Source organism: Cryptomeria japonica, chromosome 10 (genome assembly GCF_030272615.1).
Source record: "Cryptomeria japonica chromosome 10, Sugi_1.0, whole genome shotgun sequence".
NCBI lineage: Eukaryota > Viridiplantae > Streptophyta > Pinopsida > Cupressales > Cupressaceae > Cryptomeria > Cryptomeria japonica.
Window position 1 is genome coordinate 610531726 of NC_081414.1, and position 144179 is coordinate 610675904.

Here is a 144179-nt window from a genome sequence, read left to right on the forward strand (position 1 = left end):
TCTGCACCAAATGCATTAGTAATTTGCACTTTATACTTTGACTTGTGTTTGCCAAAAAGCTATCAACAATGTTAGAGATTCAAGAACTATAAATCACCATCATAATTAATCCACCCACATTGTGATTCTTTGACCTCATAGATTAATCTATGTGAAACTTGTCCAATTTACCACCCTAGATTAATCTAGAGGAATGTTGCACGACTGCAAGATTAATTTACCATCCTAGGTTAGTCTAAATAAAAGTTGCATGAATGCAAGATTAATTCACCATCCTAAATTAATCTATGTGAAAGTTGCATGAATGCAAGATTAACTCACCAACCTAAATTAATCTATGTGAAAGTTGCATGAATGCATGAATAATTCACCATCCTAGATTAATCTATGTGAAAGTTGCACAAATGCATGATTAATTCACCATCCTACATTAATCTATGTGAAAGTTGCATGAATGTTCTTGAAATTTTTGTCTTTTTAGAACAGCAAAATTAAAAACACCATAACTTTCTCAATTCTTATCCAAATTACAAACCGTAATAATTTTCGTGTAGAATTAATTTTGGGGACGACAAAGAGGACGGTTTTAGAAAAAAAATAATTGCAATTTCTCCACAAAAAATCTGCAATTTCACAAAACCTTAAAAAAAAAAAAATTAGATCCAAGCATGTTCACGTTGGGTTCACCAAAAAAATGTAACTAAGAAATCGAAATAAAGCATCAAAAGCAATGACATTAGGCAACCACAAACCTAGTTGCAAATGAAATTAACTCCTATCACATTCAATGAAAGAATTGAAGATAAGATGCAAACCAAACAAAATCTCCTTCAATTGACCTCCATTGTTTCTCTTTTTCCTCCAAATGTGTTGTGGATCTCACTTGCAAATTGCAAGTGTGATAGAAGCAATATGATAGCAAAATCGCCATCATGAGGATACTTGAGACGTGGTTGTTGAAAATGAGTAATGAGAGCTCAATTTATAGAAAAATTGAGGATTAATTGGATGACTAAGATTGAAAAGATTTTTGGTTAAATGGACAAACCTGACTGATAGAAGAAAGCAAATGAAAATATATTATGAAAATATATAATAAAATCTTTAATTATCTTCTCATAAATACCAAATTAGCAAGTTGAAAATATCAGAAAGATTTTAATAATTAAAAATTATTAAATATCTTCATTCGAAAAGATAAATAGAAGAATTGAAAATAAATAAAATATCCTCTCACAAAAAGCAGATTTTTGAAGATGTATACCTCGTTTTTTAATTTAAAATTAAGATTAATGAGAAATTGCCAAAAAGATAACTTTTGAAAATCAAGGAAAGATATTAGTTTCCAAATTCAAAAATTAGGAGGATTTTATGAATATTTTCATATAAGAAGATAAAATAGAAGAATGAAAAATTAAGAAAAGAAGGAAATAAAGATGAATTAATAAATAAAATTTATTAATTATCCTTATTTTGGAGGAAGATAAATATAATAAATTAATAAAAATAATTTATTAATTTATTGCTCATATTTATGAATTAGTTAAATTAAATAAAATGAATTTATTTAATTAATGGACAAAGGGGACAAATAAATAAAATATGAAATTAATTTATTTAAGACTTAGAAGAATTGTTAGTAAAAGAGGGTTTAATTAATTAATTAAACCTAAGAGGCACTATGGGCATGATATGTTAAAAAAATAGGAGAAAAAGATGTTGACCATTTTTTAGTGTCTACAGTCTTAAATATCAGAGTCTAAAAAACTGTGTCTATCATATCTCAAGTGTTCAAAAGTGTTCAAAAGTTTGGTGACCAAATATAAAATCCACTTTTCTAGATCCAAAGTTCTCAGAAACCAGCACCTATATCAAGATTAACTTCGCAGAGAAGGGCCAAGATCAATATTGGAAGAATAAATATCATGACAAAATCGTGTAACTCCAGATTACTGTAAAATAAGCAAAACTTTCTTAAAAACTGGAACAAGTGTAAAATAGAGTTATTTAGTCAATATCGATGGACCATAAATGGTAATAAACCACACTCATTTTGCAGTTCAACGTTTGGTATTTGATAAGTTTCCCTTCTAAGGACCTCCTATGCTAAAAAGAATGAGGTTAGATATTGTTGGCATGTTTTACACCTATTAGACGTTAGATTTTAATTGTATATGTACTTCATTCTTATTAAAGTGCACCGACAGCAAGCACCAAGGATTGTATTCCCATTCAGTTTAGATATTTTTATAAATTATTAGTTTTCTTCTATGTTACCCGGTGTGTCCCCGGTTTTTTCCAGCCGTCCCCATCCAGGGACTTCCCAGAGATGGGACTCCTAGGGGACGTCCCCATAAATTCTGCATATTGACAGTGAGTTTTGACAATGAATTCTATAAGCAATTTGACTTCGACTCTCAATGTAACACAAATTTGGCATAAGAACTTTGCTAGTTCAACATGTGAAGGTTCTATAATGTATATGTGCATACTTTATCCATGTTTTGATATGAATATTTTAAATTTTTCTCTATATATTAATTTTTCCTATTTTTGATATAGCCGTCCCCAAAATTGGAAAAAAAAAATGTCCCAGAAACACGTACCCCTGTCCCGGAAACTTGGGGTAACATAGGTTTTCTTGCTAGTTGAATTCAAAAACTTAGTTTTCATCAACTGTAATCAGATACTAGAGAACTGTTCCAACCAGTGATTCTTCAACCTACATGTCTAGAAATACTAAGTTAGTAGATCATAACTTGTAATCTGGGTTATGAAACAAAAACGAAAATAATTAGATAAGCAATACTACAGAAGATCCATAGATGTTGGGTGTGGAAGAAATCAATTGCAGTTCAGATAGTTTATATTCCTAGCAATGCAGGTGCACCCACCCAAGGGACTTAAATTCAATCAATTTCATCCAAGTGCCATATAAGACAATCTAAAAGACAAGAGCGGGCTAGAAATGTCATTTTAATACTTTCTACTCTAACAGATTGACATTGGGTGCTATTGTCTCATGGCCAACTTCAGCTAGTATAAGTATTATATCTGTGAAACTGCATGAATAGCTTCATTCACATTAATATTATGAGCATGTCTCATTTAAATGAGCTTATAGCTAATACAATTGTTAATACGTTGTACTAACCAGCAGAACTTGCTGTCTTTGCTTAGTCAAGATTTCCTTTTCTATACTGTCACTCTGTTCAAATTTCAGCATCTTTTGACACAATTATGTCATAAATTTTGTGCATTAGATTCAACACAAAAAATATTATTATGCATCCAAAAGATCACACAAAAATTAATTTAATCTATTTTCTTACAAGGCCCTCCTCGAAGAGATGAAACATAATTACCACCATACCCTTTTGACTAAATTAAAAGCCATATGATTAAAATTCTAGCAGTATAATGAAGAACTCTAAAGAAAAATAGATCTCTCTTTAGAAAGCCACGACGGAAAGAAGTGAGAATCCCTTAACATGATCACGGTGGGCAATGTTGATTGAATATATTACTCTCTAACAAAAGGTAATTTACACACATATTTCAAAATGCGGATAGAAAGCGATTTATAGAAAATATGCCGCTTTACTCCAAAGGTAAATGCTATTATGCTAACAAATTGGCTTTTCTATTTTTTGCTATTTCCAAATTATCTCAATCTTCAAGATGCAAATGGAATCAAAACTGTAGGTTTAATTGAATGATGGTTAAAGTACCTTGTCAACTGCAAATTGTCTGCTTTATACAGATAATGACAGGCAAATTAATACTATATCTCAACCATTCTCTGGTGTACTTTAGCCTTTTCAGCATCAATGATGGAAAGAATAAGATTTACTGTTTTTTCAAGCTGCCCTTCTGCATTCACTACTACATAATCAAATTCTGTCATACGGTTAACCTCCTCTCTGGAAGTAGAAATGCGTACTATAAGTTTTTCCATTGTTTCTGTCTTCCTGTCAATAAGTCTCTTGACAAGAGATACCTCACTTTCTGCAACAAGAAATATGTACACAGCACCATTACCAAGAATTGATCTCAATGTAGCTGCTCCTTGTACATCCACTCTTAGAACAATATCATTTCCCATGGACATGAAATCTCGTATCTGCAACAAAAAAGTTGCAAGGACACAGTACCTCAGGATACACACAAATGGCCTTAATCAAAAGTTGTATTATATGCAAGGTACCAATGATGCAATCTGCAAAATTACAGTAAACTTGTATCTTAAGTCCAGAACAAGTATGCAAATGTAAAACAGATTTTCTGGCTTAAACTCTGTAATTTTTTCATCAACGTTTCGGATCATACTATATGATCCATCATCAGGATGAAACATAGAGAGCACAGATATCATCTACACTGTTCTCCATACATCATCTCTGCTCTCTATGTTTCATCCTGATGATGGATCATGTAGTATGATCCGAAACATTGATGATAAAGAAATTGCACAGAGTTTAAGCCAGAAAATCTGTTATACATCTCCATGGACTGTGGAAACTACATGACTATGTATGCAAGATGCTATTTATTTGCAATCATTTGTACACAGATATCAGCTAACAATTTCCATGGCAATAACAATTGGACTTGCATTCAGGCTCTGCATTTCTAAACTTCAGGGCCCTTTAAGGGCTCTTTTTCCTTTCATTGAAGAGCTGAAGGGAAAATAACTTTCATAAGAAATTCAAGACACTTTTTCAACTCTTCAACCCTGAAGAAAGAAAGGGGTCACCAAACATCTAAAACAAAGACAAGCTGAAAATATTCCCTTCAGACCCAAAAATCAAAATCACATATGGTGGAAAGTTAGCCTACATGGTATGCTATAAAAAGTTGCCTCGAGTTTTCTAACTCACACAGAGGCGTAAAGACTCTAAAAAGTCCCTTGTCCAAATGCTAGATCCCATAGCCATTGTAGTTGAAAATAGGTAAGTGGAATAGAAGAGATAAATGGAGCATGAGACTAAGGAGAAAACAAGGTTGAGAGCAAGCTTATAAGCATCAATGCATTCCGACAGCAACCGGGGGTAGAAAACTTCATCAATAGGATCTACAAGCCTACTAAAGCAAATAAAATTATGGTATCATTTATTTGATTAAAAAAGCATCGTCTCAGAATTGCTTTGAAAACCATAAAAATGCATCATGCTGATAATTCAATTAAATATTTAAAGCTTAATTGTGTTAAATGCTTTCACAATTTTAATATCATTCCTTGCTAAAGTTGAAATAACCTAGGAAAGGCTAATCTTAATTTTATTTTATTTCTTCCTGGAAGCCAATGGTATGCTTCATTTCCTACAATATTTTCTTACCCATTATGTTAACAGTTACAAATTACGATACTTCAAAGATTGAATCTACATAAAATTAAAAATACCATAGATAATGAGAGCACTAAGGTGATTGAGTAGCTTAGCTAAAGGAAACCTTTAGATGGAAAGATTCAAGTAATCAAATCCAAAACGCTCTCTCTATACATAATAAATTATTTATTAAGTCCAAAAAGAATAACGATATAACAAAACAAAAAACTAGCATGAAGCTTGGGGCCTGTCAATTATAATATACATGCAAGTGTTTATAATGAGGCAAGGGCTGTGTGGCATGTAGCCTTCACCTACTTTGTCCTCCCACAAGCATGATTTTGGGCATTTATCTCCAGATGTCTCTGCATAGGCAATATAATTATGGAGGCACCTTAAACTTAGGCTTTTAATCTTTTGTGCACCTTATGTGCGATGTGGTTTGATTGCAGAACATGTCAGGAAATAGAAGTGGTATGTGGGTTCTAATGAAAAGTGGCCTCCAGTAAGGATATTACTGCTTTCATCCAATATTTATCTCCTTCCTCTTAACGTTGCTTCTCTACCACCATTTGATGTGACAGTGTGGTATTATGAAGTAGAGAATATGTAGGCTTTACACATAAATGATAACCAGATCCAAATTTGGGATTTCATAGATGGAGGCACAGATGCAAGAGGAGTTTTAACTTTTAATTATTTGAAGGCTCTGATTGTAGTTCCATCCCATTGTCTTCACCATGGAATTTGTTGCAAGAAAGAATTGTTGGTTTTATCATAAAAAAGAGCATTTTTGCAGTTCAAAGGTCACCACGTGGAAACTTTACTAAAAGAAGCTGATTCCTTTGTGGGTAAGTTTTAAGTAATCATGCTCAATGGGATTGTAGTGCTTGTGCTCAGATCCAAAAGGTATTCTTAGATGGTGCTGTGCTGGGAGACCTCAGGAAGATGTATGAACAGCCAGCTGCTCTCACATGAATGTAGCTTTCAACCTGTGGTCCTTAATGAGGAGAAACCAATAGGGGGTTTTACTCTTGCTTCCTGCACACCCTCAACAGCCTCGTATGCCACTGCTGGGAGCACACATGGCTGCAGCCAGTGGGTAATGGTAAAGAGGACAGCGGGAGGGGATGGATGTATATTCCAAACCTGTTACCAAATCAGAATTAAATCGGGTATAGGTATATGGGTACTGTATGCTGATACGGCAACAATATTGAAGGTTGGGAACAATCTAAGTACATTCATACAAAAAATATATTAAAAGCATAAATATATATTGTTTTATTTAATTTGTACTGTTTATTAATTTCATATTTATCATAAAATTTATACTAATTTATATTAAAATACAGTTATAAATTTAATAGTATGATAAAAATATGTTATGATATTGATCAATATTAAATTTACATCATGATAAAAATAATATACATCCTAACAGTATATTTTTTTTTGATCGGTAAATTGCTATTTTATTTATTATTAAAAAAGTAGGCTATTACAGCAGCATCATTACACCCATCGCTCTGTGGAGAGAAACCAGATTCCAAAAAAACCAGACATTGCACCACACCCCCATGACCGTCAAAAACGCCGTACTACCATTCTCAGCGGCAGACCAAAAATCTAAATGTAACCCCCTTTCAAAAAATAACCTTACTATCCACTGCCCGCAGTAATTACAGAGACCAGACTAAACGTCCATACATCCCAGTGAAACGATTTCCACTCAAAAATGGAGAAATCCACAGCCATTTGCAAAAATCCAGACCCTAGCTGTATATCAATCTAAACTTTATACACATTAACAAGGAAATCCCCTATTCACAGAGAAAAACAAAAAACTACCATATCGAAGACGTATCCTTGTACCCAAAAAAGAGGAAAATTTGCCTTCTTGACTGTAGGGAGCCGAAGCAGGAGCACACCACCACCTCCCGCAACCACAAGCCGCTAATGCCTACGTGCTCGTCCACGTCAGCGCCTAGCTCGGCCATGACCAGCATTTGCATCCCTACCACCAGCATTTGCCATTGGAACCAAAACACCACCACCCGCGGCCAGCCTCTGTCGCAATAGATTCTTCAAGGAATCCCACGCAAGCACCGCCTCCGCCCTTTGTTCAACTTGATTGAAACCCATTGGCCACCGCATAAAGGGAACCAACTCATGAAGGTTTGCCATCCTTTGATCAGCAAAGCACTCACTAAAATCAAACCTAGCCCCTAGAATGGCCCATTCAAGAATTGAATTGAGACCCACCAACCACTCATCATCCAAGATAGCCCGCACAACCCATTCCACATTTTCCGGGGAGTCACCCAATTCTAATCCCCGTGCCACCATCATAGTTACCACATCCATGTTCGAGCGAAACCTATGTTTCGTCTCCAAAAACACCTCCCCGAACAGCGATTCCATGATTTGGATGAATTCGTCATCCTTCACCTTGAACAATCGTTTCATGCGAAGTGAAGAAACCAGGCCGAAAAAAGCAGCATGCAGCTTGTCAATGTAAAGAGGGAAGTTAGCCTCCATTCTCGCCAACCACCTCAAATTGATGTCAAAGGATGAAAGGGAATGAATGCCATCACACATCCCACATGCCGTCTCATCACACACAAACACATTCCCTGCCAAATCATAAACGCTTCATAATGAAACAGAGTGCCAATTCAGAACTCCTCGATAAAAACGGTACAAAAATCCTCCACACGAGCTTCTCCAATTTCGTTGAAGCCAACCGCCCATTTTGATAGTGTCAGCCACGTCATTTGCTGACCTACGAACATGACCCACTTTGAAACCTTGGAAATCAGCCAACTCATCCCTAATAACATGTATTAATTTACTCAAGTGCCATGCCTGACAATCACCTGCAATAATAGCATTTACAATTATAAACAAATCCCCTTCAATATGAATTTTGGAAAAGCCCAAGGATTTAGCGAAGCGAATTGCCATTAAAGTTGTCATTCCTTCCGCAATATTATTAGACCCATTATCAATTCTCCGAGCTCCAAAAGCTAGAATATTACCCTTCCAATTCCGAGCCACAAATCCAATCCCTGATGGCCCCGGATTGCCTTTGGAGGCATCGTCGAAATTTATTTTAACCCATCCTTCTTCCAGTTTACACCATTCAACTTTTGCCCTACAATCAAGACTCGGATCCACCCGACTAAGCCCATTCACAGGCCTCAATTTGATACCTGGCCAAGCCCTTAGAATTTTCACATCAAAATTTGACATAATCACATTAGGAAGTAGCTTCTGAGAGACTACCACACTTGAAACCTCCTCAATAAGGTGATTGATCCAAAAAACACAATCTTTCCACCGGCTCTTGTTTGTCCTGAAAAATTCGCCTATTACGTTCCTTCCAAATCTCCCACATCATCGAAGAAGGGCATATATCCCAGATACAGGACAAAAGTGATGAATTATTCATCTTGGGCCACCCCAAGAGAAGCTGCCTTATGTTGTCAGGAAGAGGACCATGCCACCCCAGCTTAGTTTGGATCATTGACCAACACTCTTGATCAACATCACAACTTGGTAATAAGTGGTCCACAATCTCCTCATTCTTATTGCACAACACACATTTTGTAGGCCCTACAAAACCCAACCTTTTCCTCCGTTCTCCTGTCAAAATCCTTCCCCTAAAAGCAAGCCAGGCAAAGGCGCTCGCTTTGGGAAGGCAAGCATTACCCCAGCACAACCTCAACGGCCAGTCTTCATTAACTCCACTGTCAGCCAAAATCTGATATCCTGGCTTGACAGAATAAACACCACTCTTTGAACTGCACCATACCACCTTATCCGTTTTTGAAGATATCATGATTCTCCTACTATTGAATATTGTCAATATTCTTTCTCTTTGATCTAGTATAAGATTTATCCCATCCAAGGAATTCCACCTCCATTCCTGACCTAAAAGTCCCTGCCCCATTTCCACATAGTCTTGCACTCTACACCCCCATCTCTGATTGAAGATTAATTTCAAGTCAATCAAGTCCTCCCGATTTCCTAACGTCTCCAGACCATCCCATGAATCATCCTAGAACTTGGCCTTTGCTCCATCTCCTATTTTCCACGAGGTATGGTTCGTAATGACACTTCGACAGGAAAGAATAAAATTCCAAATTGCAAACCCCTTCATTGGATTTCTGATCGTAAAGATCCTCTAATTATCATTTGAATCAAGATATTTGGCCTTCAATATCTTCACCAATAACTGATCCGGATTTGAATAGATGCTCCAAACCAACTTAGCCCCCATGGCTTCATTCATTGGCTGTCAGTCCCAAAGTCCTGCACCACCTTCTCCTTTAGCTCTACAAATGCAATCCCAAGCTAAAAGAGGAATCTTATCCTACTCTCTAGCCCCGTTCCAGAAGAATTCCTCATCTTCTGACTGTTAACCTTAACTACCTTGGAGGGAATCTTCAAACACATCATAGAAAAAATTGGGATGGCCGATATCACTAATTTAAGCATTAAAATCCGCCTAGCAGAGGATAGCCAACGGCTCTTCCAACCATCCACCCTTTTCAGGCAAACATCTACTAAATCCTTCCAAAGGCTAGATTTACAAGCCCCACCAAATAAGGGGGTCCCCAAGTATTTACTAGGAAGAAGGCCCGACTTCATGTCGAGGATTCTCCCAATTTCCACCTACTTCTAAATCAGGGTGTTAAAGAAAAAAATTTCTGATTTTCTCCAATTAACACATTGCCCCGAAGCCCTTCTATAAAGACCTAAAGTTGCTCTCATGACTCTAGCTTCTCGGAAGGATGATTCCCCCATTAGTAGAGTGTCATCCGCAAATTGAAGATGTGATACTAGATCCAAACCCCTAGCAACCCTTACACCTCTCCAAACACCTTCCCTTTTTCTATCTCTAATCAAACGGCTAAGAACCTCCGCCATAGTAATAAACAGGAAAGGTGATAAGGGGTCACCTTGTCTTAGCCCTTTACCAGACTCAAAAAAACCTTGAGGGCTCCCATTAACCAAAATTGAAAAACCTAGGAGTGTTAATGCAACTTTAAACCCATTTAACCCAGTCATTACAAAAACCAAAAGCTGATAACACCTTCAAAAGAAATATTCTATTTACCTCATCATATGCTTTCTTGATATCGAGTTTAACCATCATACAGTCCGTGCGAGCACACCGAATGGAGTGAATAGCTTCATGAGCAACAATAATTCCTTCCACAATTGATCTCTGAGGAGAAAACCCACTTTGTTCTTTAGAGATGATCAATGGCAAAATCCTTTTGAACCTATTGGCCATAACTTTAGAGATGATCTTATAAATAGTATTACATAGTGAAATCGGTCTAAAGTCATCAAAAGAACAAATTTTCTCTTTTTTGGGAATGAGGGCAATAAAAGTGTTATTAAGGTCCTTCAACATATACTTCCCCATCCTGGATTCCTCCACCACGTCCCGAATGTCCATAACAAAAATGTCCCAATATTTTTGAAAAAATATAGCCAGGAAGCCATCAGGCCCAGGAGCCTCCCCCCCCCCAATTGAAAAGAGAGCTGCTTTGACTTCCTCCAAAGAGACCGCATCCATAAGCATAATGTTTTGACTTGCCGTAATATAATTAGGGATAACCGACAAAACCTCCTCCATATCACCATCTTGAATATCCGTCCCTTTGAGGAAATTAGAAAACTACTCAATAGCTCCCTTGTTGATCTCCTCCGGATCTTCCAAGATCTTGCGACCTTGACCTGTTATAGAATTTTTTTTGTTAAGGAATCACCTCGCTTTAACTGAATTATGAAAAAAAATTGTATTTCGATCCCCCTCTTTCAACCATAGTTCCCTTGACTTTTGTCTCCAATATGTTTCTTAGCTAAAATTTCAGCATACTTTTTCTTAAGCATCTTCTCCTCCTCAAATTCCATTTCAGACATACCATTTCCAATAATTTTGGAATGAAGATTTTCCAAATGCGATTCCACTGTCTCTTTCCAAGAAAATATTCTTGAAAACTTCCCTATTCCATCTCTTCAAATTTTCCTTGATATCGTGTAACCTTTTAAAGAAAATGAAAGCCTAAGAACCAGACCAAGAGTGGGGTTGAGACCACCATTGAGCAATTAGATCCCGCAAACCTTCGTGTTTCATCCACATCTTCTCGAACTTGAATGGACACCTAATCGGGACTTTATCCTCCTGGACAATCATGCTGATAGGATAGTGATCAGAGCCAGTAATGGGGAGAATCTCTGTCTCCGTAACCCAATTTCCTTTCGCCCACTCTCCACAAATGAAGAAGTGATCAAGCTTCTCAGCAATATTCAGAAACCCCGCACGCCTATTGGTCCACGTGAAATCACCTCGCTTGAAAACAATTTCCATTAATCCATTTTCAACCACAAATTCATTAAAGTCCTTTTGAGATTGTCTAGCCCATCCAAGACCCCCTTTCTTATCTGAAGGATGGAGAATAGCATTAAAATCACCCCCAATTATGAATACACTATCCTTATCCTCTGCTAATCTCCCCCCCAATTGCCGCCACAGGAGCCTTTTCCCTTCAGTACTAGAAGGCCCATACGCATTGATAATAAAAAGGGAGCAGTTAAAGATTTTGAGAAAACCCTAGCACAAAGCCAATTAACATCCTGGTGCACCATGTTTATCTCAATAGTGTTCTCATTCCATAGAATCCCTAAACCTCTAGAAGCCCCAATTGCAGCCATTAAATGTCCTTTCCATCTAAAAAACTTTTTGAAAAAAGAGTCAAAATCCTCATCATCCAATTTAGTTTCCTGTAGTAAACAAATATCTGGTCGAGTTTGATCAAGACATCTCTTGATCAAACGAATTTTGTCAGGGGCATTGCAGCCCCCGACATTCCATGAAAGGACCTTCATTGGCCCCGAGAAGAGGCATATCCTCTTCCCGATCTCAGTTTGCTTTGCCCTTTGGCACAACTTGCCATCTCTAGCTTTTCCCTAGCAGATTTTGGGCCCTCTCTTTTTCTTGCTATTCTTTACCTTAGATGAGAGGGTAGAAGTCTGTCCAAGGCATCGCTTCTCCTTAATGCCAATAAGTTCATTTAACCCAAAAGATTCCTCTTCCCCCTTATCAAAATCCAGAGTATCCGACTCCTCTGAATCGTCAGAAGACTCACCATTACCTTGTTCCGCCTCAAAGGAACTCTCCAAGTTCTGAATGGGAGATATTTGGATATCCTTGAAGATAACCTCCTCATTGTCTTTATCTGCCTCAGCTTCTTCTCTTACAGTCTCTGGGGATTGGGACCCGGCTTGAATCTGATCTTGATCAGTGAGTCCCAACTCAAAGCTTGAGTTAAACTTCTCCCCTTCTGCCTTATCTCTCACTGCAACCTTTAGTTCTTCCAGAGTCTCAACACCAGATCTTCAGTTTTCAAATTCATCCGGGTAGTTAAAGGAAATGTGATGAACTCCAACGGTAACATTCGTCCCACCAGTTTCAAAACCATTTGTCGAATTGTAGTTTAGCTGATTAACACCTTGATCTCCTTCATAAGCTATATCAACTGAAGCCATCCTGGTCTCATTTCTCCCTTGTAAGGAATTGCAACCAACCTCCAGTTCCATTATAGCATCAATGGCATCGACCCACTCCCTAGGATCATAGTTTCGCACATTTGATCCATCCCCACATTCCATTTCTTGATTCAATAAAATCTGAAGCTTTTCTTGAACCCTATCTGCTGTAAGCCCTTTCCCTTTTTCAGAAACAATACAATCCTCTGTCAAATGCCGGGAACTTTTACAAAGCTTACAATTCTCAACTACTTCTTCAAGCTCAATCTTTTGTTTCCAGATCCCCTGTTGGGAGATCAGATCAATTTCCTGTGGAATCAAGGTAATGGCCGCCAATACACACAGATTCTGGTGTACATGCTGAAGTCTTTCTTTTCCACCGCATCCTCTGCACTAATAAAGCGTCCAATCTTGTTACCAATAAGTCTTAGGGTTTCTGGGTGCTTATATTCACTTGGCAAATTATACAGCCTAATCCAAACTGGAATCTCCTCCATATTTGCCGTAAGGGGGTTGAAGTTTGGAATCCAATCCTTAATAAAGAAACCCATACCCCCCATTATGTAAGGTCCACCGTTAAGAATCTTTTGCTTCTCCTCCGCCATACTACAGATAATGAGATAAATAGAATCCATTTGGAAGTGTGTTGATAGTGAAATCTTTGCTCCAATGTTCATTACACCACTTCCTTATTCTAATATATGTCGGCCATTCACCAGCCCACTTCATAAAAAAAGCTTTTTCATACATAGAATTTACTGCCTCTTTCCATTCATCATTTTCTATATGAACTGATATAGAGCAGGTCGGGGTCAATTCACTCACCTGTTTGGAAGTATCATTTTCTTTTGCCCGCCAAAATTTCTTCTCAATCTACTTAAAGGGTTTTGGATTTTGTACCTCCTTGTGCCATCTTCTGATGAAATCTTTCTGGGGTTCTCTTAGAAACTCTAAGAGAAGAATCCTCCCAAACCCTAGCCGGAGAGTGCCAAGCTCTTTGCTGAAAACTGCTCCCATATCTTTGGGGTCTCTGCATCCCCCTACCCTCCGGAAATCTTCGAAACCCTAGCCATCCATTGCCTATTCGCAGAGCCATCTGACCGTTTGACGTTTAGAATTATATCCTAACAGTATATTAAATTCATTATGATTAGTAATTAAATATTAATTATTCTTTCATTACCTCTTTCAAATCCATACTGAAGAAAATATAAGTAATGTACGATACGTATTAAGACTTTAAATTATATATAGTCAGGTTCTGTTATATCTGCATCTTGTATCTGTTGTTGCTTTTCACACGAAATTCAGAATGTCTGTTTGCTGATCCTGCAATACCTTATCACACACGAAATCCCTGTTTGCTGTTGCTACAAGCAGTTAAACACTCAAAACCTATTATATGACTGTCATTTAAACTTTAGGGTTTTAGGACTATCATGTAGAGTTTTGGGATTGCCATTTAAGGTTTTGGATGATTTGTCCACCACTGAATCGATCATTAAATGCTGCGCAAACCCTAGAATCGCCTGAGTACACCCTTGAATGATTCCATGCAATTCTGACCACTGAAAATCAAACCCTACTCATTTCCACAATTGAATCGCAACCAAATCATATTCTGGGACGTATCATACCCAGAAATGCAGGTTTTTCCTGCCGATTCAGTAACGTAGTTCCAAACCAGTCATCTATCATATTATGACCCTACTATTAACTATCTTGGAATTTATGATTTATTGTTAGGATGGGGTGTTAATGTTTTTAAAAGTTGGAATCATCAGAAAATTCAATGAAAATCCTTGCAAGCTCTCTCTCTCCTTTTAAAATAAGACAAACATTTATAATAATGAAAAACAAAAATGTTAGAAAACCTTCCACTAATGTTCCCCCACATGGAGAGAACAGAAGCAATCCTTGACCTTGGAAACAAGAAATCAAAACACAGAAAAATTCTGTGGAGACAGCAAGCAGAAGAGAAGACATCTAAAAAGAAAACAGCATATAGGTAAGAGACATAATATTTTCAGAGTCCATATTAGCGATCACGAGTGCTTCTGGATGTTAACTGTGTGAGAGCCTTTTTGCATCAATATAGATAGACGGGAAACAAGGCTACATGATGAAGTATCATAGCAAAACCACAAGCCACAGTAGCATAGAATCGCATCATATCAGCTAACTGAATGAGTATGGTCTTCACAGCCACTCTAGAAGTCAGAAGCATTCTGTTTCCCAGGTCTGTCAATCCACTCAAAAGTGGGGGATTAAGGCTAAGCCACTAAGGGCAAAGAAGACACTGACAGAGACCTTACAATTGTTGCAAGTGAGGGGAGTGGTGTGCTGTCTTTTGTAGGATTGTGGGTTGTATCCCCTCTTATAAAGAGAATTGGCATATCTTTATAAGTTGGATCCCTATAAAGTACATCTTCAATGATATTAATATATTGTTGCTGAAACTGGTTGCAAGCAAAACAAGAGATTGCTACTAGAAGCCATGTGAAGGATAGTCTGTTGATTCGGAGGCGTTAATATGATTTTTCTTCACCCCTTTGTTAGACAATTTGTCATTGATGTCAATATTAAACATGCATATCAGACCGACTCACATTGAATTAAAGACCAAACAAATACTTACAGTTATGTCTGAGAACCAATCTTCTTTCTTCGTTTAACCTGTCTATATTGCATACAGATTTGATCTGCATTTTCTTGGGTTATGCAATCATTATAACGGAACTGTATTACAGCAGTGTTATTATATCGGAAGTTGGCAATGACTGAATCACAAGTTTCACAGGTTTCACATGGTTCATGGATCATTAATCTATATAATAGATATTGGTGTTATGTTTCTGATATTCAGTTAAGTATAGTTATAACTGTGTATAACTGTATGATCGGTTGTACTTGTTTCTTAATAACAAATCCTATTTGTATTTGATCTCAAAATAATGTAAATACATTCTATTTCTGAGATCAAAGCTTGGAGATTAATCATTGTTGTTAAAGGATCGGTTGGAACTGCCAACCAACTACCCTTCAGTTGTAACTGAAGGTAGTTGCAATTGCTTCAAACAGTTTCTAGCTGTCTTACACCTACTTATTTGATGAAAAAGAGACTCTATTTAGAAAAGCATACGAAGGAATAGATGTGGTTAGAAAGACAGAAGAAAGTGTTGTTGCTTACAATACTCAGAGAGTTATGAAGAGAAATCAGTAACCTAATTACAGAGAGTTATAATTCAGAATGCTTAAACTTATGGAGAAGACTCTGTAATCAAATTCTGTGTGGAATGAATATGTACTGCTGTTGAGAATCAGATCAAATGCAAGGTGCTAGAAGTATGCAATTTTCAAAGGAGGATTTAGGTATACAGTATTTATTCAATTTATTTGTTCTCACATATCAAAACAAGTGCTGCAAGTATATGTTATTTAATTGATTCAGATTGTAAACAAGATCAGCAGTGATACATATGCCATACCTTGCTTAATTAAGTTGTGTTAAGTTGGTGTGAACTGTTAAATATGAACCCGAATAAAAGAAATAGAACAAAGAACAGATTCTAAAACAAGAGCACAACAACACAAAACCTTATCCTGGGAAAACCCTCCACTTGAGGGTGAAAAACCCAGCCCGCAAAAATAATTCCTTTATTGAAAAACTTCAGATGATCAATGCAAATATTGAAAGCTTCAATTGACTATCACAAGTCTGAATTGCTTTCTTATAAGATACAACTCCTTGACAAAATAATAACTATTGATATACTCCTCTTCTCAAAACATAATGATTACACATATCAATTGTTCTTCATAAAACAATGAATACTGAAATTCTCAGAATTCGGATATAAAAATAATACTGAAAAGTATCACGATGACAATGAGATGAAGCACACAAACGACTATCCATCAAACTCTGGCAACCTGCCCAATACAAAACAAATATCGCAGTAGTAGAATCTGAGAGTGCATCAATAAGAATAAATATAATTCTGAAGCGAACATCATATCTTTTGGAATCCAAATGTATAGCTGTCGCAGGAGACAAAAGACATCTGCGCCAAAAGAAAATGGTAACACATCCGCCATAACTCATGAAGAAGACAAACGAAGAGACGAATACGAATGGAAGAAGACAGGTCATACACCAACAGCGATCCAGATAGAAAACAATGAACTTCACCGACAACAAGAGGAAGGAAGACGAAAGAACAAGCCACGCTTGCCATGCTGGAATGACAGTTACGAAGGAGCTAGCCACACATAAAATCGGATATGAAATAAATTACCAATGCAAGAGGAAGGCTCTCTCGCAGCCATATAACTTCAACACTCCCTCTTAGCAAGAGAGAGATCTTCAATATGTCATCACATGACAAGTACACATAACTGCAACCCAGAAGATGTCAACAAAAACTCATCACAGATTTTCTCAAATAAAAATGTTATCTCAGCATAACAATATTCACCATAGCTACTTCTAGAGGGTGAATCAGAAAACAGAAAATAAAGTCATAGAGTCACACGCATGACTTCCACCATGGCTACTCCCAGAGGGTGGATCCACCATAGCTACACCTAGAGGGTGGAACAAGGGATTTCACCTCGAACTTCTCTTGCAGAGAAGAACTCATTAACAAGGGATTTCACTTCGAACTTCTCTCGAAAAGAAGAACTCATTAACAAGGGATTTCACCTCGAACTTCTCTCACAGAGAATAACTCATTAACAAGGGATTTCACCTCGAACTTCTCTCGTAGAGAAGAACTCATTAACAAAATCTTCAAGACAATGAGGCTCTGGAAATGTCAAACTCCCTCTGAAGCTAGAATGTCAGACTCCCTCTGAAGCTGGAATGTCAGACTCCCTCTAAAGCTGAAATATCATATTGTCATTTTAAAATAAGAAACCTTCTGAATTTACACTAGACCTTGGCTCCTCTTGAGGTGTCCCTATATTGATTTCTGCAGAAGAAGCTAGATGAGAAGAACTAAATTTGCAATCTCGAGCAATGTGACCATATTTGTCACACCTAACATTGAATGAGGGATAAGTCCTTTTTCGGTTCTAAAACAAGATCTGATTCTCTGTCTCTATCCCTCTTTCTTCTTTTGCCTTTTTCCATACAAGAATGAGTAACAAGGACTTGATTTTCCATATCATGATGATTACGCCCAATACCTCTCGCCTCCAATCTGCATTCCTCTTGAATACAATCAGCTCTCAACCGATCAAACTTGGGTAGATCATTTCTTCCACTAATACCTTGATTGAAAGATTCCCAAGAGTTGGAAAGTCCATTCATGGCTAACATCACCAAGTCTTTATCAGCAAAAGATTCTCCAATTGCACTAAGCTGATCCTTTAACTCTATAAATTTCATGAAGTATAGGTCCTTCAAAGTCTGAAACATTTCTTTGGCTGAACCCAACTTAGAAATAATAGGAACCAGATGATCCTTAACAGAATCAATCAAAATTTTCTTTGCCATGGTCATGTTCTTTCTCCATTGAACTTTCTCGGCATCAACAAAAGGTTCTGCTACATCTGAATTGATATAGTCAAGAAGATCATTCTCTTCAAGAGTAATCAGAATTCTAAATTTCCAGGAAGAGAAATTTGAAGAACCATCTAGTCTGTCTTCTACTTTCACCCCATTCACCATTGTGAAAGGCTTAAACAAACAACTGAAAGAGATAAAAAAAATAAAATTAATACTTCTAGTTCTGGATCGATTCCTTAAACCTGGCTCTAATACCATGTTAAATATGAACCAAAATAAACGAAATAGAACAGAGAACAGATTCTAAAACAAGAGCACAACAACACAAAACCTTATCCTGGGAAAACCCTCCACTTGAGGGTGAAAAACCCAACCCGCAAAAATAATTCCTTTATTGAAAAGCTTCGGATGATCAATACAAATATTGAAAGCTTTAATTGACTATCACAAGTCTAAATCACTTTATTATAAGATACAACTCCTTGACAAAATAATAACTATTGATATACTCCTCTTCTCAAAACATAATGATTACACATATCAATTGTTCTTCATAAAACAATGAATACTGAAATTCTCAGAATTCGGATATAAAAATAATACTGAAAAGTATCACGATGACAATGAGATGAAGCACACAAACGACTATCCATCAAACTCTAGCAACCTGCCCAATACAAAACAAATATCGCAGTAGTAGAATCTGAGAGTGCATCAATAAGAATAAATATAATTCTGAAGCGAACATCATATCTTTTGGAACGTCCAAACGTATAGCTGTCGCGGGAAGACAAAAGACATCTGCGCCAAAAGAAAACGGTAACACATCCGCCATAACTCATGAAGAAGACAAACGAAGAGACAAGTACGAACGGAAGAAGACAGGTCATACACCGACAGCGATCCAAATAGAAAACAATGAACTTCACCGACAACAAGAGGAAGGAAGACAAAAGAACAAGCCACGCTTGCCATGCTGGAAGGACGGTTACGAAGGAGCTAGCCACGCATAAAATCGGATATGAAATAAATTACCAACGCAAGAGGAAGGCTCTCTTGCAGCTATATAACTTCAACATGAACAAGGTTGCTCTACAAGACTGCAGACAGGATACAAAAGTTGATTTGCAGATTGAATATAAAACTGATTCATTTATTTGAAACTTTATGGTGCTTAGTTTGTAACAATTTCAATGTATGTTTCCAATTTTGTATTGTTTTAGATTTTAAGTGAGGAACTCATTTAGTTGTAACATTCTTAAGTTTGGTGCCTTAAGGATGCTGAGTCGGTGCTCAGACTGGAAATTTTATGTTGGTGAGAGTTGGTGATCTTTAAAAAGGAGTTTGGTGAGGATTTGTGCCCTAAAGCTTTGTATACACTATTGCTTTGTGAGGCTGGTTTAGGACAATCGATCCTAGTAGCATTTCTCACCATGGTTTTTCCCATTCTAGATTTTCCACGTATTTCTTGTGTATTGGTCTCTTCTTGTTGCATTCTTTTCAGTTCTAATTTTAAGTTGCTCAGTTTATTCAGAACATCTAATTGTTTAAAGGCTTGAAAGTTTAATTTACTACTGATTCACTCCCCCCTCTCATTAGTAGCATTGCATTCTACAATTGGTATCAAAGCCTAGTACTTGAAGAGGCTTAATCAGCATAGGTAGATCTTGGTTAAAGAATACATGGCTTGTTTAGAAGGATCCTCCTCAAATAAAGCCCCCTTATTTGATGGTACTAAATTACTAATTATGCTTTTTGTAGTATTAGAATAGAGAGTACTTGTCTTCGTTGGGGTTTGATGTATAAATGTCTATTGTTAAAAATTATACGATGCCTACAACTCCTTTAACTGATCCTATTGAAAAGAGAAAGTATGAAAATGATGCTAAGGCTAAAAATGCAATTCTTCGTGATTTGTCTAACACTGAGTTTGTTAAAGTGATACATTGTCAAACAGCTAAAGCCATCTAGGATAAATTGAAGAGTATCTATGGTGATGATAAAGTGAAACAAGCAAAGTTACATACAAAACAAAATTTGAAGAGTTAAAAATGAAAGAAGAAGAGCAGATTGCAGATTATCTCCTTAGAGTCGGATCAAAGCAATGGAAGAGGATTTGAGCCAAATTGAGAAAAATAAAACATGGGAGTTAGTTCCTAGACCTACCAATAAAAATGTAATTGGTGCTAAATGGGTGTTTAGGAACAAACTTAATGAGGATGGAAAAATTGTTAAGAATAAGGCGAGGCTTGTTTGCAAAAGAGGATGGAAAAATTGTTAGGAATAAGGCAAGGCTTGTTTGCAAAGGGCATGCACAAGTTGAGGGCATTAATTTCGAAGAGACATTTGCCCCTGTAGCCTGATTGGAAGCCATTCAAATGTTCCTAGCATTCTCAGTTTACAAGAATTTCAAAGTTTGGCAAATGGACGTAAAGTCAGAATTTCTAAATGGGAATTTGGAAGAGGAAGTGTATATAGAGCAGCCAAAAGGTTTTCAATCTCCAGATAAAAAAGACTATGTTTATAGGTTGAAGAAAGCCTTATATGGTCTAGAACGGGCACCTAGGGCTTCGTATTCCAGACTAGATCAATACTAAAGCAAGGGTTCAACAGAGGTAATAATGGTAGCAATTTAAACTTCAAAACAATAAATGAGCATGTCTTTGTAGTTGGTTATTTATGTTGATAATATTGTTTTTGGTGGAAATGATGACAACATATGCAAAGATTTTGCTACTCAAATGCAAATAGAGTTTGAAATGTCTATGATTGGAGAACTTTTTGTCTTTGTTATATTACAAGTTTCACAGTTAGATACAAGTATATTTTTATCTTAGACTAAGCATGCAAAAGAAACGATCAATAAGTTTCAAATGGAGAGTTGTAAACCTGTGAGTACTCCAATGGTAACTCGTTGAAAATTGAGTAAGAATGACGAGTCACCTAATACAAATCAGACAAAGTATAGGTCTATGATAGGCAGTTTATTGTATCTTACTGCATCAAGACCTGATATAATGCAAGCAGTCTATATGGTTGCAAGATTTCAGTTTACTCCTAAAGATCTCACGTTAATGCTATAACAAGAATCTTTAGGTATCTGGAGGGTACTGTGAATTATACCTTATGGTATCCAAGGACTAATGATTTTACCTTGACAGCCTATACAAATGCAGGTTGGGCAAGATGTATAGATGATCGACTGCAATGTCCCCAAATGGGATCTTACCTAATTTACCCTAGAATTACAATTTGATGAGGACAGTTATGTCTAGGAATGCACAATCGCCAACTTAACCCTTGATGTAGACCCAAAATACTTTGATCAATATATAGACTGCTGTCTTAATTTAATAATGATGAGACTAATTCCTTGCTTTTATTGAATGCTTATTTTTCTCCTTTGATGACCTTATTGCATACCAATTAATATTCAAGTCCACTGTAAATGATCTGATGTGATCTCTACAGATATAAAAATTAGACACTTTCTCATTCCAATTTTCTGATCCCCTTTGCTATTTGACGAGCTTACTTTATGATTAATTGATTCGAACTTATGCACTGGTCTGCTCTTATGAGCATCAATGCTGATTGAATTGGTTTCCTTTTGTTATGCAATGTCTCTTCACTAGGCCTTAGCCGCCGAATGATGTTAGCCAATTTTGGTCCTCCGTAGGCTAAAGTAAATGGTTTTGCAGGGGGAGGGGGGGTGTGTGGGGATTTCGGAATAATTAATTAATTAAATGCAAAAACTCTAAAGTCACATTTAAATGCATTTAATTAATTATTTTGAACTTTTTGGGGCATACAAATTCAAAATAAATGAAATATGTTAATATTTATTAATGTTGCTATTTTGTAAGGGAATTATGTTTTTAAGGAGTCATAAGGAGAGTTCGATATTATTTACCTTCCCCCTTGCAATGTGTGGACCCTATCAAAAATAAAAGAAATAATAATAATTCCTCCTTATGTATGGTGTGGGTATGGGAGACCATATCAATTTTTAATGCGTTTGTTGTGTTTGGTGCAGGCGAGGGCGAGCAGTGGGCAGGGGGAATGAAATGGGAATTTTTTGGCTCTGGAAGGGGTATTTGGAGGTATGCACAGGAAAAGAAAGGAAGGAGCTTAGCAGGTTGGAGGAACCTTTGCAGATTATCGAGGTTGAAGATTTTGAAGGATGCATTGTCTTCGTGGGTGAAAGATCTCACCAGAATAATGGTCAGAATGCTTCATTCAGGAGCAATATTGGGCTTTCATTGAGTGATTCTGAGCTGTTTTGGGGTTTATGATTCAGAAGTTGCCGTCCTGGTCGAGCAGCCATCAAATAAAGAGAAAATAATCAAAAGAATCGATTTAGATTTTCAGGAGCAGAAAAAAATATGGGTATTATTTAAAAAATGTTCCCCTATCTTAGGCGTCTAATCCTGAGCCGTCTAAGAGGAGGTTTTGGAGGAGTTTGGCATCATCATGGGAGCAACTCTGAGGCCCTACAGCGCTGATAATTTTTTGGGCCAGTGAATGATCTTAGGTCACTCCTGAAGCGATAGTCTTCTTTGATTTGAATGCAAGTCTTTTTGCTGCCTTATCCATTCAATATTAATCACTCAGGCTAGGAGTTGACTGCTGTTCAAAGAAATATACAGTTTCTGGGTTTTTTTTGAAGTGTTGATTTATCACGAATCATTTGGGAAAAATCTTGTGACCTGTTTCAACACTTGGGAGCCGATTTCTACATGTTTACTGCTACAGTTGTTCTGCTGCAATGTAATTATAGACCGGTTCATGACTGAAACAACTCACATTTTGCAATTCTGGGTGGATAATGAAGGCTTGGGTAGATTTGGTATGCTGCTGAAAGCTTCAGATTGGTTTATGAAACTGCTGTTAAATTATTCTAAGTGCTGCAACTTATCGCAGACTGATTTATTCTTGTCAGAGCCTCATTACATCATTCTCAGGTTAGATTTTCAGTTATTAAGGCTTGCTTTGTATCATTCTCCCTTACCTGCTGAACAAATATATTATGAGTATTGAACATTTTGTTGCTTGCTATGGTATTTGAGTTATATAGTCCATGAATGTTTCACTCAAAATTTTGAGCAAGAAATACCTTACAAAGTGAAACAAACCATTAGACCAAACAAATCAAATAAAAAAACTCCAAGCTTGCATATTAACTGTTTGCCAACTCACATTGTAGAGAAGATAATCAGGAAGGGTGTCAACTGTTTGATGAAATACCTGAGGTTAGTAAGGTAAAAAAAAAAATAGTGGCCAACTAGGGTAGACTATTGCATATTAACTGTTTGCCAACTCACATGGTAGAAAAGATAATCAGGAAGGGTGTCAACTGTTTGATGAAATACCTGAGGTTAGTAAGGTAAAAAAAAAATAGTGGCCAACTAGGGTGGACTATTACATATTATTTCTGCTTTAGTTGATCTGCCCTCTACTAAATTAATTTTCCTTCCTTCAGTTAATCGCTACATACATAGGTTATTCGTGATCCCATAAAACTGAAGTGCACAAGCGGAATTAAATTAGAACATATAAACAATCTTCCCTAGGGTATCATAACGTCATTACTTAATTACAACATCAATAAGGAAATATACAACCACCATCAATGATCTATGCTTATTTTCCTCTACTTACACTAATGCTCATTTCACCACAGAACATAGAAAAGTAATCATGTAAATTCCATTAAGCACTTATCCATGAAATAATACCATGTCTAACACTTTTACTTTCATCACTACATAAGTTTTCATTACACTACTTATTACATCACATTTGGGTAACCATTACAAATATACATCATCTGCCTCATACATGAAATCGTGCTATACAACTGCTCCAAGAATCCATAGTAAAAGAACTGAAGAGAAGTAGATGTATCCATCACGCTCACAAACATCCAATGAAGAAAATCACAATGGAAGAAGGCATCAAACCACCCAACCATATGGAACCAAATGGAACCACCCCCACTTCTCCGGAGAATGACATAAGGCCCCACACAAAGTATAAACACAAAAAACAATAACAAAAGACTATCAACACAAGACATAAGCTTAACCATAAAACAAAGACTAACCAAAGACTTCCATTAAACACAAGGCTAGGATCTGAGGACACAAGTAGGGGAAAGTGTCATCACATGTCGTCATCAAAGGTTATCCTAGCAGTCTCTTTGGACCACGGCGCCAAAGTGACACCCATGTAGAACCAGCTCAACCTTTTGTGAAGACAAGGAAGTACAATCATGCCAACAAGGCCTTCCCAATCTCATCCTGAGCCTGAACTAGCACTCTAGGCCATGAGTGGGGTACCATAATTATCTTGTTAATGTGAAATCTACCCAACCCCTAAATAAATTCATTAAGCTTATCACTTGCTTAACAAAAGCTCCCAATGAGATCTCCTGACAGTCACTTAGGGGCCTCGGCACTCACTTGGAAGCCACTCCCCCTAACATGTGTTGTTGTGTAGCTAGGTTGAATCCCTTCTAGGGCCGACCTAGTGCACAAAATGCCAAGTGGCCTGTCGGCCTTGGCATTTGGATATCTTAGTTGTATGAGTCTAATTTGGGGCAGGCCCTATTTGGGCGAACCACTTATGTGTAACTTGTGATTAAGTTAAATGTAACTTGCAACTAAGGGAGACTCATATGTAACTTGTAATATATAGGTCTGACCCTATCCTTGGTGCCAAAAGTATATGGCCGACTTGAGGTCTATTAGGAGGTATTGATTCATATATATGCAAGGTCATGATTGCATCAATGATATGAATTCAATAACATGAAGGTCATGTAGTGTGCTCAGGGGTGACAATAAGGGCTTATCGTCTATGGTTGGGAAGGCAACAAATCTGCTTCAGAGGCAGCTTGATATGACATTTCAGCTTCAGAGGGAGTTTGACATTTCAGCTTTAGAGGGAGCCACGTCATCATGAAGATTTGGTTAATGCATTTTTCTCTATGATGGAGAAATTTGAGGTGAAAGCCCTTGTTAATGAGTTCTTCTCTGTGAGGGAGAAGATCAAGGTGCAATCCCTTGTTAATGAGTTCTTCTCTGTGAGGGAGAAGTTTGAGGTGCAATCCCTTGTTGATGCATTCTTCTATGGGAGAAGTCTGAGGTTAAAGCCCTTATTCCACCCTCTGTGAGTAGGCATGGTGGAGATGCATTCTTCTCTAGGAGAAATCTGAGGTTAAAGCCCTCATTCCACCCTCTACAAGAAGGTATGGTGGATCCATCTTTTGCGAGTAGGCATGGTGGAGATGCATTCTTCTCTGGGAGAAGTCTGAGGTTAGAGCACTCGTTCCACCCTCTGCGAGTAGGCATGGTGGTAATGCACCCTTCTCTGGGAGAACGTTGAGATGAAATCCCTCTTCCACCCTCTGCGAGTAGGCATGGCGAGCCCACCCTCTGCGAGTAGGTATGGTGGGTATCATGGAAGAAATTCCATGATGTGCTTGTTCACCTTCTGGGAGTGGCTATGGTGAACGTGTTATTCATGGGAGTAGCCATGGTGGTAGTCACTATGTGACTTCGTTATTCAAAAGGAATCCTCCCTAGCTAAGAGGGAGTGTTGTTGTGTAGCTAGGTTGGATCCCTTCTAGGGCCGACCTAGTGCACAAAATACCAAGTGGCCTGTCGGCCTTGGCATTTGGATATCTTAGTTGTATGAGTCTAATTTGGGGCAGGCCCTATTTGGGCGAACCACTTATGTGTAACTTGTGATTAAGTTAAATGTAACTTGAAACTAAGGGAGACTCATATGTAACTTGTAATATATAGGTCTAACCCTATCCTTGGTGCCAAAAGTATATGGCCGACTTGAGGTCTATTAGGAGGTATTGATTCATATATATCCAAGGTCATGATTGCATCAATGATATGAATTCAATAACATGAAGGTCATGTAGTGTGCTTGGGGGTGACAATAAGAGCTTATCGTCTATGGTTGGGAAGGCAACAGATCTGATGTTTGCTTGTGGTTAACGAGCACTACCATAAAATCAACAACATGTTTATTAGAATCTTGTTGAAAAAATATTAGCTAAGTTCGGATTATGTAAATCATATATGTATGTATTATTTCAATGTAACTATTATTGGGCTAGACCCAAATGTGACATGGGAAAGGCAATTCAATATGTGATAGGGCTGGGCCCAAAATGTAACGTGCTAAGGCATTGGGCTGGACCCAAATGTCCAACGTGGTAAATGTTAATGACAATATAACAATAAATTAATATTGTTGCAAGCAGACCTAAGGAGATCCACCGCCAAAAGAAGGGTATATATATATAACAACTTCAAGATGAAGTTCAATACATTCATTTACATTGCAAATAGCAATCTGCTCTTCCTATCTCTGCTCTTCTATGTTAAGCGATCTATTCTTCTATCCTTAGCGAATCTGCTGGTCTGCACTTTGGCGAACCTCAAGGACTTATTAAGCGAAGTTGTCAAGATTCCGCTTCAGCTTGTTGAAGTCATCTTCTGCTGATCATCTACAGCTGATTAGGGCTGCATCATCTATCATCATGGCAACTTGCTGTTAGGACAGCAATCAGAGATAAGTCTGTTATATTGTAATTGCCTACAATTGATATAATACATCTTATAGTTTAAGGCTGGGTTTTTCACCTCCAAGAGGGAGGTTTTCCTAGGTTATTGGTGTCTTGTGTCTTGTGTTTTACTACTGTTACTGTTTATTCACAGTCTGATTATGGTTAATTAATTTGTTTAACATCTTAGCACTTAAATTTAACATGGTATCAGAGCTTTAGGTTCATTTAAATAATCAGATTATTAGTTGCTCTTCACTTTCAGTTTTATGTTTTAGTTTTGCAAGATGGTTACACCTCTGAAAGTAGAGGATAGACTTGAAGGTGCCCTAAATTTCACATCATGGAAGGTTCATGTCCTCCTTGCTCTTGAAGAACTAGAGCTGTTACAGTTCGTGGAAGATATGGATCTGACTGAACCTTCGGATCCGGAAGAGCTAAAGCAATTCAAGAAGAATGCTCTCAAAGCAAAGAAGTTTCTTATTGATTCCGTGAAGGATCACCTTGTTCCAATCATCTCCAAGTTGAAGACAGTCCGAGAGATGTTCAAACATCTTGAAGGGATACATGAGATCAAAGGGATACATGAGATCAACAATATCAGCCGGACACTCACATTGAGGCAGCAACTTCTTCAAGTCAAAATGTGCAAAGGAGATTCAGTCATGTCCTTCTTCATGAAGATTTCAGAATTGAAGGACCAACTCAATGCCATTGGAAGCGAAGTCGTGGACAAGGATATTGTCATGATTGCATTGAATGGTCTTCTCGACTCTTGGGATCCCTTCATTCAAAGCATAAGTGGAAGAGCTGAATTTCCTTCCTTCAATCACCTCCGATCAGATTGTATTCAAGAGGAGTCTCGCCTTGCTGCCAGAGGAATGCACAAAGGCTCTCATGGAGGAGATCAACATGTGCTTGCATCTCAACATGTTAGAAGAAAGGGAGGTCATTGGAAGAAGAAGAACTTCAAAAGAGATAGAGACTTCACACCTCCAGCTTTCGATTCAAGGAAGAAGCCAAGGGATATTTCATGTGTTCGTTGCTTCAGATGCGATAAGTTTGGACATTATGCCAAAGAATGTCAGAATTCGCCCATGCAAGGAGAGGCCAACTTGAATGAAGTTGCAAACTCAAAGGGCAATGAAGACTACCTCTTCATTTCCGCTTTGTCCAGCAATGTGCCAACTGATAGTAACACCTGGTTAATCGACAGTGGTGCATCTAGGCACATCACGGGATATCGAGAGCATCTCTCAGACTTGATGGAGAAAGAGTCCAACCTTCATGTGGCAATTGATGATGATGCTCAGTATTCGGTAAGAGGCTTTGGTAGCACTTCTTTAAATTTAGAATCTGGTATGTCTTTGCATCTTAGTGATATCTTATTTGTACTTGGAATTAAGAGGAATCTAATTTCTATTTCTGCTCTAGAAGATAAAGGTTACCAAGTAGCATTTTCTGAAGGTAAAGTACTTGCATGGCCTAAGAAATCTAGCATTAAATCTATTCGTGTTATTGGAAATAGATATGACAGTTTGTATAAGCTTTCAGCTAACCCCATTTGAGCATTCATGCATGAAGCTCCTGAATCTAGCGAGCTATGGCATAGAAGGCTCGGTCATCTTCACTATCAGGCACTTCCTTCACTTGAAAAGATGGTTAAAGGTATGCCTAAACTTAATCAATCTCATGATGATGCTTGCAAAGGTTGTGCATTAGGTAAGAACACTAAAAGTCCATTTCATAAAAGTGAAAGTAGAGCTAAAAAAAAATTAGCACTTATTCATTTTGATCTATGTGGACCTATGTCTATTCCTTCACCCAGCGGATTTCTGTACTTTCTAAAAAGACTTGGATTTACTTTCTAAAATCTAAAGAATATGATGAAGTGTTAAGTAGGTTTAGAGAATTTAAAGCTTTAGCTGAAAATATGTCTGGCAAAAGAATTAAAGTGTTAAGATCTGACAATGGAGGTGAATACACCTCAAGTAGCTTCAATGACTTTTGTGTAGAAACAGGAATTAAGAGGGAGTTTTGCGTTCCCTACAATCCTCAACAAAATGGTGTAGCTGAACGAAAGAATAGAACCATTGTTGAAGCTGCTAAAGCTATGATTCACGATCAGGACCTGCAGACTTTCTTATGGGCTGAAGCATCCAAGACTGTTGTGTACATTCAGAATAGATGTCCTCATCGTATCCTGAAGAACATAACTCCTGAGGAAGCCTTCACAAGAGTCAAACCAGATATCAGCCACTTAAGGATCTTTGGGAGTCTTGTCTATGTTCACGTGCCAAAGGAAAAGAGAACTAAATTAGAGCCTTCTGGGAAGAAGGGTATCCTTGTTGGGTATAGTGAATCTTCCAAGGCATTTCGCATCTACATTCCTAGTCAAAGGTACATTGAGGTAAGTAGGGATGTCACCTTTGAAAAAAATATTGCTTGCAAGAAATCTAAAGGTTCTCTTGTTGATAATGCTAAAGAAGTTAATGATAATCAAAATATGGATATTGATACTAACCCTAAGATTCAAAGGGAGCCTATTGAGCCTCCTGAACCTATTGAGCATGATGATCCTCCTGAGCCTCTGGTTTCAACTGATGGACCTAGAGATATTGCAGTGAACAAGAAAAGACCACTTTAGGTTAGAAGCACAATTCAAGATGCAAAAAAGTTTGCAACTCCTAATGGCATTTTCAGAGAAAGTAAGAGACCTCAGAATCTCTCTAACTATGCTACAATGATGTGCAACATCATTGAGTCTGAACCATACAACACAGAAGAAGCTATGAACCAGCAAGCTTGGAAGCTAGCTATGGACGAAGAGTATCAATCCATCATCAAGAATGATATCTGGGATGTTGTGCCTAGACCTAAAGGTATGTCTGTTGTTTCTTCTAAATGGTTGTTTAAAATTAAACGTATTGCTGATGGTAGTATAGAGAAATATAAAGCTAGGTTTGTAGCTCGTGGTTTTTCTCAAAAGGAAGACATAGATTATGAAGAAACATTTGCTCTTGTTGCTAGATATACTTCTATTAGAACTATTATAGCTATTGTTGCAGCCAAAGGTTGGAAATTACGTCAAATGGATGTAAAGACTGCCTTCCTTAATGGTGTTATTGAGGAAGAAGTCTATATTGAACAACCTGAAGGTTATGAGATTCATAATAGAGAAAATCACATATGCAGATTAAAGAAAGCTCTCTACGGCCTCAAGCAAACTCCTAGAGCTTGGTATGAAAGAATTGATAAGTACCTAGTTAGTCTAGGATTTTCTGAGAATAATGTTGATCGTAACATTTACTTTAAAGTATTTAATGGTGAAATGCTAATTCTAGTTTTATATGTTGATGATTTATTTCTAACTGGTGAAGATAGTCTCATCATTAGGTGTAAGAAAGAATTAGCTACTGAATTTGAAATGAAGGATTTACGTCTTATGCATTACTTTCTAGGTTTAGAAGTGTGGCAAAGACCTAATGAAATTATTCTAAGTCAAGGAAAATATATTGTTGATATAATGAAAAGATTTGGTATGATGGATTGTAAACCTATGTCTACTCCTATGGAAACTAACTTGAAGAAGTTGAGTATTTTTGTAGCTAACTCTGATTTTGTAGATCCCTTAGAGTACAGGCAGTTGATTGGATCCTTGATGTATCTAGTCAACACTAGACCAAATATCTGCTATGCAATGAGTGCACTTAGCCAATTCATGAACCAACCAAAGCATGTTCACTTGGTGGCAGCCAAGCACATCCTGAGATATTTGCGAGGAACTATTGGCCTTGGACTGAAGTATTCAATCAACACGGCAATCAACTTGGTAGGCTACTCTGATTCTGATTGGGCCGGAAGTGTTACTGACAGGAAAAGCACTTCAGGAATCTGTTTCAGCTTGGGTTCCGCTATGATCTCTTGGGCCAATAGGAAACAGTCCTCAATTGCACTAAGTACTGCAGAAGTTGAATATATTGCCTCAAGTGTGGCAACTAGAGAAGCAGTTTAACTTCGCAAGCTTCTTGCTAGGTTGTTTGGACAACCATGGAATCCACTGTTATTTATTGTGATAACCAAAATTGTATTAAAATGTCTAACAATCCAATGTTTCATGACAGGTCAAAACATGTGGAAATTCATTATCATTATATTCGTGATATGGCACAAAGAGGTGCTATCCAGCTGAAATATATCAACACCGATTAACAGGTTTCTGATATTCTCACCAAGCCTCTAGCTCGAGTGAAGTTTGAGTACTTCAAAGAGAAGCTTGGAATGGTGGAGAACTCAACATTGGTTGAGAGGGAGTCTCAATCTTAGTGATGCAATTCAGTTTGCATCTTCCACCCTCTGCGGGCAATGCAAGGTGGTACCATCCTCTGCGAGCAATGTAAGATGGTCATCATGAAATGAGTTCACGATATTTATGAGTTTTACTGCAGGTATACTCTGTGAAGCTTGTACATTCACTCTTGCGGGCAATGCAAGATGAAAGTCATGAATGGATCATGACATGTGGCAATTATCCTCCTTAGCTAGAGGGAGTGTTGAAAAAATATTAGCTAAGTTCGGATTATGTAAATCATATATGTATGTATTATTTCAATGTAACTATTATTGGGCTAGACCCAAATGTGACGTGGGAAAGGCAATTCAATATGTGATAGGGCTGGGCCCAAAATGTAACGTGCTAAGGCATTGGGCTGGACCCAAATGTCCAACGTGGTAAATGTTAATGACAATATAACAATAAATTAATATTGTTGCAAGCCGACCTAAGGAGATCCACCGCCAAAAGAAGGGTATATATATATAACAACTTCAAGATGAAGTTCAATACATTCATTTACATTGCAAATAGCGATCTGCTCTTCCTATCTCTACTCTTCTATGTTAAGCGATCTATTCTTCTATCCTTAGCGAATCTGTTGGTCTGCACTTTGGCGAACCTCAAGGACTTATTAAGCGAAGTTGTCAAGATTATGCTTCAGCCTGTTGAAGTCATCTTCTGCTGATCATCTACTGCTGATTAGGGCTGCATCATCTATCATCATGGCAACTTGCTGGTAGGACAGCAATCAGAGATAAGTCTGTTATATTGTAATTGCCTACAATTGATATAATACATCTTATAGTTTAAGGTTGGGTTTTTCACCTCCAAGAGGGAGGTTTTCCCAGGTTATTGGTGTCTTGTGTCTTGTGTTTTACTACTGTTACTGTTTATTCACAGTCTGATTATGGTTAATTAATTTGTTTAACATCTTAGCACTTAAATTTAACAAATCTAAGGATAAAATACAAATCATAAATCATAAAGATATCTCACAAAGTCTTGTAACGCATAATCATTCGATTCTATATAATAATATGAACCGTCACAGTAAAGCTGATTCATAAACATAATTCCAATCGAATACTTCTTATGCAATATCAAGAAACACAACATAATTTCCACAAAAACCAATTAAACAACTCTGTAAAAATCATCACAGGAAATCACAAGTCTGGAAATAAGTCTCTGGCCTGACTCGGACTATCACAAATTCCAAAAACAAATCGAAAAGGCAAAATACCCAGACTAGCACATTCATTAGCTGTTTTGGCACATTTACTCAATCCTTTTGCAAATTTGCACATTCTTACAAGGCATCTGTTACCCAGATTAGCGCCTTTACAACACAGAATAGCACTTCTGTCACATGAAATAGCGCATACAGCACACAGAATAGCGCATTCATTGTGTAGATTGGCGCATTGGCACATACGTAAAATCTCTTAGAGTGTATGTTGCCTGTTTTAGCGCATATGAAAAAGAAGCAAAATATGAAGCTTATGAATAGACTAACAAAATGCAAAACAAGGTCCGACTTTAAATCCACCCGAAAAGGAAGCATTCCTTACTCAAAAGCCAAAATAAATAAACTCAAAGATAGAAAACATATTCACGAAAGAAATTTCCGGCAAGACTCAGAAAGCCAAAACTCTCTCATATACAGTTAGCAAAGTATTGGAAGCAAAATACAGAATTCCTTTCAAAATTATAGAAAACACATACATAGAGACTAAGCTCGGCAAGAACCAGAAAACCCGAAAATTCTCATGCATAGTGAACGAAATATTGATAATAATATTACACAGAATCCTTCCCAATAATACAGAAGACAATTTCAAACACAAAGTAGACAATCTTTCCTTTTCGAAATCAAAAATAATAGATAAAATACAAGAATAAGAAAAATTCCAACTTAGAACAAAAAGAATGGACAAATAGCTGAAAGAGGAGAAGCACACCAACAATCTAGAAATGTCAACCCAAATGAAATCTGCTCAATCCTCTCCAGCTCAAACACAGCAACAATGAAAATTGCAAGATACAATCCACAATCGACCAATCAAGCACAAAAAAATTCTTCGAAACCCGAAAGCAATTCTTCTTTCGAACAACCCAAAATCACCAAATTCCTCCAAAAATTACCACAGCCTTCTCAATTTTCAGCCAATTCAACAATAATGCAGCACTTCTAAAAATCCTCCAAGAAGCCCTAAATAAAACATAAAACACAAATCCTAAAAATAATCTTTCTTCATGCATGGGAACTCAATTAGGAACTCTAATGCAAACATAAAGCTCACTCCTCTTCCACCTTCAAAAACAAAGAAAATAATTAAATATAATAATTACTAAATTCAACTCCAAATAGCCAATAAAATATAGTGAAAATAAATTAACAATTAAATTCCCAATTAAATATAAAAGCTTCAATAATATAATTCCAAAAAATAATCATTAATAATATATATTAAACTCACAATAGATATTATTCACTAAGTACACAAAAGAGCTAAGTAAAATTACTAATTAATTAATCACCACAACTTGATAAAAATCAACCCAACATAATAATTAAATAAAAAAACCACACAACTCCTACAAGGCAACATAACCAAAATACTAGATTGACAAGACATCAACTAGGCTTAGAGTGTGATAAGACCTTATATCATTCTCCGATCAACTTGCCATTGGGATTAGAGACATGCTCAAACCTGTGAAACCAGGCGGAGTCAATGTCTAGTACGTGCATCATGCATAACAACAAACGTCTATGCACAACATACATGCATACATACATACATACAGTCGCGAAGTAAACACATAGGTGAGTGGTATGACATCGTCCCTTCCACATCCAAAGTACAATACATCATAGTAAAGACAAAGCATCATCAGTAACATCGCCATATCTAATATAAACATTAAGTAATATTAGCACCTGGCATATTAACATCATAAGTAAATATAAGCCACAACATGTATATGAAGAATATGCATAGATAACCAAACATAAATTTCAACATCAACATAGTCCTAAGTCATCTCAACATAGTCCTAAGTCATCCACATAAAATATAATGTATCATCTGTCAATACGAAATGTCTATCATCAGAAACATAAACAAAACCATATGCATCTACCAAGATTATCATAAATGAGTTTAGACAAGTCCATAAATATCTATCAATGCATCAAAAGGAAAGTATGTCAAGGAGAGACACTACAGGTGTGAGATTATCGTTGCAGATTGATCAATGCCAAAGGGGTAGATTGTTAGACAATTTTTCATTGATTTCAATATTAAAGTTTTGTATGAGAACCAATCTTCTTTCTTTGTTAAACCTGTATATATTGCGTACAAATTTGATCTGCATTTTGTTGAGTTATGCAATCATAATAATGGAAATGTATTACAGCACTGTTATCATATCAAAAGTTGGCAATAACTGAATCACAAGTTTCGCGGATTCCACAAGGTTCATGGATCATTACTCTATGTAATAGATATTGGTGTTACGTTTCTGAAATTCAGTTTAGTTATAACTGTGTATAGCTGTATGATCGGTTGTACTGGTTTCATAATAACAAAACTTATTTGTGTTTGATCTGAAAACAATGTAAATACATTCTATTTATGAGATCAAATCTGGGATGTTAATCATTGTTGTTAAAGGATCGGTTGGAACTGCCAACCAAGTACCCTTCAGTTGTAACCGAAGGTAGTTGCAACTACTTCAAACAGTTTCTAATTGTCTTACACCTACTTATTCGATGAAAAAGAGACTCTATTTAAAAAAGCATACAAAGGAATCAATGTGGTTAGAAAGACAGAAGAAAGTGTTGTTGCTTACAATACTGAGAGAGTTATGAACAGAAATCAATAACCTACTTACACGGAGTTATAATTCAGAAAGCTTAAACTTATGGACAAGACTCTGTAAACAAATTCTGTGTGGAATGAATATGTACTGCTGTTGAGAATCTGACCAAGTGCAAGTTGCCAGAAGTATGCAATCTTTAAAGCAGGATTGAGGTATACAGTATTTATTCAATTTATTTCTTCTCATAGATCAAAACAAGTGCTGCAAGTATATGTTATTTAATTGATTCAGATTGTAAACAAGATCAGCAGTGAACAAATGCCATACCTTGCTTGATAAAGTTGTGTTATGTTGGTCAGAACAAGGCTTCTCTAAAAGACTGCAGACAGGATACAAAAGTTGATTTGCAGATTGAATATAAAACTGATTCATTTATCTGAAACTTTATGGTGCTTAGTTTGTAACCATATCAATGTATGTTTCCAATATTGTATTGTTTTGGATTTGAAGTTAGGAACTCATTCAGTTGTAACATTATTAAGGTTGGTGCCTTAAGGATGCTGAGTTGGTGCTCAGATTGAGAATTTTATGTTAGTGAGAGTTGGTGCTCTTTAAAAAGGAGTTTGGTGAGGGTTGGTGCCTTAAAACTTTGTATTGCTTTGTGAGGCTGGATTAGGACAGTCGAGCCTAGCAGCATTTCTCACCATGGTTTTTCCCATTCCGGGTTTTCCACGTATTTCTTGTGTATTGGTCTCTTCTTGCTGTTGCATTCTTTTCAGTTCTGATTTTAAGTTGTTCAGTTTATTCAGAATATCTAATTGTTTAAGGATTTGAAAGTTTAATCTACTACTGATTCACCCCCCCTCACAGTAGTAGCATTGTGTTTTACACCCTTATTCAATCCAACAGTGGCTGTTTCCAATATTATGAGTCAATTAATAATGGTAACACTTCTGATTCTAGGATAAAGTTTGTGATGGGTTGGTAGTGGGTCTGTGGGTAGACCCAGACTATTCATGAGGTTCTGAAGCTGTGTAAGAAAGCTAAGCACCCATTGCATCTTAAGTTGGTGATAATGGACCAATTTGAAGACAACGTTGGTGTGAGATTGGAGAAGATGTGGAGTTGGTGAGAAGTTTTTAGTCTAGGAAGGTATGGGAGATTAGCATGCCTTCTAGGCCTATTGCAATGACTGAAAAAACCAGTGGATTTGCTAAAAAATCCTCCAAGGTAAAAACTCTTGTAGGTTAAGACCTAGGGGCAACCAGATGAAGGGAAGGCTTGGCCTGAGAATGAAGTGAAATGGGATGGTGCTACTGTCCTCACATGGCAGATTATTCAAGGGGTTTTTGGGAGGGGGAGTGGGATGGCAGAAAAATCTTCTACATCAATATAAATAAGCCCATGGAAAGAGGGACCACTAGCAAGAGGTTTGCAGAGATAGAATTAGAGTTATTAAAGTTTTAAACTGCTGCATACTTGATAATTTCTTGCAGTAGACTTTGTAAGGAGTTTTCTCCTCATGCAGTGCTGGTTTTGATGTGTTTTCCATTGTCTTTATAGACATGGCTAATAGCCTCATCCCATAAAAGGTAGGTTTCTTGGAATCCCTGACCTGGGCATCTAATTGTCTCAAGCCATGGGAAGATTTGTGCAGCTTTTGCCCATGGGCAGGCTACCATGGATCTCTAACAAGGGTTGTGTGGGTTGATGGCATCTCTAACAAGGGGATATTTACATGGTACAAAAAATTGTTTTTCAACACACGAAGAGTCACAAATAGAGAGCGCAGTATGGCAATCAAAACACTTCAAAACAGGTTTCATAATGGCATTGTACATGAAGAGAAAGCAACTGATGTGGTAAAGGTAGATGGGAGGACTATGAAATTTGTAAGCATTAATCCCTCAAATAAGGTATTGGATGACCAAGGCATGGAGGAGATAATGTTCATGCAAGTTTCTTTCAACACCACAAAACCTTTACATACCATGGGCGGTAAGGAGTTTAGGATAAAATGAATGACCATTGGCCTTTTTATTAAAAAATAATCCCTTAAATGCCTTCATGACCAGCAAAGGTTTTCAAAGTATTGTGAATCTCAACAAGATAAAGAAGGTCCTTCATGCACTTACTAAAGATTCATCTAACTACAAAAAGATTAAAGCTTTTTCTGACCTATATACATCTTCCTAGCTTTAATGTTGGAAAATGGACTGAGGTCATTGCATGAGTCAAAGCGTGAAGTCTGTAATTGGAACATTTAAAACCCAGTGTCATTATGCCAAACATTGTAGTTGTCGGTTTTGTTGATTTTGGGTGGATTATTGTTGGTATAAACTTTAAAGCCTAAAGATCGAAAAAATAATCTGCTGCGATTTGGCTAAGATAGTGTCATTTATAAAGGTGTCCAGCATAAATGTCACCCAGCCTGAAGAGTAACACCCATCACCAAATTGGTCAAGTTTGGTAAGTAGAGAAAACGTGAGCAGGCTATGTGTTAGGGATGACAAAGGGGTAAACATGAGAAAAAGTTGAGGGGAGAGGAATTTGGTAGGGAAGAGGGAAGTGGAAAGGTGGATGTTAGGGATGTTAAAAATTAAACTGTTACTGGGGGGGGAAAAATAAAAGGAAGGGGAACGGAATAAGAAAAAAGAGAGCAAGTAAAATGATATTGTTGGGGGAGTGGTATTGGGAGGTGGGTTGTGTAAGATAGGGAGAGAAACGGAAAAAAACATGAGCTAGGAACCAGGAAAAAGACAAATTATTGTTATTGGGGGAAAAACTAGGAAAATAGATAACATAATGACAGACTTGAAAGGTGATGCTAGGTTTGATATTAGTGATACTATGTAATGTCCCCTACTAGGTTTAGGCCCATTTTAACCATAATTAATTTATTTCAATATACTAAAATTGATTGAGAGACTAATCATGAAGCCAGTCATTGATATTCTTGAATTTATTTGTTATTAACAAGTGCTTATTTATTTTCCTCATTAGATGATTAATTTCATTATTCATAGTTCTTAATATAGATATCAGACCTTGCTACTGCTTCAGATTTAAGAGAGAAGGGTTTATGTATGTTACCAAAGCGCTTAGAGACCAAATACAATAGGTTCTCTCAAAGTTTACAGATCCAAGCCCTTACCTATCTTGGGTATATACCCTCAAGGCTTATGGGTCGCTGATCCCCACCATATCTTGGGACTTAACCTATTGCTTGGATTTAAACTGCCCCTCTTTGGAACATCTCATTCCCATCTTCTTAAATACTGACATTAATAAAATGATTTAGACTATAAGTATACTAACTTCTCATGTATTATGAATATATATGAAATTAAGTATAACTGTCATACATATTGCAGTCATATTAATATTACTATTAAATTCTGCATAAGAACATTATCAGGCTTCATATATTAAGCATACATATTAAGCACATCTCCATGCATACCACCAAGAACAAGAATGTTACTGCCTGCAACTTAATAACAGTTCTGATCCATGGTGATGTCACTAGATGCTTTTGATTCCTTCCCTTTATATCTCTCAATGTGAGGGAGAGGTCACACCTCTTCATCATGTATGTCCTTTGACAAGAGACATAACCTTTTACCATTAGCATCCTTTGAAAGAGTGCAACTCTTCATTCTTTCTGCCCTTTGAAAGCGACACAACCTTCCACAATCGGATCTGCACTTCTTATTTAAACCAGATTTGCACTTCTCATTTTCCAAATTCTCCCCCCCCTCAAATGAGGTTCTCTTCTCCCTTTTATATCTCACGTTTGAGGGAGTCACAACTTATCATTTCATGCCTTTTGACCATTTATTAACTTTAATCAAATTTTAATTATATTCTTTTATAATTTAATTTAATTTTTATATTTTTTCTTTTGTATTTTAATTTTATTATTATTATTATTTATTATTAAATTATATTTCAAAGTAGGGACATTACATACTACTCATGGTTACCTTGGTTGGAGGCATGATTCTCTACCATGGTTCCTATTTCCAAAAAACCCAAATTTAACTTTAGAGGGAAGAAAATCCACATTGAACCAAGTGATGATGTTATTATGGTCCATGGCCAAGTCAAGTAATGTTAACCAAGCTATTTGCCACCCTATTAAACTTGAGGGTATATCTTGAAAGTGCATGGTAGAGAATATATGAGGAAACTATGACTAATGATTGGTTCAAAGTTCTGTGACATTGTTTGGAACAAGGAGTGAGTCTACTTGTGTCAGGAGCTTACGGGCTTGAAGATCTACGCTTAAATGAAGCATTGTCATCAATGTGGTACCTATATGAAGCATTTTCCAAGCCATCTTTTCTGATTTGAACCCAGGAGTATTTAGATTATATTTATATAGCTTTTCAATCCCCTTCAACTTCCACCTTGCATATTTGTCCCTAAATTCCTATAGATATTCTCAATATCCTCCTCAATGCTATTTGGAAGGGAGAGAAGATTTATAATGTAGACTGGGATAGATTGGAAAATAGCATTGACTGGACTCTTCCTGATAAAGTTAAACCACCTATTAGTTCACTTATTAAATTTTCCTCTTATTTTCCTGTATACTCCTTTGCATAGAGCTACATTATTTTTAGATTCTTGGAATGAATAGCGATGCCAATACATGTTATGGATGGCTTTTCCTCCTTGTATCCCAGATTACTCTATCTCTCTTTTCTTCTTCTCAGCTGACTATTGCATAAAATTATGATGGCCTTGGATTCATTTAACTACTCCTGAGGATTACTAGTAGTCTTAAAAATTGCTCACTTGGTGAATTTCATATAACATTAGATTTGAACTCAGGATAGCATCATCTACAATTCGGTGGCCTATATATCTTTGTCGACCTTTAACAGCTGTAGTCTGATGTATATTACTTTTCCTATTTTACTGCTTAAAATTTTAAAATATTTTCAATAAGAGATAAGGAATGAGCTTATCTCCTTGCCTTAGACATTAAAAAGATTTGAACTAGCTAACTTGGTGCCCATGTGTTGAGATTCTGAAGGTGAAAGTTAGCATGCGACTACACATCTAATTAATATCTTTGTTATTGAAACCATATTCTTCTTGCATTTTATATATTCCAGCCCAACTGCAACTGTCAAAAGATTTGGACACTTGGCTGTGTATCAGCTCTTGAACTGTAACCACAAAGCCAATGATTTGTCTTCCTGGGACAAATGATTTGTCATTGATTTTGTAGAGCATGTTACAGAGACCTATTGCATGAAACTGATCTACCCAGTAGCTTTTGTTATTATTTGAAGTGGAACCATTTTTTTCTGGGAGAATTTGATTATTCATGTGTGATTCCTCAGGCACTAACACTTCTTTTCTGATGATGTTTAGGAAGGATTGATAGAATAGTACAGTGAACCCATAAGATCCAAGAGATATTTGTCCTCATTGAAAGAGAATATAATTATCTTCGCTTCCTCTTCTCCCACTTTTTATGATATGATCAGTATCCTTGTCTTATATAACTCTAGGAAAGTATTGCATCAGTTTTATTGAGCTTGATCAGAGCTTTGTGAGAGCTTGTCCTCTTTTAGAAGAGTGCTGACAAATTAAGTTGCATATATAGTGAGCTCCTTTGGCTATATTATTATATGTCCATTGGTATGGTTCAATCAGCATTGTCCATTTGTGTTACCTATTTTTAACAAATTTGTGGAACAAAACAATGCTTGAATCTCCACTCATCCATTTTTCCCTTCCTTTCTGTTTCCAAAATAATTCTTCCCTTTATCAGGCCATTGCAAGTATTTCATATTCCCTTTAGTTCCTCTTTGGTCATCTCTTCTATGAGTCCTTGTTCTCTCATTTTCCATGTAAATGGTATCAGGCTTTGCATTTTTCAGTTCTAACGGTTCTGAAAATAGTGTCAAAAACTCTGAGGTTCCATTTTATAATTTTAATCCTCATTAATTCTAATAATTTAAAAATATATATATAGCATGACCTCTAAGCTGTCTGCTTTCAAATGGGAATGTACTCTCTTTGGTCTTAGGATTGCAAGTTGTGATGTCCCCGATTTAAGGCTGGGTTGGCTAGTCTAATTGTGGGCAGTGTTAACTAACACCCCTTTATCTGCCAGTATTTTAATTAAATAAATAATAAATAAAATTATTAATAAATGTTAAGGAAAAATCCCTCTTTTAAAATGGGAAAAGATATGTGAGCCAAAGAAGGCTGGAGGGGCTGGTCTGCGAAACTGGCAAATCATGAATGAAGCAATGGGAGCAAAGTTGATTTGGAGTATGTAGTCTAACCCCAATCAACTGTGGGTGAAGATTTTAAAAGCAAAGTACCTTGATAACAACACAAATGAAAGGATTTTCACAATTCAGAACCCATCAAAGGGATCGACGATATGGAACTTTATTGTGTCTTGTAGACCGGTGATCATAGATCATTTAACTTGGCAGTTAGGCAATGGTCAATCTGCAAAGTTTTGGGAGGATTCTTGGGACAGTCTCCAAATTTTGGGGGAAAATCGCAGATTGGAGGACTTGAAACAAGTTTTGAAACAAAGATGGAGCACAAGAGTTATTGATTATATGGAGAGGGAGATTATTGAAGAAAGAACGGAATGGAGGTGGAAATCTGTGGAAGGACTGGGATTAAGTGAGGAACAAAAAGTAACAATGGAAGGCATTTTCAAGGAAAGGAAGATATTGTTGACTGGGGAGGAAGATAAAGTTGTTTGGTGTGGAGCAAAGGATGGTAAGTATTCAGTGAAAATAGTATATCAGCTTCTTGACTCTGCAGTTGCAGTGGATGATTGGCCAACAAGTCTATGTTGGGGTGAACACTGCCTCCCATAAGTGGGAACTTTTGCATGGTTGGCCATTAGAGGAAGGATATTAACTGGTGAAAGGGATCAGATTCAATGGCCTCTCTAAATGTGTATGTGTGAACAAGAAGAAGAGAATGTGGACCACATGTTGCTGCACTGTGAGGTAGCAAATAAATGTTGGAGGATGGTGACTTGAAAATTGGGATGACACTCTCCCTTCCTCGAGACTTTGAAGCAGTTATTTCAAGGATGGTATAAAGATGACAAGAAAACGACCTTTTCAAGTGTTTTGCAGGTATGTCCATCAACAGTTATATGGGAGATTTGGAAAAAGAGGAATAGGCAGATTTTCCAAGAGAAAAGTGAACCCATTCATAGGACCTGTGAGAGAGTTGACTTATCTACAGGAGAATTGGTTAGTGTGGTGGCCTCACAATGTGATCAAAGAAAAACACCTTTCACTGAGAATAGTTGGATCCAGCAAGCATGGTCGGGTATCAAATATCGGCTTGTTAATGGGCCTGCTTGGGTTCATTCAGGAATTGGAAAGGAAAAAATGGTGGAGTGGTCTAAACCGCAAGAAGGCTGGTACAAAATAAACTTTGATGTTGCATCAAAGGGCAACCAAGGCCCGTCGGGAGCAAGTTGGGTGGCACGGGATTGGGAGGGTATTATACTGGCTATTGGTGCATCTAAATCACCCGATGAAACGAAAAATGGAATAACAACCCGATCAGGAAGATGAGATGACAAGGCGGCATGATGAATACAATGCCTTGTGTCACCATACGCAGAGACATGACCTTCACAGAATTTTATGAGATGAAAACAAGGAATGGGTGTAGGAGTAGAAGGTATGAAGAGAGGAAAGACATTCAACACCGTTTGGGAAATATCACCACTCCTACTTTTGATGAATCCAATAGCTCCTTAGGAAGGGCTTGGTTGCAAAAATTAGACACATTTTTTCTTGAATCCAATGTTTGAAGAAGAGGCTTTTAAATTTGCCACCTTGCATCTTGAAGGAGTGGCTCACGAATGGTGGTATCATGGCATGGTAACCCAAGGGCATGACTCAATCACCACTTTGGAAGACTTCAGCCAAATATTGGCATAGAGGTTTGATAGAAGGGGTTCAAAAACTCATTTTAGAGAGTTAGCACAGCTGAAGCAAGAGGGTAAGCTGGAACACTATGTAGCAGAATTTCAAAGGCTTGAGGTGATGATTTCTGATGTGACGGAGAGAAAGCTCATAGTCTTCTTTGTGGAAGGCCTAGCCAAACCACTTAAAGGTTTAGTAAAGGCATTTGACCCGAGCTCATTGCAAGAAGCCATCAAAAGAGCTCTAAATTTTGAAGATTCAATGACTGAGGACAGATTTTATTCCAAGCAAGCATCTCATATTCTATCAAAAAAAACCTTTTCGAAAGTGCACACTACCTCCCAAAAAATTACCTCCTAAGCCAAACCAAGTAGGGTGTCTAAGAACAAACGTTCCACATATAGAGATCCATGGCAACCAGGGTAGAGGTGTTTGGGGACAGGACAAATACACTATATAGAGGTAGTCTTTGAAGAGGATACAGATAATGCAACATTGGAAAGTGTGGAAATCGTTGAGCATCCAAATTTGAAGTTGCTTGAGGATAAACAACATCTTGGATGGGAGGACTGTGATGTTCCCGATTTAAGGCTGGGTTGACCAATCTAATTGTGGGCAGTGTTAACTAACAACCCTTTATTTGCCAAGTATTGTAATAATTTAAATAAATAATTGAATAGGGGTTGAGATTCTTCTTCATCGATTCAACAACAAAAAAACCTTAATAAATAAAATTATTAAATAATTTTTGCCTGGGTTGACTTGCTTAGCGTACACTGGGCCTTTTTAATCTTGGGCTGACATAAGGAGATAAATGGTATAAATAAGGCAGGTTCATGTGAAGAAGAATGGGAGTTTTTTGGTTGAACTGCATTTAACAAATGCTTCAATTTCTGAGCAGACACCTCAGAAATCCTTGTTGGGTAGGACAACACCCCTGCCCTTCACTTTTTCTATCTAATTATTGTGCATTCTCCACTCTCTGAATTCAAAAAAAATACAGCAGGATTGGATTGGCAGAGTGACATATAAGGACACAAGAACTAGGCACAACTACGGCAGCTGCAGACAAGAGTGGCGGGCACAGGAGGCCAACCTATCGTTTTAGAGGTTTGTGGGGTTATAAATTCTTCCTTTGCTGTGTGTCTAAACTTAAAGACACCAGCAAAACAAGGACGGTGTCACAGTTGGGCATCTACAGAAATCATTGATCTGGGCGCAGTCATATCTCATACCTGGCTAGCTGTAGATTGACATCAATATTGAAGGCCATCAGGATAGCGCCACAGCTGATCAAGCTAAGCCACTGAGTCGAACTGAGTCTCTGGTATGTATTTGGCTTATTAAAGAACTGTAATCTGTCTCAGATACTAATTAAATCTGTATATCACTTATGTGCGGTATCCATAACTCTGGGTTTATGTGATCCTATTCAATAAACTGAAACCTCTGGTGTGTATTGAGACTCAAATATTACATCGCTTCAGATTATATTCTATTGTCTAAGCTGTGTATTTTTAATGATTATTGGCCTGTGCATGTGAAATCTGGAAAATTTTGTGTGAATAGTTACATCTGTGCATTCCAAATAAGAATCCCTAAGTGAGATATTTCACAAGTTGGAGGCTCTGATTGATTTGCTACTTATCTGTTTTCTGGTCTACTCAAATTTTCCCTCAATCATTGTATTGAGAATGTAACCCATCAATTGGATAACAGGATCCTATCTAGTTTTTCTGTTATGTATTTATTCTCTTTTTTGTGTGTGCCCATGTATAAATGCATTTGGAGCAGTCGACATCAATCATATTCTTCTCTAGTAGATGCTTTTTGTTGGGAATGCCTCATTACCCTTACATTCCAGGAGATTATACACATTATTCGGAGTATTTTGGATCTTATATATCCAGGTGTTCTGTAGCTTTGTTCTTGTTGGCTTAGGAGTCCAAATTTCCTTTTTTTCCATATCAGGTTTTACTTTTTATTCTCCTTATTTTGGAGATTTCTTAAAATTAGATTGAGGGGTGCTACTTTTGCAATTCTCTTTTTGTTCTTTGTTCATTGCCTTTGCTTGTCTTCTTGTGCCTTGAAAAGTATCTCTTTCTGGTGGGTGCCTTACAGGTTTAGCTCATTTTTCTGAACGAGATATATTTCTTGAGCTGCATCATCTCTTGCTTTCCTGTTTCTTTATTATATTCTGACTCTTCATAATGTCCATCACTGCCCAACAAAATGATGTTTGCATCCAGTTAATTTGTTGTTTTGCGGGTTTTGGCAGTGTTACATTCTTCCTATTGTCTCATTGACCTTGACTTGGATTTGCCTTTTTTGGTTATGATGATTCGTGGATCCTGTTGGTGTCTGTTTTATCATCTACCAAACATTAGAATAGGATACCCGAAGGTATTCTATCCTCTCCTGAAAAATCACTACTGATTCCAAGGTCTATATGTGCAAACAAGCGACTTTAGTGGAATAGCTTCTTGGGTAGTGTGTGCTGAAATTTCAAGGGAGACTTACATTTAACAATTATCTTGAACTGCTGGACTTAGATGGATTTAGCAATTTTGGGCTCTTCTTCTTTTTTTTGGGGGAATTTTCTGGGATTTAGACTTTCAAAAGAAAGGGGAAAAGAGATAGGGCTTCGGAAGGCTAATCTAATCCTACGAATTCTGGAGACAGTATTGACTGGGTGCTCTCGAGAAACCAAACCTTGCTTCGCCACACTAGGGACAACTACACAAGGCCGGTGCAATCTTGAATGGGTTGTGCTTATGATCGAGATGTTGGGATGCACAGGGGGTGGGCTCAAACTAACTTTGCACAGTAGAATGGAAATCATCCATTTACCAAAAGTATGAGCGGAGATACACCATCAATTGACACTTATCAAATCCTTCATTCAAATTAACAACAATGAAAGCAAATCTAAATTAATCCTAACTAAGTGTTGAGGCAATTGAAACCATGCAAATCATTCAAATAATAGAGATTACAAAGCAGCGCACATGCAATATATTATCTGGAAATGACCTTAAGCAACAATACATCAAAAACCTCACACTCTCCAAATGAGAGGAGGTAGCCTTATATAGTTTTCAAGAATAAATGAACGGCCGAGATCAAACAGTGATCAAGGGCCCAAATTGAAAACTATAAACCCTAATTAGGGTTTCCCAAAACTAACTACCCTCGACCAATTACATTTGGGACACTTGTCCTTCTTGCTAAATATGAACCATCAATGAAAATAGAAGGTTGTTGCATTGTGAAGTGTGCCCTTCTAGAAGCTTCTGGATAAGTCAGGTTCATCGAACCTGGACATGCTGACTTGGAGCGATCTGATTGGTTGGAAAATGACGAGGCGCCACCTCAACGTGTTGGATGTCTTTCTTGAATTCTCCAATTTGTGTCAAGAAATCGTCTAAGTTTGGAAATTTGATTCCTTCTTGTCGCCATTTGATTCTGCTTGGGAGCTTGTCTTTTTTAATTCCTTTAGGAGATGAAATCCTTCAAGAAGTTGGAAGTTTATCTAACTTTTCCATATTTTCACCAAGTCTGAGAACTTTTATTTCTTGATGCCTTGAGATTCTTTCAAGTGCCTCGAATTTGGAGAAGAAATCCCCTCGTGAAGTTTTTCTCATACTTAGCCAAATTTTGGCCCTCTCTATACTCGGACGAACCTTGCTCGTGGTCCCGTCTTCAATTCTGAATTTGGCTCGAAACTCCATTTGTGTTTTTTGTGATGATCCTGCCTTCAGTTGCCAATTTATGTTGCGTGGGAGGAGGGTAAAAGCTCTAGATAACCCCTTGCAAATATGAAATGATAGGATCAAGTTGTTCAGGCATTCGTTGTGATCATGTCCTTCTTCTCGATACCCTGACATGCCTTCATCATAATTGAGGAAATTGGAATTTTCTTTGTGAGACATTTCCCATACTTAGCCAAATTTTGGCTATCTTCACGCCCGGATGAACCTTGCCTGTGAACTTGTCCTCAATCTTTCGTTTGGCTTGAAACTCCAGCTGCGATCTCTATGATAATCTCGCTTCTATTTCCTCCTGCGACCTGTAAAACCAAAGGAAATCAAGTTAGAAATCTATCATGGATTAAAGAAAATCGAGGTTGTGAACGGCTAAGTGTTTGGAGATTTCATTTCATTTTCATACTTAGCCATAAAAACTGAAATTTCATCCTTAAAACCCTTCAGTCTTCAAGGGTGGTTGTGATCGTAAATCAACACCAAGTGTTATAACTCCGAAAAATTCCTTATACTTAGCCAAAAAAATGATTTTCATTCTCTAGAAATTCGAATAAATTTACTAAAAATCATTTCTTAAACTCTGAAAAATACTCAGAAAATTCATAAATCTACGTCATGAATTCCATTTCACCTTCGAATGGATGGAAGTAAGGCTGGAATTTTCTCAAGAACACTCGGGAAATTCAAGAACGATTCAATAACTCTTCCTTATACTGGTTGTCTTTCTCCAAAAATCTGTGAAACTTTTGTCAAAAAGGTTTATCCAACTTCCAGCAATATCCAAAACTTTCTACAGATGAACTCCAAACTGAAAGTATTTTACTATGCTCTCCTTAATATTTTCGAACTTCTTGGTGCAGAAATGAAGTTTACAACGAAGTATTTGTAAATAAAGTTAAATCCTCAATCAGAAACCCTTAAAATCTTCCAACTCATGTTTCCAATTTTAACTTCATTCTTTAGGAAAGTGTTGTCATGTTTCCAAATTCGAGAAAATATCTTCCAAAAGTTTCCAATTTGGCTATAAGTTCGAAATATTTATTAATCTTCCAATATTCTCCTTTTGAAAACTTTCTAGTTTGAATTTAAGGTTCGAAATCTTGAAGGATTTTCATGACATCACTTGCATTTTTATTGATTTTGCTTGACTTTCATGTTTAGGCGGACTTTTGGAGGCTTACCTTCACATCCATCAAACTTGGGCGGACTTTATTACCTCTTCAAGGCATGGTGGAGTTTAGGAAGGTCTTCATATAGCCGACTTTGATGCTACCTCCACCAAGGCAGACCCTCCCTTTCCCTCTTCAAGGCGGACTTTGGGAGGATGACTACTAGGGCGAAGTTTGAAGCTCTGGTAACTTGCTTGGAGGGCGGAGTTTCTTGAACCTCTCTCACAACCTTTTCAAGGCCTAGGGCGGAGTTTTCATAAGGCTCTTCAACATTATGCTTAGCACCAAGGGCTACTAAGGCATAGGGCGGACTTTCTTGATGTGACCCCAAGTCATAGGGCGGAGTTTGAAGGGTTCCCTTCATGGCCTCCCCAACTTAACCTCTACATGGCGGACTTTTGGGCTCTACCCTAAGGTATGGCGGAGTTTTAAGACTGCTCTTCTACAACCTTTGAAGGCCTAGGACGGAGTTTTATCTTCCTCAACATGGCAGACTTTTGTTGGTCTTCAACCAGCATGGCGGACTTCTAGAAGCTCTCTATCATCTCCTTGGATAGGGCGGACTTTGGTGTTACTTCCACCAAGGCGGACTTTATTACCTCTTCAAGGCATGGCGGAGTTTAGGAAGGTCTCCATATAGCGGACTTTGATGCTACCTCCACCAAGACGGACCTTGGACTTAACCTCTATATGGCGGACTTCTATGACATCTTTTACAACCTTTGAAGGCCTAGGACGGAGTTCTATCTTCCTCAACATGGCAGACTTTTGCTGGTCTTCAACCAGCATGGCGGACTTCTAGAAGCTCTCTAGAGGGTGGACTTTTCATATGGCTCTTCTTCCATGACTTAGCATCTTGGGCGGAGTTTGAAGACTTCTCCAACATGGGCAGACTTTAAGAGGCATGACCACCACTTGACATGCTTGGGCAGAGTTTTGATGTCCTTACCATCTTCACCAACAAGTTTGGGTGGACTTTGGAGAGTCTCCCTTCGGCGGACTTTGGTGACTCTTCATCAAGAGCAGGCTTCTAACTTAACCTCTATGTGGCGGACTTTATGGAGGTCACCATCATTTTGCTAGGATAGGGTGGAGTTTCAGGACCATTCACTCAGCAACACCTTGGGCGGAGTTTTGGAAGGTGTTCTCCTTGGGCGGACTTCTGGGTGACCTCAACCAAGGCGGACTTTTAGGCTTCCACCAAGGAGGGCGGACTTTGGAAGACCTCTTCAAACATGGCGGACTTTGAGCACCTCTCCATCATGGGGCGGAGTTTAGAGCTCTCTCTTCAAGAGGGCGGACTTTTGAAGGCTCTCAAGAGGGCGGACTATATATGAAATATAACATTTAAGTATAACTTATACTTTAAGTTATATTTCATATATATTGTCAGGATGTTTGAGAGTGGTTTCAGGTCTCTAGGACTTATAATGCAAAATCTAGTTTTTGGAGGATTCTCCAATTTTCCAGACTTAGTCAAATTTCAGGATCAGGATGACATTCCAGACTTGGCCAAATTTCAGGACATTTGAGGATCAGGATGATTTTTCGAGCTGATTATCCTTTGAATGTGCCATGACCCCCTAAAATATAGGAACTTAGCTTTTTGGGTCAAAACTTGAAAATTTTCGATCACGATCGAAGTAGGTCAATGGTATCAGTGCAAACCCTAGGTTCCAATCCCGAAAAAGCAAAAAGCCTAAAATCTAGGGATTTAGCTTTTTAGTTCAAAACTTGGAATTTTTGAGTTCCGGTCGAAGCTAGTCAGTGGTGTAAGTGTAAACCCTAGGTTCGCATCCTGAAAAAACAAAAAGCAGGGATCCCTAAAATCTAGGGATTTAGCTTTTTAGGTCAAAACTTGGAATTTTTGAGTCTCGGTCGAAGCTGGTCAGTGGTGTAAGTGTAAACCCTAGGTTCGCATCCCGAAAAAGCAAAAAGCCTAAAATCTAGGGATTTAGCTTTTTTAGGTCAAAACTTGGAATTTTTGAGTTCCGATCGAAGCTGGTCAATGGTGCAAGTGTAAACCCTAGGTTCGCTTCCCGAAAAAAGCAAAAAGCCTAAAATCTAGGGATTTAGCTTTTTTAGGTCAAAACTTGGAATTTTTTAGTTCCGATTGAAGCTAGTCAGTGGTGCAAGTGTAAACCCTAGGTTTGCATCCCAAAAAAGCAAAAAGCAAACATCCCTAAAAAATAGGGAAAACTTTCTAAAAATAGCCATACCGGGGATTGGGCTAAAAATGCCAAAAACGAAACTTCCTAAAAAATAGGAAAAAGCAAAAAAGCAAACTTTCTAAAAATAGAAAGTTGTCCAAATTCGTCCAAATCAATTGCGATCTTCATCCTTTGGCCTTTCTAAGCACTCTGGTGGTGTTCGCATTTCGGAATCACATAACTTGCAAAAACTAACTTTCAATCATTAGGGCTTGAAATGCTCTGAACTGGACAAGGCTTGGTGAAACTGCAGCAAAAGGTCATAGGACACTAACAAAACCCTAGAAAGCAGGAAAAGAGAGGGTCCCCATTTGCAATGGGGCGATGTGTGGAAAAGGTCACAACAGATCCCTTGGTGAGAGTGTACCTTGTTAGGTGACCAAGCTTATGACAATTCTGCTTCTAAAGGGAGTAATTTCCAACTCCAAGAGTTGCTCCCATTCTATTCTTTTAGCATCCAACATGAACCTGTCTGGAAGAGGTTTTCCAGTTCTATATTCATATAGATCCAAGCATAGTTTAGAAATCTTCAGTTCTTTGTTATTTCATATGTGATGATGTACTCTCCTGTTGCTCTTATTTTCTTCAATGTGGTATCATTAGAATCTCAGTTGCTCTTGTTTGCTTCCAACTTTCTTGAATCCAAGCCTGTAATATCCCTTCCATGAATAAACAGGAAAACACCTTAATTTAAATATTATTCTTTGTCATGACCCCACTTTAATGTATCTATTGCACATAGAAAGAAGCAAAACACTAACATATCAATATATAGAAAATGGCCTTACTAGTAAGACTTCGCCATTTTGCATCTTGATCGGTTTTCTACCTCAATCAAATTCTACACATCAGGGTATTTTTCCCAATCAGCGAATTATGAGATGAACAAACTACTTAACAAGATAGATTCCCAAATAAAGTGAAGAGGCACAGGGTTCGTTGGTAAAATGTAGCGATCCAAATCAGAATGAGAGCAAATGGCTTTAAGAAGAATTATGCTTACAATAACAAGTATTATTAATAACCTTTGTTAAGAGGCGATCACAATAACAACCATTAATTACTTAAAGGCAAAAGACATTGCATGAGGAGTCACCACCTTGCAAGGTCAGTGTCCATTGGGAAAGAGACATACCTTTCCAACCGATGGAGGAGATATATTAGTGGCAGCTTCACCATTCAATGAGCAGTGAAAATTTCATTTTTTATATAATTATTCAGATTTAGAGCGCTCAAGAGAGCCATCGACTAGCCAAGTGAAGGGGGTATTTACCCACCCTTTGCAAGGCTTTAGACACATAAGCAAGGATAATTTGAATACAGCATCAAGGGACCGCATGATCATAAGGACGATATTCTGAAAGAGCAATCGGACATTAAGACTCCATATCTACACACTTTGCATGGTTATAAAACATCATCCAGTAACATCAATCAGTTCAATAAAAGATCAGAAATTATATTATTATACCGATTATTAACTAGGTGCAGCATAATACTCATGGCACATCCTGCATATAAAATCATCAGACCTCTTGTGTAGCTTTGAGACATAACCACAGACCCTCTTCTTGACAGGAAGTTGGAATCTATGTCAGAATCCAGAATAGTCTTCTCTTGGAACAATATATTGGAATTTGCATCAGAAATTATTATATAAGGAAGATTATATTACTGTCTATTAGAACACTTCACATTCATAGAAGGATCACAAATTAAGCACTTGCTAATCTAATTAAAGTAATTCTTAGTATAAGTCTTACATATCAATATTTCTATCATATATTTCCTATCACGACCATTAGAACCAGAAGCATAAATGGCTTGATTAATTGCAAATTAGACGAGATCCCACAAGGAACATTACAAAGCCCCTAGAGTTTTAGGTTTTCGGAAGGCTCCCATAAACTTCCAGACTACAGTTCTTTCCCTCAGTAGTAAAGAATTTGCTATATTTCTTCCAAGGTGAACAAGATTTTTGGTTATGATTCAATTCTAAGGCAGCAGTAATTTTCCTTTTTCACTAGAAAATTTGGATACTGATGACTGTAATGATTCTTTTTGCATGGTATTTCATGAACCATGGAGCTCTTCTTTGCTGGTTTTGGCATAAGGGCTTCCTTCAAAGATTAGTGGCTCTGGGATAGCTGGTTGAATGATGTGGCCATGTTCTCCTTGTTTGAGTGAAGACCTTTCAACAAGGAAGAGAGAAATTTTGGTTCAGCAAAATTTGCGGAAGGGTGTAACTGGGAGAGGAAGAGAGGGAGGGAGTGAGGGAGAGAGAGAGATCTGGTTTTTCACAAGAAATGAAGTGCATTCTATCAGTTTTCAGGCCATATTTCATGGTCTATCAAATGTGGTGTCTAACTAAAGTTTTGCTTAAGTTTTCAATGACAAGTCCACAATTGCTAGTTCAGAATCAAAGACACCTTAATCTAAAAGTTCAATCATTAAGTAAAATGAATTTCATAAGTAGTGGAAGTCACATCAAGTACCATCTTCAGAAACAACAAAGCATCAAATGAACAAACTGTGATTAAAACAAGATTTCTGGCAAGATGGAAGATATGAGAACACAAACATATCTCTTCTATCCATCTATGAGGCAATGGTATTCCTGTAATTGCCTAACAGAATGTTTAAAAAAGTTGAAATGTAGAGAAAGTGTACCTGTTGCTTAGGAATGCCTTTATAATCCCCATAAACTAGGGCATACTCTAGCAGTTCATTCTTGTCAATCATTGATTGAAATTCATCTTTACTAACAAAGTAGTAATCCTTCCCATTGATTTCGCCTGGCCGCATTGCACGAGTTGTAGCTGTTACTACAAAGTGAATTCCTGTCCGCACTTGTTGCAGTCTCTGTGAAAGAGAAATGATCAATCAAACCTAGTGGAGCATAAACAGATCCATTTCTACTACAAAAGAGCCATTGTTGAACAAAATTTTCAGCCATCAATAACCATGCGTCTCTACATTTTCTCACAGATCAAGGATTTTGATCACAGAAAAAAATCACAATAAAGCATAAGGATAATTAGGGCAAAACAATATTTGTTTGCATTCCAAAAATATGCTTGCCCAAATAATGGAACAGTTGAGTGATAACATGCTAGATAGATGCTAGGCAGTTGTATGTGACAAGTAGCCTGGCTCATATTCAAACAATAGCTGTCTTATAGTGCAACTCTGGCAACAATTCAGTAAGTCAAAGTGTACAGGAAATAGAAATAAAGAAAAGTTAATATACTTCAAAATAAAATGTCATTCATTTCAAACAGAAAAAAAAAACAGTTTTCATTTTTCAAGAATCACACATCTAAAATGCGTCAACTAAGTGAACAATGGACCAATGCAGTCGACGAGACTGAACTAAAGGTGCATCCTTCAAAATATCTAGACATTCATATAGAAAGATAAAAAGCAGTTTTGAATTTCCAAGAGCCAGACACATCTAAAGAGGGTCATTCTAAATTAACATTGAAGCAATGTAGTCAGGTAAATTTCGACCAAAGAAAGAATCACAAATACCTTAAAAAAATTTTAAAAAAATGTTATCAGAATTTGTATCATAGTATTTACAAGCCCTATGATTTCAAAATTTAGAAAGTAAAATCACAGGTTATTAGCATAAAATTAAAAAGTATAGGATAAATATGTAGAAGGGGCAAATGATCAAATTCCATACCGTAATAACAGCATCCTTTCCTACTCCACTCGGTCCACTGATGACAATAAAAAGCGGTTTGGCAGGTGGAACTTGAGGCTCTGAATCAAGAGGGCGGCCTAGTGATGCCTCTATCTCTCTTAGCATTTTAGCCTGTAAAAACCAATTAAAAAAGATGTTCATTTCAGAGCCCCTCCTTGTGAAAGTACTGTATAAAGTTTAAGCTGCTGAGGATGAAACTTTTAAAAACAAATGTGGCATATTCATTGGAATTAGACCAATTCTATAAAACAGAGAAGAAACCTAAGAAAACAATTTCCTTACCTGTTCAAATCTGTAAAGCATACAGGACAACAGTCGGTATAATTTTATAAGCATTGAAGACCACCATAGTTCTTCTAAATGATTCAATACATATAAGCATGGTAGCCATGCTCATAGATAACCAGAATATGAGACATTGAAAAAATGTGAAAGACATGAAGCAACAAAAACAAAAGGAAAAAAAAAAGGTTAAAAAGATAACAGAATTTTTTTCTTGCAAATGTTGCAAAGCTTCCTTTGAATAGAATTTCAAGCTTAGGATAATTTGAGGTTGGAGGGAGAGTGGTCAACCTTAGTAAAACTATCTCCAAACCCTCTCTCCAAATTCCAATTTTTCTACAGAAGGAAACTTCCAGAGATCACAACAGCCTACACATACTTGGGGGTACAATTTTCTAGTCAACCCTTTACCATGAAGTCTACCTCTCACTTGCTCCTTTGCAAAGGGTATGCTTCCATTTCTATCTTGGAATGTCAGCATTTTCAGGTCCACTTCTAGGACATCGCCTCCAAGCTGTCTTCTTAATACAATCATCAAGCCTATAGTTTCATACAGTTCAAAGATTGGAGATAGCTTGGGGGCCATTGAATGGACCCATGTGTCCAAACTTTCATGCTGCAAAACATGATCTGTGCAAGTGGACAATTACTCAATGCATCGTCCAAGCTGAATTTGCAGCCCAGCTGCTACGCCTTGAGATTATCTTCAAGCTTAGCTTCTACCATAAACAAACTCAGATCCATGGGGCCTCAGCTTCTCGTCATGAAAAATATCCCTTTGCTCTTCTGAGAGAATTGCTTCACTTGTCCCCACCATAGTTTAAAAACTCAGATTCAGCACTTGGCTGACCCAATAAATTTTTAAAACTTGGGACTTGGAAAAAACTTGACAATAACTGAAAAACAAGTCAAAATTAGAGTTCAACACATATCATTGACCAAAAACAAGTCTTTAGACTTGCTAAGTCTCCTACTCAATACCATATTTTTTTCAGAAACCAGAAAATGGAAATAAATCATAGCAAAACACAAATAACAAGAAAAAAAATTAACCATCTATGTATTTCTTCTTATTGTGAGCATTGGTGAAATTAGCTAAGAATGTACATATTTAATATATATTTATTTATTTAATACATCTTTGTTTTGTTTATGTATAATGTATGTATTGTTATTGTAAACATGCATTGATCAATATTAAGGCAAAAATTGGTGAAGCTAACTAAACGAGGGATTACGAGCTATGTTCCACAGGGACTCAAGATTGGGAACATAGGGGGCATGGGGACCAAGGGCTAAGATTTGGGGACAATGGTGGTGCGGTGTTGGGGGTGGTGGCAGGTGGAAGTTTGGGGGTGGAGCCACCAACAGTGTCAAGTGGCAACACCCCACACAGGGGTCTAATGGTAGAGCTCCTAGTGAATTTAAATGTCAATGCCCCTTAAGAGCACAAGGTCAAGGGTCAAAGCCCCCACCAAGTGCCAATTAAGGCCTTCAAAACCACACAAACCTTCATAGTGCATGTAATTTTCATAATTTTATCAATTTGTTTTTTGTAACACCAAGTATTTACTATTTTTAAAACTTGGGAGTGATTTGGAATGAGGCTTACATGCCTATTTCTTATCACTTCACTTTTTGCAACACTAAGTCCTTAATAAATAGAAATCTACACCTTTTCATATTAAAATACCTCTTAGTTTTAATGATCGTTTAACAATAATTGAAGATTTTGAAGCAGCACTCTAAAATTTGAAACATAGCTTGCAAACTCACTAAACAATAGAGGGGACACACCTTAAGATTTAAATGGTGTGTAAGGGAAAAAGTGAGACTAAGTATGGAAACTCTAATCCCACTCTCATACACACTCATGGAATACGAAAGAGCCTAGGGAGGTGTTGACGTGTATTTTGTACACTGCCTAACACAGAATAAAATACCCAAGGGTACCTTATCCTCTCTTGAATAAAGCCTCTGATTGCTGAAGATGTCGCGAAGAAGGATCAATCAGGATGACTCCAAGGTTCTGTAATGTAGGGTCTCTACGTGTGGATAAGCACCAGTGGTCGTTGTGAATGCTGTTTCATCAAGGGGCCTTACGTTTCCGTTCAGGAACAGTTTTTCCCAAAACTAACAAGTTCTCAAAAAAGATCAAAAGGTAAGGTTTGCAAGAGACGAATCCTAATCTAATCCTAAGAATGACTTAATGTAGGCTAGACTTGGCAAGACTCGACCAATTTCAGTATTGCCAAGGAATTACAACTCTACTGAGATTGATGCGATCTTCTAAGGTGACTATTGATTTTTCAATTCATCAAGGATCATAGACATTACCATGAAGGTACATATCAATAATTCAATAATGATTGAAGGTTTAAGCAATCCAAATATTTCCAGTTGACCACACAAGGCGTCCTTACAATCAGTAAGAAGCTAGTGGTTTGGAATGTGAATCTCACCAAAGATCAAGCTCAACACTTAGTCCTTCAAATTGAAACACTACTTCGACTGAGAATGATTCAAGAAAGTAAACAACCATGAAGATAACAACGAGAATTGCAATAAAACACCATAACTTCAATATTTTATTGATCTCAAAGTCAACGTAGACAACAATTGCTTGAAATTCCTTCTTCAATGCTCAATCTTGCTACAAAATAACTTTCTTCTCAAAAGCTCTAATCTTCTAACTGCTATTCTCTATCTCTCTCTTATTTTCTAATGGCAAAATGAAAATGAATGAGGGTATGTATAGCATCCTCAATTACAATGAACAGCCCAGATCAAAAGAAGATCAACGGCTGAGATTTTGACACCTAAACCCTAATTAGGGTTAATTACAAAAAGTTCCCCCTTTTATTGAACATCATTAAATGCATAGCCAAATATTTAATTGGCACAAAAATCTAGGAAACATAGACCAATGATAATTAAGGTGCCACATCATCTATAACAACCTCTCTTCTAGAACCTTGTTCCCTTTCCAATGCTCCTTTTTAGCATATGCAGTGAATCTAGACACAATTTCTTCAATCTCTGCAATAGGAATCTCTGGAAGATTCCTCATTCATTCCTCCAAGTGGATGATCTGATCAAAAGCCTTGAGAAGAGCTACGTCCCATCCAGGCTCGAGTTCTTTGATTTTCTCAATCAGGAGCATAGTGGCGAACATTTGATCTCTTTGCTCATCTGTGATAACATTCTCATCTTTGCAAAAGATGACCTTGACCTTTTCCTCCAACTCTTGAAGATTCACATCTGTCACATCTTCAATCCTCCTGCCAAGAATAGAACACAACACCTCAAACACCTTGTCCTGAATCGGATGAATGACCTCCTCAACTTGATTGCATTTCGCACTAATGTCTTCGAAAAGAACTTCCTTCATCTGAAGTAGAGTTGACCACTGGAGCAAATTATGAGCTCCTCCATCCATTATCTTTTCTTGTGCTAAGATCTTCCTTGGTGTTTGCCTGATTACTTGCAGAACAGGAATGATAACATCTCTAGTGTGAGCAAAGGCGGCTACTGTTATCATTAGGTTATGAATGATCTCAAGGACCTGGATAGCTCGATGGGTAGTCTGCATCATTCTTGTTGCGAACTCAATGGCGACGGTATGAGATTTGTCAATCCAAGAGCTCATAAGCTGGACCAAGCTCTTAACTCTTTCTGCCTCGCCAACTAATTCAAGGGGAAGTGCTTGCACAGGAGATACTGTTGGATCCTGATGTCCCAAAGGCTGATTGAGATGGCTAAAGTAGCCTCTCCAAGCACCGACCTCTCGCTCAAGCTTTCTATTCTTTTCCATTTCTTCTCTAAGCTTGTGTTTAAGTGCCTCGAATGAATCAGTGGCCTCATCCAGTGTCTGCTCAGCTGTGAGTGGACCAAGCTCAAATGTTTCTACATCATACTCCTCTGCCAAGATTTCACCTTCATATTTGTCCACTGCTGGTGTAGCTATCTGCAATTTTCTGGACCCTGTCTCATCTCTGATCATCTTGGACATCTTGGTAGCCTTCCTTCTCTCTGTCACTTCCTGAGAATTTCCAACAAGGCTTTCTAAATCAATTACATTATCTTCATCTTCAATCACAATTACCCTTGTTAGTCTCTCCTTTAGCCAGTCTGGAATGGCGGACTTTGTCTCTCTAACTTGTATTTCTTTAGGCACTGATCCCTCTTCTCGGAGAGGAGATGTCACTTCGTCATCATTCCTGTCTTCATGTAGCTCATTGACTTGGGGAGATTGACTTGATGAACGTTGAGATGCTCGCCTTTCCTCATGTTTATCATTCTGGACCATTGACTCCATAGATTCCTCAACTTCAAGTACCCTCTTCTCTTGTCCTTGACTTGTCCTTTTTTCATGTTGGGAAGATGTGCTGGATGAGTGACCTCGATGGGCCTCTTGCTTCTTCTTGGAAGGTTCCCTTTCCTCAGGCCTTTCTTTCCTCTTCGCGCTTCTAGGATGAGGATTGCCTTCACTTACGCATCTAGGGTGAGGATTGTCTTCACTTGTACTCTTAGGATGAGGATTGCCTTCGCTTGTGCTTGCTCCTCCTTCCCCTGGCCTTTCCTCCAAAGTAAAAGTCATCGATATGTTCTGTTCTCTCAACTTTTGATGTTGTATATCCACCCATCTGCGAGTACAAGACAAAATCGGAGCCATCAAAGTTCTCAAGTCTGTAATTTCAGGCTCGTTCCAATCTATCTTCACTGTCTTGTCCTCTCGGTCATAAGATGATTGGAGATGTCTGCCACTGTCCTGGGCTTGATCGGCCACTCTGTAAATTTTGCATTTCCTGATGAGATCTAAAGGTAATCTGGAATGCATCTTTCTTTTTACTTCTAAATCACTTGAGAGATTCATCAAAAAGTCCTCTATCTGAGATTCGTGCTTGTACTTTCTACCAACTGTTTCTTCTACATATCCATAAGGATCAAAATTCTCTCTCAAGGCAAAGAATGAAAATGAATATAAGGCCAACTCTTTCTCTGCATCATCCAGGGCTAGAGCATTAGGACATACCTAAACTGAATTCCCTAGTATGATAGGCACCGGAATTCCATTTCCATGCCTGTGTCTGAATGCCTTTGCATAAGCTGCCAACTGCCTAGTCACTTCCAGTAACACTATTCTGTCTGTCGGATATCTTGGCAACATATATGGTGGTGAAGGACACCCATGAACTCGAATGTATGTAAACTTCTGGAATTGGATAAACCAAGCACCATACCTCTTTACAAGCTCCTGTACATCTTGAGATATCCAATTGTGAATCCCACCTTGCAATGTCCTAGTGATGTTCATCGTGAAGGTATCATTAACTAACTTGTAGTTACTTCCAGGTGGATGATGCAAATGAACATAAGATTCACAAACTCTGACTTCCCCGGGTCCTCTTCCGATTGCTCCTCTGTGAGGTAGTCCTGCATATTCAAAACTCCTGATCAAGGCATATATGATGTATGAACTCATGTGGAAGGACTTGGTAGCCTTCAGTCTTCTCAACTGCACGTCCAAGCAATGGCTAATAATTCTAGCCCAATGAATTGTTCCTTTTCCTTGAACTATCACTTGGATGAAGTAGAACATCCACTTCTCAAAATAGAAGGCTTGAGGAGCCCCTGTAACTCGATTGAATAAGGTTATCAAATCTCTGTACTCCTCCTGGAAGTCGATCCTATGTGGTGTGTTTGGAACCTTGCTCAGGCGAGGACGACTCTTGAGTAACCAATTCTTATTGATGATGCTTAAGCAAGTGTCTGGATCATCTTCGTACATGGATCTAGCTCCTTCCAAGCTTTTATAAATCATATCTTTATGCTCTGGTAGATGGAGAGCTTCACTGATAGCCTCCTCTGAAAGGTAAGCCAGAGTGTTTCCTTCCTTGGACACGATTGATCTGGATTGTGGGTCGTAATGGCGGGCACACTCGATCATCAGCTCAGGACACTGGACTGTTGGAGGGAAGCCGGCCGCCTTGATAATGCCACTTTCAATTGTTCTCCTTGCGACAGGTGATGGCTTTCCAATATAAGGGACCTCTCGAAACTTCTTCACACTGAAGTTTCCCAAGTTGGTATCTCCAATGTTGCTCCACTTTGACACGATCTTGGTCTCCAATTCTTCATTCTTTTGATCTTCCTTCATGAGAGCTGGACGACTAGTGGATGCTCCTGCCTTCGGGGTCGCCATCTTGATACCTACACAACATTTCATAATAAGCAATATACTTTGCAATGTAGAAATATAGACTGGATTTAAGTTTAAATTTAGGAAACTTCATGATAAATCTTTGAATTATCATTTCCTAAATATGACTATGTAATTTGAAATTTGAAATTTCAAAATTTGAGCAAGGGTGATCTCGCCATACCTCCTTTTGAGAACTAACTCTAAAAAATGATGCAAAATTAAGAAATTCGCTAGGCAATAATGAAGATCGAAGTCCTCTAGCAAATGCGCCTCCTTTAACAAAATGGTCTTCCTCACGTGCCTCAACTCCACCACCTTTGTCTTTAACGCCTTGAGAAAAAATTCGCTCCACCTCTAGCCTCCAACAAAGTTCCCACTCCCTCTTGGACAGATTTCGCACTCCTTCTTGCTTCTCCAAATCGCATTTGAATAAATGATTGAATGATGGATTAAAATGCTTCAAAATACCTCAATTATATAGGCGCTCCTCCTTGCAATTGCCCATAGGCCGACTTGGAAAATAAGCCAAGGAAATAAATACACATTAAATAAACGGAGAGGCCGACTTTGGCAAAAACATTAAAAAAGACACCTTAAGCGCTTTGAATTTTAATAATAATTAATTTAATAATAATTAATTTTAAATGCCTTTGTAATTAAAATTTCGATTTTTTAAAAGGCTTAAATTAATTATTAAATGATATGCGCCCTTATTAAATGTCAATTTAATTTTTTAAAGATTTTGGAGTTTTTAGCGAAATTTGGCATTTAATGTGTCTTAGAGGACATTGGTGCCTAGGCGTGGTAAAATATCGATTTGTAAGAACCTCGCCTTGGTCCCTGGGAGAGGGACAGGAGCGATCTTACTTTTTGTCCTTAGTCCTTGTCTTTCCGATTGCCAATTCATGTTGCAGGGCAATCAATGATCTTCATTCGTCCTTTCAATACATGCTTCACTCGCCCTCTCAAGACAAAATGAGCTCTTCCAAGGATTTTCGCCCTGGTCCCTTGGTGAGGGACACGAGCGATTTTTGCATTATTACACACATTCATGATCATATCGACTTTCAATAATCTTCAAGGCAAAAAACGTCATTGCTTACTTCATCTTGAGTGTTGGAAACGAAAGTGGCCTTCTAAAACTAGGCACACTTGAAGATTTCGCTCTGGTCCCTGGGAGAGGGACAGGAGCGATCTACCATTTATCTTTGGACTTCATTTTCCAAATCGCCAATCCATGATGTGAGGTAGGCGATGATCATCATCTCTCGTTCTATGCATGTTTTGCTTGCTTTCTCAAGGCAAGATTGACCTTCTTAGGATTTTCGCCCTGGTCCTCCAGTGAAGGACAGGAGCGAATTTTGCATTTGTGCTTAAGATAGTTGATTTTTAGGGTTGGTTCCTTGTTCATCGTCCTTCGAAAGACACTTTTGACTTTGCATATCCTTGCCTTGACGTGGTTTTGGAAGAGAATGGTTGATTCTATGAAAATCGCCTTGGTCCTTGAGTGAAGGACAAGAGCGCCTTTTAGTTCTTGGTATAAACCCTTGATCGTGCCATCTTCAAATCATTTTCTAAACGTAGAATATCACTCCGCCTTCCATCTTGAGTCTTTGAAATGAAAGTGGCATTCCAAAATGTTAGGCCATTTAAGCAAATTTGAAGATTTCGCTCTGGTCCCTTGGTGAGGGACAGGAGCACCCTAGTCATTTTTCATCCAGTTTCGTGGTCCTTGCAACTTTGTTCTTCCTTGAAGCACCTTAAACATTATCGCCATCTTGTGCCTTGGCCTGGATTTGGAGGAAAAGACTTGATAGTGTATTTTTCGCCCTGGTCCCTAGGTGAGGGACAGGAGCGCCTTGGCCATTATGGGCTCACTTGTGCTTTGCCAGCATTCAAAATTATCTTCAACGGATCGATTATGCCTTCCTTTACTCTTCTCAAACGAAAAACTTGCCTTTCCTTGGCCAGAAACTTGTCCCTTGAGAAAATCTCTCTGGTCCCTTGGAGAGGGACAGGAGCTTCCTTTGAAAATCGCTCTGGTCCCTTGGAGAGGGACAGGAGCGCCTATTGCAACTTGGGTCGATTTTCTTCATTGTGGCCCATTCAAGTTATATTCAATGAGCAAAACATACTTCCTTTGTCCTCCTCAAATCGCGAAATCACTTAAATCTTGCAAGGATAAGGCAAACTTGGAATTCAAGCTCCGGTCCTTCAGTGAGGGACAGGAGCGCCTTTATCTTTCTAGGCCAAAAGTTCAACCTTTCATTGCTAACGACTAGGTCTGGATACTCCATTATGCTTGCTTCATCTTTTCTTGCGTCCTTGATGCTCCAGTTTGATCAACCAAGACCAAAAATGATCAAAACAAGCCATTTCGCCCTGGTCCTTCAGTGAAGGACAGGAGCGATTTTGTCTTAAACCTTAAAAACTTATCATTTTTGAGTCTTCAAAATCTTCAAAATCTTCATTTCACGTTCGATCATATCCCCTGGCAACCCTGCACAAAACAATTAAAACAAGTCAATAACCAAGATGCACCAAACATCATTTTCGCCTTAGTCCCTGGGAGAGGGACAGGAGCGATTTTACTTCTATAAGCCAAAATATCCAAAATTTAGGTCTTCAGTCACTTCACAAGGCATAATTAGGTCATTTCTAAGGCCAGGAATCAGTTATCAAGCCATCAAAAATTTGGTCAAAAATTACCCAGACAAAAAAAATGCACAATTCCATCCTTAAAATGCTAACACTTAGACAAAATTTGAATGTGCCCTCAAAAACCCTGATTGGACCTATCCTGAGACATACCTGACCTTCCTGACAGGCTCATCATACTGCAAAATTTGCAATCTCCGGGAGGATGCTCAATAACCTTCAAAAACTCGACTTGACTCGGCTTGAAAATATCCAATAGAAACCCCTAAGGCTTAACCCTAGTCCAAACAACTCACTCACTTAATCAAAACCCTAAGAGCAGAGAAAAGAACAAGCGAAACAAAAGCAAAAAAGAGGGGGTCCCCATTCTAATGGGGCGATGTGTGAAATGGTCACAACAGGAGGTAACGCACGTCGGCTACTTCTTATGAGAAAGAGAGAGTCGTGGATTACCTCTTAGGTTTTCTATTCCTTTGTTGTAAATGAGAGAGAGGAATGATGCAAAATGCAATCTAATCTAGAATGCAAGTAAGCAAGCAAACCCTAATCTGAGAATGCAGATCAAAGAACAACTAATACACTGTTGCAAAGTACAGATTAGAAGGCAAAATCAGAGGTGCACCTGTGTTTGAAATCTGAGTAGAAATGTCCAGGACCAGGGTGCCATGCCACTGTCCTGATTCTGCAATTCTGGAGTTGCAACTGACAGGAGGGATTCTGGAGCCTGCAAAGTGTTGTTCTACCAAGTCCTGCTGACAGAGGGCAAGACCATGGTGCCACGCAACTAAACTGGGCAGGACCAGGGTGCCACACCCCTATCCTGGGGATTTTTGCCAAGATCTGCAACCTAGAACTATCCCTGTGTGCTCTTCCAATCACAAAACTTCTAAGGACGCTCGGATCCGAACCTGTACTTGAAGCTGAAAAAGAGGGTTTGGGGTGGATATATAGGGTTTTGCCTTAGTCAAACCCCCGTGTTGGTGATTTCTACCTCCACGAAGAGCTGATAATGTACTAAAAATGTGTGCAAGAACCTTGTGTGTGTGCAAGATCCTAAGAATGAAAGTAAACAACCTAGAGCAACCCTAAAGAGTAAACCCTAATTGCTTATAATTGACAAAGTAAATGCTCTAAATCCACAATGCAAAGTGATCTAAAGCATGAATATGAATCAAAATGAAGCTTATGCAAAGACATGAAAACAACATGAAACCATACCCAACCCCAAGAGAGAGGTACAAGCCAATCGTCAGTCAGTGATCTCCTATTGTTCTTCTACATCTTCAAAAGCCCCCAATTGATAAAATGATGCTTGATGTATTAGAATATTTAATTATATTTTAGTCACATATATTTAGTTCCTTGTTTAATGGTCATTTAGCTTTTTAGTTAATTAGCTTTTAAGCTTTATTTAACATTTAGCTTTTTCTTTTTAGTTAATTAGCTTTTAAGCTTTATTTAGCATTTAGCTTTTTAGTAGTTCACTTTAAACGACTTGTTCTTAATTTAGAACGTTGTCCTTGTAATCTCTTTATATACGCTTGTATATTGTTGAATAGATTATCCGATTATTGAATCATTCATTCAATTTATTTTTCATGGTATCAGAGCGGGTCAATGGGATTCTTTAAAGTTTGGTAAATTTTTTAATAAAAATTCATGGCCTTCTTTCTGGAATATTTTCCAGATTTTTTTTTATTGTTTTTTAATAAAAAAACGAATTTGCTTTTTTGAAGGCTTTTTGAGAGTTTCGAGGGTTTCTGGTTCGTGGACGAATTTATTTGTGCTGGGCAGCAGTTCATTTTTTTTGAGTTCTGGAGATTTTCGGGCCTGCAAACTGGAGTTTTTTTTTTGCAGATTGAAAAATTTCCTAGGGTTTTTGCAATTTTCGACTAGGGTTTTGACCCTTCTGTTCGAGTCGAAATTTTATTCTGGTTGCAGATTCTTAGTGGATTTTTTGAGACCTCAACTGAGTCATCATCAGATTTTTCTGGGTGCATCGTTTTCCCTACCTCAATTTTTGAGTCATCAGATCTGCATTCTGTTTTCAGATTCTTGGTGGGTTTTTCGAGAGCTTTTCTGGGATGATCTCAAATTTTTTTGGTTGCCTCGTTTTTCATGCCTCAAATTTTGTGCCAACAAATTTGCCTTGGAATTTAAAAACAGTCAGCGATTTTTGCTAATTCTGTGGGCACTGTTTATGTTGTACATCCAACCTAGGGTTTCTGCCCTTTTTTTTTTGCTTTTTTTTTTGGAAAAAAAATCGTCAATATTTTTCTTTTTTTTTACAAAAAAAATCATGGATATTTTTTAATTTTCTGCAAACTTTTTTTTTTTATTATTTTCAGGAAAAATTTCAGGTTTTAAGTTTGCAGAAAAATTTTAATTTTTGGGTTCCTTCCAAGCCTCAAAATTCACGCCTTAGAATTCATGCCAGAATTCTCCTCCAGGGTTTCAGATTTTTTGTGCAGCTGCTTCTATTCTGATTTTTAATCAGAATCTTCCGTCTCATTCTTTGTGCCTTCACTAGGTTGACCACGTTCAACCTCAGTTTCTGTGATGGCATCTTTGACCAACATCATGTTGGAACACAGTCAGAAGTTCAGCAGCTACCACAACACCTGGAAACAATGCATGTTCACGATATCTAAATATCGTTGCCTTGATCAGATTGATTTAGGCCAGACCTTGTCTTACAGGTCCCAAGGTTTTTACGATTTTTTCCTGAAAAATTGTCTATCGATTTTTTGATTTTTTCCACAAAAAATCATGGGAGGGTTTTCATGATTTTTTCCTCAAAAATTGTTCGCAAGGTTTATAATTTTCCCTTAAAAATTGTCTCATCTGTAATCCGCGATATTCGCGTAAGATTTTAATTATCTGGGTTTTACCCTTTTTTTCTACAAAAACTATGATTTGTAACCTCAGATTTCTTGGTTTTTTCGATTTTCTCCTCAAAATCGTAAATTCTCTTTTCGAGGGTTCCTGTTTCAAGGTTTGACGGTTTTTTCCTCAAAATCATGCTTTGTTGCAGTTAGTTTGGGTCGCACCTGCCAGGGCGAACATTTGCAACCGTGGTATCTTGCAATCAATTTTGGAGTTGATACTCTTCTGCAAAAGGATTTGGTGATTTTCCTAAAAATCATGGTTTCAGTTTTCAGTTTGGTTACCCAATGTCAAGTTGGATGGATTTTGGTATTCTTGGTCATTAACACTTTTCAGATCCAGGGAGGGTCTCCACCACAGCAGAGTGTTCTTTTCATTTGTGATCAAAAGACCTGCAGTGTCTTCTGTAGGGTAGTTAGTAGATAGAATGACCATTAAGGGAGGGTATTAGAATATTAATTATATTTTAGTCACCTATATTTAGTTCCTTGTTTAATGGTCATTTAGCTTTTTAGTTAATTAGCTTTTAAGCTTTATTTAGCATTTGGCTTTTTCTTTTTAGTTAATTAGCTTTTAAGCTTTATTTAGCATTTAGCTTTTTAGTAGTTCACTTTAAACGACTTGTTCTTAATTTAGAACGTTGTCCTTGTAATCTCTTTATATACGCTTGTATATTGTTGAATAGATTATCGGATTATTGAATCATTCAATCAATTTATTTTTCATGATGAATGTTTGATGGATGAATGTTGAATGTTGTTGAGGACTTCAAAGATCTACTCTTTCACTACAAAGAAGGCTCTAATGCTCCAAAAACCTGCTCTTAGATTCTTAGAAGAAGACCCCTTCAAATGAAGAAATAGAGCTCTTAAGTATGAAACCCTAGATCTTAATTTCATGTTTAGGCCGACCTAGGATTTGAATTTCCCGCTGATATTTTGGGGTTAAGCATTATTATATCATAGGATTGTGCTCCCGAAATCTCGGGGAAAAAGCCGCGGACCATGTGCATTCCCGCCACGGTCTGACCAACTTTTCATCAAATTTTCAAGGCCGTTAGATATGATGATATTAGAGCGCATCCCAAAGTTACAGCTGATTTCGAGATGTTTTGATATGCAAAATCGGGCCTAAACGGTCAAAATAAGACATAATTAGGGTTTATGATTAAATGATTCATTGGAGGAATAAGATGAAAAGGGGCACACTTAGGGTAAAGGGCCCAACTTTATAACATGTAAAGTGATGAAACATGACCTTAGATTTAATTAAATTAATTAATTAAATGCTTAAAGGGGAATTAGAAATGTAAGATGCAAGACACACTAAGGCGGGTGCTAACCTAAGTGTGAAATTGTACCACCCTAGCAAGGGTGTACAATTTACGACACTACAAATGGTATTAGTTGCAGAAGTCAAACACATTTAGAGATAAAACGTTACAACCACTAAATTTATGGATTGGATTTGACCATAATCCATAAATTGGGGATATAACATGTTCACCATTTTGTGAAGCAAAAATAAAACCAAGAGGGAGGGAGAGATAGAGAGCAAGATTTAGAAAAGAAGAGTGATATAGATATAATGATATGGAAAGAAGGAACAGAGATAGAGGTAAAGGGATATATATCTCCCTCTTTATATCCCCCCTCTCTTTATTAATTATCTCTATCACCTCTTTTCTATCTCAATCTTGCCCCCTCTATCTCCTTATCCCTCCCTCTCTGTCACTATCTATATATTATTATCCATATCTCTTTATATCTCCCTATATGTATTTCTCTCCCTCTCCCCCTCTCCTTATATCTCTATCTCTCTAACACTTTATCTTTTCCTCTATACCTGTCTCTACCACTCCTTCTCCCTCTTCCTTTATATATCTATATCTTCCTCTCTCTATCTCTCTCCATCTCCCTCTCTCTAACTCGTACCTCCCTATCTTTCTCTATCTTTATCTCTCCCTCTAACTCTCTCTATCTCTCTATCTATTTCACTCCCTCTTCCTATCTCCCTCTAACTTCATCTCTACCTCTACCTTCTTCTCTCCCTATCTCTAGTTACCTTTCCCTCTCTCTATCTATTCATGTCTCTCCCCCTCTCCATCTTCATAGAGCTCTATATCTGTATCTCTATTTGCCTCTCGATCTCTCCCCCCAATCTCTATCTCTCCACATTTCTACCTCTCCCCTTCTCTCTATATCTCTCTCTCTCTCTCTCTCTCTCTATATATATATATATATCTATCACTCTATCACCCTTTATATCTCACTATATCTCTCTATATGTCTCAGTCTTCCTCTACATCTCTTCCTCTCCATCTCCCTCTCTTTGTAGTCCTATCTCCCTATCTATTTTTATCTCTCCCTCTACCTCTTTCCACCTATTTCTCTCAGTCTTCATCTCTCCCTCCCTCTTCATCCCTACCTTTACTTCCTCTCTCCCTCTCTATCTCTAGATACCTCTCCCTCTCTCCATACATCTCTATATCCTCTTTATCCCACTCTCTCTTCCTAGACCTCTATATCCATATTTCTATTTGCCTCTCTATTTCTCTCCCCTATCTCTATCTCGCCATATTTCTCCTGTCTCCCTATCTTTTTCTCTATCTCTCCATATTTCTCCTCTCTCCCTATCTTTATCTCTATCTCCTTATCTCTCCATCTCTCTCTACCATCATACATCTCTCCCTCTCTCTACCTTTATATATCACTTCCTATCTCTATTTTTATCTTTCTATTGTTCATCCCTCCCTTTCTTCTTATTGGAAAACTCAAAGCCAATATAAACTCAAGTGTGATATAATATGATCACATTATAATGCTAGCACGTAATAACATGATCATGTTTGTTGACAAAAAAAACAACGATAAAAATACATGTGGATCCTATACTTTTGGGCCCACATGCTTTGTTTACCCAACAATCCATGTGTTATTCAACATACAAACACACTTTTCATGGTGTTAAAATTTCAACCATTGTTTGACAACTTTGCCTTTGTCGTTTTGTCAAATATCGAAGAATCAAATTATATATTTTTAGATTGAATCCGATATTACAGACTATTATATTCATGTTTATATGATTTGAAATGATAATTAACATGTTTTGTGTTTGAGTTTGATAATATGCAATCAGCGTTTTCATATTTTGCACTAATTCTATTGGATTGATGTAGACTTGAACATATACCAAGGAAAATGATGAAAAACTCAAAGTTTGGAGTGTGACACCAAAAATTAATGAGGCAATATCATGCAATTAAGATATTCAATCTTGGAATTCAAGTTACATCATCTTTCCCTTTGTACCTTTTGTTCATGTCCCCTCCTCATCTCCCAAAAATGTCATCACAAAAGACTAAGGAAACTACCAATCTTACCAATTGTCATCCCAAACAAGATTATCATGCCATTTTCAACTAAAATTTACCTTCACATGGCCATTACATTACTCATTTATCATTGAAACATTGATTGAGAAACATGAGAAGGTAGTGGAAGTAAATATCAACAAAACATAAGGAGGCCTTATTATGTGCATTGTGAGGCTGAATTGATAGCACCAACACATGTTCAAGTGGGTGGGAGAATGCTAGAGCAGGCCTTGTCTCATTCCCTTGGTCTTTCAAGCCTTCGAAGCTACATTCTTATTGGGTAGTCTTTTAAGAGCCACAAGAGCAAAAGTCTATAAAACTATGACAAAGTAGTTCTTGGAGCTCATGGCAGCTATGAATGTTTTTTTGCTACACGTAAATTGTGTTCTCATTGTGTTTCTTATTATTAGATCTTGCATATGTGCTAGTATTGATTAAGTTTTGAAGTAATTAAATAAGTTTTATAAAAAAACAAATCGTTGTTATATTGATTCAGCCCCTGCCCCTCTGTATAACCGTGTGCTCATCGTAATCAACTCTAGCAACCTATTCATGCAATGACATACTACCTCAACCCTAGATTTCTCTTCACAAATGACCTCAAGAATATCAATGGGATGATTATGAATGGCCTTTCAACATGCATTGAGAGGCCTTAGCTTAAGATTAAGGACCTAATTATTAAAGATTTGCAAAGATAAAAGCACGAGGGGAGGATCTTCTCTTTGCCACTAGCCATCCACATCATACTGAAGTTTTCCTCACACATATACCCAAAGGATTCACATTCTTCACACAGAGATGCCACATCCCTTGAAGGCACCTATTTTTAACTTGTGTATAGATACACAGTTACACTAATTGATTCGCAAATGGAAAGATGCAAGGTTATGTAATCAATTGCATGATAGTATTCAATAAAAGAATACCTAACAAATCATTACCACAAAGTTATTTGAGTTTTTCTCCCAATTTTTTCCAATAAATCATCCCGATTTTTTCAAAAAACTCACCCAAGATTTTTTTGCAAATTAAATCGTGGCCAGAAATGACTCGCGATAAATCAAGAGTTAAATGATTTTTTGCAGATTTTTTCCATCTATGATTGTAACTTCATTGACTTGTGATTTTCATGAAAAATTTTAATCATCATAAAATTCATTTCATATTATTGGTTGTTGTATTTGCATGTTGATGCAATATCGTACTCTTCTTTATTCAAATCAAATAGAAAACACTTTCTTCATGTTCTACAAGCATATATGTTTTGTAATTGTATTTTGCATGAAATTTATGTTTTTAATGAGGAGTTTAAGTAATTGTTTTTTCATTTGCAAAGTCTTGTCATATTTTTTCTAAGTGTTTGCCTAGCCATTGAGTCTAGGTCAAAATTGGGTTTGTTGATTTTATTGAGTTGAGAGTTTTCAAATGTTGGTTTGGACATTAACTATAGAAAATCTTTTATTAGTGATTCGTAAGGTTTATACAAGGTTTTGGGAATGGGGGATGTCTTGGGGACATGGTATTGTGCCCTCCTTGTCCCTTTTTTTGCCGAATTTTGTGGATGCCACCAAGACATTTCCCCAATGTGAGGGGAGGGGGCAACTTGTCATCCCCAACATACCATAACATCCCAATGGCCTCAGGATGTCCTCCAACATTTTGCTTTTCTATCAATATTTTTTCTAATCTTAAAATAAGCTCATATTCATGAAAGTATCAATGAAGAAAAGAGAATTTATTTATGACCATGGGATGGAAATGTGAATACTTACGACCATTAACAAAGATGGTACATATGCTTCTTCTTTCATATTCATTATTTACTTGTTTTAATGGTGTCGAGGATCCGTGCCTCTAGGAATCTCCATATTTTGCATTGAAAATTTTGAATTCAGCTCCTTTTTGAACATAACAATAACTAGGACTCATGCAAGCCTTTGACAAAGTTTGAACTCTGGTGAAATTCACACAGTAGCTTCAGCAATGCCTTCATGGTGTTTTAGCTTTAACTTTGTAATGTTAGCACCTACTATGAATCCATATAAACTATAAACCATTTTCAACTTATTGATTATAATTAACATTTTTTATTTGACAATTGATGTTATCAATTATCAACTATGTAGTGTCCCCTTATTTTATGACTTAGGAAATAGGGGCCTTTATCTTTCAAAGATCAACTGCAAGAGACTTCTTTCCTTCAAACCTCTGTAATTACTATGGACTATGATTAATAATATAGAATATCACTTGAAATGCTTCAATTATACGATTGACAAAAATAATAATATGTTCCTTCAAGAACAAGATATACATTATATATTTATAAGATAAACATTCTTGTCAATATCACTGCTCTATCTGATTGGATGATTAGATGTAAGCTAAGTGAATTGATGTGTTTACAAAGTTGCACTTAGTGCAACGATCAATAGGATCTCTGCTATGTCTGATGTAATCTTTTGAATTATAGGCAATGAAATGTAAAATAATATTGCTTATAGCAATATTGACTGTTGTCTCTGATATGAACTCTTAAATCATGCAATGTCTTGATATGTATTATCGCCTATAGCAATATAGTTGCTGTGTCTGATATGTGCTTTCTTCCCTTGCAGTCAATAGTGCTGTCTCAGTTTAAGATTTATGTGCTTGCTACCGAATTAGCCAAGTTGGCTGATGCTCACGAGAGCAGATCCAATTAAGGATAAGAAATAAATAAGTTTCCAAATCGATCCCTACTGAAGTAAGATTGAACTTGCTCTTATATCATCAAAACCGAGAGGTTGGCATCTCTTGAGTTCGATGAGTCATGTCTCTTTTTGAACGATCTCTTCAGAACCATTAATTTGTCTCCATAGAATACCAATTATACTTCCTATCATGTTCGTTGCATAATTTACCTCCAATCGTTGTTATCTTAAGGCATATCAAGTAATCGCTGCCAGTTGTACCCAATCGGGTTTGGACATAATGGATCATGGATTATTATAATCGCCGTATTCCATACTGCTTGTTAACAATGGTTATGACTAATCATAGATTAGTCCACTCTTTTCTGATCGATATCCTTAACAATTGCTGATCATGTAAACTCTTTAAGTTGCAGTTTTTGCATAAACCGATGCTTGTCCAACTTAACCATATCACTGATATCATTGTCCATTAATATTAATTGTACCCTCTCACAGTATATCATGATAGTCTCTGTTTTTACTTATATTTCTTATAATAAGGCCACGTCTCCATTAATCACCAATTATTCCATCGTATATGTTACCCACATCTTATGTCTTATGTGTTTCCTCTCTTCATTAAGTCGCTCTCTTCCTTAATAACCGCAGCTTCTCATACTTTATGAACCACCAATTATTCTTCACATGGTAGTCTCTGTATCTTTCCATGCACAGTCTATTTGCCAATCGCTCCTAATGATTGATGCCTGTTATCTTATTTGCCTCATCATATACTTCATGCGATCTTTGACATCATAGTTGTCTTGATGGGATATGTCACTTAGCATCTTCCTTGTCCTTCCTCTATATAACAGATGTTACAGGTTGTTCCATAGGAGATCTTCATCTATTATAATCATATCTTCAGTATGGTCTTAAAGCCTTCATTCCTAGATTAGGTTATATCAGACTTTTTGTTTTCTTAAAAATAAGTTTAAATCTTTAATTGAAACTTATTTAATCGTTTATCAAATCTAGTTGCCTTCAGGTCTTGGATGGGGGCATTACAAGCTGTGTATTGTGTTCTCTATTTTGTATTTAATTTTGTGCAGTTTGTGTAAATATAGTTATTTTTTAATATTTTTATATGTTTGTAATATTAAATTAATAGTTGCCTCCAAATTTTAAGAAAGCTTTTACCATCTCCAATTCCTCAAAATCAGAGAAACACTATCCTTTATACATTGGAACTCTACAATGTAGACTAGTTATGTGGACATTTATATTAAACTATAACAAGCAAAGTAGCATCTGAAAAAAAACAATGTTGCATCATCAACAAAATTATCGTGCAGAAACAAGAAAAAGGCATATTTGCTGCCAAAACAAACAAGAAATGTTTGTCTGAGTCTTGGGAAGTGGGAGCATAGTTTGAGGATAGCAAATTTTTCGATAGATTTTGGGGACGATTGAGGGATGGCAAGCGGACACAGCTTTAAAAAATTAAGACTTAAAATAAAAGAACTGCTCAGATTTTTTTACTAGTAATACAAATAACTTGATACATATTCCCTGGTCAGAAATTGAGATTACATGATTAATGATTTCATGGGTTTTGGATTTAATCTCTAATAATAAAAGAACTGCTCAGATTTTTTACTAGTAATACAAATAACTTGATACATATTCCCTGGTCAAAAATTGAGATTACATGATTAATGATTTCATGGGCTTTGGATTTAATCTCTAATGTCCCCTCTTTGGGATAGTTTTTAAAATAATAGAATTCACTCAAGATATAGTAGTTGATCAAATTGTGAACTCCCTGTAAATACCTTGCAACTCTGCTGAGCTAAAAGACCCCGTCCCTAACTCAACAATGATGAAACCAAGGACCTCATCCCTAGTTTGTCAAAGGTAGGAAAAAGACCTCGTCACTCCAAACCCTAGCTCACCCTATGAGCCTAGACCCCATCCAGTGACAATACCAAGGACCCCGTCCCTAGCTTGCCAAAGGGTAGGAAAAGACCTTGCCCTTCCAAACCTTAGCTCACACCGTGGGCCCGAACCCCATCTGGTTCGCAAGTACTAACTAGAATTCAAAATTGATGACTTGGTATATTTGCTAGACTATTGCTAAATAATATTCCTTGATGGATTGACAATCAATCCCTTGAATAATATTTGAATGTTCTTTGGAATAATTATTGAATGAATTTCTAAAATTATATGTATTGCTGAGTGTGTTTCTAGAATTTTGCATTGAATTGATGAATTGAATTATTTTATTGATTGTAGATGATTGTAAATTGATATTCTAAAATGATTGTTGATTGATTTCTGAAAATGTATATATAGTTGAATGAATGGATATTTGTTAATGAATTTCTGAACTGATGAATCTCCATTGATGATTGTTGGATGATTGAATGATTTCCTTTGGTGGATTCATGTGTGATTATTTAACAATTGCTGATTTGATGTATTGGTGAGTGATGATTGAATGATTGCTGAATTGATAGAGTGATGATTGAATCCTTGGAATGATCTCTCCTTTACAATTTAAATCCTTGGAATGATCTCTCCTTTACAATTTATTGGCGAATGAGTCACCACCCTTCATTGTTTCCTCTTGAGAATAATAAATGATTTTCCAAATCTCATGGATTCCTTTATTGTTGAGTGTCATTCTGAATTTCTGCTTTGAATTGTTGTGATCTGAATTGATGCCCCTCCAAATGATTTGATCTCCTATTAATATAGCTCAAAATTGGGAGGGAGTCACAGCTTTTCACTATTTCTACCTGTTGTGACCTTTTCACACATAGCCCCATTGCAAATGGGGAACCCCTCTTTTGCCAGTAGTTCTAGGTCTCATGCAGTTTAGTAGCGGTCAGGTCTCTCTCTTTAAGTTAGAATGAAAACAGTTTAGCTCTCAATGCTTAGGTGGTGAACAAGTTAATATGATTATTTCATTTATTTAATCACCATGCAACCTTCAGGTTAGAGGATAGGAGAGATGAGTTTAAGTCTGATGGACAGTCAATTGAGATGAAAGATTTGGTGAGAAGCAATCAAGGCATAGGCAATGTTGAAGTTGCCATCATGATGATGATGTTGCCTTGATAAATGTGAATAGGGAGCTCTTGAAATGGATGGAATAAGGATCAGCTTGATAAGTAAAGGCAAATGGATGGGATGAGTGTTAGAATCAGCAAAATGGAATAAGTCAAAGCATTTCCACTTGACCCCCAAATCTCCAGCCTATCCTTCATCACTGCCACTTATCTTCCAAAAGTCTGGCCAGATTCACTTTACTTCCAGTATAGGCTCAAAAGCCCGGCCATCTATCTTGCTTCACTTCCAATGCCCCCCTAAAAGCTCAGCCTGTCTTGGATGATTTCCACTTGCACACTAAATCCCCGACCATCTTGAGTCTACTTCAGCTTCATACCAAAATGCCTGGCCTAGGAAGTGCAATAATGAATCAAAACACTGCTTTCTGAATGCCTGGAGTGATGATAAGATTGCCTTAATGAAAAAGATAGGAATGATTTGAATAATTGATCAGGCAAATGACCAAGGATGAAAAAGAAATGAAGGCGATTAAGGAGAGAAGCCACCATTGTCACTTGATGGCCAAAAGCCCAGCCACCCCTAGAGGACTTCCACTTGCTCTCTAAAACCCCGACCATCATGAGTTATTTCTAGTGCACCCCCAAATCCATGGCCAGCTTCAAGGCATTTCCACTTGGCCTCTAAAAGCACCGGCCTTCCCAGAACATTTCCGGTTCACCTCCAAATCCACGGCTAGAGGTGGTAAAATGACATGTGTTAAGCGCCAAAAACAAGATGAGTCGGCACTAAGGTAACCATCTCAATTCAAAGTTAAAAAGAAAAAAAAGGCAGGTCAGCTACATTGGGATTCAAAATTGCAAAGCATTAAATGAAAATAAAGAGATGATAAGTCGGCTACATTGGGAGACAAAATATCAAAGGTCCTACCTTTTGAGCCAGAGCCTATATGAAAGAGTTGATAATCATTCCATTTGATCATCAACTCAAAAGCGATTCCTTATTGAACAGCGAATTTGTCATTATTGAATAGAGATTTCTTTACTGATCAGCGAACTCCATCCTTGCAACAGTGAAATCATCCCTTACATCAGCGATCATCAAGCCTGCAATATTTTAAGGGAAGCGAATTTTTGTGGTTTTAATCAGCAAACCTCCTTAAAACAACAAATTTAAGGATTGCCACAGCAACCTCTAGCCAGTATTGAAGTGAATTGTGCAACATTGAAAGGCAGATTTTAAATAACAGCATTGCAGACATTCATTAACAATCATATCAGGTTTGAGTTAGATGATTTTTGAAGCATTTTCTATCAGAATCAGGTCCAATTGTGTTCTGGTGCAGTCACAGATCAAGGTTTGAAGGTTTTCAATTATAAAAATTCCTTTCAACATTACTTGTTTTCAAACCCTTAATTTGCTGATTCCTGTGTTCCGATTGAAATTTGTAGCAATTTTGTGATCATTTTCAAGCAAGATCTAAATTTCAAGAAGGTTACGGTTTTAAGTTGCAACCTAGTGTTTAAGCAAATTTATTGAGATTTTATTGATTTTCAAGCTTTCAAGGTGAAAATGCTATCCTAATTATCAATTTTCAAGCCTATGCATTAATGTTCTATCAAAACCCTAACGTAGGCAATTCTCACAAGTAGAGCATGGCAGCCCCGAGAGCAGGAAAAATTCCAAGGCAAACCCTCATCAACGAGGATTCAAAGGGAGTGCTACCTAAGTCGAGGATCACATCACTATGGGAAAACGTTGGAGATACCAACTTGGGCAAGATCGACATGAGGAAGTTTCAAGGCCCTCTCTACAAGAGCAGACCTTCCGGAATATCAAAGAAGATAATTGAGAGTGGAATCGTGCAAGCAGCTTGCTTTGCTCCAGCTATCTAGTGAAACGAACTAATTGTTGAATGTGCTAAACACTACAATGCCAACACAAGACAAATAGTGGCACCTGACGACAAAGTCCTAGCATTCTTATTAGAAGCTGCCATCAGCGAGGCATTCAACATACCTGAGCACAAAGACATGATATATAAGAATAAACAAGGAGCATTGGCAATCTTTGAGGACGACCTTGACAAATGCTTAGGCATCATCAATAAGTACTGGATGTCAAAGGCTAGGCCTGGTCTCTCCAAAATGCCCAACAAGCTTCACCAAATTGACTTCAAGGAGGAGTATGGTGATTTGATCACCTTGCTCAACAAACTCATGGGAAGCCCTCATGCTTCTCAGTTTGAAAATTGGATGTTCTACTACATAGAGGCAGTGACAGCAAGCGGAGAGAAGATCAATTGGGCAAGGATCATAAGCAATAACATTGATCTACAGCTGAAAAGACTAGAACGCACCAAGCAGTTCTACATGAGTTCCTACATCATCTACTCACTTGCACGAGCTTATGAATACAAAGGACTGATGTATAGAGGCCCAATTGGAAATAGAGAAGTAGAAACAAGAGTGTGTGAGTGCTACATGTAGCTGCATTTCCACAACAAGGAACACTTCAGGAGAGTGAAGGATGCCTTCTCCATGCACATAGTGAGAACATTGCAAGGTGGCATTCATCAAAGGTACGGTGCCTGTTTCATACCCGTTGCTCGTTTCATTCAATATCCCAAGTTCACCTTAAGGAATTATGTGCAGCAACTCAAGAATACAATAAGATAGGCTGACCCTTCAAGCATGCCTCCATCATCACTACAACAAGATTCAGTTGATGATTTGGAAGATATGAGAACTACTTCTCACATAGTGAAGGGTTGGATTGATGATACCTCCACAAAACCAAATGGGTTCGTGGGAGAGTTAGCACATGTATTTGACACGGTTTCAGCCATCCTTGATAGGACTCAGGTTCTCATGGCTTCCTATGATGTCTTTGTTTACACTAGAAATTTCACAATTCCAAAGCTTCAAGTATTGATGGATATTCCCAGGCAAACCTTGATGAATGTTGGAGTAGTGAAGGAAGGGTAGTCATATAAGTTTCGTAGATGGTATAGCACACTCAATTTGAGAAGAGATATGTTCGAGGGTATCAACAATGGCTGCAACCGAGTAGAAGAGATGACCAAGGTGATACATGATAGAATTGTAGCAGTAGTTGAAACAATACTTGGGATGGAGATGAAAGAAGAAGTAGACATAGTTGTTGACTAGATGACAGGGAGAGTAAGAAGTATCTTCTTCGGGACAGCCAAATCACTTACAAATAAGCAGCTAGAAGACGTTCAGTCATTCATGACACTTGTAGGCAAAATCAGCGACTTGGGGCCTGAGTGGGAGAGGATTTTCATCTCATCCTCAGCTGAGTTAGAGTACATGGAGGATTAGTTGAAGATCATGCCAAGTGTCCTAATGGATGAGCTAGAGGGCATAATGTCCAGATTCGTTGAATATGCTTGTAGAGAAAGAGATAAGGGGAACAAACTTCTAGATGAATGTTTGTTATGACCCCATGTGGAGTTGATTTTTCTCATTGAAGGATTCTTCCTCGTAATTTGTGCCAAAAACTTGTTACTTTCTCATTGGCTGATTTTTAGTGATATGAAATAATTAGGTATTTTGATGTAACAAACCCTAATTAGGGTTTAGGCGGCATAATCTCAGCCCTTGATTTTAGATCAATCTTGGCCACTCATTTGTATTGAGAGCACTATATAAGTGCAACTCATTTCATTCGTAAAGGATCATTAGAAGAGAATTTGAAGAATTATTGCTTTGATGCTGCCAGAGATAATAAAATCATTTAAGTGTTGGTGACTTATTGTGTTTGGAGTATTTGCATGTTTCTTCATCCTTTTTAAAAGATGAACTAAAAAAAATATAGAGTACATTTGCTTGAGTGTTTTAGATGAGTGAAAGAACATTGTTGAAATTTGTACGTTCATACTACTAGTATTTTGCTGATTGTGCCTTGTGTAGTCAACTAAACTCTTTTGTCCAACCTTAACTTCGATTGCTACTTGCCCATTGATATGCATCTCATTGATGGTGTCTATGTTGTTGGTGGTGATTTGAATATCGCATGCTTACCTTAGAAGATCGCACTAGCTTTGTGTAGTTGTTCCTTGCATGTCAAAGCAAAGCTTAGTTGAATTTCACTAAAGATCATCCATTGTCCTTGCATTCTTAGCTTTAGTTTAGCCTTCCTCAACCCTTAATCCCTTTGCACTTTTTCCAATCATTCATTAGAAGTAGTGATTTAAGAGCCTCATTGCATATCATTCTAAAGCATAGAGTAGACTCATAGAGTATCCCTTGTGTTTGAAAGATTCATCCCCTAAGAACAACTACGTAACTCCCCTTGGATTACCAGCAAACACATCAAGCATTGAGCTTATCCACACGTCAAGACCTGACATTTGGAACCTTGGGGTCATCTCAATTGATCACTTAGTTCAACATTTGAGAGGATTTTGTTCAAGAGAGGATAAGATACCTCAGTATTTTATTCTATGTATAAAGTGAATAAAAAACACATCAACTCTACCCTTTGAAAGAGTCACAACTATTCATCATTAATTGCTGTCTTTCGAAAATAATTATTTATTTTATATTTCCCCAGTCACTTATATTTTTCTCCATTCCTTTCCAAGTTGATAATTGGTTCATTCCTTTTATACCCTTAATCCTCCAATAGTCATAACTCTTTATTTCATGCCCTTTGACCATTCATTAAACTTAATTAAATTTATATTTTATAATTATATTATATTTTAATTTATTATTATTATTTATTATTAAATCCTATTTCAAAAAGGGAACATTACATAACCATTTAGGGATCTTATGTTTTTCTTTCCAAGTTTAAGTATTCCCAACAAGATTGTAGTGTAAGTTCGTTATTATAAAATCTGAGAGGATTACCCAAAAAAGCTGATGAGATTCAACAACACATGCATTTCAGAAAGAGTTCATTGAGAAAGTAGTCAACCAAGGAAATGGTTGCTCAACAAAGCAGCTGAGATTCAACACAGGTGTTTTTCAATGGTGGGTGCCTAACCCTTAATTTTGGCACAAACTGTGCTTGGCAATAATAATCCTGAATTCCAAACAAGTAACATGTTTTTTGTTGATTTTTTTGTTTTCTTTTAATTGTCTTTTTAACTTAATTAAGTTTTAGGCTATTTTCAATACAATCAAGATGTTATGGAATCACCCTGGCTGTACCTTGGCATTCCCAATAATTAGGGATGTCCACGTTTTACAGCAATGTTCTAGGGATGTCCCCCTTATCTCAAAAACAATTGGGGATGCAGGAAGTGAGGGGAGAGGGATGCATGCCGATAGAACACTTCAAATAAGAGGGTATGAATGATATTATAGATATCTACTTCAGATTTGATCAAGAGCTCGAAACATGCATTTTTGTCCTATTCTATTATATTCATAAATGAAATTTTATTGCCAAAATGGTTGTGTGTTGCCTTAAAACAATAACACTAACCAAGGCCACATATCTCTGACTTCTATTCCACTCAAATTAGACACTCGGAACAATATCATCTTTTACATAGATTTTTCTAAAGATAGGTATACTAATTTTATTTGATTTATTCAACAAACAGCTTTTTAAAAATATATGTTATTAATAATTTATTATTAATGAAGATTCAATTTTAATTGTATTGAGAAAAGATTATAAAAATAAGCCAACAATTAAGATTTTAGATTTTTTATTAGTGATGTATCAAACTATAGACTACTCGCAAATAATTAGAAACCAGTTCGTTATGACTTTCTATGAAGATTTTGAAATTTCAAATATTATTTGCTGTATTTCTAAATAATCTTTATATACTTCGTAGTTTATACAAACATGAACACATCTATAATTTTGTTTATTTAAGAGCTATATTATTTTACTTTAGATTAAGAAATTATTTTATTTTCAAAAACACTTATATAAGATAATATGTTGAGCCATTATTTAGCGATTATTTTATTACATAATAGAAAAAGCACTTTGAAATCAAATTATAAAACTTAATAATTTATTATTATTATATATTTTTTGTTTGATTTTTATTTTATTAAGAAGAATGATAAATATTTATATTAACTTATTTTTGTATTTGTAAAATACATAAAATCTGCTTATACTATGTCCTAAAATATATTTAAAATAACTAAAATATTAAATTGTTATTTTATTTAATATATAATTTATTTTTTAAAATTTTAAAATGTTAATTTCAAAATAAATTATTGATTAGATATTTGATCATATAATTATTATATTATTTTAAGAGTATTAGTATTTTTATATATTTACTATGTTATTTATTAAAGTGCATACCTCTTTACTATTTTATTTACTAAAGTTATTTCATTAAAATTATGTTATTCATTATAGGTAAATGAAAATAACCATGCACAAATATTTTGTAGAGTTAGTATGTTCACTCTTTAATAGTTTTTGTTAACACACTCATGCCCTAAACTCCACCTCTTGCTGCCACTGTAATTACACCTCTCAGCATAATTAGCTAGAATATACAACATTAACTCATTAGTTAGAATATGCTATAAGGTGATGAATGCTCAAAAAGGTACAAAGCTTATCATATATAAGTTAGCATACACACCGATGTAGTTAATAAGAATTACATCATAAAGTAGATTTGTTTTGCCACATTAAACACATTAAGATTTTGGATTGCAGTTTAGCATTCCCCAATTTTACAAATTCATAAACCATCTAACACATTGTTATTTACCATATAAATGACAAATACTGGAGTGTGTAAAACTTAAATGGCGAATACTAGTGTGTGTAAAATTTAAATGTCAGATATCTGTCTTAACATTCTCTTCCACTCTGGAGATAACATCACATAGAGTTACTTGTATTCTCTGTGCGTTCCAAAGAGATAAGGATCCTAAAAGAAATGACGACTGAAAATTGGTCATTGTGGGCAACTTTACCATATGCAACTCATGCAAAATTGATCATTGTGGTTGGCTTTGCTACTCCTGGTTTTAAAATCTCACAAAATATAAGAATGCCTTAAATTGAGATTTAAGCAGATAATTCCAGGTGTCATATGTAACTAACTTCATGGGTGCAAGAAATCACAAAGAAATTTGATAAAATGCATGCTGAAAATGTTTTTAAGGAAAATATCTTTCACAACAACAATAGGCTGCAAAATATCAGAACTCAGTTAGTGAGTCTTTCTACCAATTTGAAATATGAACTGGTTTTGGTCTGATATATGAAATGGGTTTTCCCTTCTGTTAGATTATATCAACTGCTGCCCATTAGGTAGAGTCTTCCATTTGCTAAGAAAACATATCCCCACTCCCAATGCTGGATAGCTTTGAAAAAGGGGGAAAATCTCACATATAAACTTAAAGGAATATGCTCCTACTGAAAACAATAAAAAACAAATAACCGAAGTAAATCAGGGAGAGAATTTACCTGATTAGATTGATCCTTAAAACCATCTTCATCACTTATTTCATCCATGATTTGAAAAGAAGTTTCTGTATCCTCTTCAATTGGGTAGTAACTAGTTTCTAAACAACAATAAGTAGAAATGGAACAATAGCCTTGAGTAGCATTAAACCATGAGACAAACCACTCCCTTGTGTTTCTCTGTTGAAACCTTGGCAGCCCCTTGCTGTTCCATTTAGGGTTATTGTGATAATGCTTCAGTGTTAGAGTGTTGTCTAAATTGTTTGATGAGGGCAATTTCCTTCTAAGGGAAATCCAATCCACACAAATATTTTGTTTGCCAACAATATTGGCTATGATAGGTTTCCTTGTGGCCCAACTGATACAACGGCCCAATGTGCAGGTCATTCCGAAATTATCCAACTTGTAACATTATCCCATGCATTTATCTTATCAATTTCACTCTTCTACTCTCTTCTTGCATGTGCACCTTTACTTGCATTAGAGGTGATTACTTCTTACATGCATTTAAGTATTTTTCATGCCCTACGCAATAGAATATTCGATGTTAAAGTTGAAGCTCTATAAATAAAAACACCTGCCCTGATCTAACTCACTCCAAATTGATATAGATCTTATGCTTTTACAGCCATGCACAGTAATATTTGGAAAGATGCCGCTACAGCCAAGCCTCATGAGCTAATTTGCAGTCAAATTCAAATCCACAACCTGTAAATACAAAACAAAAAGAGTGGTAATACATGCATAATGACTACTTAATCAAAAACCCATCGACAAATACTATGCCTAAAAAAATTTGCAAAGAACTGTTCTTTGAAAACCCTAAATTGTATGCGTTAAAAGTTTTATATTGCAAGCTTTTAAGAATAGGAAATTAGTATTTAAAATCCATTTGTAATCATGAAAACCCAACACAACACAAAAAGGTCGAAACATCTACGCTGGAGAACTCCATGTTACTTCCACATAAGCACAATTATTTAAATTCATGGCTTCCTCAATCCTTACACTTACTTTTGAAAATAGGCAAAGTTATTTAGATTCATGGCATATCCAATGTAATGTCCCCTTTTTGGGATGATATGGTTTATGATTGGATTAGCCTATTATTGGATTAGACTGACGATTAGAGGGTCCCAGTTGGCAGTGCAGGAGGCTTATTCCCATTCTGGAGGTCAGATGTGTTCAGGATTTCTCTTCGTTTGGTTCAGTTTGACAAACTTACTATTTATAGTAAGACAGTGGTTGTTTGAGAGGGACCCTTACTATTTTTAGTAAGGCAGTTGAATGTGCAATGGATGCAGTGGTTGACTGCCTGGTTCATACAGAATCGAGAAATAATGAGTATTTATGCAGTTATGTTATTTTAATTATTAATAAATAATTAATCATTAAAGGCATATTATAAAAAAATTATTTGCACTTTAAATTGAGGGGTCAATTCATCATTAAAAGGGGGCCATGTTATTTAATTATTTAGGCACCAAGACCAAGGAGGATATTAATTATTAATAAAGAGCAAATTTGGTGATGTTATTAAATAATAAAAAAGGTGCTTTTTAGAGGCAAATCGACCCCCTTTCATGAGAAATATATAAATTACCAAGAGAAGATCGAATTCCTTATGACTGAGCATTTGTTAATTCTTCATTCATGAATTGTGGAAGAAGACAAGGGTTTTCTGCCATATCCAACATTGGTGAACGTAACCTCTTCAGTGTTTAGCAATCTTAAGGCTGTGAAACTATCAGCTGAATCATTGCTTGATCGTGGACTTCATCCAGAGGTTCAATCTGTGCATTAAGGAGGAGTTTTATTCAGTGTTTGAGCAAATTATTGTAGGGTTTTCATTTGCAAACTTGAGAATAATATTGAAGCTACATTAATTAAATGCTGCTCACTTTCAAGAGGCCGTACTGTTTGCAGCCAGCTGTATTGTCTAAGCCAAGACGTATTTCCTTAAGACAGAATCACCTTGCTTCTTTGAGACTTTTCATCACCATTTGTGGCGGCTATATTAAAGAGGGAGTTTGATAACATTTTGGTCTGCATTTCCAGAACAGGGGCAGCAGCCTTGGAAGGGTTGATTTAGCATCTAGAGGGCTTCATAATTGCTGGCCATTGTGGAATAAGTTCGCCATCTCAACTTCAATACCATCGGCATATGACTTCCAGGTTCTTCAGCATGTTTTGCATCAATCAATTGGTCATTTTGCATTGAAAGGGTCGCTGCTATAGGATAGCTGTAGCCATGATTAAAGATTTCAGTCATTAGTTTGCATGGTAACTGTTTGTAGTAATGTCTGGCTGCTGTAGGTGTATATTCTTCATGTGTAGGCCATAAGTATGCAACTGAAATACAAAAAAGAATAGCATTTACATCTTAGTTATTCAACTTAATGATCATTGCAAGCCTTTAAACTTCATTTACATGCATCAAAAGTTATTGCAAACCAAACTGAAGTCAAAACAGCAAGTACAAATATTGTATGCAAAGTGTTTGACAATATTCCTTGGAGTTCAAATAAGCAAAACAAGGTCAGATTAGACAAGGAATACTTCATCCAATAACCAAACTCCTAAAAGTAGGCAGCATTAATATACAACTATTTGCAAGCATTAAAATCAAACATTGACAATATAGCAACAAGCAGGTGTAAATGCCTGTTAATGGGCCTAAAAGAGTTCATCCTTCACATACTGAAAGCAGGATCATAGAATGAACTCCGCCAGAACAAGACTGGATCAAGTAAACTTTGATGGTGCTGCAAGAGGGGACCTAGGACCAACAGGTGCAGGTTGTGTGGCAAAAGATTGCAAGGGATGTACTATAGCTTGTTGTAGTCAAAGGTTAGGTTGGGGCACCAACAATGAAGCACAAGCACAAGCTAACTTCCTGGCTATTAGTATGGCTAGAATGTTGAATATGGACAATCTCCATTTGGAAGGAGACTCATAGATCATGGTGAATGCAATAACAAAAGGCTATGCCAAAAATTGGAAGATTGATGAAATCATCCAACTTATTAAACGACTATTATCTAACTTCAGTAAATTTAATGTGTCTCATGTGCTTAGGGAGGGTAATATGGAATCCAACTTTCAAGCCAACTTGGCATTTTCCCTCCAAGTTGGCGAGGTTAAATGGTCTTGATAAACTCTGACATGTTGCAGGATGTGGGATGACTAGATTAAGAATTTGAATCTGAACGTATAGTAATTATCCGTTATGGGAGCGGATGTTAGCCGGTATTGGTTGAATTTAATGGCGGTGATGGCTCTTTCAAGTGGTATGCATCTATTGCTTGGCATGCTTGGGATGAGATAGGTCCTTTTCATCATGCGAAAGGACATCAGGGGGAACTCAAAACCAAATTACAGACCATGGTATGCACGGACTGGCTGAGGTGGTGGCGAGTAGAAGCGCAGCCAAGAAGAATTGAAAGTGGGTGGTTGGTGGATATGATTTCCCTGTGAAAGGATCACTTAACTGCAGATCTCTTACTTGCAAAAAAGCATGTTTCTATTCCCAACGAATATTTTGTACACTTATAGCGAAGAAGTGGCGTGAGAAGTCCCAGATGAATTTATTGCATGGCATGGGACACATAGGCGAGGGATTTAATTTCTGAGGTGGATGGATAGTTTGTCATTGTAAATTTAGCACTAAGGAAAGAAGGTGTGCTGGTGAAGCTTCTCATTTGTTGAGTGTTATAGGTTGTCACAATGCAGGCTAACTTCTCTCTCCAGACCACTAAACCTATGGTGGCTTTCTGGGGAAGAATCTTGGATGAGAGCTTGTCCCATGTATTCAAATTCTCAGAGGCGACCTTCCTAACAAGGGTGAAAATCGTCCTGGGTGACGAATATCTAAAAGATGAATATCGATATCGAACTAACAACATCGACATCGCCTCACTATTCTTAGCCTAGTGTCTTGAGTTCGAATCGAAGGAGTCGATATTTTGGTTGATGCATTCATGTGTGAAAGATGACTGGTGTTGGGGGCTGGCAAATCTCATAGGGATCACGCAGCAAGGTGAAGGCTTTGTATCCAGGTGGAGATTGGCTCCACGTTGGGGAATTCTTACCACCTCTCTGACCTTTCCTGTTGTGGAGTGCTAATGGAAAAAAGGAAGTTAGGCGTGCTTCGACACAAATTGGCCTGCAAGGGGTAAAGGAGTTCTTGAAAGCCAGGGAAGCCCAATTGGTGAGGGAAGAAATTGTGAAGTGGTTTCCAAAAGAAGACAACCAAGAACAGATGGAGGCATCCACTATCCCCGAGAGGAAGCGCAAAGTATGCCATTTGGTTATGTCAGTTCGAAGCGACGCTGCTGTCTGTTGGAAGGCTCTTCTTCAGTTGTGCAAGCCCAGGGTGTGGCTCCCAACTTAATGGCAGGTGCAAAGGTAGCTGAGGATCACGGGAAGCGCGTAGTGGAGCAGTGAGCAGTGAATGGGTTCCTTTGTGTTAATTTCTGTTTATATGATAATGTTATGTATAGAGAACTAAAGCCCATTTTGATAGTAAGAATATGTAACATACGGGCTTCTAGATCTAGATTTGCAGATGTTGGCTGTTTTTGATGGAATTCCAGACTTGAACATAATATCTAAATCCTTTTTGATAATCAATATAAAGACATATTTACTGATCAAAAAAAAATAAGCAGGTGTAAATCTAAATTTAGTAACCCTTTCAGGTATCTTCCTAGAATGTGCCAAAATATAAGCCTTGCAAATGGAGGGTCTTGGATCTGAGCAATCAAAAAAAATTGAAGTGTTTTAATCTACCATTATAATTGTACCTACACTGATAAGACTGCTCATAAATATGTTTGTGCACCAAGCAGTGATATTTAACATCTATTTGCAGGCACCCTTACTATAACCCATAATGCAAAGAAGATTGCAAATGCAACTTTAGGAGAACAGTGTACAACTTTTTACTTACACAGGGCAGATGCAGATGCACTGTACATCTGCTAATAGCATTTGTTTAAAGATGTCCAAGCCCTTTGTTAACATAGCCATGCACAGAATGTTCTAAATGAGGTTTAAACTGTCCAAAAAAATTGATCTATCAGTAGAGTCTCACGGACTGTGATCAGTGATGGACTATGCACAAATAAGCTTGTTGAAAAGGCAGCTTAAATAAAGGACTAGAACTGCAGCAAGAAAATTTTGTGTGGAATGTCTCTTCATTTCATTGCATCAAATAAAGACGTGCTGGTCTAGAAGGTCACTATCAGCAGCTTCTAGGGTCTCTATATGATTTTTGTGGCATAAGGAGCACCATTTCTCATCAGCTTTCTGGTGGATTTGTTGAGTGGAATGGTAATTAAAGTGCAAGATGTATAGTTGTAAAATTTGAAAATAAATCTTGGCATACTTTCACCTTGGTATGGTAGTAATATTAATGATAGGACTGGCACTTTTTTTGTTTCCTTTTGCAGCATCTTGCTGTGTCCATAAAAGTTTATACAACTCCAACACTGAGTTACAAAACACAGCTTAAACAAAATGGTGTGCTATTATATAGTTAAGCTTTAACGAAACAACTTCTATACTTGTGTGGATGTAATTTGCTGTGATGATGAATATGTAATTGATAGAAACCAGTGATCAAAATAGACTAAAATGCAAATGCTGTCACCACATTTGAAATTTCATCATAGATTGCTACATCTACAGCATTGATCAGTTCTACTTCATTTCAGCCTGTTTAAACTCGGTCACAAGGATCAGGCCCATGTGTTGAAGGTTTATTTATTGAGATACCCCATTGTTTCTTTGGTTTTTAAGTAAAATTTCTGATAAACAAGTGGGAAGTATTTTCCCTAATGTGTCAAAATATTATATTTATATCCCGAATCAACTGCAAAGTTGTTGAGTCAAGCTCATTGAATCCAACCAAATTTTTAAGAATCCTAGCAAAATCGACAAAAATTTACCAGTTATTGAAGGAAAATCATTTTTTTTTTACTTTCTTTTCCTCTTCACTACAATATACTTTGGCGTCAATAATGTTTTTTGAGTTTTCTCTTATTTGCTGGCAATTTGATTCAATGCAGCAATAAATGGGTTTGTGTTGGAGATGCCTAAGTGTTAGTACATACCATCAACAGAGATGAGTCATGGGTAGGCGACTGCCAATGAAGCATCAAAACCACTCCTATGCTTGGCCAATGAATTTGATTAGAAGTAGTTTGTGAAGCCATGGGGGGATAACGCCCAATAATAGTAAATAGTTCACCAACATCTATCTCAATATCTGCTAATCGAATGTTCGTGGAGGTTGCAAACATCGCTATGGAAGGAGGGAAGGTCTATTGACCTGTTATGACCTTTTCACACATCGCCCCATTGCTAACGGGGACCCCCTCTTTGTCGGCTTTCTGCGTTGTTAGGTTAGGGTTTTGGGCTGCTTAGTGTGCAATTTTGCGTTTCCCGTGCCCGAGTCTCGGAGTTTTGATCATGCCTAGTGTCGTCTAGGTTTTTTGAAGTTATAGAATCAAGTTGTAAAACATTGATATTTTAATGATCCTAAGTTTTGTCTAAGTGTAAGACCTATTGAGCGTTAACGTGTTTTTAAACACGCGCATCAGTGATTTTAAAGTGCCAAGGTATTTACAGACCTTTTGGAGTTGTTTTCTCGCTCCTAAGGTATTATTTAAATTGATTTTGCACTTTATTCCAATATTTTCCTAGCGTTTCGCTCATATTTTTGGAAAATTTGCCTAAGTCCAGTCTAAATTTAATGTTTCTAAGTGATTTTGAGTGGTTAAAATGATAAAATCTTAAGGGAAATTCATATTCCAAGGGTTAAAGGGTTAAAGGGTCAAATTCCATGCTAGAGGTGCTTTTCGCCTCATATTCCAGACTACCCAACCCATTCCCCCACTCAAATTCCATACTACACATGGGTTTCCCCTGAAATCCATACTAGCTACTATTTTCCCCCACTGTTTATCCATACCTGGATCGATTTTCCCCTGGAAGTGCTAAAACTTGACTTAAGTGTCAGGATTTATCCAGACTGCCATCGATTTTCCACCAGGAGTGCGGACTGGAGTACGGACTGAAGTGCAGACAACGTTAAGGATGATTCCATGCCTCGATCGATTTTCCACCAGGATTTTTGTGACAACTAAGTGCGGATTTTTGTCTGGATTTTCATCCAGACAAGGAACGATTTTCCACTGGGAATATTTTGAAGAGTTTTGAGTCCGGATTCTCATCCAGACTGAGGTCAAAATTCCACCAGGGAGGTTTTTTCCAAGTTAAGTGAGTTTGGAGTGTGGATTTTTCAATCCAAACTAATATCGAATTTCCCTTGGGGGTGACTTTTTGCAAATAGAGTGTATTTTTGTCTGGATTCTTGTCCAAGCTCATATCGATTTTCCCCTGGGAGGTTTTTGTGTGCATTTTGATAAAGTTTTGCATGGATTTTTGTCCAAGCATGTATCGATTTTCCCTTATGGGGAATTTTTGACGATTTAAATGATTTTTAAAGGGATTTTTCAATCCCAACCTATATCGATTTTCCCCTGGAGGCTTAATTTTGATTTAAATTGCAATATTTTAATAAATAAGCCCCATTTAATTGCTTTTAAATAATTATTAATGATTATTTAAAATTTAAAAGCGAAATTTAATAACTTGCAATAATCATTTAATATTTGAACCTTCTAGAAGCAAGTTAGGTTTTCACCAAGCAAGTATTTATACAAGTGTTTTATCCCACATTGCTTGTGTGGTGAAAGTGAGAGGTGAAAGCATGTATATGAGAGGAAACTTAGCATTATTTTATTATTATTTCTGCCAGGTGTCTCCATGAAAGCAATTTTTCTCCAAGTTGGGCGAACTTTTAGCAAGGCGTTTTTGTGAAGTGTGGGATTGAGGATTTATTATCCTCCATTTTTTCCAGCTTGCTGATCTATTCCCCTTGGCTGCCATTAAAGACCAGTTTCAGAATTTCGATTTTGCTAAGTTTGGCTATTTTTTTCAAACTTTGGCATTTTTTGGTGAGAATTGGCAATTTCATGTTTGGAGACTTAGGGGATTTTTCCTCCACCATTTTGATTGATGTTCAGACCTCCATTGCTACAGATCAAGGCTGCCATTGTCAACATTTTCAGATTTTTAGTTCAACGCCATAGCTGGAAAATTTTGATTTTGCTTTAAAGGTGATTTGGTGCCATATTTTGGTGATTTTCATGCATTCTTGGTGGTTGCTATCATTTCCAGGCTGCTGATTCACTTCAAATGTGAGGTTTGCTTCAGATTTTGACCTCCATTAATGGCTGCCATTAATTTTCAGACTTAAGTTTTTATTGCCCAGCCAATTCCAACTTAGGCATTTTGCATTTGGAGGTGTTTTATGGAGTTTTCTGTGCATTTTATCGCTGTTGCAGGTCTGAAAACTCCATTGTTAGGCGGTTGTCTTCAGAAAGTTTCATTTCCAGCCACCTAACCATTTTTGGCGATTTTGCTTGGAGATGATTCCTTAGCCATTTTTCATCATTTTCAAGGATTTTTGACTACTTTGCAAGGTGCTGGTAAGTCTGAAGTATCCAATTTTCAGACTTGTCCTTAGAAATTAATTTTTTACCAGCCATACTTACATTCTTGAATATGATTGTTTTGATCATTAAAACTATTTTTTATCAAGTTTATGCACATTTTTAAAGATTACAACATGTTTTAAAAGTCTGATTTTCAGGTTGTCTTCAGAATTGTTGACCTCCATTGTTGACTGCGGAAGGTGTCTTCAAACATTCATTGTGTGAAAACACAAACCTTTCACACCTTTCCTTAGTCATCATTTATCCGGTATACTCCTTTGCATTTTAGCTTGCATATTTTCTAAGCATAAGGAGGTATTCAATGAATTTTATGGAAGGCTTCCATGCTTTAGTATTGTCACACTTTGAACTTAATTGCTAAAATTTACCAAGTGTATGGATTATTTTCCTGACTCCATGCTCTAATAAGCTAAAATCTTTAGAAAGTCAGGAATTTTATTACGAATATTATTTTCCTAAGTCTAACTTCGAGCTTCGTACAGGTGCGATGTCAAAGTCGGGATATAAGGAAAGGAAAGAACTATTGAAGATGTTGGAGACTTGATTTTATCCAAAGCTTAAGATTTCATCCAAATGGAAGGAGATCGCTGATACAAACATGCATTTCCTGGACTTCGACCAGATGCAGCGTCGGATGTTCGGAGTCAGAGATCAAGTTCCTTCCCCAGCATATGCGAATATTATGAAGAGTGGCATTTTCCATGCCATTGGATTTCCACAGTCCATACAGCGCAATGAGCTTATCCTGGAATGTGCACGATGTTACGATCCGCTCACAAGAATGATCAAGAGTCCTAAGGGCGTTCTCATCGCCTACCTTGCTGAGGATGCTATTGCAGAGGTGTTCGGAATTCCATGCGGAACGGACATGAAGGATGTGACCAAGGAGGATTATGTAGAAAGATACACGAAGAAGATTGGTGTATGCAAGAATTTAATTAACAAAGAGTGGATGATTGAGCCTAGGTCTCATCATTCCAAGGCTCCCAAGACACTCGTGCATAGATTTTAAAAAGGAATATAGTGATTTGATATTCCTACTCAACAGAGTGATGGGGATGCCGCAGGGAGCAATATTTGATGGATGGATGTTCTACTTCATTCAGGATTGTCTTAGAGGAACACTAGTGAATTGGTCCAAGATTATAAGTGACAATCTGGATTTTCAGCTGAGGAATGTAGAGCGATCCAAGTCATTCGCCATGACTTCTTACCTAGTGTACCTGCTTGCACAATTTGTTTCATACAGAGGATTAATATGCAAAGGTGAAGTCGGGAATGGGCAAGGACAATTCAAGAGTTATGAATGCTACCCCCAGCTACGCATGCATAGAATTGAAGACTATAAGAGAGTGAATGATGCATTCACTATGTACATCACACGGATGCTGCAAGGCGGAATCCACAGAAGATTGTCCAAGGAGGCAACAGAGTTAATAGAAAAATATGGATTGTGGTATATACAGTTTCCCACTTTCACATACCTCAGGATTCATGGTTTTCAATCTGAACCCTACAGACTTCCTAGGTATCCAACCGACAGAATGATATTGTTGGAAGTGGTGAGACAACTTCTAGAGTTAGATGTTATCCAGAGAGAGAAGCACAGGACAGGAATGACATTCCCTATTTCAGTTGGAAAGACGTCAGAGGTTTGCCAATCCGCCATAGCCACCAGCACTACAAGTGAGGAGCTTGCATTCTATCGATTTGCTACATACAAGAAGAGAGAAAGATTTGATCCAGACAAGAACATCGAAAGGATCAAAGGAGAGAAGTTCACTCATAAGATTGACATAGAAGATTATTGGGCTAACCTGATGGACGAGCAAGCAGTGAAGAGAAGAATGTGGTCCAGAATGTCAGTGGATTTCATGAAGAAGTGTGGAATTTTCCTCATTCCTGATCAGGTATTAGATGATAGAGATCATACACATCCACAGTATGAGAGTGAAATGAAGAAGGCAATCCTATTGCCTAATTGGTCAGAGTCAGAAGAGATTGACCTGAATATATTGATGAGAGAGGTCTTGAATTTCTCCCGCCTATGGGTGGATATACAAATGAATAAGTTAGTTGACATGGGTGTTCCCTTCACTTATGAAAGGATGAAGCCGGAAGAGTCTACTTCCGAGGATGATCAGAGGATTATCAGCGATGTCAGGGTTCATGCAGACGAAGAGAGTCAAGCTCCCAAGAGAAGGAAGAACACATCAGGAGAAGTCAAGGCCAGAGGGAAGAAGATTGAGGAGGTGAAGAAGAAACAGAAGACTATCATTCCTTCACCCCCTCCTAGTGTCTCATCAATCGAAGTGATTGAAGTAACAGAACAGAACAAGGAGATTCAGCAGTGTTCGAACACAGTGATACTACCAGAGAATATTTAGGAGTTCCATGCCACAACGACATCTACACCTCCTGATGAGAATAATGATCAGCCAGAATCCCCTACTGTCCTTTTGGAAGTTAGCTTGGGAAATGAGGTATATGATTGGACCAGGAATAATCCTGATGATAGTGATGATGTTATTTCGGCATTGAAAGGACTTGATCGAGAAATATGTCTCGATGATGGTATGGAGATGGCCACTATTCCTGAATGGTTGATGAGAAGTATGGAAAAAAGTAAACAAATGATAGAGGTACAGCTTATTGATGATATTGATGACTACCTAGCTAGGAGTGCTAAGGAGAAGGAGCCTAAGAGAGCAGAGATTTTGTCACACATGGCTAGAGATGAGACAAGAATGCAGATTGTGCAGATTGTTGTTCCTATTGCAGGCGTGACAGTGGACATTGCTACTCCTATGGATTTCCAAATCACTTCAGTTGCCCTTGGTCGTACATCCAGAAAACAGAAATTCAAGGAGATTGGTGAGAACCTCCAGACAATCAATGCAAGGTTAGGCAGAGAGGTTGCGGAGAAAGAAAGGTACAAAGAAGAAAATATTAGACTCAGAGAGTATATTGCAGGGACAAGGCATGGAGATTCCACCCTTATTTCCCCTATTGCAGTTGACCATGGAATACATTCACACTGTGAGGTAGCGAGAGGTACACACTCAGAGGAGGAAAAGTGGATTGAAAGCACAAGAAAGCAGGTAGATGATTTCCTTACTCAGTTTGTCCATGCATATGATAGGACAACAGGGCTTGTATTCAAAATCCAGTATTTGGAGGGAGTTTGGGAAGAATTCCGGCCTATTCAAGACAAGACTATTCCACGCTCCCTGGTATTGAAGAAGATTCCTAATTCCACCTTGGTCAGCGAGAACATTGTGCACAGTGGAGACAAATACGATGTCCATGGCTGGTATTGTTCACTAGCCGTGAAGAAATCAACTGATGAGAACGCCCAGTCGAGTTGTATGGAGATGGAAGGATTAATTCAGGACATTCAGATGAAGATCCTTGCCTCGATTGAGGAATTATTGGGTGTTGATGTTAGTGATGCTAGTGGTTTACACTTAGCCGAATTAAGAGACAAAATGAAATTTATGTATTTTTGCCAATTGGACTCTTTGAAGAAGAGTCAAATAGATGACTTGGTCTCTTTGTTGATTCATGTTCATAGTTCGCAGAAGCTCATGCCAGAATGGGAGAACACTTTGAATGCTTGCTCAGATTCACTAGACGTGATTGATTTACAGCAGGATACCTTGCCTAGCATTTCCATGGAGGAATTAGATTCAGTATTGGCTAGATTCTTGGAGTATGCTAGGAGAGAGAGAGATGCAGGGAGGAAGAAGATTCCCTATTTGATGACTAGGTATCTTTTCATTGGGCCATATGTTGGTGGCACCATTTTTTGATGTAACCCTAATTAGGGCAATTCTAGGGTTTTGTTGGCATGATCTCGGCGATTGATCTTAGATCAATCTGGGTCATCCATTTTGTAAGAGACTCTATATATGCCTCCTTGTCTCTCATTTGTAAGGGAGAGTTTTTGTAGAATTGTTGGTATATGCTACAGCTATTTGAATCCTAATCATTGTTCAATTGTTGGTGATTTTGCTCTTCAAGTGTTGTATTTGCATTCATGGTTCTCAATTCCTCCAAGTTAGATTAGAATTTAGATTAGAATTTATTTTCATGTATGTTAGTTTGAGTGGAAGATTTGTTGAATTTATTTGTGTGGAATCCTTAGTCCATACCACTAGCCTCTTGCCGCTGGTAAGTGCGCCTTGTGTGGTCAACTCGAATTTAAGTAAGCATAACTTCAACTATTACGCGTCCGTTGACAAGCATCAACTTGGATGGTGTCAACGTTTGATGGTGATAGCCTGAAAATCTTTAAGTATACCTTAGACGATTGCACTAAGCTTGTGTCAATACCTAATTGTGAGACCTTGCCTAGTTTGATTCCACTAGATCCATTCATCATTTCCTACATTCCTAGGCTTAGAATAGATATCCTGAACCCTATTCTTTTTCCCCCTTTTTTTAGTAAGAAGTAAATCCAGAGCCATATCGATAAATCTTAAGTTGTCAGCACACCTATTCCGCATCATTCATGATAATCCAAACATTTGCATAAGTCCCCAAGTGAAACACAGCAATTCACATCAACCACTGAACTTACCCACTCATCAAGGCCTGACATGTAGAAACCTTGGAATCATTTTAGTTGATCTCATTCTTAGCATCTGAGGTGATTTTGTTCAAGAGAGGGTAAATTATCTTGGTAATGTATTCTGTATTGTTATGTGCATAAAAACACATCAACATGACCCATACATTTAATTGAGAGAAGGGACTTGTTGTGACATTTTCACACATCGCCCCATTGCAAATGGGGACCCCCCCTTTTCTAGGCCCTCTCAGTCTTTTGGTTTTGGTTTTGGGGTCATTTCACAACAGTCTCGTTAGTCCTCTCAGTTTGCAAATGTTTGGGGTCATTTTGATCAAGTCTGTAGCTCGTTTGAGCAAATTTGGCTAGGTCTAGGGCTCATTTTGTCAGTTTTAGGGTTTTCCTTCCGTCCTAGATTTTAGGGTTTTCCTTCAAGGTTTTTGAAAAATTGTGTTGCTTTGGAATTAGGACCCTCTAAGGAACCTACACGTGAAATTTGAGCAAATTCTAAGCAACTTTCTAGTTTTAGAAAGTTCCTATTTTTTAGGGACTTCACTGCCTCCCAGATTGGTCTCATTTTGCCAAAAATCAAACTTACTATTTTTAGTGTCTCTACGTCCTATCTCACCCTAACTTTGACATTTTGAAACACTTTCTATTTTTGGAAAAGTCTACTTGTGGCAGGTTCTTCGCAAGCAAACACTGGAGACTGAGCTTTCATGATCATTTCTAAATCTAGAAGTTCAAAGTAGGCAAGGTTTGATCAAAAGTGGCTAAGTGTAAATCTTCTAAGTCTGGTGAAAACCACTCCAATTCTTCAAAATGACATCTTGATCCGGAAATGATCAAAATCGACAAAAGTTTGAATGAGAAAAATGTCAAATTCCTTGACCAGATGAAAATGGCGCCCAAGAAGCAAGAAGGGCGTCAAATGGAGGTAGCTCTGGAAAACTTCAAAATCATAAATTTCCTTCACCAAGGAGAAATAGAGCCCAAGGAGAGTGATGGGCGCTGAAATAGAGAAGCCGTGGAAAAGTTTAAAAAGTGAAATTTCCTCCCTCAAGGCAAAATAGTGCCCAGGCAAGGAGAAGGGCGCTGAAACCATAGTGCCATGGAAATCCAAAAAGTGATGAAATTCCTTGACCATGGCAAAATGACGCCCAAGTCAGTCATAGAGCGCCAAAATGAGTTGGCCATGGAAATTTCAAAAATGTCAAAGTTCCTTCATCGAGTGCTTTTAGTGCCCAAGTCCCCAGTCAAGGCGCTAAAACCGAGGCATTGTGGAAAGTTTGAAAATTCCAAAATTCCTTCCTTAAAGGCAAAATGGCGCCCTAGTTAGGAGAAGAGAACCAAAATCAAGAAGGCAAGGAAAGATAGCAAAAGTCAAAATTCCTTGCCCAAGGTGAAATGGCACCCAAGACAGGAAGGAGTCAAGCGCTGAGTGAGGGGTGTCAAGGAAAATATTCAAAATCAAAAATACCTTCCTGAAGATGTTTTAGCACCTAGGTCAAGAAATGGGCACCAAAATCAAGATACTAGGGAAAAACATTCAAAGGATCCAAATCCTCCATGACATGATGATTTCCACGCCCAGGTTCAAAAAGATGAAATGTTCCAAGGTAAGAGAATTGAACGTCAAGGCTGAATTGGAAACAGAAAATTCCCCCCGAGAAAAAATTTGAAACATCCATTTTCAGGCATCGAAAATCATCTAAATTTCAAAAAGTTGATGGATTTGGATTCATGAGAGAAATTTATCTCTCCTAGACCCTAGAACCCTAATTTGAAAATTTTCCTAAAAAATAGGAAATGTGCAAAATCAATGAAAAATCTCCTCTTGAGCAAGGAAAGTTCAAAAACTTCAAAGAAAATTATTCATGGATTAATTTTTTCTCTCCTGAAGTTTTCTCTCTCTAGGAGTTTCTCGACAAGTGGCAGTTGGGTCAGCGCATGTTGAGTCAATGGAGCATCTTTTTGCATGCCACCATCGCGTGAAGGCATAGTGGCGTATTCATTGCTGGAATATTTGACCATGGTGGCGGCTAATTCATTGAATGGCAGCTTAATGCAATGGTGGAGCATCTTTTGCATGTAACTATCGTATTTAGGAGATGATGGAGCATTTATTACACATTGGGCGAATTTGAAAGAAGTGGTGCATTTAATGCACAATAGATGCCATTTTGGGCACGTAAAATTAATTGTATATGGCATGATGGATCATTAATTGTTGATTCCCACCTTGCTGCATCATGAGTGGAGAATCTTTTGGGGTTTTGCATGTAGCCAAGGCTTGAACCCTATATAAAGGGGGATGGATCATTAATTGTTGATTCCCACCGTGTTGCATCATGAGTGGAGAATCTTTTGGGGTTTTGCATGTAGCCAAGGCTTGAACCCTATATAAAGGGGTGACCCCTTCATTTGTAGTGAGGGAGATTTGTATGAAATTGTTGCGATAAGTTTTTGAGATAATAATAGTGAAACATTGTTCTCTAATGGTGTCCACTTAAGTTATTTTTTCAAAACTTGCATGGTTTCACCTTCCTCACTTAGAGAAGAAGTAGAATAGTGCTTTGATTTCAATGGAGAATGTAATGGTGTTTGATGAATTTCCATGGTTCATACTTTTTGCATCTTGTTGATTGTAAGTTGCAGTGTAAAGTTAACCTGAGCCCCCAAATTTGTGCTAAGTTCGATTGTGAATAGTCGTTTGGATTACACCGTTTTGGGTATTCAAATGCACTTTCTCAATATGAAAATCCTTCAACATCCTCAAAAGATTGCACCAGTTCTTGCAGAGTTGTAGTTTATCTTGGTGAAGCAGAGCTTGGTTTATTTGGAATTTGTCCACTAGAGCACTATCTATTGCTATCATTGCCCTTAGGAATGGATTTAGATCTTTCTAAACCCTTTCCCCTTTATTTTCAGTTCATTTTAGTTCGTTCGAAGCAGAAGCATCGCAGAATTGCCATATCCGATGATGAAGTTCCAGCCACAACAAAGAAGTAAAGGAATGATTCAAGCGTAAGTCCCCTTGGATTACCAGCAATCACATCTGACAACTCAGGCACATCCATTGCATAATCGGAACCTTGGAGTCAATCGTTTGAACATATTGCAATCTTAGCATACAATTAAACTTTGATCAAGAGAGAGTGAAGTGACCATCAGGCAGCTTTATTCTATGTTCGACGCTGTCATAAAAACACGTCAACAGGACTCATCATTGATTGAGATGCACACCTACTAGCCAACACATTTCATGTTGAATCCCACCCATGATAGAATTATATTATAATATTATACGATAGGATTTATATATTATATTATTAATTTATATATTGTATAATATTTATCAGTCACAAGTGAACAAGGTGTGATTATTAATATTTAATAACTTCAATGAAACAAGATAGGGCAAGCTTGGTCAAAATTGAAATATTATGAATACTAATTAAAGTTATTAATAATTAATGTTAATTAATTTTAAAATATTAATATTACTATATTTCTATATTATTTTTATATTTCATATATATACATATATACAATCATTTAATTTTTTGTAATGTCCCTTTTTGGGAGAACATTAAATCTTGCCCACCATACTTGTATAATTATTGTAGGTTATGTATTTTCAGTCTGCTGTGGTAATTTGGACAGATTCAATTCGATGTTGTTTCCCTCTTTGAAAGCTGAACGCTGCTCTCTTGGATGAGTGCTATTGCTGAATGGTTCGATCTATATTTGATTGCTTAAGATTCTTTGCTTTCTTAGGAGAATTGATGTTAATTGTAATGATTTCCTCCATTGATTGATAAGTCCTCTTCAATGCTTGAAATGAATTCTTTTTTATACTTTATTGGTGGAAGGGTCACCACCTTTCATAAGAATTGAATCGCCACTTTTCATTGTTGCCCTTAAGAATATATATTCCCAAATTGATCTCCCCTTTTTTTAGCTCCTCCTCAAATGAAAACTTCTCCACTTTATATCCTCCAATGTGAGGGACAGTCACACCTCTTCATAATGGTCACAACCTTTCACAATTACCACCCTTTGAAAGGGTCACAACCCTTCATCATTGCTGCCCCCTTTGAAAGAGTCGCTTCCTTATCTTCTCCCCTTTAATGCCTTGTTAATTTATTTGCTCCCTTCTTTCTTCCTTCATCCCTTTTCTCCCGAAATGAAGTTCTCTTCTCTCCCTTTTATATCTCATGTTTGAGGGAGTCGCAACGTTTCATTTCATGCCTTTTGACCATTCATTAAACTCAACTAAATTTTATTTATTTTAAGTTTTTTTTTATTCTTTTATATTTTAATTTATTATTATTATTTATTAATAGATCCTATTTCAACAAAGGGACATTACAATCTGCCCTTCCCAAAATTGCTTGTCCTCGAGCAATGTAGGTTTCTAAGAATTGAATAAATCAACCCTTGGAAATTGATATTTCTTCTTTAATTTGGTTGACCCAACACTTGCACCATACTATGGATATCTCTTTGCGTTAAAACATGGGTGATCTTATCATATATTAAGATGAGGATTAGAAGCATGGCACATATCTATTACCCTAATAAATTCAAATCTTTTTGGTTTACTCTTGTTATTCTCATATTTCAGATCAACCCAAGGCAATAATCATGGAGATTCATGGAATAGACATGCTAGAAACACATCAAGCATGAACTAAATACAAAGCATACACATAAAAACATGGAGCATACACATGAAAACACGAAGCATACACATGAATATATGCAGACATAGTGAATAGGCAAATTACAATAAACATTATGACTAGCTAATCAAGCTATAACCAATCATTGCTTAGTTTGGTAGGAACTCGAAAGGGCAATAGTAAACTGCCCAACCCACTATGCCTAAGAGCACGTCACATTCAAATCGTGACCATTCACCTTACATTCCACAAGTGGAAGGAACGTCCAACTATGACCAATTTCATCCCTTGGGTAATCAATTCATCACTTGGCCCACAAAAGGCAAGAACGTCCAACTATGACCAGTTCCATCCCTTGGGGTAATCAATTCATCACTTGGCCCACAAGAGGCAGGAACATCCAGCTATGACCAGTTCCATCCCTTGGGGTAATCAATTCATCACTTGGCCCACAAGAGGTTAAAACATCCAACTATGACCAATTCCATCCCTTGGGGTAATCAATTCATCACTTGGCCCACAAGAGGCAGAAACATCCAACTATGACCAGTTCCATCGATTGGGGTAACCAATTCATCACTTGGCCCACAAGAGGTAGGAACATCCAACTATGACCAATTCCATCCCTCGGGGTAATCAATATTCTACAATTCCCAATAAATCTCTTCCACAAATCTGCTATAAAGTCGTCCACAAATCTACTGTAGAGTCTTCTATAATCTGATCATAAGACTGTCATAAAGTATCCACGATCTCTTCTCAAAAGTTACAAACTCCTCATATACTTCACCTTAGATCTTCATATAATATTCTCTCTTAATCTGGTTTATATATTATATACTTGATTCTCGTCTTCACACACAATACACATATGTTCAACAATCTCTCATATTGTCTTGCCATTATCATTTAGTTGTTTCTATATTTTAGGACTGAGTTAATGTATCCCTTCTCATTGATTAGAATGCATAATCGATTTATCCTTACCCTGCAGGCTAATAGAATATTAAAATAATGTTAATTTTAGTATTAATGCTCAATAGTGTATATTCTATTTTAGTTAGATCGTCTTCAATCTTCTTAGCAGTTTCTTATTAGAAACTTGCTATTCTTGTAAATATTCTTGTTTTATTTATGAGCGTCTTGCTCATTCTGTTAATAGATCAATTCTTTGAAATACATATGCTTCTGCATTTGTTTTATGGTATCAGAGCTATAGGAGAAATTTTTTCGAAAATTTTTTAATTCTAATTTCCAATTAGTGAAAATTTTCGAAATTTTTTTCTGGTGTTTAAAAATCCTTCTAGGTTTTTTCAGTCACCTAGCTCCTATGAACTACCTCGGGTTTGTACAGTCGCGTTTTGTTTCTCGCGACCTGTGTTCAGCGGTGTTCGGGTTGGTGCGCGACCTGCAGAGCCATCGCGACCTGTGTTCGGCGGTGTTCGTGTTGGCGCGCAACCTGCAAAGTTGTCATGACCGGTGCTCCGCCTGTTCGCGACCTCCGGCGTCGCGACCTGCAAACTCCGGCGTCGCAACCTGCACCTTCGGCAACGCGACGCGACCTGCACCTTCGGCGACGCCATTTTTTCTGAGAAAATCATGGCTTCCACGACCCTCTAAAATTTTCGATTAAGGTGTTTACCTTCCAGTTTCCATCGAAAATAAATTATTCTTGCAGATTCTTGGTGGGTTTTTCGAAACCCTAATCTGGGTAGTTGTTCGTTTTTTTTGGGTGCCTCGATTTTCGAGCCCGCGGATCTAGATTCTGACAGCAGATTCCTTCTGGGTTTTTCGCACGAATTTGTGGGTTGTCTTTGGATTTTTCTGGGTCAGCCGGGAATTTTTTTTGGGAAACGTGCAAATGGCTTCTCTAACCAACCTGATGTTAGAAGGCAGTCAACGCTTTAATGGCAACAATTACAACATCTGAAAACAGCGTATGTTGACCATTTTTTAATATAGGCGTCTTGACCAACTTGTTTTGGGAAAAGAGCTCAGTCCTGGTACACCTGGTGCAGATCAAGATAAGTTTGATGAACGCAATCGGGAGGCAGTTATGCTTCTCAAACTCTCAGTGACTGATGATCAGTTACCGCAGATTCCTTCCAGCAAGACAGCTTCTGACATCTGGAAGCATCTGAAGGAATTGCATGAGACATCCGACAAGAGCCGAGCATTCTTTCTAAAGAATCAGATGTTCTCCATTATGATGGACGAACGTATGTCCTTACAGGAACACCTCACGAGGATTAAGGACATTCGAGATCAGCTCGAAGCTATTGGTCGGACTATGGAGGAAGAAGACATGATAGTAATCACTCTGAAAAGTCTTTTGAAATCGTATGAACACTTCATTGAGACCCTCAATATTACTTCCACTAATGTTGATCTGAAGTTTTCAGAATTGTGCACCAAACTTCTACAGCAGGATCGTTGGAAACAACAGTTTGGTAGTGGTACTACATCAGCCTCCTCGGAAAATGCTTTCACAGCCCAATCCTTTCACAAGGATAAAGGCAAATTTCAGTCCTCTCAGTCTTCTCAGCAGAAAGGCTCTTCTCAAACACAGGATGGAGCTAAGAAGAAGAATGTGCAGTGCAATTACTGTCACAAGTACGGTCATATGAAGAAAGATTGCCGTCAGAGGCTTGCTTCTGAACAAAAGAAGCAGGGAGGGTCACACCAGAAGGCGCATGTTGCTGAACATTCCGAGCAGAAAGAGTCTACCTTTTATGCCTTTATGGCTAAGAGGTCTTCAGATCATGCCAGGTCTTCTGCTTGGTACATCGACTCTGGTGCATCACGTCACTTTTCTCATCGGCGTGACTGGTTTACAGACTTCTCACCTTTCAGTGATTCCGTTGTATTTGGCGGAGGTGAGGAGTATACAGTTGTTGGCAAAGGCACTGTTCAGATACAGTCTGGTGGCAAGACTCTCCTTTTTCTGAATGTGTACCATGTTCCTGGAATGGAACATAATCTGCTCTCTGTCAGCCAGATTATGAGGAATTCTCCTTAGCTAGATGTGGTGTTCAGTGCTCACAAGTGTTCCATCATTGATCGGGAGACTCGTCTTACTGTTGTTGTTGGTCTAGAGGATCATGGCCTATATAGGCTTCTTGACACTGGTGATTCTCCTGAAGTGGCTCTGGCAGCTCGTGTTTCTCCTCTCAGCACTTTGTGGCATCAGAGATATGGACATCTCAACATTCAGTATCTCTCTCAGCTATCTCGGGAGGGACTTGTTTCAGGGTTACCTGATATTCAGACTCAGCATCTTGGAGTATGTGGCGCCTGTCAAGCTGGCAAACAGCATCGGACTTCATTCACACATGGAAAGTCTTGGCGCACATCTAAGGTACTTCAATTACTTCATGCTGATATTTGTGGTCCTATGAATACATCTTCTGTTACTGGTTGCAAATACTTTTTGCTTATTGTAGATGATTTTAGTAGAAAGATGTGAGTGTACTTTCTTAAACATAAATCAGATGTATTTAGTATCTTTCAGAAGTTTAAGTCCTTTGTTGAAAAAGAGTCTGGACATAGTATCATTACTCTTAGGACAGATAACGGGGGGGGAATTTTGTTCTGCTGCATTCTCCAACTTCTGTGATACCCATGGCATCAAACGCCAATTGACTACACCCTACACTCCTCAGCAAAACAGTGTTGTCGAGCGTCGCAATCGTACGATTGTTGAGATGGCTCGCTCTATGTTACAACACAGGAGTGTTCCGAATAAGTATTGGGCTGAAGCAGTGTTTACTGTTGTCTACCTACTTAACTGTTCTCCTACTCAGGCTGTTAAGGGGAAGACTCCAAACGAGGTTTGGTCTGGTCGGAAGCCTAAGATCAGCCACCTGAAGGTTTTTGGCTCTGTTGCCGGTGTTTGGATTCCAGATGCTAAGCGCTCCAAGTTGGATTCCAAAAGTCGGAAACTCATGATGACAGGATACAATGATCACCATAAGGCCTACAGACTGATAGATATAGACACTGAACGTCTTATCTTCAGTCGTGATGTTGTATTTGATGAAGACAGAGGATTCTTTTGATCACCTTCTTCTGAGCAGAGTTCTGAGGATCAACCTCACAGTGTTCTTATTCCATTAGGTTCGCCTGATGGGAGGGATGATGCAGAATCTATTTTCGATGATGCACTACCTAAGTTCCCTCCGGAGAACAATCCTCCCCCTGCTCTTGATCCTGAGCCTCTTCCAGCTCCTCCAGATGTTCGCACTTCTACTCTCCGGCCTAAATGGTGGGCCAAGACCATTGGTGATCTCAGGGATACTGAGCTCATTGAGGGTAGAACCTCCCGTAATAAGAGCAAACAGCAGCATACAGTCAATTTTGCTCTCATGGCTAACATACACAGTGTTTTTGAGCCTCAGACATACTCAGAGGCTAAAGGTATACCTGAGTGGGAACAGGCTATGGAAGCTGAGTTCCAGAGTCTTCAGAAGAATCACACTTGGGCCCTTTCTGATCTTCCTTCAGGGAAGAAGCCCATTAGCTGCAAATGGGTGTACAAAGTAAAATACAAAGCTGATGGAACCCTGGACAAGTATAAGGCTCGTCTTGTTGCTCGTGGGTTCTCACAGAAAGAAGGCATTGACTACGAGGAGACTTTTGCTCCTACAGCCAAAATGAGTACCATACGGCTCGTTCTTGCCTTGGCAGCCCAGTTCAGTTGGAAAGTCCATCAGATGGACGTCAAGAGTGCCTTTTTGAATGGTGACTTACAGGAAGAAGTCTACATGACGCAACCCCCAGGATTCAAGGTTGCTGGTCAAGAACAGAAGGTCTGTAGACTAGTCAAAGCACTCTATGGTCTGAAACAAGCTCCTCGGGCTTGGTACATGAAAATTGATAAGTATCTGACAGATCATGGTTTTCAGCGGAGTCCATCTGATGCAAACCTGTATATCAAGCATACTAGTAATGATATTCTATTTGTGGTTGTCTATGTGGATGACTTAATCATTACTGGCAGTTCAGCACGTTTGATCACTGGGATCAAACAGGATTTGTGCCGCACCTTTGATATGACAAATTTGGGACTTCTACATTACTGCTTAGGAGTTGAAGTCTGGCAGACTGAGAACAATATCTTTCTCTCTCAGTCCAAGTATGCCAGAAGTCTTGTGGACAGGTTCAGAATGCAGGATTGCAAACCTGCCTCTACTCCTATGGAACCCGGGCTCAAACTTTCAGCTCAGTCATCTTCACCAGTTGTGGATGAATCTCTGTTCAGGCAACTAGTGGGCAGCCTCATCTATCTTACTGCCACTAGACCTGACATTAGTTTTGCAATGAGCTACATTTCACGCTTCATGACAGCTCCCAAGGCTGATCATTGGATAGCAGCGAAGCATGTGCTGCATTATGTGAGTGGCACTCCTGATTATGGACTTCTGTACACTCGGAGTTCTGATCCTCTACTCAGTGGTTACACAGATTCTGACTGGGCAGGTTCGGTTGATGACCGTAAGTCTACAGCAGGGTATGTGTTTAGTTTGGGATCTGGTGCTGTCACATGGACTAGTAAGAAGCAGCAGGCAGTGGCTCTCTCCTCGACAGAAGCAGAGTATCGGGGAGCAGTTAAGGCATCTTGTGAGGCGGTTTGGCTTCGACGAATGCTTGCGGATATGCATGTCTCCCAGGCAGGTCCTACTCCCTTGTTTTGTGATAATCAGGGAGTGCTCAAACTCGCCAAGAATCCAGTCTTCCATGAAAGAACCAAGCATGTGGAAACTCATTGTCACTATATTCGACAGCTGGTTGAAGACGGATCCATCCAGTTGCTGTATGTTCCTACCTCGGAGCAGCCAGCAGACATCTTCACCAAGCCCCTTGGTCCTGATAAACTTGTAAAATTCAGGGGGTCTATAGGTGTAGTTAATAGATTGAGCATTAAGGGAGGGTAATAGAATATTAAAATAATGTTAATTTTAGTATTAATGCTCAATAGTGTATATTCTATTTTAGTTAGATCGTCTTCGATCTTCTCAGCAGTTTCTTATTAGAAACTTGCTATTCTTGTAAATATTCTTGTTTTATTTATGAGCCTCTTGCTCATTCTGTTAATAGATCAATTCTTTGAAATCCATATGCTTCTGAATTTGCTTTACAGGCTGGCAGGATCATGCTCTAATACCATTTGTAATGCCCCCTTTTGGGAGGACACTAAATCTTGCCCACTATACTTGTAGAATTATTGTAGGTTATGTATTTTCAGTCTACTGTGATAATTTGGACATATCCAATTGAATGTTGTCTCCCTCTTTGAAAGTTGAATGCTGCTCTCTTGGATGAGCACTATTGCTTAATGCTTCGATCTATATTTGATTGCTGAAGATTCTTTGCTTTCTTAGGAGAATTGGAGTTAATTGTATTGACTTCCTCCATTGATTGATAAGTCCCCTTCAATGCTTGGAATGAATTCTCCTATATTTATTCGTGGAAGGGTCACCACCTTTCATAAGAATTGAGTCACCACTTTTCATTGTTGCCCTTGAGAATGATATATTATTCCCCAAATTGATCTCCCCTTTTTTAATCTCCTCAAATGAAAACTTCTCCCCTTTATATCCTCCAATGTGAGGGAGAGTCACACCTCTTCATATTGGTCACAAACTTTCACAATTACCACCCTTCGAAAGAGTCACTTCCTTATCTTCTTCCCATTAATGTTTCGTTAATTTCGTTGCTTCCTTCTCACTTCCTTCATCCCTTTCTCCCCAAATGAAGTTCTCTTCTCTCCCTTTTATATCTCATCTTTGAGGGAATCACAACTTTTCATTTCATGCCTTTTGACCATTCATTAAACTTAACTAAATTCTAATTATATTAAATTTTATTTTTATTCTTTTGTATTTTAATTTATTATTATTATTTATTAATAAATCCTATTTCAACAAGGGGACATTACATTTTTTTATTTATATTTATATAAATGTATATTAGGTATATCTTTATTTTACTATATTTATTTATTATTTATTAAATAAAAGCCTTATATATGTAATTTTTATATGTTTTTGTATAGAACAACCCAAAACAACCCCAACCCCCAAGTTTTTTTTATTGAAACCGCAAACTGAACCAGCAAACCCAAACCTGAACCAATACCATGACTGGTAACTTATAGCCTAGATGCAATAAGTTCTAAGTGTATAGTTTATGTTATTGAGAAACGGGTTCTGGTGACTTGTGTGTAACCCCTGCTGGAGAATTTCTCCCTAAATGATCTTTAAAATTCAGTGATCTAATATAGCATTAATTGTATATAAGCCCTAAGCCTTGATGACAAAAAAAAATCAGAAATAAATCAATGCATTTATAAAAGATCAAGAATCTCATGCCAACAAAGTTGTATTATAGCTGTTTCTGTAATGCAGAAAGTGTTGCATGTTTATTCTTGCCAAAGTCAAATGCTATTAGTGTATAAAACGGCTCCTTCCATGGAAAAAGAACAAAATGGAATTATCTGTTAATATGACTATCCATGCAGCTAACAGCAAACACTGTAACTATTATTTACTATAGACACCAATAATATCATTTGATATTGGACAATAAGGATGTGAAACAAACATTGTTAACCCTTCTGCTCCTGATTCATATTAGCTCTGTTCTCAATAACTATCTTTTACTTCCTTACACAGATCATTATCAAGATACTGCTTTTGCTTAAACTAATCATCTAACTTTGTTCGGGTTTGTTCATATTAATATCATTGCTTGTTCATGGCATCAATCTCTATATTAAAGGGATAAATTAAATGTTAGATGAGAATTTAAGCTTCCTAAATTGAAATCAAACTAGGCATTGGAATCTAGAAGAACCGTAATGCATGAAGTTCACGTTCAGTCTTTTACGTCACTATTTTATGTATCATCCTTCTAGCAAAAAAATTGTTTAATTAACGACAAGCCTTCAGCAACGCACACTCAAAATCATTTAGTATCACTTTGTTAGAACTTGCTAATAAATCTAAAATATGGAAATCATAATAATTTAGGTGAAGATATGTGTACTACATAGAAGAGATCATACATTTGAATCAGAAGGTTAAAACTTTGTCAAGCAATACATAAGGTAAATGGAAAAACAATTGTCTAGTAAAACACTTACACAATGGTTTCTCAGACAACAAATTGGCATCTTGCTTGGCAGTGAACAAAAAGATTATATTTTGTCATTTATATAGACAGTAATATTGCACATAAAATCCACCAGTATTGGGCTTAGCCACAAGAAAGGTGCAATGAAGAAAGCAAAGTGGAACTCCCTCATTCAGATTTTGCAAAATGACCGATGGAGGTTGAATGGGTAGTCTGGGAACAGATGGATCTGGCTTCCTTTTGAGAAATCACCAAAGCATCTTCATGGCTGCATCCTTGGTGTTTATTGCAAAGGTAGAAGCTATCACACTTGTGGAAGGATTTCACTTGGCTCAAAGTATGGATTGCAAAAGAATAATGGTGGAAGGAGACTCCACAATAATCATTCAACCCATGAAAAGAGAAAACACCCCCAGCTGGAAAATTGAAAATATCTTAAATAAACATTAGGGAGTTAATCTCTTCATTCAAATAGATTTCCTTTCCAGCACCTCTACTGGGAATGCAACTGCCTAGTGGTCTTCCTCACTAATGCAAGGATAGATCCATTCCCCCTTACAGCAACTTCCTAGTGGTCTTCCTCACTAATGCAAGGATAGATCCATTCCCCCTTACAGCAACTTAGAAGAAGAGAGAGGATGATAAGGTGAAGTTATCTAATGCATAATAACTAATAAGTTAAATTCCTCACAAATTTTAAAATTGGAAAGTTGGACCTCAATCATTAAAAAGCTCGGTATTGTTTTTCTCCTGCCTTATGGCAACTCTTCAATTGCCCAACATATCAATGAGACTGTAACTGAGAGATCACATTATCAAAAATAAGTGTGTATAATCTGACAACTGATGGGCATGGCCATTCCAATCACTACCATCAAATCAATAGCCATGGCTTTGTTAGATAGCCATCAGCATGCAATTTTTAACTGCATTTTTCATTTCTCTTACTCTGACATGTGAGCTGTTGCATATTGCAAGTATCATTTGGACCATCTGATCTCTGCTGAGACTAAAGAGAAGGATGAAGAAGAAAGACCTCAGGGACTCTTCTTACAACAGCACAGTCTCTGATATCAGGAAACAAGATACATTCAGGATTGGGAACAGGGATACCCTGAATATTATCAAATGTGTCCTTGGAGAATAAGGGGTTGCTAGCAAAGGGATCAAGAGCACAAGAGACACTACTGAACAAAAATTCCAAACCAAACTGGCCTCCCTGGTTAAATGCAGAGAAATTCATAATTATTAATTGATTAAGTATCAGAATTTGAAGACATCATCACATGAAGCTAGATCAATAATGGTGAAGAGACCAAAGAGGAAGGGGAAATGGCTGCACAAGAAAATCACCCTTAGGAGGTGGGAATGGTTGAAGAGATTGCTTGTCTTTCGTGAGCTAGCTACAGTTGGTCCTCACATATTTTATCAAAAGAATAAGAGGCTATGTCAAAGATGTCAAGGTAGTCCACAAAAATGGTGTGTCAGGAGTGGCAAGTTTAGAATCTGTCTGAATTCAGTGGGGGAAGATACATTCCATCATAGAAACATGTGGAGATGGTGTCTGTTGTTAGGTTCCGTGTACCTCCAAAGATATGTTAGATTTCAGAAAATAGTAAGCACATTCCGCACTCAAAAAATTTGATCCCAAAACTAGGTAGCTTAAACACAAAAGTTTCAATCAAAACCTAAGTTGCTGGTTCAGGTTCAGGCTCGGGTTTGGGCACATGAACCCAGTTCATGGGTTCGGACAAAAACTTTTTTGCCCTTTGGGTTCATGTGTCAGGTTCGTCGATACATGCATCTCTCTCTCTCTCTCTCTCTCTCTCTCTCTCTCTCTCTCTCTCTATATATATATATATATATATATATACAAAAATTTGAAGAAATATACAGAATTATAAAACTAAATACATTTGATAATATGATACTTCATTATTGATCAAAGCCAAATGCCAACTGATAGTTCAGAATTGAATTGGAAGATGGAACAATGCAAAATGGCAGAAGAAAAACAGCAAAGGGCAGCTGGAATGCCTGGGGCAAAGCCTGAGCAAACCCCAGAGCGAACGCGATTTGGGTGCAGAAACCAAAACTGGTGAACCTGGTATCTGAGATCAAAACAGTAATCTCTAAAAATACAAGTCTAACTAATCATCAACTTAGTCTAACAACTAATAACTCGTAATCAAAGTAATTAAGACTAAGTTAGTTTGACAAATCAATCGAGTTTCAAAAAGCCAACTGGATGCTAACCTCAAAGAAGACTACCTTGGGCATATTCTCCTATATGGCTATGTCCTCTCCATGCTGATCTCTTAGCTGCAGAAAAACCAAGGTGAGCTCTGCCATCACTTCTGTAGCATGTTGATGTTGATTATGCTTTTGCTTGTGCCTTCAACACATCTGCATGCAAACCAAGACTACTGTTGTGTACATTTCTGTGCAGCGGGGAAACTACAGTGTACTGCTGTGCAAGGGGAAACTACAGTATACTGTTATGCTGCTGAAGTAGGAACACCTTCAGAGTAACCCAGGTAAAACTCCAATACTCCCTCTTTGCAAGGAAGGTGTTCTTCACCAAGCCAAGATGCTACCACAGTATCTTGAACCTCCCTTCTGCTAGGGTTGTCATCATCATGTTGACCATCTTTGAACCTAGAGAAATATAACCTTAGATCACTACTCCCTTCTGTATTCTAAAATCTCTTCAGAATCTTCAATGTGTAGATCCCTTGTACAAAAATACCAGTGTTCCACGGAAACGCGTTTCCCCCCACCAGGCCCAAGTCCCCTCGTCCCCGAAACCCATCCCCCAAACTTTTTCCCTTTGTCCCCCTGTCCCCAAAGCCCGTCCCCCCGTCTCCCCGTCCCCAACGGCCGTGGAACACTGAAAACTACTTTATTAGCAAGCTGCCAACCTCCTTCATCCTTGGTGTCAATTTTATGGTTCAAATTCTCATCACACCACAAGATGAATTGTTTTGGACTCCCTACAATAAAAAACTCATTGAATACATGGCAAACATAAGTGGATCAGATCTATCAAATAAAGAATTAAAATTGACAATAAATTTGGAAAAGTCAAGCTTGAGTAAAAACTCATCGATCTCGAAATACCAAATTTGAGGTGAATGCATCAGCTGATATAGGGCCCTCATCAATCTAAATTCATGGTTATCTCACCGATGCACCTTTAAAACTGTGGTAAGTGAAGCAAAACTTAACAAAATCAACTCCTTTCTAAGAGAATCTTTTGCAAAATCAACTCCCTCTTTCTAAGAGAATCCTTTGGCAACTAGATTAAGAGTCTCATCAAGGTCAACTGCCTTTTTTTGAGAGAATCCTTCAGCAATAATTTATCTCAGTACTCTTCAATACTCTCATCTGCTACATGTATGGAATCAATCCATGAACCCACAGTTGGTTTAGAAACTATCTCCACAAAGTTGAAAGGACGCTCCATCATGGCATCTTGCCATACCTTCTTGACCAAATCAGCGAGCAGTCTATAAAAGCCACCATCTCAAAATCCTCTATCCTAAACTTGACCAGGTTCAAGGCTGTGTTTCTAATGATTACTTGCTAACCATCAAACTCAACAATACCTATAGATCTGTCACACAAGAAGTTGAAAGAAGACTCTTCTTTAAACCATAAACATACAAGACATCATCTAGCTCAAGAACATCACCTGAAGGGATGCAGAGGAAGACAAAGCCCAATGTAGTAATTGAACAAGTGGCATCATTGCCCAACTCCACCTGTATTCCGTCCTCTTGTTCTTATGTTTGCTGAAAACCTTCTTATTGGAGCTCATGTGTCTAGATCCTCCACTGTGCACACACCACCCCACACCAAAATTGGTTTTTAATAGATACATGCAATAACATGGAGAAATTTATCTCAAGTTTGGATGCTAACTCATTTGCTCTGGCTGCAGTTTGTGCACTAGTTACAAACTCCTAATGATGTTGCTTGGCTTTCTTCTTCTTGGGACACCAAGATGCATAGTCACCCATCTTGTGGCACTTGAAACACTTCACATGACCTTGAGTCTTCCTTCTATTGGTCCAAACAATCTAATTCTTCCTCATTGCTCTTCTGATTCTCTTATGCTCTAGCTAAAAATAGTCTCCAGTCTAACCCCTCCTGGATGAAATCATCCCAAAGCTTCTCAAAAGTGGGAAGCTCCTCATGAACATAGACACACCTAAACAAATAGATCCCAGGATTGAGAGAACCCATTTACAGTTATGGGTACCAATTCGTCACCTACCACCTTCACCCTGATAGCAGAGAGTTGATCTCAAAGCTCAGTAATCTCCATAAGGTAAGTAACCACTATATCTATATCACTCATGCATCTAGCACTGAGCTTGATATTAAGTAGCATCAAGCAAAAAATGTTCAGACCCTTATACAAAGCAATCAAGGCATCATACATTTGCTTCATTGTCTTCATCTCTATGATGTGAGGGATCAAATGTTCCTCCACTGAATCTAGGATGATTCTCTTCACCTTGCATATTTATGTTATGTTTGACAAACTAAACAGGGTTCGTAAGAGTAACAGCCTTTGTCTCCAAGAAACTCCAAATATCAACCTCCTCTAGTAGCATCTACAATCTACACTTCCAAGGTGTAAAGTCAAAAGCACCCTCTAGATACACACTCTTTGAGACTAAGATTAGCCATACCTGTAGCTCCTAGAACGCACTAAAAATAAACAAATCAGCCAGAAATAAGTCAGATCAGCAGCCTCTCATAGGTATGGATCAACACTCCAATCAGCAGAGCACTTAGGGGATCCCATCCTACAACTTCTCACAAGTCACAAGTTCAAATCTCTTCAATCACTAAAGACTCTTGCATATCACACCCATTGAAAAAATTTAGCCACCTATCTCAGGTGAAAATCAGTCTTCCAATTATTTTAAAAGGACTGCCGCCATCAAGCATTACCAAATAGTATTTGTTTTATTGTAAGGGGGCATTACAATCCACCCTTCCCAAGATTGCTTGTCCTTAAGCATTTACAAATTAGGATGCTAGAGGATTTCCTCACTCTCTCATGTTGCATCTTCTTCTAGAAAATGTTTCCATCGAATCAGACATTTCTATCATTGTTTTATTTCTTACCTTTTTCTCTCTAAATTTTATAGTAACCTCAGGAATCAAAATTAGTGTTCCTTTGTCATCAAGAAGGGGCATTTTTAACAAAAGAATAATTTGACTTCTTAAAGAACTCTTTCTTGTAGTGTTGTAGATGTTACTAAAACATGTTTCCATTCTTTTTGTTATTATAACTCTAGGAGCTCTCCCAATAACGCCTTGTCACACTACATCTTTACCCTTTGATTTGAACCTTAATTCCATTGTCTAATAATTTTGTGTAAACTCTCCCAAAGAGTGTAGCCATTACACTCCTAAGACCACATCGGTTTCTCCTATGCCCGCCACATATAAGTCATCTTGCACCTTGGCTACCAAGGGTATCCTCCAAATGCAGAATTTTCTTAGTGCACAGGATGGTAAAACCATTCACCACTATAACATTTAATCCATTAAAATCTTATGTTTGTAACCCTCTTCTAGCAACTAATCCTTCATCAATGAAATTTTGTGTCACCCCACTATCAATTAGGACTATAACTTTGTACCCTTGTAAGACCCCTTGTACTAGAAAAGGGTGATATTTAGGAGCACCTAGCAAGGTTGCAAGTGTGCCCTTTGAATATTCACTTTCTTCTTTAGTTTCACATTTAACAACTTTGAGTTTTGATTCTTCCTCATCGAACATTACTTCTGTCTAATGTACTTGGCCTTTTCCCAAACAACAATGTCCAAGTACCCATGGTTTTCTACAAGAAAAACATAATATGTTTTCACACAACTCATTTTTGGTTTTTTAATCAAAATTACTCTTTGATGAGCCTTTTGTTGAGAAAAACCCTTTTGAAAAGGTTCCAAATTCAACCCTATAGGAGGGTTTTCCTAAAAAACTTATTCTTGGCTATGGAAGTTTCTAGATTCAAAGCTCTTTTGATAGCTTCATGAAGGGTTAATGGATCAAATGCCTTAATTAAACCACTAGAGGTTCAGTTAGTCCTTCAATAAAAAGGACAGTTAATCTTCTTTCTGAAACATCCAGCACCATTACTAATAACCTTGTGAATTCTTCTTCATATCCCTCCAATGTCCCTTCTTGTTTTAATTGTGCCAATTCTCTAAAATAGACTTCTGGATCCTTTCTGTTGAATCTTTCAATTAACCTTTTGCAAATTTCATCATATGTGTCAATTAGTCTGTGACCTTGGTTAGCCAACTCATGATACCACCATTCATGAGCTGATCCTTCCAAGTGTAAGGTTGCAATTTTCACGGCATCATCCTTAGGCGTTGGTTTCAATGATAGGTATGTATCTAATTTCGACACCCATGCACAAGCAATACTCTTATTAGATCCATCAAATGTAGATAATGTTAACTTACCCAAAGCTTGATGGTGTTCATTTTATCTTAGTTGGGGTCGAGGCTCCATCCTTGATCCATTTCTTCCTCTCTTCATATTTATGTAATTTGTGAGAGACATTGCTTCTTGAATTTCTCTAGAGAGATTTCTATATTCTACATGATAAGTGGTGATTTCTAGTATAGAGGTCCAGCTCTAATACCATTTGTAATATCCCCTTTTAAATTTTCCCTATTTTCTTTAAATGTAATAAACCCTAACCCAAATAATAGTTGCACAATTAATTATGACTTATAAGCATTAAATTAACCTAAAAAATGTAGCTTAACAGTTTATTATATAATTCACATTTCATGCTTAGAATGTATCTCAAAAAAAATAGAAGTTAACCTCTTATCTCTGCTGTAAATCTTCCTCCAATCTGCAGTGATCTCTCTTTCATTAAATGCCTTTGAAATGTCTTAGAGTCTGTCTGAATCAAAGATTTCCGTCCACTAACTCAATGATGCAAATTAAGGGGGTTTTGTCCTTTAATTTCAAACCTTAAGGAGTTTTGTCCTTGGGTTGCTGAACCACGGTTCAAGCTCCTCAAGGAGAAATAAAAATAAATGATGTCTCCTTATCCTCGATTCATCTTCCTTATATACCTTTTTTCTTTAATAGACATAACCCTTCACATGCCTTTTGACTTTATTAAAACTAAACTTCAATTTAATTTCAGTTTTATTATTACTAATCCTTCCTTAAGGAAGTCGCAGGCATCCTTAAACTTCAGCACTACATGCTATGTAAATTCTAAGTATTTTAGAATAACTGCTACCGCCCAGCATTACCAAACAATATTTGTTCAGCTTTTCTGCACCAGTCAAAACTGCCAGCTCTCCACTCTCTTTCTCCAGTAGGATTCAATCAGATTGCATGAGGGGTCTGTATGTGTCTTTCGGCTTGTCATGTTTTGATTCTTTTGAAACTACTTGTAATCACCTTGGCATGATCGAGAAATCTAGTTAATGGTGTGTATTCTAGGTTCAGGTGGAAGTTTAGTGTTGTTTGATGCATGCAGATGTTGGACAGGATTCCAATTTTGAGCTACGTAATCTTTTTGTATGTCCTCTCTGTTATCAAAATATTGTAACAAACACTGGTTCGAATACACACTGCAGTTTGTATTGTCTTGTTGGAATGAGCAGTTGAAACCGTGATTCCATCATTTTCTATTTTTTTGTTGCTTCGCAGATTCTGGTTTTTCATGGGCGATGACCCCATTGCAAACATCATTTCCATCAAACTCTTGAAATTTTATGGTTTTTTTATGCACCTATGCGGGTCTAATGGATGAAAGCTGAATAAGTTTCGCTTGCGTCAGGAATTTATAAATACAAATGTTGTGCATAGAAATGTAAAACGAAAAGTAAAAGTGTAAAGAGCGTAAAGTTTTTTAACAATTACAAGTAATGTTATATTTGCAAGCAGATCTAATCCATGAAAACTGTAAATATTTTAATGGCATGAGATTCTAATTTTGCTATGAATATAAAAGGTTATTGAGTGTTCACATCTATCATAGCAGTAGCAAAATTAGAATCATTTGTCTGATGAATGCAGTCAAGGAACCCTGATAGAGATATACACCTAAACACAAGGCAAAGCAACCATTTGACAAAATGCCTAAAGATTTCAAATGCATATTGCTGGCCTGTTCTACACCTACTGATGTAATAATCAGCAAAGCAAGTTTGCAGAGAAAACTAAACAATATATGTTGACCATATCAAATTAAAAACATTTGTTCAGAGAAAAAACAAAGCAGAAAAGGCGTCAGTTTATAGCCGTGTATATTGTTAACCCGTTCGTGACAATCAACAAAGCATTTAATTTGCATTGAAAAAAATAACTAATATTTGGTGACCACATTGAATATAAAAACCTTTATTCTGGTGTGTCTTCAGGCAAACCACTGCAGAAAAGGCGTCAAGTGGCAGCTATGTTGCTTGAGCTTTTATCAGGCCCAAACTATGGTAAAGAATCCTGCCATTAGGGTTTTATTTTTGAAAGAATGCAGAGCTCTAGAAACCAATGAAAAAATATTCTGCCATGGAAACCCAATAAAAACAATTGTGTGCCATAGAAACCCATACCAGTCATCAGGAGATATACTGTTGTTCACGTTGGCTGCCCATATTGCCACCTAAAACTAATGAGAAACTAGCCATTTTATATGAGGCTTTATTAAGTGATGAGGTTGTGTAGAGAAATTTGATGGTCGACGCTGGCTTATTCATTCGAAGTTGCTTAAATATTAAGGCATGTTTTATTTTGATATATATGGACTATATATAATAATTTTATTTTAAATATTAAATTATTATTTGTATTAAAAGGAGGTGTAATGTTATATAGATAATGAAATATATTATTGGAGGTTATAAAACAAGTGCTAAGTAGTGGCGAGTACTTGTCGATTTAATATTGTAATAGAATTAATAAATATTAGTATTATATTATTATGTTGTTATTTATTTATTATAAATATTAGTATTATATTATTATGTTGTTATTTATTTATTTATTATTATAAATATTAATATTATATTATTAACAAGTGCCACATAGCGGCCAGTACTTGCCTTTTTAGTATTGCAATAATAAAAAATTTATTTAGAGGTAGGTTGGATAATAATTTGAGATAATATATTTTTGCAATAATATAATAGAGAGTACCCATAATCTTAATCACCCTTGGAATATGATCTGCCTTATGATTATGAAATACTTCACTCTCGAGGGCAGGCACAAGGTATTTTACTACTATCATTTGCCCCTTCTGAATCATTTTCGCAATAACGATTTGCTTTGTCTGCCTTTATATTTACTACACTCCATTGAAAGCTCTGTTAAAGACACCATGGACCCCAAGCATGGGGACAAGTCGCCCTACCTCCTTCACCAGGGCCTCATTTACAGGCTGTACAAATTTCATGAGGCCTTTTGCTCCCCCCCCCCTGAAACCTCTCGCTCTCTTAGCCCCCTATGCCAACTCCCCAGCAACTTGTCGCCCTTTCTATGGCCTTCCCCAGATTTTTCCAATTTCCACATGAAGGTTTTGATACAGCCAACTTCTCCATGTCTCTACCTACTTTTTCCTCCATTGTTTCTTTATCTATGGTCTCTCCTAGCTTGACTTTGTCTGCCTCTCCCAGCGTTTCTCACTCCCTATCCAAGGGTAAAGGCAAAACCCCTATTAAACGCAAGCATATTGTCTTTGAAGACAATTCGTCTTCTGAGGATGCTGAGAATGACAACCCTTCTCCTGACTCTAAGGGAAAAAGGGGGTCCTCCAGATTGGCTTTCAAAAGCTTGCATAAAAAGAAGACCCCTTTGATTGAAACATTTGACTCGAAGGAGGACCCCATTGAGGACAAGGAGGGAGAGGACCCTAAAACCACTATGGGGGGCCCCGGTGAGGATGTTGCTGAAGCGGATAAGACTAGGGAACCCATGGATTTGGGCACTGTTTGTGCCACTGGCAAGGGCAATTCTGAGATGCAAGCCCAAGACTTTGTTGATGTTAAGGATAGGGCCCCTATAAACATGGGCATTGTGGGTGTCATGGGTGAGGAAAATTATGATACTAAAGCCCTGGACTTTGGTGACTTGGACTCGGATTTAAAGATGGCGGAACGGGTGATGAATTATATTCCTCTGATGGACCTGGGCACTGATATCGACTGTTCCCCTGCTGAAGACATGGCCAAAGCGATGGAAAAGACTATGGATGACAAGGCTACTATGAACCCCCAGGGCGTTCCTACCCTGGAGCAAATGGAAAAGTTGTGCACTGACATGTTGGACATCATGCAGAAGATTGAGAATCTGGGTCTTGTGCTTGAACTGTAGGCTATCATGGATGATGTCAGGTGGCTCAAGAGCAAGGTGGAGGCCAGGGATGCCCAAATTACGGGCCTTAACAAGTTTTATCTGCAGATCTTACATAGCTCGGCGCTCACCCTCTCTCTGTTGAGGGAACGAACTGCGAACATGGAGGAAGAGAAGCAGAAGGCTAAGGACCTATATAAGTTCTTGTTTACTGAATGGAACAGTGTCATTGATGTCATCGGGATGCGAAAGGCGACCCTGTAGTTTTTTTTTTTTTGTGTTCTGCTTGTTGTTTTTTTATTTTTAAAGACTTGTTATGTTACTGTTAATGATGTTATAGTGTTGTTTTTGCACTGTGGTCTCGTTAATAGTTCTGCTATGTAAAGGGTCAGTGCCCTCATTCTCACTGCTTTTGAAATAAAAAACATAGTTATAAAATTACAATAATATCTATAACTAATTCAAACCTTAACAATAACCTTAATTCTAACATTAACATAATTTGTATGCTAGCCCAAATTTTTAACCTAATTCTAACTCTAAATCTAACATTAAATACAACCCTAATCTTTTAAAAAAAAGTTTAACCCTAGTTTTGAATCTAACTCTAAGCCTAAATCTAATTTTAATTTAGAAATAATTTGAACCTTATTTTTAACCTTAACCTTAACCCTTATTCTAACACTAACTCTTATTACTAATTTTAATTCTAATCATTATTATAATGATTTTAGAATTATACTAATAAATAAGAATTAAGATTAAAGTTATAATATAATTAAGAATTATAAATTAAGTTTTAATCATTTGTTTAAATTATAACCATAAAATTAATACTAATAATCTTAATTTCAATTAATAATTATTTAATAAAAAAATTAATATAATTTTATTTTTTATTTTATTTTTTTTAAGCAAGTTCTGCCTAGGGGGCAATACCCATTATATTTCCACCAAAAAAACTTACAAATGGTGAAGGAGATGCTCTCCTTAAACTACATCCCAAAGGGATAAGTTATACAAATACTTAATCCCATTGCCCATTACCACCAACCTATCCCCTACTCCTTCAGGAAAGAGATCCTCATTTTCCTGGAGGAAGGCTTCAAACATTTCCATGTTGTTTTCCTTTACAATGTCAGCCTTGAAGATGGACCAAGCCTTCTGCATCTTCTTCTTTTTCCCCTCTACCTGCAAATAGAAATACCCCAGCATGCATCCATCTGCCGGAATGGAAACTATCCCGTCCAAGGCTCTCATTACCTCTAGGTATATCCCTTCCTCCACCGTCCTATGCAGAATACTGTTTGCTGATATAGTGTGGCCCATCACTTGAATGATAGGCTGGAACAAATCTTCCATTAGTCGGTCATCATGAACATGACCCCCAGCCCAGTAGTTGGGTCCCAGAATTTTGACTATTGTGTCTTTCTCCTGCTCATTTGCCTTTTTAAACAGTCGCTCCACCTGCTCCTCGGGTGATTCTTCCAGTCCATAAATCTTTTTGCACTTGCAAACGACACCTAAATGATCCACCATTCTCCCTACTGCAGGAAAAGAGACCAAGAATGGGTCTATAAATAATACTCCCCGCTGGTCTACCGTCAACACCACCCCATCCAAGGAAGCTTGTTACGATCCAACTGTCAGACAACTTGTTACCATACGTACTGGCATGAAAGAAATCTTGCCAAATCCTCTCCCGGTCTTCCTTTCAATCCACTGGATTTCCTCCACAGATCCCATCACCCTCTGCCTACGCCGTAAAAAACAACCTACCTATCCAACTCCAGTCCTCGTGATAGATCCCCTATCCCTAGAAATAATTTTTTGAAGTACAATCAGCATGGGCTCTTGAAGTACTATCGGCATGGACTCAGCCCTGCCAAATTCTTTGACTGAGCCTTCCTCAATCCCCCTATTCGCCAATTGGTCAGCAGCTTTGTTTCCCTCCCGAAACGTGTGTTGGATATGATATTCACCAAGGAGAGTCAAAAGAGAATTTATCCTCGAGATCCAGGACGCCAACCGCCAGTTCTGGAAACCGGACTTGGACACACCATTGAGGATGATCTGAGAATCTCCTTCGATAATGAGTTTGTCTATCCCATTATTTACACACCACTGAAGCCCTACCTCCAATGCAGCAATCTCTGCCACGTTGTTGGTCGCTATTCCAATCGGACCCAAAATGGCATGCACCACCTCCCCAACCTCGTTTCTAATGATAGCTCCCACACCACTCCGACCTGGGTTACCCCTACTTGCTCCATCAAAATTTAATTTCTTCCACCCTACAGGTGGGGCCTACCACAAGACATTTTTTCTTAGTGCTTTTCTATCATTTAGTCTGTGATCACTAATCTGCTTGAAGGACCAAGATTTCTCCATATCAAAATCCCACTTCGCTAAAAATTTGAAATTCACCCCTTGGTTCTGCCATTGATAACTTCCTCTATCACCCTCTTATTCTTAACCAAAAGGACATGAACATCCAATGCTTCTTCCTTGAAAATCCTCTTGTTACATTCCTTCCAGATATGTCACACTAGCATTGACAGGCTGACAATCCAAAGAATTCCCCATTTAGAGAATCTACCTTTGGTCAACCAGGCTATAAGAAAGTCTTTTAAGGTTAAATTTTTAGCGGTGGGGAAGTGCAGCAAGCCTAGAAGCCAATCCCAACATTGACTGGCAAATGGGCACCAATAAAGGAGATGATCAGTTGATTCCTCCTGCTGCTTACACAAGATGCACCAATTTGGCCCCGAGATCCCGATCGATTTCAATCAGCTGCCAATGAGAATTCTACCATGGATAGCAATCCATAAAAAGGCCCCTGCTTTTGGTAGAAGCCACTTGCCTCAACACAAGGTTGAAGGCCACTTACCATTCCTCTCTCTCTTCCTCTGAAGCTCATAACCAAGATTCACTCTGTAGTCCCCCGATTTGGATGCACTCTATAGCAGGCTATCTTCCTCCTCTAAGGGGAACACCTTTTTAGACAGGAGAACATCTGAGAGCTGCTTGTGGTTTGCTTGATGCCATTCCCCCATGCTCTTCCATTTCACAGAGGACGGGTTGGGAAGAGTTTGGAAATAGTCAACCACCCACGGCCCAACAGATGCTTCAATTTGGTTGACCCATTCTTTATCTTCAAAATTGTCTGCTATTGGCTCGTCCCCATTCCAAGAATTGTGCCAAAATCTTGCTCTTTTACCATTGCCAATCTTCCAGGTAAGGTGTTCCGTGAGCATCTTACAACTTTCCCAAATGAATTTCCAAAATGGAGAATCTCTTGTTGAATTGGCCACTGTCAAGATTCTGTCGAGAGAATTGGAGTCAAGGTATTTCGCTAATAGAATTCTGCACCACAGTTTTTGAGGATATTTATACATCTTCCAAGCCAGCTTAGCTCCTAAAGCCAAATTTTATAAATTCATCTTTCTAAGGCCTGGCCCTCCTTCATCCTTGATCATACAGGCAGTGTCCCAATTAATCAATGGAATCCTTCTAGTTTCCTTCAAACCATCCCACAGGAATTTCTTGAGCAAACCGTCCAGAGCCAGGGAAGCTCTATTACTTAAGCTATAGCAAGACATGTAATAAGTGGGGATGGTCGATAAGACTACCTTGATCATTTAAATTCTCCCGGCCTGCGACAATCACCTATTTTTCCAAGACGTCTCTTTGTGTTGACATTTGCTAATCACCTCCTCCCACAATTTGTTGTCGACTCTTCTAGCTAGAGTGGGACACCAAGATAGGTAATCGGAAATCCTCCGAGCTCAAACTCCAAAATTTCTGCAATTTTAGACATGCGCCTTCTATTGGTGTTTAGGAAGAAAACCAAAGATTTGTTCTTATTCATACATTAACCGGAGCATAACTCATAGGAATCGAGCACCCTTCTGATAGATTTTGCCTCCCTTTCTGAAGCCTCCTCGAAGAGGATTATATCGTCAGCAAATTGGGAATTAGAGATGTGCTCCAAATTTTCATGAATGGAGATCCCTATCCAGAGGCCCAAACTAACCTGCTTTTTAATGTTTCTCCCCAATACTTCTGCCATTAGAACAAATAAAAAGGGGGACATGGGATCGCCTTGTCTCAACCCATTAGTAGCCTAGAAAAATTCACACACCGAACCATTCATAAGAATAGATAAATTTATTGAAGACATGTAGTGCTTAATGCATTGCACCTAGTTTTTATCAAAGCCAAACCGAAGAAGAATATCCAGCAGAAAGAAACACCTAACCTTGTCATACGCCTTGCTGACATTTAATCTAATAATCATACCTTGACTCTTGGCTGATTGCATAGAATGGATGGTCTCCCCCGCCATCAGAATGCTATCCATGATTTCCCTACTTGAACGAACCCATGTTGTTCACTTGAGATGATCTTATTAAGCAAAGGTTTCAATCTATTAACCAAAGCCTTTGACACTATCTTGTACAAAGAATTGCACAAAGATATCGGGTGAAAATCCATCATGTTCGAACAATCTTGCTTTTTGAGGATCAAGACTATGACCGTGTTGTTCAATTCTCTGACAAGCTTACCCTTTCTCCTAAACTCTTCCGCCACCTTGAAAATATCTTCTCTCATGAATCACCAACATTTTTGGAAGAATTTCGTTGTAACACCGTCGGGACCAGGAGCTTTGAATGGGGGATTATCAAATGTGGCCTTCTTGATTTCCTATAATGAGAAGGGTCACATTAACTGTGCATTATCTTCTTTTGAGACTAATCTGGGGATGACATCTAACATGGGAGAAGGAAGTTGGTTTGCATGGCAATCCCCTAGGAGAGCTTTGAAATGATTAACTGCTATGTCTTCTATGACCTCCGCCTCTTCCTGCCAAATTCTGACACCATCTTGAATACAGGCAATCCGGTTGTTAGCTCGATTGGCCTTGACAGAAGCATGGAAAAAATTTGTGTTCAAATCTCCTTCATTGATCCAGCGCTCCCTTGATTTATCCTGCCAAAAAATTTCCTCTCTGAGCAAAAGTTTCAACAGTTCACTTTTTAGCTATTTTTCTTCGACAAACTCATCGTTGGACATTCCTGCTGAGATGATAATTTTGTTCAAATTATCTAACTCGGATTCCACTCTGATCTTTTCTACAAAAATATTCTTGAACGAAACCTTGTTCCACTCTCTATTTTTCTGCTTAACCATCTTGAGCCTTTTAACAAAGCAGCAGCTTGGGGTGCCTAAAAAAATATCACTTTCTATCCACCACGCTTCCACATTTGGCAAAAAATCCTTATCTCTCCACCACATACTTTGGAACCTAAAACTCCCTTTGTAATTCTTATTGGCTTCCTGGGATCTTAATTGGACCAGGAAATGATCTGATAACGATAATGGGAGAATACAAGAGTCCAAGTTGAAGGCAGAATCCATCCAGAAGGGCCCTACAAGAAATCTATCCAATCTTTCTGATATTCTTGTAAAATTGGCTCTCCTATTGGTCCTAGTGTATTTACCATTCTTTGGAATGACATCAAAAAGGTGATTTGTGGTCATGAATTCCCTGAAATCTTCCATCACCTTGTTGGACATGAGCAAACCCCCTTTATTCTCTTCTAGATCAAGCAGCGCATTAAAGTCCCCTGCTACAATGACTCTATCTTTGTAAGTGGAGTCAATCTTGTCAGAAATGTCCTTCCACACCTTCGCTTTCTCCTCAGTCTTTGTTGGACCATAGACATTGACTAAGGGAGAAACCACATTATCCATCAAACTATGAACCACTCCAAATGTCCAATGTTCAGATTTATCCAACTCCATCACCTTTATCTTCTGCGGGTTCCAAAGGATTCCCAATCCCTCGACAATGCCTCTGGCTTCTTGAAAAAAGCCTTCCCATGAATTGCAAGAATGGAGAAAACTAAGAGCTTTGTCCATACATAATTTAGTTTCTTGGAATAAAACAATATCACTATCTGCTCTCCGCAACACTCGTTTAACCAAGCCTTTTTGGTCAGGGGCTGAAAGGCCCCTGACATTCCAAGTGGTGATCTTCATCTCTTACCAATGGAGGCCCCAACTCCCTTGGCTTTTTTCATAAACTCAAAAACATTTATGATGCCTTTCTCATTGGCTCTATCTTCTCTCCGCTTCTTATTTGATCTTCTCCCCCGGCTCCCCTTGGCCTTACCTAGCAAAATATTAGTGGATTGGCTAATATATCTCTAGTCTAGATTGTCCAGAACATCCTCTTGAAAGGAATCATCATCGGATACCCTATCATATTCAATTTTTGTATCAGAACAACCTTTCTTTTGTATAAGACTCTTCGGCAATAGTGGGTTATACTCCCCCTCCTGTTCCACATATTTGCCTGTCCCCGAAAATTCTCTTGAATTGCCACCACTCTTAGATGCCCTAGGCGTCTTTGATTTATTAATAATATATTTATTATTATATACTTTTGGTAATGTTATTATTAATAAATTATTTATAGTTAATATATTAATCTTTATAAAATATTTTAGATGATATTATTGCATTATATAGATTTAATATTATATGATAAGGATAAATAATATTGTATTTTATTTATGTTATAAATATAATTTAGATTATAACAAAATATGTTAATAATATTTGTCAATAATATGCATAATATTAAATTATTTTTTAAAACCTTAATCTCTATTTTTTTTGTATTTGGTAGGGGCACTCTGCAACTAGGGCAGAATTTTTGAAGGTGTCGTTGGTTGCAGGCCGCCACCGCGTGCGAGGGCTCCCTAGCTTTGCTGGGCAGCCATCAAGCAATAATTGCTAGCGTATCACAATTAATGGAGGTCGATAAAGATGTTCAAAGAAAGGTTAAACCGCCCATTCTTCATGCCACAAAGAGCGATCATGCGAGACGGAAGACCTTCAGCCAGGCGGTGGAGGGCAAGCAGATTCTATTCCCGGTTGATGCAAGCTTTGAGACTGCGCCACAGCATGAAGATGATGCCCATCTCACTAGAGAACAAGGTGAGGTTTCCCCCTCCAAGCACATCATCATTAAACCCAATGGTTTAATGCTTTCTTCTATTTCTTCTGAGATTTCGAGGCTTAGGGACTCGACTATTTTTTTTGTCATTTTTGATGTATTTAATGTACCATCTCGTCAATACATGAACAAATGGTTGTAAGATGTGTGGGTCAATAAGCTGAGGTTTCATTTTTCATTTTGTAGAATAATTGAAAAGGATTTGTTCTTAATTTTTTTGTAATAAAGAAAGCCAAAGCAAGATTGTCAACAAACAGTTCTAGTCGGTGGGGAATTCGTCTTTCAAGGCTGTATGTTGGGACCCTGAGGCTTGTAACAATGAAATTCTCGCCCTTTCTTGTCCAAAATGGATAACCATTAAAAATATTCCCTCTTTTCTCTGGTCTTGTATAGATAGAATTGGCGAACCCTTGGGAAAAATTGAAAAAATTGACTCCTCCCCCTCGGTTCTTCCACATCTCGATGCTAGGTTACTCATAGCCCTCAAACTGGGTATTGTATACCCCACCAAAATCACTATCTGCCTTGACAATAAAACCTTCTATTGTCCAATTGAGTACATGGGTGGTGTAGATGCCTTCCATTATTGTAAAGTAAGTGAGCACTTTAGAAGCAAATGCCCTTTATTGAATAAAAATCTAACAGGGTCAAAAACCCCTCTTCCGTTCCTCTACCCTCTGAGCCTTGAGCTGCTTCCTTTAAACCTCCTCCGATTGTCCTTGCTCAAGATCTTTCCCCCACTCCACCCCCCCCCCCATTTGACTTTTTCCCCCCACCACCGACTACCCCTCACCCATTCGTCCCCCCCCTTCCTCCTTGGCCCCCTTGATGGCTAACTCCATCATGAATTACAGTAATGCTATTAAGGATGCCCTTTCTGCCACCCATCCCCCACCTTTCAACCCCTTTGAATTTGTTGATAACCCCGAACTTCACTCGGGTCCGAGATCCCAGAACGCTCAACAACTTGTGTTGGAAAAATTGAGAAGAGTTGTTGAAGCTAAGAAGGTTCTTGAGCAAGACCTTCATAAGAAGAAGTTGGAAATTGAAGCCTCCTCGTGGAAGATACCTGACCTAGAGGACATGGATAGGGGTGCTCCACTTATAATAGATACCATTAGCAGGGCCTCTAATCAGGGCCTTGAATTGTTTGCATGTAGGGGTCCTACTGGAATTAAAATTGATGAGATTTCTACCTTGGATGTGGAAGTTGGTGGACCTAACCCTACTGTGGATGAGATCTTAGTAGATCCTCTAGGTGCATCCAATGGCTTAGAGGTTGTTGGGCGAGACCCTGGTAGTAGTACCTATTGTACTTCTAGCACCCCTATTGATGCCCTAAATGCAGAGCAAACTGTTACACAAGACAAGGGGATCATCATGGACCCCTTCACTCCTGGAAACACTAATTTTGAACAAGGCTCGACAAATACACAGGAAGGGTTTACTATGGTCAAACACAGGAAGTCTAGAAGGAAGAGATCCCCCAAGAATAGTAAAGATAGCGCCTCTTTGAAGGAATCCCTTGGCCCCAAATAGATATCCAAGGCAAGGAAAAAGAGAGGTAGACCATGCTCCTCTATTGCATTTGATGCTAGCAGTATCACAAATAAAGAGGAGTGGCCTAAATGTTTTGAGGGATTTAAATCCCAAAAAGACCCTACCCAACAAAGTGAGGCATGCTGAAAACAATCTCTTGGAACATCAAGGGCCTTGAGGCTCCTGATAGGAAATATATCATCAAAATATTCCTTAATAAACATAAGGACATGGATTACCTTCTTCTTCAAGAGCTAAAAGTTGTTGGCTTCACCCTGCAAATCGGCCTTAAATGTATTTGGAGGGAGGCTACATCCTTTCATACTAATCATACCAAGGGTAAAGGTGGTACAACCATATTACTTAGTCTTAGATGGGCTAGCAAAGTGATCAACTGGAGGCAATCCCCCTGTGCCAGGGCTATCTGGGTTTCTATTCAGCTGGAAGACCAAAAGTTTGGAATCTACTGTGTATGCCCCTAATGACTATAGAGAGAGGGGGGGACTGTGGATCTGGCTAGCAGGATTGGAAGACATCCCTTGGATTGTAGGGGGGGACTTCAATATGATTGAATCTGCCAATGATAAAAAAGGAGGCAACAAGTTTGAATGGAAGGGTATGGAAAGGTTGCAATGGGACAAAATGATCAATAAACTACATCTTGTTGACCCTATTGCTAGAAGGAAAGGCCAACTGAACACTGTATGGTTCACCTGGTGTAATTACCAGCAATTGAATAAGAGACTCTATTGCAAGCTGGACAAACTTTACTTCAATAAACACCACTTTGGTATTGGTAAAGGAGCTAATGGACATCACTACTATGTCTCCCCATACACACTGTCAGACCACCACCCCATACTAATGGGAATAGACCTCTCCCCATATGGTCACCCCCCCTCTTCAAGACCTCCTTCCTTCACCTTAAACACTAGGCTCTTGGAGGATGAAGATCTTTGCTCTTCCCTGGCCTTCATCAGGCTTTTTAATATGAAAGAGGAGAACCGATTCTCTAAGATTGATAAATGGAACCTGCACATTAAAAGTTGGACCACCCTCTACCAAACAATAGGGAAAAAAAAAGCCAAGGATGCTAGGCGGGTTGAAAGGATGCTTCAAGAAGATCTTTATAACGCAAAGATGAATCTTCAGAACTCTCCTAATGATGAAAGCCTTCCTAACACCCAGGTGTCAATCAAAAACCACCTTAGGAAGATCCAAAATGAGAAAATTAGAGGGTTGAAAACCAGGACCAAATTAAATTGGTTGGACTTAGGAGACAAGGGCTCAAATTTTTTCTTCCAATTGCTTAAGGTCAAAGAGGCAAAAGAGAACATCAATACTATCTGGGATAACAATACCCATATTACAGACTCAGAGGAGATCCTAAAGTGCTTCACCTAGTTGTTCCAAAAATTATTCACTACAGAAGAGTTAAATGATGAACATAGGGCTGCCAGGGTGCTCATTAAGGAATTGATCCCACCTAAGCTTAATGCGGAGGATTATGAGTTTGTAGGGAAACCCATCTCAAAAAAGGAAATTGAAAAGGCCATCTCCTCAATGGGCAATGACAAATCCCTTGGATCAGATGGTGGTGGCTAATACGCTGATTAAAATCCTTCCAAAGATAATCAGTCTCACCCAAACAGGATTTGTTAAAGGCAGATATATCCTAGAAAACTTGGTAACCTGTTGGGAATCTCTTGAGTGGGCTAAGGACTCATGACAGAATGGGGCCATGTTGTTGATTGACTTTGAAAAGGCATATGATAGGATAGAGTGGAGCTTCATAATCCATATGTTAGTAAGTTTGGGGTTTTCAAAGACATTTTGTAGGATAGTTCAAACATTACTCTGTGATGCTAATGTTGTTGTTGATGTAAATGGAAATAGATCTGGTAATATTGTTCTTTCCAGGTCAATAGAATAGGGTTGCCCACTTGCCCTGACCTTATTTGTGTTGGCTACTGATGCTATGCACTATGTTCTTAAGGATTGCAATATAACCCCCAGGGTCAAAGGCATCTCTCTCCCTAATAAAGAGGAAATCATCAATGTTCAGTTTGCTGATGATACAACTATTTTGTTAACCTTGGAAGAGGAGAATTTATCATCTCTGTTGTACAATATTGAAATATTTTGTAAGGCCTCAGGTAGCAAAATTGCTCTCCATAAATCTACCTTGCTAGGATGGAATGATTCTCCTCCTAACTGGATGACAAAATTTGACTTGAAATGGGGATGACCAAACACAATCACAAGATATTTGGGTATTCCTTTCACTGTCTCCCCGAATCTGAAAGAAATGTGGGAGTGGTTCAGGAATAAGGTGGATAAAAAACTCACCAAATGGAACAGGAACTTCCTCTCCCTGGCAGGTCGGTTTCAGGTCTGTCAAAAAATCTTATTGTCATATAACATCTATTGCTCCTCAACCTGGCTATTCAATAATTACCAGTTCAGTTATCTTCAAAAACAAATCAGGAAATTTCTATGGTTGGATGGGAAGGGGAACATGAAGTAGCATGTTGTTAAATGGGAATGGTGTGTTAGATCTAAGATGCAGGGGGGTATGGGCCTCAAAGACCTCAAAATTCAGGGCATTGCCTTGGCTGCCAAGTGGATTTTTAAAGCCCTTGATGGCAATGAACCTTGGAAATTTTTTATCAGACACAATATACAACACCCCACCCCTAAAAAGGCAAAGAATTGGAAGAACTTGCCCATGTGGGACCTGATTGCTGGTAATTTCGAGATCTCTCCTACAGAATCAGAAGTCTTCAAGTCTATATGGAGGGCTTGGAACCATGTCGTACAATTCATCAGTAATAGGGGCATTCTTGATAATAAGGGTTCTCTCAACTTGGGCAGATCTATATGGTGGAATACTCTACATAATGGAAAGCAGTTGGTCTACCTTCAAGGATGCTCTACCTTGAAGTGGCACAACTTAGGACTGGTTACTTTTGAACACATCTTGAAAGACGGTTCCCTGATCTCTGGGGATGCCCTTAGATCGGAATTCAACCTCCCCGTTTCCCAAGCCAGAACCTACAATGTCCTCATGACTGCACTCGAACCCATCCTCTCCTCATCTGCCCCTTCTTCACTCTCCCCAATCTCCTCCCTCTATTGGGGTGATGGCTCTCCCCTCCCTCTAATGAAGGCCAAACTGATCTACTCTTCCCTTGCTGACTCCGAAGATATCCTAACCCATCTCAACAATATATGGAACCTCACCTGGAATTCTAAGAAGTGGCACTCTAATCTCTTGAGATGCTGGTATGCTCCGACTGAACCAAAAAAGAAGTTCGTTGCCTGGAAACTTTTGCTTCACAAGCTCCCTCTTAAGGACAATAATGCCAACCCCCTATTGTGTAAATTGTGTCGTCTCCTTGAGTCTGTGCTACATATTTTTTTTGAATGTCATTTTGCCAAAGAGGTGTGGAAATTGTTTGGTTTTTTAGTTGATAATAAATGTCTTTCTATTGATGAGGTGGTACTTGGTTATATTAAAGGTGGCAAGAAATGTGCTAGAATCTCTTTTGGTTTGTTCTCTCTTTGGAAATTCTTTGGATCATTTGAAAATATAGGAATGATGAAAAATAGGAGACTCATTCATTACCTTGTTGCTATGCAGGTCACTATGGTTCTATGATTGGATGAGAACAAATTTGATAGATGGCTGAATGATGGAACAACACATGTCTTCATCGGAGAATTGTCCCATGGGTTCGCTTGGGACCGAATGGGAAGCAACAAGTCACACTTTGAGCAGGAGCTAATGAGATTTATGTAGAAGATGGAGGCAAGACAACAAAGAGAGGATTTCATTGAGTTGGAACTGGAAGGACTTCCTTCCCACCCCTATAGAGACCAGTTCGTCGAAGGAAATGTACTAGTGTGGTGCGAGGGAGAGTTAGGATGGACTATGTGGCTCCCCCCCTTGGAAGATAATACTGATCCTGACACCTCCTTCCTCTTTAGTTAGTCGACAACATGTTTTCTCTATAATATATTTTGTATATGGGACATCCAACTCTGTAATTTTGTGATTCAGCCGCAACCTGTGTATAATGCTCACATGATATGGCTTGCTGACCTTCCTGCCATGGTTTTTTTGTCACTATGAGATCTATCTGATAGCTGGCTATGTGTTTTCCAGCCTAGTCTACTAAATTTTGTAATGATATTTTATGATACTTAATACAAAAAATAATAATTGTATTTTATTAATTTAATATATTTAACCTACTAATATATTATTATATATAATTTTATTATTCATTAATTATATATAATTAATATATTTAATTTTAATTTTCTTTTAATATAAAAATATATTTAATCTACTCGTTCATGGGCTCTCTAGGGTTAATCCTTTGTGCAATGATCTAGGTCTTAAGGAGGTGATTTGGTCAAAACATGAGCGGGGCTAGGTTAAGATTAATTTCGATGGGTAACCCGGGCACCTCAGGAGCAAGATGTGTGGCCTGTGATGATGAAGGGAAGGTTCTCTTCAAAGGTGCAAAAAGACTACAATATGGTACTAATAATGACACAGAGGTGCAGGTGGCTTTGTTAGCTATTGATTTGGCCATGAATATGAAGGCTTTGAAAGTCCACTTGGAGGGGGATTCCTAAGTGGTGGTTAATGCTATTATGAAAGGTGACACCTCGAGCTAGAAATTGAATAAGTTCATCACCCTAATATGTGCAAAATTAGAATCTTTTCAATATTTTTGTATTTCCCTTGTTAGGAGAAGTGGAAATGTCGTTGTTGATGGCTTGTCTAACGTGCCTTGTGAGCTGTCCAAGGGAGAGGTGAGGTGGTGGGATGGTAATGACATCAACATTCAATGGAATTAAGAAAACCTACTATGTATAGTACTATCGCATACTTGATATGTGTGATATGCGGTTTTCACCTTTGTTAATGTGTTAGATCGAGCATTATGGGCAATTAATGTCGAATGTTTCTGCAATGGCGACAGATGTTGTGCGAGCCTCATTAATAGCTAAAAATGGAATTTACACTCATTCAATGTGGCAGAGCGAATTCGGTGGTGGGGATTACAAATTTTTTGTAGAGATCTATAGTTTTGTGTAGCTTTCAACATGGAAGCTAATTTCACCCTTAAATCTTCTAAGTTGATGCCTGCATTTTGGGGTCCCGTTCCTGTTAAAAGGCTTGAAAATATATTTTTGGTGAGTGATCGCCTATTTTTGAAAGCTATTCAACTGGTTCTTGGCGAGGTGGTTGTCATTGGCCACGTATATCATTCGAGGGTGAACATTTACTCTCTAATTATGGCATGGGGGCTAGATTTGGGCTTTTCCTACGAGGAGGTTAGAAAGGTGATGACAATGATAGTTCCGAGAGACTACCTTCTAAACATGGAGTCTCTGGAGTGGGCAGTCCCAGGTTGGGGTTTTAACATTTTTGAAGGTATACCAGAAGAAAATGCAGAGCTTCGGGGTAGACACATGAAGATTCCCTTCCTGTGTTGCCATGAGGAGGTTAAAGCCAGGTTTCGTGATGATGCGAGGAGAGGGTGAGAAGGATTAAAAATTTATGCTCAAATAATGGAATTGGAGGAAGTTATCAGGCAAGCGAGGGAGGAAGCCAGGATGGTGGATGAGGTGTGGAGGAAGCGGTCGATTACCAGACGTCTCTCAGGGGAATTAGAAAGGCAAAATAAGCTAGATATCGGTGCGATTGGCGGAATAAACAGGGTGGGGTACACTTCGAGTGCACTGACTATTGCAGAGGTGAAGAAAGAAAGATGAAGGCATGGCGGACAAGGTTACCACTTTCCTTTTTGTTATTTTTTGAAATCATAGCTTTCAGTTAATTTTGTTTGAATAGTTTATGCCAATTTAAATTTGGCTTGATGTATATGGACAATTTCTCTCTAGTTGTTGTGGGGTAGGGTTTATGCGAGATTCTGGTTTGAGAACATCAAGATTTTTGTAGGGTGGTTTGGTGGACTGTGGGTGGTTTTTTGGGTGGTTGATGGTTTTTTCTTGTTGATGTACCATTTTAGTTATATTTAATAAAATCATAATATTACCGATGAAAAAATAATAATAATAATCTTAATATAATAATTTTAATTATATTATTGTATATATATAGACTTAAATATATTAATAATATTGAAATTATTTATTCATTTTTTATCTAATATTTAATTTAATTATAACTATATAGAAAATATATATTTATGTATTTATCAAAGATATATTTTTATATTATCAAATTACTTGATGAAAGATTTAGATATAGATTTTAAATAATTTGAAAAGAAAATTAAAATATACTAAATATTATTTTAATGGCCTAAAAATTTGCCTAAAAAATTCATGTAGAAAGTGGATCCGGGAAATCCGGTAATAAGATGCAAATTATTTGAGCCAATTAGATTGAAGAAAAATAATATATGGAATTCAAAAACGTAAAAATCATGCATCTTAACTATTTAAAAATTAAAACAAAACATTGAAAGAAAAAAATCATGGATATAATTGGTGGAAACCCAATTGAATAATAACGAGTTAATGAAAATTGGGTGCAATTGATTGCAATAATACTACCTTGATGACAAGTACTAATAACATTATTTTATTATCAAACTTTTATATTATTAAATTATATGAGAATAACTAAAATAATATTGTTAATTTATATTTTTTTATTATATCTATGTTTATTTATTTATATAATATAAAACTTTTATAAATGTAGATATGGATTCTAAATAATTTGTTAAATATTTGTTTATTGAATATGTAAAATAAATTTGAAAAGATAACAATAACTTTAATATTATTGACTTGAGCAAATAATATAAGTCATGTTATTAGGGCTAGATAAATTAATAATGTACTGATATCATACTATAGTAGAATGATAATCTTGCTAGAATAGATGTAATATTATATTTTCAATAATATAACTATTTTTAAGGTAAAAAATTAACTACCCCATACCCTAAAAGAGGATAGATTTTGTTTTCTAAATACCGTGAATTGATGTAGTCACATATATAATGTTAATACTGTTAAATAACATTAATCCTATTAACCTTGAGGTGAGTAAACTGTTTAGTGACATTTTATTTTAAATATTTTTATTTAATGAAATGATAAGAGTTAAAATGGTAATAATAATTAATATAGTGTTACTAAGGAAAACAAAAATATACTATTAGAATGAAAATATAGAAAGTATATATATCAAGTGTGTTGTTTGTGAATTTTTTTAAACACTACAAACTATATTTTGTTAACATAACTATTATTATTGTGGAGAATTTATCCTTCTCAAACGTAAAAATTTAAACATACTGAAAGATTATGTACCTAAAACTTTGCTTAAAAAAATTCATTTAGATAGTGGATCCGTGAAATCCGCTAATAAGATGTAAATTTTTTAGCCAATTAGATTGGAGAAAAATAATTTCTCTAATTTAGAAACTTAAAAATCATGCATCTTAACATTCTAAAAAATCGAAAAAAAAAATATCAAAAGAAAAAATTTATAATTTTAATTGGTGGAAAAGCAATTCAATAATAACCATTTAACCAAAATAGCCTAACGACAAGTACTAATAAGAGAATATAAAATTGTATTTATTAGTAATATTTATAACTCAATGATGAATAGTGAGTACCAAACCGGTACTGAGAGGGTGGGGGGTGAATCAGTACAGGCACAAAAACTTTTCCTGAATCGATTTGATTGCAGACTGCAAACTACTGGTAATCCCTAACATCGGTCCAAACCAAACTACTATCGGTTAAACACAGTGCAATTGTGAAAGACATGAACCGGTCAATCTTCTTAGCTTTTCATACAACCTACTCCCTCGTTTCCACTTTGTCCTTATGCATAAACAGATAATCTATCATCAGAGATATAATAACTTGCTAGATCAACATGATTCATCGCTTGACAGAAAACAACAAAGCATCACATGAAAAGGACATCACACATGACACACATATTTTTCATGTGGAAACCCAACTAGGAAAAACCATGGTGGGGATGAATACCCACAAGCTGTTTTGAACTCTTTAGAAGTCCGCTCTATTAGAAGCCTAGTCCAGTTAAAAACTGTTACAACAGGTTCTGTTAGGAACCGATCCTATTAGGGATCACTCGGTTAAGGGTTAAACCCTGTTAGAGGTTACCTTGTTAAAGGATTTTATGAACTCAATGGCTTTGAGTCACCCTGTTAAAGGATTTACAACAAGCTGGTTAAAGCTACCCTGTTAAGGGATTTTCCAACTGTTGAAGTGATTAGAGATCAACAGATATTACAATGATCTAGTAATAGCACTCAATGCCAAAGTAGATCCGCTTTAGTTCCTTCCTTCTGCACACACACTATGCAGGCATCAATCCTCTCAACTGTTCTGGCAAGAATCACGTATCTATGCACATAGATACACACACAACATTTGCCAACAACCTCAGCATGAAACATCACATCGAACTTATAGGAAATAGATAGGTCGGTAGCATAAACCCTAAACCCTAAACACTTAGGTTGAGAAATTTAGTCGGTTCAATCCTGACCATTAAACACTATGCATTTGAATACAATGGTCTTGAACAGATCTCAAGACATTCTCGATCATTCGTTCTTCACCGCTCCTTGGAGGTGATAACCCATCACGCGTTCTCCACCGTTTGCAGAGATATTCCCGAGGTAGATAGGATCAATCTCCCTCATGCAAGATCCTTCACATGCATGAGGCTGACGTGGCAACATGATCTAATCTCTATTACAATTCTAACTCATCATACAATGCCATCAGTTGAAACACACAGGCTCGAAACACTTCAACCAAAAGCCCTGAAGCTGAGGCTACCAATTGATAGTTATGCCATATGAACCCTAGATACAAAACATTCCATATACCGGTTCTCGTTCTGACATACCGGTTTCGGTTCACAACATCATATCGGTTCACTTGGACAAGCATACTGCTTCACTTTTTCACATATGCCAGTTCACAACATCATACCAGTTCTCTTTGTCAGTTGCTTAACTTCAATAATCCTGTTCACTCTTCATCATGTTACCAGTTCTCTTTCAGCATATTGACATCAATGACAACACAATATCATCATGTTAACATATTCTGGACATATGCCAGCAAATATTTATTTGTAATGAAATGAAATATGATTTTAAAATATGAAAATGTGAATACAAATGAATGAAAATTAGTTTGATTAATTTAAGAGTTTCTTTTTTCTATTTACAACTTATTTAAGATTGATTAATATACAACTATGTTTTAAATTAGTGTACATATCTTTAGAGGAATATAAGTAAAGTATGTTGAAGGTATCATATTTGTTCATTATTCCACTTAAAAAATTATTCTATTGTAATTAATATTAAAATTATTAAAATATTATGATATTGTAATTAATATTAAATTATTGTTACGATATGATTATATTATTATGTTTTAATATATTATTATTATATTATCAAATTATTATTATTATATTTTTATTCTATATTATTTCTTGTTCTTAAAAAAAAAGTGGACTTTATGTATGGACACTTTTAGTCCCCCATAATTAACAATATTAAATTGAGATCATTATAAAGTTAACTAATTACATGATGAAGATAGACAAATCGATTGATCAAGTTAAAATAAGAGTGGGTAATAGTTTAGAGGTGGAAGTAAAGATATAATTAGCATTAAATATTAAAAATTAGTTAATTGAGTGCATGGGAGGAGAAAGTAAATAAAATAAAATTTAAAAAATAATAACTTTTTTTTAGTTTTTGCATCTAAGTGTCACAAACACATCAAATTAAATGCTTCTAGTTTTTATTGACAAACATTTTTGCATCCATATGTGAGTATAATATGCCTTCAATGTAATTACATAGGTTATTTAACTCTTAATTGAGCAAAATTTAAATTTAAAAATATTACTAATGGGAGTTTATTGTCATTCAATATATGCAATAACAGTATCCAATTATAGCTTAGTTTCGAACTATCATCCCTATTTAAATTATAAGGGTGTTTTCAATTTTTCACAGTTATCATTTTGGTATCTTTTATGTGTGTCTCATGTTTTTCCCTCATTGTGTGAACTAAGACCAACCTGTGTACCTTTCTATGTTTCAAAAGTTTCACCAACAATCATTACAAGTTGGCATCTAATCCATTGGAATGGAAAGAAAACATTAAAAATAAAAAATACAAAACAAAATTGATTTATTTTAACATAACTGCTTTAGCTGAATAGTTTGACTATAATATAGGCAAATTATGAAAGGTTGCTCAAGCTTTTAGAGTTGAGAGAAACTTTCAAATATCTACAACGTGAAATTTCAACCATATCATCATTCTTCTTAAATAATACGACTATAAGCCGGTAGATCAAAAGGAAGAAATACATGCAATGCTTATCCCAAATTAGATTGTTTGTGGAGGTGGTCAATAAAGTATACTTCCTCTTCTAATTAAGAGTATTGTAAATAAGGCCTAAATTAGGCTTGTGGAAGCTATCAATAATGTATACTTCCTCTTCTAATTAAGAGTATTATAAATAAGGAAAACTTACAAATTATGCAACATATACTTTCTCTTCTAGTTAAGAGTAATATTGATTAGGAAAACTTGCAATTTTCATAAAATAAATACCTATACTATTGTAAGTTGACTAGACTAAATATAAGTTGATTGGGCCATGCACTACCTATTGGATCCATATTCAAATAGAACTAAAAATTAAACTAAAAGAAGGTAAAGAAAAAATAGTCATAATGAGACAAGTGAAAATGCATGTCTTCAAAATATTTTAGTTATTTAATTTGATTGAATTCATTTAAGTTATTTAATCCAATGTAAGTTATTTAAGTTAACTTATTTTATTTTTTTCTTAAATAATTTTTAAATTTTAATTAGCTTATTTTTTTAAAAATAAATTAAATAATTTCACTTAATTTAAGTTATTTTATTTTATTTTAGTAATTTATTTAATTTCATTGACACTCGCAAGCACGTCAAATTAAATGCCTTTAATTTTTATTAATGAATGTTTTTACATCTATATGTGAGTGTAATATGCCTCTTAACATAATAATTATTGTATTATATATTATTATAACTATAATATATTAATGTTACTTGATATTCTATTTTATTATATTAATTTATTACTTTGTTTTTTATTAATAAAGCAACATTAACCAGGGCGCTAACCCTTAACATAGCCAAGAGCTATCAACAACACTTCCACAACACTAAAACAATATCAAAATAAAAAACAAAGAGATCAAAGAGAGTTTAATAGCAGAACAAGAGGGCCCAACCCCAAAAGAGAGCAAAAACAAAGACCAACAACCTAAAACCTAAGGGCTCGATTTACGGACCCTAGTCATGTTTATGACCTTATCCCAGACATCACTAGAGAAACCTGTAGAGTTCCCTAGCTGCCTGTTTGTCCGCATTATCCTCATTAGTTATTTTGCACAAGAGGGAAAGTGTTAGCGTAGAGTTATGAAGCACATGCAGGTAGAATTTGTTGATGTTGACCATCTGTTTATCTTTGATATCCAACCCATAGTTTGATTTTCTTGATTTCCTCTTTGAGCTCCTTGGTTTCCAGAACCGGTCCCAAGCTATCAATGTGGTTCAATAGCTCATGCACTTCGTTGTTAAGGCCTTGCAACTCCTCCATACTAGGGTTACCTTTGGGAGCCACTTCCTCTTCCTTGGGAATATCCTTGTGCTCTGCTTGCATGGGCAAACTCAGACCACCTTCTTTTTTATGCAGGAGCATCCCCAATTCACAGCAATCTTGCATCAACCAAAAACATTTTTCTTTCTATTTTGTTTGCAGTTTCAGTTTTCTTTATGTGTGTCTCAGTTTTGGCTCACCGGATCTCGTAGAGTTGGATTCTACTTGAAGACTTGATCATCTTTCTTGCTTTCAAACCACATCTCGTTTGGATCGCTTTTCAGCAAAATATTGCTATCGGTTTTCATGATAGTTTCTTGGTACCGGTTGCCTGAGACCTATTCTGGTGATCTACCAAAACCCATTCCAAATCTTGTACAACCTTGAGCATTGATCTCGATGTTTCTTGGCGTGTGGCTGACCCTCTATGTTTCATCCTTTGGATTTTCCGAAGGAATCTCTTGGCAGAGGCCAACCTTGTTCATTTGCATGTTAGGTCTTGTTCTTAAGGTTTTGATCCCTTTTGGGCCGACTGGATCCTTTGGATCGATATATATATATATATATATAATCATGCTTTAGAATGTAATTAATTAGAATCAATCAGAGTATCAGATAGATAGACTGTGCCTACAAGATAGATCTTTCGATTCAAGGTCCCAGTTGTGACCTAGTCTACCAGGCCTATGTGTTGGTATGTTGTAACCCGGTTGTTACCAGTTGGATGTAATCAAATTTCATGCAATAAAACTATTTGTTCTACATTGCCTCCATCATATTTGTGTGTTTTTGTTGTGTTTACTCTTGTTGACCGGTCCAGATTGATCTCCTTGATGTCCCTCCTCATCGGTGACTTCTCCAAGTGGTATTAGAGTGAAGTTTGTTCCGGAGGTTGTGTGTCCTGAATTTTATTGTAGGGTGGCGGATTGTGGATCCAACCTGCAATTGCAGAGGACTAGCGTGAATCCATGGCATGAAGAGGAACTAGGAATGGTGGAGCGTGTGGGAATGTAGACCCTGTCATGATGGAGATGTTGCGAGGAATAACAACCTAGTTGGAAGCCGTGGAGACAACCCAGAGAAGAGGTCGACATATTGAAGATGTAAGCAAAGATGAGGGAGAAGAAGCCTCGACAGAACAAGTGAACCTATCGGCAGTTGATCTGGATGAAGAAAGGTTTTTAAGGGTTTTGAGTAGGGAAAACACTAAACCTCATTTTACCCCACCAGAATATGATGGGAAGTTAGATTCAGATGAATTGATAGATTGGATCTCGGAGATGGAGAAGTATTTTGATTTTGAAAACATCACAGAAGAGAGGAAGGTGAAATATGAATGTACCTAGTTGAAAGGTCATGCATCTCTTTGGTGGGAGCTCTTGCAAGTTGATAGAGAAAGAAGAGGTAAAGAAAAGATTAAGACATGGGATCATATGATTGCTAAGTTAAAATCAAAGTTTGTCCCAGTGAATTATCAAGTGGATTTGTTTCGGAAGTTGCAGAACTTGAGACAAAAGGAATCTAGTGTGAAGGAGTACACCGAACCATTTTACAAATTGAACATCAGATCCAGACATGTTGATGATGAAGTGGAACAAATTGCAAGATATTTGAATGGATTGTGGATGTTTATACAAGATGAACTCAGTATGATCAAATTAGAGAGTGTTGAAGAGGATTACCAGTATGTACTAAAGGCTGAAGAGAAATTGAACAAAAGACATGAGCAAAGACAGAGAGGTAGAGGTGAAAGGTTTATCGGAGGAAGATATACCAAAGGAAGAGGAACCAGTACAGATTAGAACAAGGAAAAGGAAGTGAACAAAGAAGGTAATTCATACCGGAAGCATGATAGAAATTTCTACCAAAGGAGAGAACCAAATGGTTACCGAAATAAGAACTTTGGAAGACAAGACAGGAGGACATTTAGAGGAACTTTCTTTAAGTGTGGAGGAGAAGGACATCGTGCATTTGAATGCAAGAAGACATAGGCTATAAGAAGAGGAGCAATGGTGGAAGAAAACCCCACCTGACCAGACAATAAACCAGAAGATGGACAATTGTTGATGATGAGGAGAGCTTTGTGTCATACCGAAGGAGACGAAGAACCCTTGCAGAGGAAGAATCTGTTCAAAACCAGATGTAAGGTATCCAGTAAGTTGTAAATTTGTTATTGATAGTGGCAATTTAGATAATCTTGTTTCAGAAGAGATGGTGAATAAGTTGAAATTGGAGAGATTGAAACACCCTCAGCCTTATCAGATAGCATGGATTCAGGATGAACATAAGTTGTTAGTAAGCGAACAATGTTTGGTAAAATTGAAAATTGGGAATTATCATGATGAAGTTTTGTGTGATATTATGCCTATGGATATTTGTCATCTTTTATTGGGAAGACCTTGGCAGTTTGATAGACAGGCAATACATGATGGAAGAAAGAATACATACACTATTGTGGCCAATGGGATGAAGCAAACCTTGTTACCTTTGGAGGAACCTTTAAAGAATGAAGTCTGTTCAAATACCAAAATCTATTTAGTAGATGGAAGAAAATTCATGGATGGACTGAGACATGAGAATTCCTAAGAAGACTGAGAGACCGGAATCAAAAGGAGAACACCCGACAGAGATAAGAGATTTGCTAACAGAATATGAGGACATCATTTCAGATAATGTACATGATGGATTGCCACATGTTAGAAGTATTAGTCATTGTGCAAACTTGGTTCCTGGAGCTAGTTTGCCTAACAAAGCTGCACACCGATTGACACTAGCCGAGAATAAAGAACTGAATAGACAAGTGCAGGAGCTGTTTAAGAAAGGTTTGATCGGGGAGAGTCCGAGCCCTTGTGCAGTACCAACAATATTAGCACCTAAGAAGAATGGAGAATGTGTACCGATTCAAGAGCAATAAACAAGATCACAGTGAAATATCGGTTTCCTTTGCCTAGGATGGATGACATAATGGGTTGTTTAAGTGGAGAAAAATATTTTACAAAGATAGATTTGAAGAGTGGATATCATTAGATCAGGATCAGAGAAGGTAATGAGTGGAAGGCAACATTTAAGACAAATGAAGAACTATATTAATGGTTGGTGATGCGTTTTGGATTGACTAATGCACTGAGCACTTTCATGAGGTTGATGAATGAGGTATTGAAGAAATTCTTGGGTAAATTTGTTATTGTGTATTTGGATAACATTCTAATTTTCTATAGAACAAAAGAGGAGCATTTGTTGCAGTTAAGACAAGTTTTGCAGAGGCTGAGAGAAGAAAAGTTGTTGATCAATATCAAGAAGTGTACTTTCATGAAGGATGGGTTAGTCTATTTGGGCTTTGTGATATCTTAGGATGGTTTGAAGATGGACCCTGAGAAAGTGAAAACCATTGTTGAGTGGCCTACACCGGAAAGCATTGGAGAGGTAAGATCATTTCATTAATTGGTTAGTTTTTACCATAAGTTTATCAAAAATTTCAGTTCAGTTTGTAACCCTATGACTGAGACCATGAGAGGAGATCGAAAGGAATTCAAGTGGACTATTAGAGCAAACAAAAGGTTTGAATTGTTGAAGTAGAAAGTGACTGAGAAGCTTGTGTTAGCTTTATCAGATTTCAATAAATTATTTCAAGTGGATTGTGATGCAAGTGGAACAACAATAGGAGCAATCTCGAGTCAAGAAGGGAGAGTAGTAGCGTATTTCAGTGAAAAATTGAATGATGCCCGAAAGAGATATTCAGTGTATGATCAAGAATTTTATGCCATAGTTCAAGCCTTGAATAAATGGAGACACTACTTGTTGCCTAAGGAGTTTGTGTTGTATACAGATCATCAAGCTTTGTAGTATTTGAACAGTCAGAGTAAGTTGAATCAAAGACATATGAGATGGGTAGAATTCTTGTAGAGTTACACCTTTGTGTTGAAGCATAGAAGTGGGAAATCTAACAAAGTTGCTAATGCATGGAGTAGGAGAAGGAATTTGCTGACAAAGATGAGAGTGACAATATTAGGTTTTGAATATTTGAAGACCTTGTATGATGAAGACCCGGATTTTGCAGAACCTTGGAAAGCATGTAGAGAACCGATTATTGTTGATAGGAGCAAATGGTTGGATTATTTCATTTAGGATGGGATGTTATTCAAGGGAGTTCATTTTTGCACACCTAAGAGTTCCATGAGAGAGAAACTAATAAAAGAGAAGCATAGTGGAGGTTTAGCTGGACATTTTGGCATTGACAAAATAGTTGCATTGGTGAGTGAGCAGTACTTTTGGCCCTAGATTCATAAGGATGTTAAGAGATATGTGCAGAGTTGTAGAGTTTGTCAAGTTGCAAAAGGTAGTAGACAGAATGTGGGATTGTATAAACCTTTGATAGTACCGGTAAGACCTTGAGAGGATATAAGCATGGATTTTGTACTTGGATTGCCTAAGACACTGAGAGGGAATGATTCTATATTTGTGGTAGTGGATATATTTTCAAAGATGACTCATTTCATACATTGTAAGAAGATATCATATGAATTACATGTAACAGACCTATTTTCAAGAAAGTGGTGAGACTGCATGGATTACCTAAGAGCATAGGTTCGGACATAGATACTAAGTTTGTTGGCTATTTTTGGAGAACACTTTGGAAGAAGATGAAGATAGATTTGAAGTTCAGTTCTACTTTTCATCCACAGACTGATGGAAAGACATAAATTGTTAACCAGAGTTTAGGAAACTTGTTGAGATGTTTAGTGGGAGATAAAACCAGAAGTTGGGATTTGATCCTTGCATAAGCATAATTTTCCTACAACAATTCAAAGAACAAAAGTACCAAAAAAAAACCTTTTGAGATTGTTACCAGAGTGCATCCTAGAGGAATATCAGAATTGAGAGACATTAGCAGTGAAGACCGGAAGAGTTCAGAAGCAGAAGATTTTGCAGATCACATGGCAACATTGCACATTTAGGTTAAACAACATTTAGAAGACTTGAACAACAAATATAAGGAGAAGGCAGATG

The 144179-nt window shown here is 37.5% G+C and overlaps 1 protein-coding gene across 11 annotated transcripts; it reads right to left on the reverse strand.

The window, feature by feature from the left end:
- Positions 1-3500: 3500 nt before the first annotated feature.
- Positions 3501-117284, reverse strand: LOC131064821 (guanylate kinase 2, chloroplastic/mitochondrial). 11 transcript variants are annotated; one of them, XM_057999099.2, is made up of 8 exons: positions 117138-117280; positions 116927-117012; positions 84450-84791; positions 84152-84341; positions 82552-83256; positions 53931-54062; positions 52913-53104; positions 3501-4123 (listed from the first exon to the last, which is right to left on the reverse strand). In XM_057999099.2, the coding sequence occupies exons 5-8, from the start codon at positions 82933-82935 to the stop codon at positions 3785-3787; spliced, it is 1047 nt and encodes a 348-aa protein (XP_057855082.1). In that variant the 5' UTR covers positions 82936-83256; positions 84152-84341; positions 84450-84791; positions 116927-117012; positions 117138-117280; the 3' UTR covers positions 3501-3784. The 11 variants fall into 11 exon arrangements, with proteins under 11 accessions (XP_057855082.1, XP_057855078.1, XP_057855081.1 ...); XM_057999095.2 differs by having other exon boundaries at positions 84450-84900; XM_057999098.2 differs by having other exon boundaries at positions 116927-117027.
- Between the last annotated feature and the right edge of the window lie 26895 nt (positions 117285-144179).

Excerpts from the sequence above, each read along its gene's own strand:
- LOC131064821 (XM_057999102.2), bottom strand. The coding sequence starts at position 82,935 with ATGACCTGCACATTGGGCCGTTGTATCAGTTGGGCCACAAGGAAACCT. Across the intron at positions 54,063-82,551 it reads TTAAGGATCAATCTAATCAG|GCTAAAATGCTAAGAGAGAT; the intron begins GTAAATTCTCTC and ends TGGTTTTTACAG. Across the intron at positions 4,124-52,912 it reads AAGGCATTCCTAAGCAACAG|ATACGAGATTTCATGTCCAT; the intron begins GTACACTTTCTC and ends TTTTTGTTGCAG.